Source organism: Electrophorus electricus, chromosome 2 (assembly GCF_013358815.1).
Source record: "Electrophorus electricus isolate fEleEle1 chromosome 2, fEleEle1.pri, whole genome shotgun sequence".
NCBI lineage: Eukaryota > Metazoa > Chordata > Actinopteri > Gymnotiformes > Gymnotidae > Electrophorus > Electrophorus electricus.
Genome location: NC_049536.1, coordinates 16,382,992 through 16,527,170, shown reverse-complemented (window position 1 = coordinate 16,527,170; position 144,179 = coordinate 16,382,992). Strand labels below are relative to the sequence as shown.

The window sequence follows — 144,179 nt, the reverse complement described above, 5'->3', positions numbered from 1 at the left end:
GATCTGCATGGTGAGTGTCAAGTGTATGACCATGTGTATGACTGCAGGTGCACAGAGTTTAAGGCTTTGTCTGAATGGACATACCTAACTCACTTTATGACTTCTTCAACCTTCTGTATGAAACTAGTCGATCTAAATAAAATTAAGCACCATTGCACTGTTGTGCTTCTTATGATCAAAACAGACGTGGGTACTCTTATCCATAAAGGGCCTCTGTGGCTGCAACCAAGCAGGAGATACAACTAATCAACTGATATAATACAACTGAAACAATACAATTAACCAATGTATATAACTTATCAACTGTTTTACAAGTGACCGAGTTAAGCAGGAAACAAGATGTACTTTTGCTTGTTTGTAAAAACTATAAACTATATTCCACTGCTAGAGCAATAGCTAGAGATATTTCTTAGATAGTACACATATAAGGGGACTCATTGTATCAGTTATTGCAGCAATCAGTTTTCACAGTGTGACTTTTTGGTCTGACTGTTTCAATTGTACTTAATAAAAGATAATGATATTGGTCAGATATATTGCTGTCTTGAATTTGTTTTTATTTATAAGCTGGGGACCATACTCAATATCCCCTGAAAATAATGTAAGCGACTAACGCACAAAAGCTCTTGAGTAGCAATAAAAGATGAATGTTTTGACTGAAACTGACCTGGCTCCTTAACAGATGGTCTTCTTATTTGTCTTCATGAAGCTTTCTGAGTCGACAGTTCTCAATTTCTGCAAATACCATAATGTTTCTGTATGTTGTACCAACATTGTTGATTTTCCTTTGATGGATATGTTTCAGAGATACTGTATAGTATGTAATGACCACCACTGGGTTTTATGAATGCAGTGATTCTTAATCATACAAAGCCATTTTCTTTCATGCAATCTCAATGTGTTTTTCTCAGAGCTGGCTTTGTTGATCTCTGAAACAGCATATGGTTTTTTGGTTTCAATTTCCCTTTGAGAAAGAGCTACCTATTGGCACCAAAAAAATAGAGGCTATTGCAGCTGGGAAGACAGAACGGCGAGGATGGCTCAAGAGCCCAGAGAAAAACAAACAGCCCTAAAAACAGTCTGACCATTAATGTTACCATAAACATAATGACCAAGCAGATCATTCACTGAACACTGAGAGTTTTTCACACTACCCATACAATCAGACTCAGACCCAAGGGACACTAAAGAGACAGTAAGCTTTTGTCTTTGAGATACCCAAGATTTGGTTCAGCACATATTATGAAGTACATCAGAGAAAAACCTTATAGTGTAGTGGAATCGATTGGGCAAATAAGCAAATGTTGATTTGAATGCAAGTCCCCTCTACTGTGTTGGAATCTACATAAATGTTATTAAGACATTATTATTATAGTTATTATATTTATTCATTTACAAGCCACCTGATTAGAAATGGCTACCCACAATGATCACTTTAATAGACACACTTATAACACAATAGTTTTGCTATTGTTTTTTTGTGTGTCACTGCTGGGTTGACGGTTTTCTGTGGATGGGCTAGATGACGGCTACGCAAACTGTGGGCCACGCCTGGCCGGTATTCAGACAACATTCACACAACACACCCACAGACACATAAATCACAGCACTCCCCGAGTCCCAATCACCTTCTTATGGAATCATCACTCTCTTAGAACTCTTATGTAAACCCCACAGTTGATTTCAGTGCTTTGCATTGAAGGTCCCTAACATACCAGGGACCATACAAGTCTCATTCTCCACTTCTGTTTATGAAGCTTTTTTCTCCTTTTGTGAATTGCATTCTGCAAATAAACATTTTTGTATTTGCACTTGCATTTCACTCCTGCTTCCAAAAATGTCACACTGTGTGTGTATGAGGCTACATAGCAGCAGATGGAATCGAACTGCATATTGATAAGGTGAGTGTAATGTTTGTGTTTATTATGTTTTTAGCATGTAACTTAAAGCACACGCACAATAGAATGTAAAAATCAGAAATGGTTCAATCATTAAAATGATAGGTAACTAAATATTGTTATTTTAACTTTCTGGTAAAACACAATAAGTTACACATAGATCTGACCCAACAGATCCTCAACAATATGCTAGAAGGCTAGCAGGAGCAAGGCCCACAGGAAGGCAGGGCACAGCAGGAGAAATGCCCTCAGGTTGGCAGGACACAGCAGGAGCAATACCCTCAGGTTGGGAAAGTTGGCAGGGCACAGGGGACACAATGCCCACAGCAAAGCAGGGCACAGCAGGAGTACTGCCCTCAGGTTGGGAAGTCTGGCATAGCACAGTAGGTGCAGAACTCTCAGGTTGGCAGTGCACAGTGAAGTTGGCACCCTCAAGATGGCTGGTGGCATCCACAGCACTGGAGACGGGAACCAGAGAGTCACAGCCGGGAAAAACATTCCTGTGTGCCCGCCCAGACCAACCGTTCCGCATAGGTGGGAGTCAGACAAGGACTGGTCAGCCACAGGAGAGCCTGACCCAGGAGCCCTTAGCCCCACCCAATTTTCCCATAGCGCTCCCCATAATCAGAATCCAAGGAGGCCTTGATTTCCAGGACCACAGTGGTCTGGGCAGAGGCTACTAGAGGCTCTGGCTTGATTTTTCCCTTCGAGGTTCTCCTTGAGTCAGGCTTGACTCTGAAGCTGAGCTCCAGGGCATACCATACCTCCTGGGAGAGCTCTAGTGCATAACTTCTACCAGCTGCTCAAGATGGGCTTTGAGCCGGATTCTGGCCAGCCGCTTGTGTAGGCAGTCCTCAATGCCCCTCTCTGGTATGGCACTCCATGTGGAGGCTTCTAGGATGAGTTGCCTTAAATTGGCTCATTGCATATCTCTTTGTGTTTGAATACCTGTGTGTACATATGTGATGGTATATAGTGCTAACTGTTAGCAAAGTTTACTTTGGAAGTTCTGTATGCTAGTTTTTGTTTCTAAATTTGTATCTTTTGTTCTCATTACTTCAAATAAGTCAAAGCTCGCCCATGTAAAAGTTAAAAGTTCAAAAATATTTGTTGGTTATTCACATCAGTACAGAATAGAGGACATTTTGGCTGCAGCCAGTTCTCTGAATCTGATTTGAATAAGCAGATATCCGCTTCACATGGATGAATGCGACATGACAATGTTCAAGAAATAGTTACTCCAGCTTACTGAGATTGCTAGCTGCCTGAACATTGCTTATACAAAAAAAAAAAAAAATTGAGCAGCTGATTCACTTGATCTACTGGATTAAACAGACTGTGAGACATACTCAGCTTTAACTTTAAATTAAAACCCCTGTCTCTCTCTCTCTCTCGCTCTCTCGGTCTCACTCTATGTGCAAGCAAAGTACTTATTAGAAACATATTGTATGTGTACAATTTCCTGTGTTGGATGAGACTAGTTAAATATATACTAATGTAGTAACATAGGTATATTTTTAGAAACACCTACCTTGTGCCTGTACACACCTATTTTATGCATTTTATAGATGAACAATTACAAAATATATCCCTTTTGTGGCCTTGCAAAAATCTGTATTAGCCATTAACCAATTCTTCGTGAGTAGTCAGTGTCTGACCACTGGAATGGTGTTGACTGGATATTTATGGTGTAGCAGACCGACACAGCAGTGACCCTGACACATAGGGATAGGTGCAAAGATTCCAACAACACTGCTGTGTCCAATACAATCAGACTGGCATTACTTGCATGACTCTACCACTACTCTGCCAGTGTCACCGCTGGGTTGAGAATAGTCTGCCACCCAAATAATATCCGGTCAGCAGTGGTCTTGTTATCAGAAACCCAACAATAATAAACATGGTTCAGTGTGGATGATAAACTGTGCTTGGAGGCAGATGGACCGTGGTTTGTAACTGTGCACCTATAAAATGCATAAGATATATAGGTACAGCTTGGCCAGTGTGTGTAGGCACAAAGTAGGTATTTCAAATAAAGGAGGTGTTGTGTCTTTATATAACCAGTCCCTTAATGAGCTAGGCCACATCATACTGAAACAATAGCTTTGAAATGGTCGGTGAAGCCATGGGATTCAGTTTGGCTTCCTTTACAGCCTTGTTTTTCCTTACTTAGAAAGCTCTTTGGAACGTGCTAAGGGATGAGATGCCATGGTGCTTTGCGATCTCTTCAGTTCTGGTCTAGATCACATTTATATAGTGCAGTTAGTCCTCCTGCATCAAAAGGCATATGCATTTATTTATTTGTGAGAAATGTAAATACATATAAATATACATATATAAAGTTTATGGACTGGAAACTAACTTGATTATTATTTTAACTCAGTTTGACTGTTGTTGTCCATTAAAATCTGTTTTAAAATAATATGATTAATAAATGTGCCTTTTATTTGTAATACAGCAACACTCCACCACAGACAAATACACAAACAAACACACACACACACACTTCTGATTGGTAGAATACTTTTGCAAGACAGCGTACATTGGGCTCTACAGCGGGTGTTCCAACAATCTCAGTCACATTTTCATACAGTCCATCAGCCAACAGAAATGAATTATTCATTGTGTGCTGGGGAGTTTGCGTATTGGCTTGTCACTTTCAAACATAGCCACCACTGTTTATATCGAGCTGACATTGTGCTGACTAGTCCTTAAGTGTGGATTTGATGCATGGCTCTAGACAGAGATAATGGGAACCTTAAAAGGCTGTTTGTCCCTGGGCAAGGAGAAACAGGAATGAAAGGAAGTGGAGTAGAGGAGATATGCTATCATCACATGCAAAGCTATTTGTATAGTATTGCAGTATAATTAAGTATAGCACTTACATTACAGTCCTTTTATTCCTCTGTTATTTTCATAGAAGAAAAGAAACGAGTATTACTGAAAATGGTTGTGAACAAGTTTCTTGTAGAATAATAAACTGTCACACTGTCTGAAATCATTGTTAATGCCACAAATATATATATAGAGAAATTATATTTAAGAGTAAAATATAAAGACAGCTTGAATTCCCTATGTGGTAAGTCTCCATTATCTCAAAATTTGATTCAGAAGGTAAAGATTCAATTCATCAGTGTAGGTGATGGTAGAGACTGGACAGCAAGCTTTTGGGTCAGGACTGCTTTGGTTCAGACAGTAGAGGATGCCATGCTGAAGTCCATTTTGAGAAGAACAGTGGATGCCACAAAGTCATCCTCCTTTGTTATGGGTGTCTATTGATATTGGCAGTAATAATAGTCATAACCCTTCTGGCCAGTGTGATTCAGACGGCCATTAATGCACCTGTCACCTTCATTCATCTGCACATAATACCTGCTGTCACTCTGGCTGAAAGCAGAGACCATCTGGTTCAGGAAATAAACATGTCACAGAAGGCTCTGCATGCAGAGATAATGCTGTGGAAACTGTCAGTGGGCAAGTCGTTGCTACAGATTCAGTAGCCATCGGCAACCATACCTGCATAAAAAGGAATCCTGAATTACAATGTGCCCCTTTTCTGTGTGCCATAGCAAAGAGATTATTGTAATTAGAGGTGTGCTATTTGTGCAATCTGGTTTATCACACCTAGAGATGCATTTAGATATGAAAAGTTTGACTGCTGTCAGTTTCTGGATCTAGTGCTGGTTTCCAGTGCTAGTTTAATGTTTCTGTTGATTATCTTTGCTATTGGGAACTTTTATCATGAACAGGGATGGGAAATCGTGTTTACCTTGGCACAGTTGAATAAGGAGAGTTCAGTACATGGATCTGACATACTGTAAACCTCAAACATTGTTGTCTCCCATTTGGATACAAACATAAGCAAAAGAAAGTTGTAAAACAGGACAAAGCCAAAATCCTAAACTGTTTCTTAACAGCCTTAACCCATTAATATTTACGCACCCAAAATTTACATGCCCACATCCTAGCCCAGGCAAAATTAGCATGAATGTGTACAGCTGAAACTTCAACAGTTCTGAAGGTGCTGTGAAGAACAAAACAGTAACAATAGAGCATCAACAACAAAAATGGTAGACTATGTACAGAAATATACCATTCCAGGCGGTGAAAGGGATGCTGGAGTTTTCATACCCTTCCCAAGAATCGAAACTCTCAGTGGGCATGGGTGATGTCAAAATTGTTTGTCCTTTGACAAGACATCTAATCATTCTATTAAAATCAGTTTTGTTTGAGAACCTTGTATGATGTCTTTACATTTTCTGCTCCACCCACAGTTTTTTATTTGCAAAAGTGCCACCTTTAAAAAGGTGCATATACAGCAAACATGCAGGCAGAACAGGACTCCTATAAGGAACACATGGGGGAGGGTTAACTCGAATCTAGACACAGCATGAGGCTGGAGACACTCTGGCCTGTTAATTAAACTACTACAAGACACAACTAGGTCAAATCAACACGTCACAACATTCAGACAAAATTCACACAGCATCATCGGAGTCCCAACTGTGCTCTATTCACCTCTCCCTCTTCTCTGGCTGGTGACAGATGCCATAATAGTTTTGTTCTACTCAGTTCTACACTAAAACACTAAAATAACAAATAAATTTGCATTACAAGGCAATCTCAAAGCAAGCAATAAATGAATCCCCCCCCCCCTATGAACTGAGTGACTCAGAAGTTGTTTTTTTCTTAGATGACTAAATGTAGCCTCTGGGACTGCACTGGCACTGGCAGTAACCTGTCCTTGTAAGAGTTCTCTATTGATTTCTAGACAGACTCCAATGAGCCAATGTCTCAGGAAATTGAAATCTAACTGAAGCATAATCCCTGCTTCATCGTTTCCAAAGAATGCCATTCTGAGGCCCATTCCTCTTTAATCAGGTTTTGACCCCTAACCTGGAAGAAATGTACACTTTTGTGGATGCTGAATAGGCAATGCTAATAGAATATCCTGTTCCGGTCTTTTATATAAATGACTTAACCTTCACATGCATAGAGCATTGCTCTGCTCTGTGATAATAAACGTCTTTAGCTTTCACTTGTTCTCATTACTTGACTAAGCCTATTAATGATATAATCTCTAAGCAGTAAAAAACTTCAAAATGTTGCCAAGGCCGTTTCTGCCTAGCAGCTTCCCTGGTATTGCACCTCATACACTGGCATTTAAGTGAGAGACATAGAGGTTTCTGCTTGGGAGAACCTTACACCTGCTATCACTCACAGCCATGCCCAATTCCTGCTTCATTCCAGTAAACATACACCATTCCCTCCACGCCCTCATTGTGAAGTCCTTGACCTTGTATTTCCTAGTTCCGTGGTTCTATCTGACTTTTGACTCCTTTGGTTTCTATTTATGGATATGCCTGTGTTACGCCTGCCTGCCTGTACACTGACTTGTACTGTGTCTAACAACTATACAACTTGGCTTTGCCCTAATAAATTCTTGGCTCGTGTGCTTCCCCCAGTTTGTTACATATATGGATTTTTCTTTTACACAGGATTCAGGGAACATAGTAATGTAAGCATTTTTTTAATCATTAGTAGCTTCCTTCACTCAGTAACATTCAAGTACTTGATATCAATATATCGGTAAATATTTTCATCATTTTGCCAGCTGTATTGTACATACAAGAAACTGATCTGCTGGGTAAGATCTGGGTGCTGGGCAGATCAGGGTGCCCAGGTGTCTCTAGTAACTAGATGTTGAATAAATAAAAGGGTTCCCCTCCCACTTTAGGAAGACTCTTGGAACAGACATGCTCTCAAGTCTGCTAGGTCATTTCAGAATCAGAATCAGAATCTTTTATTTGCCAAGTACGAAATGTACAAGGAATTTCTGTTGGTGTAGGTGTCAACATAGCATTAAGTACAATAGGATACAGTATAGTAGGATATTAAGTCCATGTGCAAGATTAACAAGTAAAACAAACAAACATGCAAGACACCAAAACACCTCCTCTTCTAGGCTGTGTTGACCACTGCTGTGTCATTGTGTTTGAGGTTTGGTTAATTAAGATAAATGTGCTCATTTTCAACCCCTGCATTTTTTGGGTCTCTGGTACTGAACTGAATGTTCATATATCCCCTGCGAGAGAACATCCTCAAATGATTAAATATCTTGTTGAAATCTTATCAAGGTTTAGAAGCTTTACCATCTTAAGCTACGCCTTTTCAATCCACAATCCTGCTTTCAGGCACAAATTATAACCATACCACTGAGACTTGCTCACATATTAAGATTCCTTTCACAGAGAGATTCTGAATGTTGGTGCATGAATAGAAAAATCTGTTTTAAGCTGATAGCAGTTTAAACATTTGCTCTACAAGTGTTGATGCATGGATTCATTAAGAATACAATCTTACCTATATCAGGACAGCCATATGTAAGGGAAGGAAAGGCACAGTGACTGTGTTCATTACTTCTTACTGCTGAATATAGATGCATATACAAATTATTTTGTAATTCGCCTTGCATGTTGTGGGAGTCCGCTATTTTTACTATGATGTGCCATTGGGCAGCCTTCTCTCTTGCCAGCAGCTCGACTGTGCCCAGCTGTATTTATCCACACAGAAACATGTGCAGCATGCATCACTAGTTTGATTGTTGATTGAGATCACATGTGCAAGACTTATAATTTTACTCTACCATCAACCTGAGACAGCTTCATGGCATGGCATGTTCTATTAACTAAAGTGATTAAAGGGTTAATAGGTTAACTATAATAGTTTTTCCCCTGGAAAAACAAAAAATCCAAAGCTAAGTCTTAAAGATGTAGTAAAATAACAAAAGAAAAGAGCAAATAGACATATAAAAACATGCATTCATCACAAACACACACACACTGTTTTTGCTACAATGTAATTAGGCCTTCTTGGATGCATGCAAGGTGTTTTCTATCATGTTACAGGATTGTCTTTATTATTGGGTGTTTTGTGAGGCTGTCAATTAAATTTATAGCTGCTGTGACTATGAGACTACCCTGGATATTTACATCATGAATCAATTATTAAGAGCTGGAAGAGGCAATGTAGTTTCAACGCTCTGTAAATATTTTCCAGAGAGAGAAAGGCCAGGCCACACATAAAGACACATACATGCAGGCACTCAGACACACACAGCTGAAGAGCACGTTAACTCTGGGATGGGAGAGCATGACTTGCACTCATACCATTACCAAAGGCCATGCACTTAAACCTAATCTTAAAACAACTAGCTTTGTACATTTTCTTCACTTAACACCTTGATGAAAGAAGAATGTCCATTCTGTACCTGACACACACATATATATATCTGCGCTAAAGTCATTTAAATTTCACTGTTTTCCCCTGTAACTAATGAAGGTGCTTAAGGAACTTGGTGGTGCTTAAGGAACTAATTAGAAGCTCAGGATAGTTTAGTGAACTTTCAGGTTAAACCTCATAAGAAATTAATCTATTCGTTTTATTCTACCATTAATAATTCAATTTAAGATTTAGATCATGACGAAAAAGCTGGTATTCACAACCATGTAGGAACAGTCTGTGGAAAGAAATGAATGGCTTCAGTTTAGAAATTAAGCATTACCATAGATATTTTAAACTTTTTTATCCTAAACTACAAACCTCCTCTCCAATTTTACTCTCATAGAGTGTGTTACAGAATGACTAAAACAAAATTACAGTCTACAGATTGAGCACCAGAGCCCAATCCTCAATACAGACGAGGCTGTGTGGGATCTCATGGGTAGGGAAAAGGAAAAAAAAATTAGTCAAAAAATAAACTTTTTTGTTTTAAAGCAAATCATCACATTCTGCCTTGACTAATAGCTCAAACCCCTTGTCCCTAAAAGTACTGTATATCTGTAAAAATATGAAAGATTAATGAGTCAACAGCTTCGATTGTTCCTTTCAAAACTACTGCCCACCTAAGGGAGTATTGTTGTACATACCCATAGTTCTGTTGTGTCCACACTTTAACCTGAATGTCACTGCCCAACTGCAATACTGCTTTAGGGCTTCAAGTAGGCTATCCTCACACTTTATTCGGATCCTTTTTCCCCAGTTACATATATTAAATTCCACAGATTGAGTGTAACACTTGTTTCTTGTTTAGCTCTTTCTAAAACAAACATTTGAATCTAAGAATGATCTTAGGGAATAATTAGCAAAGTATTTTTTGATATGATGCATGTATTATTCTTAGCAGACCCGTACAGTAAGAAAACAAGCTAAGTGAATGATAGTTAAAAAATTCACTGAACAAAACAAATAAAAAACAAAGAGGGAGAAGCAAAATATGAATGCTGCAGTAATGGTTGCCTTATTTATATGGGCAATAGGTAGTCTTCTTCAAGGTATCAGGAATAGACACTTTTGGGATGAAACATGGCACACCAGCCTGTCAGGACACTTGAAAAGCATTCAAATCTGTCAAATGAGGTAATGAAGCATGTTTGACCTTCCTTGTGAAGGCAGTTATTATAATTACTTAAAGGTGCATTAGTCAATATTTTAAAAAACACTATCTCCAGCAGCTAAATTGGTTAACACAACCACACTGGAACATTTTTAAGATCTGCTTTCCATTCCAGCCTGTGAACACAAAACATTCCTCAAAGTTCTATGGTGTCCAGCAGAGATCAATTACAGTCTAGTATTACCTAAGCTGTCATGATTTCACTTTCAAATGATGATGTATGCTGTTTATTAATAACACTTATATTTAACAAATTGTTAGCAAAGGTGAACCTCATGGTAGCTATTATGTTATGTTGTTCGCAGATAAATGATAAGCAGCAAGAGAGGGCTACAACGCTTTGTCTAATCACATTACCCAAGTACTCTACAAATTCTCCTTCAAAATTCTTCACTGGTATTTGGCCAGAACGGCATCTTACTCCTATGTCTGGGTGTGTGTGTGTGTGTGTGTGTGTGTGTGAGATGGTGTTAGCATTTTTACCTTGATATGTGATGTTGCCACTCTTTGAAATTTAGCGTCTTGATAGTGAAGTTACAAACCTATAAACACTTTGTTGCTCTGAAAATAGTCACATGTTTTCACTGTCCAATATTTTTTTTGTACTGAGATCACATGAGTTTACCACGTGTGTTATCTATTTAGTTAGCTACCATCATTAGCTACAAGGGAATTTGATGTAGTACACCAACATTACATATATTTCTCTAAAGGTAGTTTACCCAAAGCATTATTTTACTTGGCTCTCTAAGTGATAAAGCTTGATCCTCTCAATTTGTTATGTAATGTCTGTCACTCAAACTGTTCAGTCCATTGTACAGATCATGTTTACGTACCTGTCCGGGAGGAATTTCACTAATTCTGCGTCTAGGTTAATTCCCTTCACATGTAGCTAATAATTATTTTAATTTTGAAAAAGCACTTCCAGTGTTAACTCATTTACATTTTCGCCATGAATGTTTTGGCTGCACTGCATGTGTGTTTGTGTTTTTTTGTTTGTTTGTTTTTGTTATTTTGTTGTTGTTTTTTACATCCAAACATTTGGGCGCAGGACGCTTACCAGATTCCACCATGCTTTCTTAGTCAAACAGAACGCAGTTTTTCTAAGATACAAAATACAAATGTGCTCATGCCAAAGCTAAAATATTTTTATTATACTCTGCATATTTCAGTTTATTTGAATTTGTATGAAAAGGTGAATAATTGACTAATGCACCTTTAAGGAAATCGAGCTTCTAAAAAAGGTTTTTCTAAACTTTTTTCTAAACTGTTTTGCGGCACAGTATGGGATGATTAATTATTAAACATTCAGTTTCAATGAGCAGTCTTTGAATCCCTTCAAATATCAGAAATGATTAATTCAGCAGTTTCGGTGAGGGCATGCGGTACAAATAGTGACCGAACATGGATTGGATTGGTCGTTTTATTATTTATACATGAGAAAAGAATCATGGTGACACGATTTTGAACACCCTAGCCTGATTCAGCCCAATAACTTGTTGAAGGAAGGAGAGCTAGAGCTGTCTTTTCCACCAGCTGGACAGAGAAGGTAATGAAGAAAATTCATGATATACTGTGCAGAGGAAAATTCAACATGTACTATGTTAAAGGGGAATCGCGCTTACAAGGCGATAGATGACCAAAAACACGACATCACTGTTCTTTAGTTTGAAGCCAGAACAGCCTATTCCCAACAGAGAACGGAGCCGCTGCTCTGCCTGGCGGGCTGAGTAGAGTTGCTTATTCTCACTTTGCCTTTGCAAAGTCAAAGTCAGGAAAGAGCAGAAGATAAATAGATTGGAATGGAGAGCGGATGTTCTTTCACCAGATGGTGTGAGGAAACAGAATGCAGACCTCCGAAGAAGGCTGGCGGAATCTTTCACATCCCTTATTTCATTGACAAATTGCGAAGTATGTAAATTCCAAACCACGTATTAATATGAGAACCAATGGCGGGAATTTCTGACAGCGCAATCTCTCGTAACCTCATAATGTCTGTATTCATGATATCAAAGTGATCGTTTAAATTCCTTCAAAATGCAGCTGACTATAGGCATTAAAAGTGGACTGACAGAAACAGAACCCAGCAGGTTGTGAAATGCTAAATTCACCTCATAGCACCCGGCTGTTACCAGGTTTGTTTTAGTTATGGTGCTAAACAGATATGGGTAGGATGTGCTGTTCTCTGCTGTTTATATACAATCCCAGAGATAAGAACCAAACATGGGCCTAAATTCTCTCACCTCTGCCTGCTGCTCTTGTCATGGGCTGTTTTTGGTATCCATCACTCAGGCGATTTTCAGGGCCAACGTGTTCATATCCACGGTGTTTATGTGAGCTAAGGACATCTTGGTCTGCCACAGTGGTAGTTGAGAAGGGGAACGCAGAGATGAGAGTTCCATGCAGTTCCTCCTTAAGTACTATTAATTTACAGAAGGATGGAGGTGCTCTGCATGTTATCTTCTGTAATTTTTTATTTCAATTTAAAGGCTTATCTAACTGTTCTTGCCCTCTCACAGAAGTGACAAAGCATGGTGCACAGAAGAGGAGAACAATAAGTCCTCCCAGACCAAATTTGTCAGCCAAAATGAAAAAAAAACCCAACAACTTTCAAGCGGACCCTGTGTCTCAAGCAATTTTTGGAGTAGGCCTAAAGCCCCTGGGGTTGAGAATGGACTATTTGTGACTTTTTATATTTTTTGTGATGCATCAGTTATAGGACTCTTCCATGTAACCACGAATGTTAAAAATTAAAGTGCCAGTTTCTTCCCAGAAATAGATATTAAGAGAAAAAATAGGCAGAGATTGAAGTCCAACCATATCTGGATGCAGGTGAATGAAGAGTTCTGAAAGGAAAGATATGCAATCAGGGGAAAACACTATTGCAGAACTCCTCTGAGGAGTTCATTACAGTTGTAAAATGAAAGGATGTTCTGGTTTATTGACTATACCCAAAAAATATACCCAAAAAATTGGTAAAGCAGTTCAGTGAGTGTAAGCCTCTTTTGATGTTACCATGCATTACACAACTGGTTCATTCCCAGAGCAGTCGAATGTTGTCTTTCCACTATTCAGGTGGAAATTATTCTGCTCTAGAAACATGAATTACATCAAGGTAGTCTCTTAAATCTTTAGGCTTTAGTGATGTAGAAATGAAAACTGAGATCTAAACATTTAAAGAATATGCTTCAACCAATAAATTCATGGGTGAATCACATAAGCGATATAATCGTGAAATCCTGCATTTGTGCATTTCATTTTATCAGTGCTGTTGTTCCAACCAAATGAGTTTTGCTCCTGGCAGCATTTATCACCTGCACGCTGGTACCCACACCCTCAACTAGGAGACTGCCAGGCAGCCCCACAGTTCTGCTTACTCACAAATGTTCTGTTCTGTTCTCTCTAATGTGCACCCTCTCCTTCAGTATACCATGTCTTGTAAACATGTTAATACTGCATGGGCTTCAGCCTCAGCTGGGCTCTGTACTAGAACTTTGACACCATTCTGAGCCACAGTTCTGCCTCTAAGATTGTTAAAACAGACAATTTACATGTGACGACACCCAGAGGAAGTAACTTTTCATCCAATAAAAGCCCTGGCCTACATCTCAGACAGGACGAGTTCAAATGACACTACAACAAACAAGAGCTTATACACCAATGTGTCTCACTAACCACTGATTATTCCTGGGCCAATTCATTATTTAGAGGTCACGCACTTATTTTTGTATTTTCATCTTATATGCAGTGTTATCTGCTTCATTCATTTGATGGAGGCATTAATAATTTACCTATAGAAAAATACTGTGCTAATGTCACTTTAACATCACTTGAATGCTAGAGCGGGGTGCATAACAGAGCTAAGCAACAGTGTCTTACATGATGGAGAATGACAAACACAGTTCAATTTATGTGAAGCTTTTAATTATAACGCAGATATTCAAGTGGGTGTAAAACCTGCACATGTGGCAGTCATACAGTTTGAAAGACAAGTACTTGACCTAAAAGAACTCTGAAATGGAAATGGATCCTATAGCCATTTCAGATGAAAAGTGAATATTGTGTTTTTCTTGAATTAATGCTTAAACAACAAATTTAAACAACTTAACCTTGCCTAAAGAGCTGCTAATTTTTTCCAAATTTCAGAATCTTCTGTTTCTTTTTATAGTTCTTTATAAACAAATGGCATAAATCACAATATTAATTTAATGGCTCAATTCAAATGTTTTTCTGCTGTAAAAAAGGTTTCCAGACTACAATAGGTTTTTGGCAGTTTTTCTGTAATCGAATTTTCCACAGCTACTAGAAACTGGTCCTGCATCTCTTCCTAAAATAATATGTAAACTGGAGGCAGTGCAATAGATGAAGTACTCTATCAGCAACATTATTGTAATGCGCATTTGCGGATGAGAGTAATTTGTTTTCCAGATAGCATGCTGATTAATGGAGACCCTTTTGAAAGGTTATTTACAGCATCACACAGCTTGACACTAATTAAGACTGTCCATCAATCATTGTACATTGACCTAAAATATTTGAACTTTTTAATTGAAAACAGTAAAGCTTATCTGCTATGGGCATGTTAACATTCCAGAGCAAAGATGTTAAGCATTTTAATGTGGCAGTCTTTACAGAGTTAAAGTATTTTTAAGTGAACCTTTTGGACAAACCTGCAGGCATATGGCTTGGTCCCCATTTGGCGTAAGGTCTTACCACACATTTCAAAATGAATGTAATCCTGATTCTGAAACTTTAAGAATTTGGATCAAATGCAAAAGACGATGCCCCATTAATTCTTCAGTGACATGAAGCCGCATTGATTTCCTTCCTTGTTGCAGTGGTCACATTGTTCAAATGCAGGTCACTTTTGCTGGCACTGCGCTTGGATGTATCAAACACTTTGCTTGTTTTCAACTAGTTGGATAGATTTTCTTGGATTTCCAGGCTGAGAACAGGTAAGTAGACATGGGTGCAGTCTTTACTGTCTGCTGTTAATCTGGAGCATATTTGCCGTGACAGGAAAGAAATATACAGCATGTCACTGGGGCAAAACTGACACTGACATACTGTAAGGGAATCTGAAACTAACCATGTCATCTCTGAGTCTGATATTGAGCAATAACTCTCTATAATAGTGCCTCTGATAGATAGATAGATAGATAGATAGATAGATAGATAGATAGATAGATAGATAGATAGATAGATAGATAGATAGATAGATAGATAGATAGATAGATAGATAGATAGATAGATAGATAGATAGATAAAACTATTTAAATGCTCAACTAATTTGAAAAGGCTAACATTAAGAATTTGTTATGATATATGGAAATAAGTCTGGTTTACAGTGCTTCTTTTAAGAAAAGTGAACCTGATGATAACAGCAGTTAAAAAAATCCATTGGATAAGCATCCCTAAGCCAAAAATACTTGGCTCTTGGTTCTGTGGACGTATTGGTTTACATTAGGTAGATGTGCACGAATACCTTTTTCAGTATAACTTTAGAGGAATTGATTCCACTATATTGGATCCCAGGAATTACTGGGGTCTGTCTGGCGGTGTTCAACCATGGGCCAAATGCCATTACACTAAGAGAGCAAATGCACATTTATCATCCTATGCCCTATGCCCTTATTTGTTCTTAAGTGTCTTTTGATTAGCAACTGCTTTCCCCTGCACATATTTGGTTAATAGGCCTCCTGATAGTCCAGAGGGCATTCTGACCAGATTCTATCTCTTATGTACTCCCTCTCTCTCCTTTCTCTCTCCAAGTCTATTTGTCTGTCTCTTTCTATGTCCCCCTCTTCTTTGGCTTCCCATACTGTCTGGGTTAGTCTTGGTCAGGTACAGGCGAGTTGTCCCTGACAACTATTGCTATAAGACCCCATCCTAGTTTACACATCTGAAAGTAAATTTTTAATTTAAAAAAAAACAGACAATGTACACCCTTTTTCCCTTGCAATTCAACCAACTGTAATGAGCCAAAAAAAGCCAATTTCCTTTGCACAGATCGGTATGACATAGAAAAACCCATCTCGTGCGACACCCAACAATAGGGGAAAAAATTACAAATAGAAATGACAAAACTGTTTTGTACATCGCCACAGCTAAGGTGTCAAAAGTGAACAGGCTTGTGCCTCTGCTGCCTTTGCACAGCCAAAGGAAGACTAACAGTCTTATGCGTGGGCAAGCCACGTGGCATGAGGCTGCCTGGAGCAAGTACGCTACTATGCACACCCAAATCCCTGTGCTGCCGCACTGTCATTTACCCCAATATCCCACACATAACATTCTATCTATTCACTCAGCTATCTAATGCTGACTATGTTCTCTCTGTGGAGTATAGAATCCTAAACAAAGAAAATGAGAAACATGAGAAAAATGTAAATGAAATATGAGTCAATGAAAAGTCATGAGGGAGGAAGGAGTTTAATTTTCAGGCGCCGGATGGGTCCCAAAACACCACCAATGTTCTCTAGCTTTGTGATGGGGGAAAAAAAACAACATTTTCACTACATTCTTCTTCTGTTATAATGCACCACTGTGCTTGCTGGGAAAAAAAACAAAACAAGCCTTGAGTGTTTAATAAGGACACACATACAAGTGGATTTGACACATGTTATTCTCTTTCAGTTAGTGTCCACATGTCAGACAAGTCAATGCATTTTTCATGCTTATTCTCAAAACAATAGACTTGTTCCATTTTCCTGTTTTCCATTTCTCACCTGATAACAGGAAGTGTGAAATTGCATCTGCTTACAGATTAAAATATAAACTGTGAGGGAAAATGGAAATATGTTCAATAAAAAATGTGAAAGCAATATGTTTCTTTTTAATTACATGAGAACTATTTTTATACTAATAATTAAGTGAGAGCTCAAACATTTTTTATCTAAACACTCATACTATGTTCCTTTAGCAATTGGTGTGGCTGAAACATGTGAACTCAAAAATTGGACTAGGCCACATAGTTTTGGCCTTATTGCATATCTCTCACCTCTTTTCATCAGATTTGTTTGTAACATACAATGTGTCATACGACAGCTAAGCTGAACCGTGTGTGTTTAGTTGAGACTGTCTGAAAAGACAGATGCAAATGCAGGCACTCTTTTCTCTTTATTGACTGTTGTTTCTTAGATCTGTGCTGTTTGCTTTTGCTGATGTATAATTGATCCAAGCAAGTAGATTCACGGAGGCTGATAGCTTAGAAACAAGTAAGTATTGATTTCCTTTTATTGGTTGTTGGTTGGCAGAAGCCAGATGCACTCTTAACACATTGCATTACCATGCACTTTGTATCCAGATAGTATACTATATAATATATATAAATTAAATATATATATACTGTAAAATAATGAAACTAAATACATACATATATATGTAAAACAGTTCTTTTTAATGAAAAACAGTTCAAACTACTTCTTTTTATGTAGTGGCACTCAGATGCACAAAACATATTTGCATAAACATCACTGAATATACAATCCATCCCTGAACCACACCGAATTGGTTTGAGTAATTCAATCACAATTCGATCACAATGCATCCTGAGTGCACATACCTGGGTTTTGATTGGGTCAAATGAAAGTGTCTACTTTGTGTATTAACTCACTGGCCGCTTTATTAGGTACAGTGACTTTACATTATAAGTGCATTTTATAATACGCATATTTTTATTATGGGACTTCAGTGGTTCTGTGATCATAATGATTTGGAGGGTGGCTAAGACATCTTACATAGCAACAGATGGGCTGTACTCAATGACTGTACACTTTAATGGTCCTTATAATAAACAAATATTTCTAATAAGGTGTGTGGTGAGTATATTTATCAAGCAAATGTTTCCCTTTTAATTGGTGAATCACATCACATCAATATTCACTGCAAGTTGCTTGGCAACTGCTCTCTCCTCCTTAAATTGGCTAAGCCCCAAATTCACCATCTAAGCCCCAAACAGAGATAATATTTTGTATCTGCTAAGATATATCTACCACAGACTTCCAGCTACTATGACCATAACCCTGTGCCACAAGGTGTATGGGAAGGAACTTGAGGTCTGTTATCAACAACAGTTAATCCTTAGCAACTGAAAAGAGATTTTGAGGTATGCACTCAGTAAGAGGAGGGTGATTGATCTCAGTTTGGATTTAATTAAGTTCTACTGTCAGGAGAAGCCCATTTCCCTGTGACAAACTTTTCAAAAGAAGACCAGCTTGATAATGCATATGCAACCAGGATCTCCATTTTCTCTGTTTTAAGAGAGAGAGAGAGGCCTTCATCTACTTATGCAAAACAATAGCTGATTGGCATAAATATGGTTAGGCTGCTTCTAAATGGGAGCAAGATACCTAGAATCGATTTTCATCTGTCTGACTAAAAGGGAACTGTGAACCGTTCTTCTGTGTGAGACTGTGGGTTGATGTACGCCACAGGCCAAAAGTGTGCAAGGAGTTTGTTGTGTTTTGTGGGAAGTTCAATCCATCACATACAGTGAATACATCACCACAGTCTTTTACTAATTAAGCTCTTACATATCAAACTTCTAGGGAGTATGAGAAAGAATAGTCCAAATGGAATTCTTGCTGAGTTTGTACACCCCTCTAGCTCAGATAGTAGAGCAGGTAGAACAAGGTGCTAGCAACCCCAAGGTCATGGGTTCTATTTCTAAAGAGCACATATGATATGAAAATGATACGTATAAGTAATTCACTCTGAATTATGGCATTTGCTAATAATTGAAATTTATGGAATATCATATCAGCAACATACCCCCTGAAAATTAATGACTAAGTGCCTTGAACACGCTGGATTGCAATTAAAGCTAAAAGGTGATATTCTGATGGATGTAGAATTTAAACAAAAATAAATTTATAGCTAGTTAATTTGTTTTATATTAATAAATTTATTACTTTCTATCATATGCAAAAGAAGAATGACAAAGGTTTCCAAAGACTGGCCTGCAGTGGTTGTTTAAGAGGAATGAGGCTAAGTCCTTGTTATTCACTCTCAGTGGTGTCTTGTCACTATTCCCTAGGGTAGCTCCTCTCCTCTCTTGCCTGACTAAGGTAAGCGTACAATACAGAATGATGTATCGGACTCCAGACTCAGCCTCTTTGATCTGCCCCACTGAGGAACCAGAATGGAACCTATTCTCCCCTGTTCTCTGACTCACGGTATCAGCTTCTGCATAATTTACAGTGCAAGACCTGTTTGAAAATCTTTTTCTTCTATGTCTGGTTATTTCAGTGCAATTTAAGAAGACAGTTAAGGAGAGGTGACTTTGCAGGCATGAGATCATTTTGTTTCAGTTCAGTTTAGAATTAGCTTTAGATATAGATTATTTTACTTTCTAAAAGATTCATACCTCCATATTCAGATTTTGAAAATGGCACTGGATATTGAGGGGTTTTAAAATTTGGTAAAGGTCAGTTAATGATGGAATGTTTTTCAGCAAAAGCAGAAAAAAGTTGGTCTAGAACACTCTGGGAAAGATGTAAGTACTATGGTGAGGAAAGGTAGTGATGGCATTTTAATACACATTATGTGACAGTGTAGAGATTTCAATAACATATTATAATAATTGTTTCCTCATCTTATTTAACAGTCCTCTAGCATTTTGTTATTGTAAATGGAGAGCTTTTACAGCCTATAAGAGTGCATAAGAGTAATAAGACCTATAAGAGTAAAAAGTTCTATTTTAGGCTCCTTACTCTTCTCATTATACACACAGCCCTTTAGACTAGAACACTCTGGTAAATTCATAAACACAATGTTGACTTTTATCTCTTTCACTTAAACAGATTATTTCAGTTTTCAGTTAAACTGCATTATATAGCTTATCTACATAAAATAGAATACTGTGTTACAATAAGAAAAGCCTAGATGACTAGAAATGTCCTTCACGTAAACTGAAAAAAAATGTATTATTGCGGGGTAGTAAATCTGCTTGTGATAAATTCAGTGAAATCTAAAAACAACAGTTAAGGATCTTGGAGTAACACATGATGCAGGGTTAACATTTGATTCACATATAAACAGTTTCAGTTTCAGTACATAAGCTTTAGCTGGTCCAGAATGTTGCTGCCCAATTCTTGTCCAGAAGAGAAAGTCCTGGCAATAAAAAAATAACATAGGAATATAGGTAAAAATACATTAAAATGTGCATAGTATTTTTATGTACATTTTACTGCTGTAAAATCAAGTACAACATACTTTCCAATTTTAATTAAAAAGTTCTTGCCATTTATTTTTGAAATATTCAGTAAATGTTACTTAAATATATTAACTTTACAAATTATATTTATTTAAATGAAGCCAATTTCATGTTTTTATAGGCAGTCATCAAAATATTAAGTATATTGTCAATTTTTTATGAAGTAAATAAGTAGATTTTATTTTTATTGTCACTTAGCTTATGTCAAGTTATATTACTAACATTAAATATGTAAATGTTGCTCATTTTTATTTGATAAATGTCAAATAACATTAAATAACAAATAAATAATCATTTTCTATGCATTTAAAATATTTTAATCTCAAATCACACACCTAAAATACAAATTAAATGGTTTATTTTATCAACATTAATCACCAATTAATCACACACATTCACATTACCTGGGAAAGTCTGGAAACAAGTTTTCAATGGTGCATTCCATAAAACTTTTGATCATTTGGAACAACTGCATAGAATTAACCTTCTACCATTTGACTATTATGTCAGGGAATTTCCTCGCTGAATGTTCGACGGGATGGGGTGGGGGGACTGGAGCCCTTATTACAAATGAAAAATCAGCAGCCGTAAATGTAACAGTCGCACAAACATGCATACCCCCCACTGATATAGAACCTTTTTGTTTGTTATTGCTTTGTTAAAAAAAGGAAAAAGTATGTGTGAATGTAAATTAATTTGTCTGTGGTTCCATAAAACAATCCAGTTTATTCACCAACATGAACTTATCAAAACACAAATAAAATAGCACCATTAATATGACTAGAATATACAATGCATTTAGTTTTCTTTCATACTCCAGCAGGCATAACATATAGAAATGCATATAACATGATAGGAGATCAACAGGAGATAAGGCTTAACAACAGGAGAAAAGGTTTTAACCTGACAGAGCTGGTTAATATTGACATTATCAAAATTTTAATAGCTATATTTTAAAATTAGCAACATTAACAATCAATGCTTCTTAACTGCTTGGACAAATCCATATCAGTATCTCATCCATCCACTTCAGCCCCTACCCAATGTTCTTCTCTCAGTGTAGCTTTGACTGGTATGTTAGAGGTTCCAATCTATAATGCATTAAGATATCTAAACATTTCCATGTCCTGAAGTTGCATTTTTTGCATGACCATATAGGCCCACTGTTTCTCTCTATTGATACTGGCATTGAAACCTGTCAATCTGTCCTGATGTGAATTTGGAACCCTGATCAGACTGAACCTACGTAGGTAAACCGAATGTAGTACAAAACTTCACAAGTGCCTTTATGACGGTTTTTGACTTTAATTAACATAATGGGATTGCTTCTGGGAATCTAGTAGTTGTACGCATAAGTGTTAGCAAATAACAATTTCCTGAACTAGTCTTTGGTAATGGCCCTACACAATCAATCAAGAGTCTCTTAAAAGGTTCACCTGTTACCAGAATGGGACACAAGGGAGCAGGAGGGATGACTTGATTTGGTTTTCCAACAAGCTGACATGTGTGACAAGATGGACAGTAACTAATGACATGTGACTTCATAGCAGGCCAAAAGAAATGTTTCAACAAATGCCTATATGTTTTTTGGATACTTAGGTGTCCTGAAAAAGGGTGATCATGAGCCAAAGACAGGACATGTGTTCTATAGGGCTTAGGAGCCACAATCTGCTGCACCTCCTCCCATTCACCACTTGCATTTGAAGGAGACCATTTTCTCATTAAACCCCCATTTAATATAAAGTAGCATGTTGGAGTACCAGAGTTGTCTGTACTGGCCTCAAAACAAGTGTCAAAACTAGCATCATCTTTCTGAGTAGCAGTCAAAGCAGTCCTATTAATAGGATCTGGGGTCATCCTGGGGTAAAGGCTGCTCATTCTGACGCTCTGGATTCCGAGACGCTGAACTCAAGACCGATTCATTACCTAAAAATGTTTCTGATAAGTTCACGTCACCAAACTTACATGACTATGCACGGGTCATGATGCATGCAGGGAATACATGCTCTAAAGTCTGATCAGAAATGGTCACATTTTACAGTAGTTTACCCACAACCTCAGGAAGTCGAAATAGTGTACCACCAACAATATCATTACCAAGGATAGATGAAACCCCCTTTACAGGTAACTCAGAACTAACTGCAACTTTAAATAAACCAGAGCTCTGATTTGTACACAAATTTACATGATGAAAAGGAATTCTACATACCCCTAGTTCAATTCCTTGTACTAGTACATCACTTCCGCAATATGACAACTCCGAAAACGGTAGTATACTGTCCAAAACAAACGATTGAGCTGCCCCAGTATCCTGCAGGATATTTATGGACTTGCTCTGCTCACCTTCTGTCAATGCAACAGTACCTGAGAATACAAAAGGCTTAAAGACAGGTTCAACCTCAGCAGTAGGTACTTCACAATTCCCAGGGTCTATCGTCATCTTGCAATATGCATTCACTTTTTTTACAGATGTGCTGTTACGAGCGTTTTTGCATTTCAAAACAGGACACATGGCAATAAGGTACCCCTGATCGTGACAATAGAAACACTCATGGGTATCCAAACCAGTGGTCTCATCTGGTGGTGGTGGCTCTGAACCAATAGTGGCATTGCCGATTGGTTTACTAGTCATCGAACGACCTGTGGTCTCGCTGCGTGGAGTTGAGTAAAAGAAGGTTTTGTGTGTTAACACAAATTCACCTGCCAATATGGCTGCAGCAGACAAATTATCTACCTTTCTCTCATTAAAAAAAATAAAAACAAACATAATTTTATCTGGAAGACAGTGTCTAAATTATTCCAACAAAATCAGCTCTTTAAGCTGTTCGAAAGTAGTCACTCCACTCGCTGCACACCATTTCTCAAACAACCCAAACTTCTCTCTGGCAAATTCCACATACGTTTGGCTGGGCATTTATTTTGTGTTTCTGAACTTCTGGTGATAGGCTTCTGGCACCAGTTCATAAGCTTTCAAAATAGTAGACTTTACCAAGTCATAATCTAAACACTGCTCCACAGTCAAAGAAGAGCATACTTCCTTTGCTTTACCTGTAGGTTTGCAATGTACAAGCAAAGACCAAATGCTAGGTGGCCAGTTGAGTGTGGTAGCAATGCGTTCAAAAGTAGGGAAATATGCATCAATTTTATGTTCCCTAAATACTGGCACCAACCTGATATGCCGACTTGCATCACACATTGCATTTTCTGGAACAGGAATAGCTGGATGAGCCATTGCACTGGAGGAGCGAGGCTTAGGAACCGGCGCTCTGGCACATGTGGCAGAAACTGGTGCTGGTGAGACCACTTCCTGAGGAAGAGACACAGGCTATTCCAAGCCCATACTTATCCATACTTAAGGAAATCTCTTTTTCAGCCTCCACCTGAACCCCCGCAATCTGTAGTTCTGTCTTTGATTTCCAGCTCAAGTTCTTTTACCCTTATTTCCAACATAGGATCCCTCCCAGGAGACGGATACCTACCAGAGTCCATGGCCAACCTACCTGCAAAGCAAGTCTCAGCCTCCACTGTTTCTGTGCTCTGGGCTGAGTCAGCGGCAGTATCTGAAGAACTGCCTCTATGCAGAAGGACCCCATCTTTGGCTATGCGTGCCTCCAACATCAACTTGATATCCCTCTTAGGAGTGGAACGAGGCACAACCACATCATAGAAGTCAGCTATGAAAAGCAGTTCAACCTTACGGCATTTATCAAACTGCTCAATAGTGGGACGAACAGTAAACTCGGCCAGGTCAAAACATGGACATGGCCCACAGTCAGAAAACCACAAGCTGCCCCACCCAAAAAAAAGGGGGAAAAAAACATCTGCCAAACAAAGACCAAACCAACCAAACCAAAGATAGAGAACAGCAAAACCCCAGCCCCAAAGAAAAAGAGGGAAGGAACACAACAGAGCACGAGCCCCCAATTCTGTTACGACCCTGTCTAGGTGGTGAGGTTGCAACAGCACTGTGAAAAAAAATAAATAAATTGTAGCAGGATGGTATGTGGAATCATTAATCACTGGACTGAACTGGCAGATGAGGTGAACATACACACACACATACATACATATATATATATATATATATATATATATATATGTGTGTGTGTGTGTGTGTGTATGTGTATATATGTACGTATATATATATATATATATATATATATATATATATATATATATATAGGTGTAGAATCAGTGGTCATATAAATATTCCACAAATATTTTGGTCTTCAGTCTGCGTTTGAAGACTGCATGGGACTTTGCTGTTCAGACAGCCAGTGGAAGTTCATGCCTCCATCTGGTAGCCAGGAGAGAGAATAGTCTTGACACTTGTAATCCCTGAAGCTTGAAGCATGGTGTTTGAAGCCAAGCTGTACTTGAAGTTCAAAGTACTCAAGGTAACATTTCAAAATGAAAATTAATGTCCAAAATGTACACGGACCCTGACTTTAGCACTGCCATCTAATACAACCTGATTCTAAATGTTTTTTCAGTGGGTCTAGTTTACACTGCCTGCCTGTCAAGCCTGTCAAGGTTCTGTTAATGACATAAACCATTAAAAGGTATAGACCTGATATATCTTACTGACCACCTTAGCATTATAGACCATCTCAAGGACTTTGTTCAGCTGAGGCAGGTTTACTATTAATCGCGAAGGTCAGATGTAGCTCAGTCAGTGATAGATCATTTTCTGAAATTGCCCCTAAACTCTCAAATAGTGTCCCTAGGAAATTAGGAATGCAAGTTTTATATATGTTTTACATCAAAACATCAAACATCCAAACTAAAAATGTATTTCTTCAGGTTAGCTTATTCATGAGATAGTATGTATGTGGATTGTTTTATAATTCTAACTGCATAATTAACTCTCATACTGTTGATATTAGATATTTTATTAATTATATTTTATTTTGTCTGATTTTATGACTTGATTTCATTGTTTTAATAATGTAAAGCGCTTTGAGATTTTGTGTTTTTGAGATTTTCATAAATTCTTCTTCTTCTTCGTCTTCTTCATCTGTGTTATTTTAACATGTTATTTTAAGACAAGCTGAAGTTGGGGTTTGTTTTCTATAGAGCTGTTATGTTTTGTTGTTTATACCCTTTTATACACTTTTGTTGATTGTGACCGTGCTTTCATAGTGGACCAGCTTGTTTGTGGCCTGCAAGTTGCAAAATGATTGCTTTTCAATTGTAGAGTCAATAAACTATATAATGGCTTTTTTTGGAAAGTACATGTATGGTGCAAGCAGTGTGAACATTAAAACAGGAAAGAAATGACTACTTAAACAAATAGAGGTATTCTAATTTTCTTTGCACCTTTCTCTTGTGTGATGATGTCCAGTTCAATTCTGGGCCTAAGATTTTCAAAGATTTCCAAAAGGTATGATGTGAAAATTGTCATTTTGGATTTAATGCTCACAGATCACGGGCAGTATCTGAATTCCATCCTGATAATCTTTCTGCTAAAGAATTACAGAGTGAATTTGTTGCAATACAAGGTAATACTTTGGTTAACTCCTTAATTAAATTGGAATGTACAAACCACTGATTTCATATCTGCAGATTTTCTTATGGATACTCATGCAAATAACAATGCAGATAAAAAAGCATACAACTAAAATATTTCAGGCTGTGAATCAAGCAAAAGTGTTATGAGACCAGAATGCAAAAATATAAGCAACAAAACAAGTTGAACAGTTACTATCAAACTCCAGTCTTGATTATTTGTGCCTTTCTGAAACTTTGTTAACCCCCACAACCCAACTGGGTGTGCTTAATTTCCCATGCTTTAATATCTACCAGCAAAATAGAGTTTGAAGTAAAGTGGGTGGTGTATTGATTTATATGAAGGACTGCATCCAGTATAAACAGGTGGATATTTCTAACAGTCCTTGTAGTTATATAATCTCCTGAAATGTATTTTATTGTAATAGTAGTTTATTGATCACAAACTATAAAGGCTGTGTTTTGTAGCTTTTTATTTAATGTTCTTAAACAATACATTGGCACAATTCTAAATTTTAAGCAGCCCCACTTGTTCAATATTTCCCCTGGTTCCTGACCCTTAATATCCTCCTTCTTATACAGCTTTTCTCAACTTTCTTTTTGTGAACTATTGCCAACCCTTTTTTTGCCTGCCTGCCATCTTGTGTATTGACCTGTGCTTCCATCCTAAACTATGCCCTCTGCCTAACCCTAGGAAAACACTTGGACTCTGATCTCCACTTATGACCCTGGAATGGAACAGCTACAAGCAAAGCCCCCCGCTCTTGACTCTTAGTTTAAATTATCGGTCTCTCATATTCATACTCTGCTTGTTATTAGCCTTCTTATCAGAAAAGAATTTAACCTCTTGCAATTGGATCCTTCCGTGACTGAAGTGTTTCCTATCATTACATAAATGACATTGTCAAAATATTCCATTTGATTGAAATGGGACATAGTCCAACAGCATTAACAAAGTCATCTCAATAAAATGGAATGTATATGCATGTGCACAATCTTATTTTAGTTGCTAGAAAGCTGACAAAGACACAATAAAGACAAATTTTGTGTCATATATCCCAAAGAAAGCCTTGGAGCAATCCAAGAAAGAAATAACACAAACCAAATAATAATCACCAAGAAAAACAGACCTGTGATAAATTATTGGTAAGAATTACATAAAATATATATAAATTTACAAAAATAAAAGATTGTAAGCATAATGTAAAACAGAGTCGACCTTGGTTCAGTGACACAATATGGAAGTTAATAAAGAAAAGCAATGCAGCTTTAAAACAACTATTATGATCAGGATTGAACACTGATTACTTGATTTTTAAATCTTAGAAATATGACATATGATAACAAGTGAACTTAGGAAGGTAAAGCAGTGACACTTTATTTTGAGTGGTCCTTTAGATTAAATAAACTCAGCAGACTCAGTCAACAGACTCTCACGCAACAGAGTCTCAGTAATATATCAGTGATGTAGAAGTAGTGAAGCATCTAAATATAGTTGTGTTCAAAATAATAGCAGGGTGTTTTAAAAAGTGAGTAAAGCTCAAAATTCTTATAATAGCTTTTATTGTCATATGCACAAATGCATTGAGAACACTGCACATTCTATTCCAAATCAAAATTAAAATTCTTCAAATGTGTTATTACTTTACAGAAAGTGAAGAAAAGGGAACATTAGGCTCTTAAAAATAGCAGTGTCAGTATTTTTCTTTACAAACTCACATGTTTACTATATAAACTGAAAAATGCTTGAATATTGAGCTTTCTTGTGAATCACTAAACTAATATTTAATTCTATAACCACTGTTTCTGAGAACTGCTTCACATCTGTGTTGCATGGAGTCAACCAGCTTCTGGCCCCTGTGAGCAGGTATTCCAGCCCAGGACAACTAGACTACATTCCACAATTCCTTTTCTTTTCTTGGTTTTGCCAAGCATTTTTGACGTCACCCCACAAGTTTTCTATTGGATTAAGGTCCGGAGAGTGGGCTGACCACTTCGTAAAATTAATCTTCTTGGTCTGGAACCAAGATGTTGCACGGTTACTGGTGTGTTTGGGGTCACTGTCTTGTTGAAGCATCCATTTCAAGGGTATTTCATCACCGGCACGATTCAACACGACCTCTTCAAGTATTTTGATGTATTCAAACTGACCCATGATTCCTGGTATGCAATATATAGGCCCGACACCATAGTATGAGAAACACCCGCGTTTCAGGATGCCTGCGCCACCATGCTTCACTGTCTTCACAGTGTACTGTGGCTTGACTTTAGTGTTTGTGGGCCCTAGACCCAAAAAGAACAATCTTGCTTTCATCAGTCCCCAAAATATTGCGCCATTTCTCTTTAGGCCAGTGTTCTTTGGCAAATTGTAACCTCTTCAGCATGTAATTTTTGCAGCAATGGGACTTTGCAGGGGCTTCTTGTCGATAGCTTGACTTCACATAGGCGTCTTCTAATTGTAACGTTTCCCAGGTAACTGTAGACCTTCTTTGATCTCCCTGAAGCTGATTCTCTATTCTTCAATCCATTTGAATGGGAGTTTTCCATTTTTCTTCCATGTCTTTCTGGTTTTGGTTGCATTGTAAAGCATTTGAGATCATTTTAGCTGAGCAGCCTATCATCTTCTACACTTCTTTATATGCTTTCCCCTCTCCAATCAACTTTTTAATCAAAGTACACTGTTCTTCTGAGCAATGTCTGGAACCGCTCGTTTTACTCAGTTTTTAATGCACTATAACTAGTATGCACAACATCTGCTGCTTTCATCCTGTAATAGGGACCACCTGTTTGACACCTGTTTTTTCACAGAATTAATGACCTCCCTAATTGAACGTCACACTGCTATTATTTTTGAACACGCCCCTTTTAGTTAATTATTCAGTTACACAGAATCAGCAGCATACATGTCATGAATGCTGGGCCTGTTGATTTTTATTACTCTATCACACCAACTAGTACATTTTTAGCCATGTAGAAATATAATCTCTACCAAAAACAGTGATTGATATAGTTAGTGATATTGGACTGCTATTATTTTGAACACAACTGTACATTCAGTAGGTTAATCAAGAGACTTTTGATTAACTGTTTAAGTATTATTTCTTTATAATGTGAATAATTCTGTTTTTTCATTTTATTTACAATGACCAAGTTCATCAGTAGATGTTAACCTGAGCAGTAACTGAACACATAACAGGTATAATACATACCATTTTAGCATACTCAACAAGCTGTTAGATAAGATTTTGATATCCTGTAACTGGATTTTACCTCAATTTTGTTTAGGGTTAGGGTCAGAATTAGGTCCAGGATAAAGGTTAAGACTAGGCTATGGGTTGAGTTTAAGGTTGGGGTTAGGATTAAGGTTAGGATTAGAATTAGGTTTTGGTTGAGGTTAAGGTTAGTTGGGTTGGTTTGAGGCCTGTTCACTGGTGTCTAACCCTTCCGCTTATGAGTAAACTTAACAGCATCATGAACACCCCCCTCCCCCATCATCTTATATAATGTAGGATCAAATAACACAAAAGCAGGCAACCTTTCTTGCATCCATGAGGCCATCCCCTGGAACATGACCTGTTGACAACATGCTTGATCCCTCCCATTCCAAGGGATTTGAAATTCAGCAACCAAGACTCTGAACCTGCATACACCTCTCAACACGACTTACAAAATCTGAGAGCCCCTGGCACATGTCCCCTAGCAATGGACACCCTGGAACCATTTTTCTGCAATATCTTATTTCTGCTCAGTACTGCTGGTCTTCCTGTACTGTGTGCAATGAGGCTAATGTCACTTGATATCTTTCCATACATTAGCACCTTTACCTCTCTGTCATTGTCCCTGGTGGCATAGATTTCATTAAAGCCTAGTCACTGAAACCTGGTAATAGTGGTCCACTTCTCAGAAGGCCTGCTGTTTGATGCCAATAACTATCATGCCATGTGTTTTGTCACTGTGGTATACCTAAGGACATCATGGTTGACAAGGAGTCAAAATTCACTTACCCAAGTTTGGCATAACTGAGTGAAAATTAGTTTATTTCTAGGCCTGATCCTTCATCTCCAGGCCCAAACAGCAGGCCAAACACCACAGACAAGATCTGCATTTCACTGACTATTTATATTCTTTGTATAGATCAACAGTGTTATCAAAACTGATTCTTAAAATAAACAACACATAAATACCTGCACAAAATGTGTTTATTATGTCTAACCAGTATAATTCAAAACTAGATTTTTAACATATAGTTATCAACCATTATAATATGCAGTGATTACTATCTGTTGCCTTCATGCATTTTCTGCAGTAGACAACACCTTTGATAGAACCTTCACCTGGGTAGCATGAATATGTGGTTCCTGCCATCCTGAGCTTACATCGTAGCAGCAGATATTTCCAGTAGACTCAGAGGGCTATGAATCACAGGACTAATGCTGTATCCATGTTGTGGATATGCTGAACCCCATTATGATGGCAGGATCATTTGGATTATCTGATCCAGTGTCTGCACTGTTCCCTATAAGGACACTCTTTTTCCTCAAGACGTTTTGCAGTTGTGTAGTTGTGCAGTTGTAGCCTTTTGTGTTTTTTATGGTTGTGTCATTATTTTCCCTAAAGTTTCATGTTGCCTCACTATACTTGGAAATTTTGCTTGTATTATTCTGTCTCATTAAAGAATCCCTTGCATGCAGTCTGCTTGTGAGTAATTATTCCATTATAAATTCACTCTGGTCCATTCTTGCTCATCAAAACAATATAAAACACTGTAAACAGTGTTAATTATAGGTATTGTGTCATTGTATGATTCACTTGAAGATTAAATCTAAAATGGGTAAATAGAGGTATTTAAGAATTTATATTTTCCTAACATCAGGTCCAAAAGCTCACATCTGAAGTCAAATTTGCTAAGGAATTATCAGAACAGAGAATATAATTGGTTGCTTTCTCTAACTTATTAAATTGGCAAGTTTGTAAGGAAATGTTAAACTTTCTTTCACACCAATTTTGGACAAAGATTTGCTTTAATAATTACAAATGGTTAATTTCTTTGAGCCAGTACTTGAAGCATAAGTTTTAGCAAACACTGCTCACGTAGCTGCTTCACTGCAGAAGATTTATATTGTGCATAAACATAGACAAAGATAATTGTCATACTACACTACACTGCCGTCACCGGATGGCACCTCATCCAATCAGAGACATACCGTGAGATCATCACCTGAGTATTGATTTCACCTGCTTTCACTTAAGTCCATGTTTAAACACTACCCAGAACTGATCTATGTTGCGAAGTATTGCCTCCAGTATTTACTGTGCGTACCGAGCGTTATTATCTAGTTTTATCTACTGTGTTTCGGTTTTGTCTTTTCTCTTTCCCGATTATCGCTTTCCTGATTATCGCATTAATTTACCTGGTTACCATAGCTCTCTGTTTTCTTTTGGCTCGGACTGATTTGCTTCATGATCTGGATTACCCCTAGCATTTCCTTACTGGTTTTGACCCTGGCCTCTTCATCCACCATTAATTTGAGTTGCAATAAAACCCCTACCTTCTGTCCGCGAGCGTCTGACTTTGCTTATCACGTCACAATAATACGCACGGAGACCTCTTGCTTGTCTTCTTGTAACGGGGAAGGGATGATTTGCGAACACACTTGCGAAGTGCCGGCGCTTTGGATGTTATGAAGGACAAGATTTACGGAGGAAGCCATAATGTGAACAACGAGGCGGATATTATAAATGATTAATAAATTTAATAACAGAAACAGAACAGCACAGAACGGACAGGTTAACATAAAACAGGCTAACAAGGTGAGTACGTGAACTGGTAGACTAACGGAGAATAATGAGAAATATAACTAGAACTAAAGGGGAATACACAGAACTGGGTTGCTTATTAATGACCACCAACAACACAGGGAACAATAAAAAACTAAACAAGGAAAGCAACATAGACAGCGGTGGTAACTAAACAGGGAGCGCGGGGAGAAAGTGCATAGAAACGAGGGGCGAGATCAAACGGGAATATACTAAACACATACGAGCGAAGACAAATGTGATCTAACCAGAAACAATGAGCGACAAACAAGAGACGCAGAAACTGGGTTTACATAGGAATGCAATAAGGGGCAAACTCGGAACAGCTCTAGACAAAGGGGAGGAGACACGGAACTATGGAGACTGACAAAAACCCGGAAGTAACTCGGTTGCTAGGGAAACGGGGTGTGACACTTCAGATTATGATTTTACAACAGTGACATCGTGGAGATATCATGGAAAATCACTTAGCTCCCTAGAGTACCACACAACATATGTTGAATTCTGGGAGACTCTTTTACAGTCCCATCCTTTAAAATAACAAATTATTTGTAGTATTTAATTGTCGAAGTCCAGGAAGAAGCCATGTGTAAATATGAGACTGCAGAAAGGACAAATATTCCTGAGCAATAAACATATTTGAATAGACAGCATGTGACTCCCTCTTCTTGACAACAGTCAGACCTGTTGTGTAAGTTACGTTTTTACATAACTACTAATATACCTCATGCACAATGCTGGTATAACAGAGCTTGTGGAGAAGTACACTCTAAGAAAATATATGTTAAAAATGACACAATTTGTCTAAAATTTTAATACATGTAAAAAGTGTATGCAGGGACAGTTATTGTGACAGTGATTTAAAGTTATTGTGTACGTTTTTTTCTATCCAGCGAGTGTATAAACTAATCAACATATAAATACCTGCACAAAATGTGTTTATGTCTAACCGGTATAATATTCAAAATGATGTATTTTTTTAAATGAGAAAAACATCAAAACATTTACTTAGTTACTATTTGTTAAACAATAGTAACATTGTCACATAATCAATCAGAACCATAGTATTAATACACAAAAAAGCACAAGATAGTAATAGTACAATAGTAATTACAATATAAGAACACATTTTCAACATTAGTCAAATAAAAAAGTATGGTTCACTTTAAAGAATTCAATCTTATTACAAATTCATATACAAAGCTAGGATTAGATGTGATCTAAATAGTTAAAAATTGTCACGGAACGCTCCCCTTCCCCCTGATAACATGGTATATCCCGCCACATACAGTGGGAGATCATTGACTGTCTCATTTGTAACCATGCCCCTGTTGTCAGCACACACCTGCACATGGTTTATTGTTGTGATGTCTGTATGTATTTAATCCGCTGTTGGTATGTGCCTCTTCGTCTGTCTTTGTTACGTCTTTAGTCGTACTCATAGTCGTCTGTTTGTGATGTACATAATCACTGTCACGGTACGGCCCCTCCTCCTAAACATCTACCCTTGTGTGTGTGTATGTGTGTGTGCTTGTGGCCACGCCCCCATGTATTTCAGAGCTGCTCCTCATTGTGTTGTTAATGTGAGCGTAAATAAGTCCTTACTGTAAACATTAGTATTGTCAGTGTTTGATTCCCCGATGGCCTTAGAGCTACGTTGTCTTCTGTGTCTATAAATAAACGTCATTGTGTGTATCATGGCTCCTCTTTGCATCCTGCTAAGCCTCCCCCCGTCACAGAAACACTGACCGCTGAAGGATGCCAGGAAAGAGGAGCAAGAAGAAGAAGGGGAAGAAGGCATGTAATCGTTCCTCCCCAGCCCTTGCGGGGAAATCCCCCATGTTTTTGGGAACTCTCCACACCGGTACAACAGGGGAGAGTGTTCCTGGGAAATTTTTGGGGGGCCCTGAGAGTAGTACGGGGTTGTACTCGGCGGAGTACCGTAACAGGTATGATGGCGACCAGAGCAGAGTGAGGAGTGTCAAGACATCAGCGTCCGGTCAGACTCAGAGGTCGACCATTTGGAGAATCCCGTAATGGAGGCCCTCCATGAGGATTCCCCATCTGTGATGGACACATGGTCAGCAGAGTCAGAGAGCGACGAGCCTCCAGTGCCCAAGGTTCCGCCCAAAGCACATCGAACTCGAATCAGCAAGCCCCGCGTGACTCACAAAGAGGCGGTGCCATCATCGTCTGAAGACACTCCCTCACCTGGGGCACACAGCCCCAGGGCTCACATGCTTGCACGCAAGCCTCAAAAAGACAAAAAGAAGGCGTCACCAGTGCCCGCCCCAGAGACAGGCAAAACCACTGGTGCGCCTCCTAATGCATATGCCCCAAAGCCAGAGAAGCCGTCGCCACCCAGCTCAGCAAAAGGTGATCCCCCACAGCAGAGTGAGACTCCGAGCCAGCTGATGACTCGGGGACAGGCTGGGGCTCCTGCCAGCTTCCCCGGACTTATTCATAACTCATTGTTTAATTACATGCATGTACCTGTCCCGGTCACTGTGTCAGTCCCAGTCACATTTAATGTATCCATCGCTTTGTCTCCATTTGTGTCTGTGCCTGTGCCCATCAGTGTGTTTGTCCCTGTGTCTGTTATTGTTCTGTCTCTGTCCTTCCCCCCACTGTCCTGCTCGCACTGGCCCATGATGGTTCGCTCGGTCCTCCGGCTTCGGCATTCGGCGTAGGATTCGGAGCCGTAGCCTGATAGGCTGCCGCGCCGGGAGTCTCGCCATCGGGGAGGGGCTCTGTCACGGTACAGCCCCTCCCCCCAAACGTCTACCCTTGTGTGTGTGGCCACGCCCCCATGTGTTTCACATCTGCTCCCCGTTGTGTTGTTAATGTGAGTGTATATGTAAACGTTAATGTAAACGTTAGTATTGTCAGTGTTTGATCCCTCGATGGCCTTAGAGCTATGTTGTCTTCTGTGTCTATAAACGTCTTTGTGTGTATCACAGCTCCTCCATCACAGCTCTCCCTCCATCACAGTCGCTGTTGAGTGTTACTCCGTTTCACCCTGCATGTTATACATGAATGCTGTTATGTTTACCATTATTGTTTTGTTAATAAACATCTGTCCACAACGAGGAAGTCAGTGCGTCCTGCTCCTTGCCCTGCGGCACACGGGCAATTACAAAAACATTTGCATTTGCAACTAAAAGTTCATTTTATTCTTATACAGTGTCTAATGTCAACATTGAACTTTTTTATAAATTCATCACAGCTTGGAAGGTTGTTAGTTTCATTTTATGTGAATTACAATATTTTTATTCCTAAAATGTCAGTTAAAACACTATAAGAAATAGTTCTCATATAGAAATTTCATAAACACAAAAAAAGGTTGAGGATAGCAACCACACCCAGGTCTTCCAGGTAGCAAGTGTATGCTATGACTACTAGCATAGCATATGACTTTGTTATAGCAGACAGAACACACATTTAACTTCTGGCTGACCATCACACTCCATCTCACTGCCCACTCCTTCAGGGAGCATACCTGTGCACTTCACACCTTCCATGTGTCCCTCACACCTCCACCCTTCATTCAAGGGGACCATGCATGCCCCTCACCAGGGGTTCACACCAGACCATCCCATTTCTGACACCATTTGTGACAAAGGCTGAGGGCAGCAACCACACCCAGCCTCAAACCTGGGTCTTCCACAGAGTAAACATGCTCTGACCTCCAGAGCTAGCTGAGTAGGTGAGCACCTGAGGGCAATGTATAAAAGAAAATAGAAGGCACTTCTGATAAGATGTGGAACTGAGATATTGTAATTTATCATGAGTAAAATAAAAGATGACCACAAATGTTTTTGTCAAGTAGGTGGTGCTAAAGAGATGTTCTAACTCAAGGGTGCCTAAATCTGGTCCTGGTGATCTACCACCCTGCAGAGTATAGTTCCAAGCCTAAACTTTATCCAATTAATCATGGCCTTCAATGGGTCCTTACTAGTAGTGCCAGTTGTGGTAGATTAGGTTAGGTAGATTAGGTAAACTCTGCAGGGCAGTAGATCACAAGGATAGCACTTAAGCATCAGTGTTCTGAAATTAGTCTGTGAATATTTTTGCCACAGTATTAGTCCTGTGGTCTGACTTCACTCAAGAGCTTTGCAGCAGTTAAGAGGAGAAGCCATTTAATGTAATAGGATTGTACATATTATATATGTAGATTTTATGATTGTATACACACATGAGGGAGCGGAATGAAATGCAAGCAGTTTTACTGACGAAACAGGACAGGTTAGAGGAGTCAGGCAGGTACTCGTAATCAGGAAGTGTCCGGAAGACATCCAGGGGTCAGGAAGGAGACGAGGTCTGAAACACAGACAGGATTCGAAAACCAGGAAGTATCTGGAATGCTTGGTATGCAACATGGAGTTGGCAATAGCTCACAAAGTGAGTGCGAGGGAGGGGAGTTTAAATAGGGGGGCAGTAATGAGAATAGCATTTAGGTGTGTACTTAGTACTCTGGCGAACCAGATTGGAGATGTCTGCGAGAAGAGGTAGACGTGGCAGTGTGGGGATAAGTGGTTCCTAGTGTTTGTAATAGTAGAACTGAACAGAATAGTCACTGTAAATTGTGGAATACAGTGGATTGTTTGTAACCGACAAACTAGTGTAAATAGCCAATGAAAAAATGTTAAAAGGCATCATCTTCCATTTTCTTTCATTACTTCAAAGGTTACAAAGGAGGTAGCTGAGTTACTTCATGTACCTATTAACAATGTAGGGAATTTGTTATCTCTCCTCACTATTGATCCAGTCCATTTCTAATTCTTTTGGCAATTATGGGAGAGCAGGCAGGAAAAGGTTATAGGGTGTTTAGTAAATGGCATTTTCCAAGAAACAGACATGAATGATGATGAGTGAGGGAAGAGGGAGATGGTTCTGGAACTTGGAGAAAGGTTAAATTCGGAGTGATAAATGATCAACTGTACTGACTGCACTGTTCTGGGCCCAGAGATGATTTACAAGATTTTTTTTTAAAGTAATGGTTTGTTTATAATAAATGGAAGGATTTTAAGGAAGGCATAGAAGAGAAACACTCCTGAATATTTGAAAACATTCTCTGATGGCTCCCATCCACACTGTAAGTCTTCCTGTTTACCTAGGAAAGTATTCTGGGTCTAATATAATAAAAAGTGAATAGGGGCATAATATTATGTATTACTAATTCTAGTCAATACCTCTATAGTGTTTATAAAATTTTAATAGGCAGTCATCCTGCATTTTGCCAAAATCTGCTCTTTCCTATGAATTCTAAAATGTATTCTTTACCTTCAAGCTGGACATGAGGAACTACTTGTGCTCTTTTTGACTGACAAACACCACCCTGTAAACACCACCCTGATGGACTGTGTTTCTTTTGTCCTCTCTGAAAGATCGACAAAGAAAGTTGTCCGATTACACTGCGCAACCAGACACCTACCCTAATCTCCCTTATCTATTCCTCTCTGTCTAGCCAAAGTCCTCCCTCTCTGTATAGCCATGAACCTGGGTTTCAACTTCCTTTTTCGAAAGCCTTTTCAGATACTTGCTAATGGCTTTTACTGAAGCCAGTAATCTTCTCCAATACTCCCCCTCCACCCCACAGTTCCCAAACAACCGGACCTCAGTAGCCCATGCATAATTAAAGAAGCTTTTATCACATGCTATTCAAAGTCACCTCAGGGCATTAGAGTTAGCTGGGGTCACTGAACTGTCCTTGGAGAACTGATGCATGACCACAGTGCAGGCTTTATCTGTCCTTCACACCTTCATGCTCCCCGGCTGTGGATAATAAACCACATCTCTCTGTGGCATTTTACTGCCAGCTAGCAATTCAAGACAAAAACACCACCAAATCCCATGAGCATGGCAATAAAGGCATCCTTCAGGAGAAATAAATCAACAAAATAACAAAAACTCATTCAGCAGCATAGAGGTCAGAGGGAGCCTGCAAGACATTAGGTCATGCCCCTTATGGAAAAAGTATTCTGGGCATCTTGCTTCCATATAAGGACAGTGACAAAAACACAAAAGCAGCTCAGAAGTGATCAAAGCTTTGATTGACTTACTAATCTCACAAAAAATATGAAGGTCCTGATGCACATTATCCACAAGCAAAGCAAGTGTGTGCTCTGGCACTCTGAATTTCAAGCATCTTTTGTGCACAATTATTGAACTGCAATGGTTTAGGAGCTATCAGAAGTCGCAGAGGGAATGGTCTCATTAATGGCACTAAGAAAAGTGTGATTGTTTTGCATTCATTTGAATTTTTAATTCACATTTTACACAGCTCCACCCTCCTCAATATTCAGGAATTAGTGTGGTAGCAAAATCACCATAAGTTATCTCAGGGGATTGTGATTTGTTGCCTGAATATATTTGACTTTTGGTGTTATCTGATAACCTCGCTACCCCCAAACACTTTGAAGTCTAAAGAGTCATCTCAATTTGTTGAAATTAACAAGAACTATTGGCTTGTTTTATAGAGCAAGTCAGTTTACAACAAACATTTTTGATAGCTGACATATCAGATTCATGTAATGAATTGAAATTGTGCATTTCAAGGTTGATAGTGTGGCTGACAATGATGAAGGGAGCTTTAAAAGCAGGAAGGGAAACCAAACTTTAACTGTGCCCACCTAAGAATGAAAAATGTCCTTACTACAAATGACAAACATTTTATTACAGCTGAAGGGAACAAGTAAGAATGAGCTGATCCAGCTCTTAAACCCTGGTCCTACAGGTGGTAAACATGTGCCCCAACAACTGCTCCAAAGAGCCAGCTCTCTGGCATAGCAGCCAGAGCACCCATTTCACCTCCCTGAGCTGACGATCCCCATCACATCCCCCTCTCTCCTTTAGGGGGTGACTGCCTGTGTCACCACACTGCCGTTCCTTTTTGGATGTGCGCACCTGCACTTCACCCCTTCCCTGGGTCCTTAAACACTATTATGAGACTGATGAACTCCTAATAGTTTGATGCATGCAAGTGTGGTTTTACTTAAACCAGAAGTAGTATCTCAGTGTTGTCAGCTCAGTTTATACTGGTACGGTTAAATATGCTTGATCACACTTTACCATGGTAGGACTTGTACAAAACACAAGGCATTATGTTCTTACTTGCAAAGACTGTGTGAATGTTCACACTCATCTCAGAACTAGTGGATTTTTCTTTGCAGGAGTGTGACCCATTTGCTGTTATCACAAGCACCAGAGAGCAGAGCTAAACCCAAAGGTATTAAAATATCCATGTGCTGTCTTCTGTCTGCTGTCAGCATCTAATAAACCTCCCATGTGGATGATGTATGAACATGTCAGCTGTGAAAATCATGGTTCTCTGACCCTTTGGGAAGCAGCTGCAGCTTAAAGCCACCAATGCACCACAGCTCTTCTTGTGTGTGTGACTTTGATGAATTGAGTCACATATAGAACATATTGTATGCCATCATCTGAGTTTGGGAGTCTGGGAGGGCAAAGAAAAGTCTTTATGATTTGACCTTAGAGATACTGAATCTCTCACTTGTAGTATGGTAATAACTATATTAGTGCAAGTATTACATTTTTACTTGGATTTTAGAATGCAGAGAAAATGAAGCACTTGAGCCAGTGACCTTCTACACCATGAATTCTGAAATCAATCCAAAGAAGAATGTAGGTCAGGCAGTAAGCTCCTGCAAAAGCCAAAAAGGGCTGTCATAAGACTCATCAAGTCTTAAACAATGTATGCTTATGTACAATAACTTTCTTGCCCAATGCCTACAATGCCAAACAAAATAGAATTCTCTCATTTCTCCAAATCATAAAGCAAAATAATTTTCAATTCGGACATCAGCATGCACACTGCAATGAACAAGCCAGATCCCTCAGAGTTTCTCTGCTGCACTATAGGTAACGATGCAACAGATGTGGATTGCTTGAACCTGGCTGGACTGAGCGCTGTGCCCCTGGACACCTCTGTGATGGCGCTCAATGCAGCAAAGTACCAGTGCCAGAGTGCAGCAGGCCATGGTGTGGTGCGGGAGTTCTGTGAGCACATTCTGCTGCTGAAGAAGATGCGTACCCTCCAGACAGCAGGGAATCCTCACTGCCAGAGCTTACGTCCCGCCCTGACTTCGTTGCTTGCCACCAGGCTGAGTATCACTGCGCCTTCCTCCCCCTGCGGGGTCGAGGGCTTGGCCGAACCGGACCTGGTCGCGGCACACCGCCGCGGAGAAGTGTGTCCGGCGGCGGCCAACGGCATGCTCTGCTCCCCACTCCCGTGTCCCTCTTGGGGGACAATGGGGGCAGCGTAACTCACAGGACCGGCCCTCGTACCAAAGTACTCGGGGTCACACTATCACATGCTGACAGGGGTTTAAATACAGACAAAACACTTAACACCAAATCCTGTGCAGGTGTGTGTTGTCCCAGGGGGGCGTAGTTACAATTTAGACAACCGGGAATCACCCCTACACGCGGCGGGCCGTACCACGTGCCTCGTAGAGGGAGGAGCATTCCTTGACAGAATTGAATTTGGCCCAGTTGTACTATAATATCCTTCTTTTAGGAAGGATAGCTGTTTTATTTGCTATGTTTGTTTTAAACACTCTAAGCTTGTGTGAGGTTTATGTGAGAGTAAAAAGTGGTGGTGTTATGAAAATGTGATGTGTAAAGGGTAATGAAGATATATTATGTTTCTATACATTGAACATGGGTCATTCTTAATACATATGCATTAAAAATAAAATGGTCATTTTTAAATTCAGATAAGATAATTTCTGTACTTTTGACATTGACTGGGCCTTTTGACATTGACTTTCTTGCCCACAAGGTAGCGCTATGCTCAGCTCTGTTGCTATCCTAGATGAGTGCGAGCCACTCCCACCTCGTCTCTAATGGACAATTGTATTAGCTCAGTAGCTGCACTCCATCACTGTCAGTAAACTGGTCCCTCAGCACCGATGCAAGCATGTGTCTTCCAACACTGTCTGGGCCAATGGATTGCCCTCCACATCCCCTCCCATTATCATGTATTCCAAAAGCTGACTGAGTGATTAACTGATTTTGCACTAATGAACTCATAGGCATTGTGACATGGCAAGTACAATTCTCTTAATGCTGTGCAGTTACAGTTATAGTATCAAGGAACTCTAAAAATGCTGGCCACAAAACCAGAGAAACAGGAGTTTGTTATGCTTCCAGATTAAAATATCTCATAAAACATGTCTGCTGAGAATTTTATGAAGCAAATCTAGTCCTACCAAGCCCACCTGTGGCCCCATGGCAGGCTGGGGATCTGACGGCTGTGTTTACTGAGGGAGAGTGGCAGAAAGCCGGGGGCGGGGGGCTCTAATAAGGTGACAGGAGCCAGCAGGAGCTAGGCTGCTGCTGCCAGCCTGTCAATCACTAGGTGCACCTATGAACAACGCACAGGGTCTCATAAGGCCCTATTGATCCTCTTTAATTGGTTTTGTCACACAAACCATGAGCCAGACTGCAAAGAATAGGAGCGCCTCCAACTGTATTGATCCTACTTCTGGGTCTTAACCAAAATTCTTACACTGACCTTTAATTAACTAATTACCCATCTCTGGGAGAAAGAGGAAAAAATACATGTCATGGAATATACATTTTCAACACTTCAAAAATAATAGGTTATATAAATGCTAAAAGAATTTCCATGCAATAAATGGTATCATGATAATCCACAGTACTGAACAAAAGCTCTCCTATTTAGCAAAAGAAGCATCGCTAAGCTACAAATGGAAATGAATTCATTGGGTTCCTGAATAAAAATGACATACTATCTCTCTGAAATGGCCAAAGACATATTCTCCAATATCTATCTTGCCAGAAAAGACACTCTCTGAGGCATGTTTTTACTAACAGCTTTTAATTGAATCACCTCAGGGACGAATTTATGGCAGCAATAAATCAGAGGTGGGATTTCAACAGTGTCAGTCAGGCATCTTCAGATCTACACCAGTCTTCGCTATCTTTGTAATCTTTGCTGAACTGTTGATGATACCAGAGGACATATATCACCTTAGTATTATTAAGAAACGTTCTCTTACTTAATTCTGACAAAACAGAGTTGCTTCTATTGGGCCCCACGGTACTTGGAGAACTCTTAGCAGTCAGTCAGGCATTTTATTAACTACTTCCCATCTTAGGTAAAGGTATAGATCTGGGGATCCAAGGGCATTGAGAGTTACTGGGATGTTATAATGCTGTCACTTCACCTCTCTTTTGACACTGAAGTTTGTGGACTGAGAGCGGCAGAGTGCTGATGTTCCAGGTTGCCCTCATGCCTGTGTTTCCTTGTTGCTCTATCCTTTTAGCTATGCTGCCATAGCTAGATCTACCGGCGTTCCTATTTGCACATTATAGTTCCCTAATTTACAAACCCTCATACCTGGACATGCCGAATAATCTGTTCTTTCTTTCTACCAAGGTACAGCTATACCTGATGTCATGATGTTACAGAGCCTCAACTCGTCTCAGGTGCCATAGCTACTCCCACCATCCCCTGATGTTCCCTGCTGTAGCCCACCACACCTCATCCCAGCACACTACTTCTCTGATGCCCTTAATGGACATTCTTATGTGGAATGGGTTTCGAATATATGCACACCATCAGGACCAGACTAGGACTTCTAGAAAACTGGACTAGACAATAGTTGCTCATTTTTTCATTTTATTTAGTTATTTTTCTCTTAGAATTGTTACTATTGTGGTGACTGTTGAGTCTTGGTTCCTCTCAAGGTTTATTCCTCATGCTTTATGGAGTTTTTCCTTGCCACTGTCACCCTTGGCTTGCTCGGTGGGGGCTTGGACATTTGTAAAGCTGCTTTGTGACAACATCTGTTATAAAAAGTGTTATATAAATACATTTGATTGGATTTGACTAATTGGATTTTGCTCCATCTCTTTTTCATTTAAGTTTTTCATTTAAGTAGAAATCACAATATGACAATAACTTGGTTTCTGTTTATTGTAATTGTTAATTGTTCTATTAATTGTCTGTTGACTTGTAAAGATGGGTTGCCTTATGGGTTTCCATGCAAATATGTTTCTGGAGAACTGAGCTGCATTGCATCAAGACAGATTATAGGATTATAGGTGTTAGCCGTGCTGTGTTGTCTAGACCTAGACTTCACCATTTTGTTCCAATAGCACCATTCCTGACTGAGGGCTCTGGTTTAATAGAGTCACTGAGAGAGAGCAGTTTTGTGGAACAGTGGGTGAGTAGCAAGCCTGAACACCCAACAGGCCTGGCTGTGCATGAGCAATGACAGCTCAGCAGCATGCTGAACCAGAAGGGCAAGAGTTTATTGGGTTCACCCTCTCACACAGGGTGAGGACTGTGTGGTATTGCAAATCAACAAGCTTACAGGGAGCTAAGTGAGGATGATGCAGGCTTCCATACTACCAGTATCGCTCCGCTGTTGTTCTGGGTTGCTCAACATATATTATCTGGATATCTATTTTTCTTTTGAAACAGGTTCAATAATCAAGGCAAAAAGCCAAAAGAGGGATTTATTCAATTTCTTCAAAACAATCAATTGTTTAACATACATTTCTTTATTTCTGTTGTTCACAGAAGTCTGAAAAACATATTTAAATACAAATTTGTGTTGTTTCATTATTTTACAGAAATGTGTTCAGCGATGCTTTATAAACTTGCTCCTTGGTCTATATTCATCTTTTTTACTTTTTAGTTATTAACTCCAACCAATCTTTAGTCCAATATTTTCCTCAAAATTCCTCTTTAAGTATGAATAAAATACTACAGGTCTGATCATTGCTGTAAGTTAAGAAGGAGCACATTGATCAAGCTGCATTCCTGAACAGCACTCAGTTGCCATCGTGATTATTTACAGTATAACAGCGTTGCCAAGAGAATAAACTTACTCCAGTCAGCGAGCGTTTCAGTTTACATTTTGAGTCCCCATGCAACCCATGCATGTTCACCCAATAAGCAAAAGGTTTTTAGATCAATAAAACAAGAGTTAATTCTCCCAATTATTAGCCCAGTGCATAGTAACTACATATACCATAAAACTGGAAAAATCGAAAACATTTCAAATATGCACATGCAAGCATCCTTTGCAATATTTATATAGAATCTTGATGCCTCCGTGAACTTGATAGCCCTGTCATGATAAAACCAGTCCTTTTGTTGAATCAGAAATGCACTTCACTAAATAGAAATCAACTTTTTGCCTGGACCAAGAGAACTGCAAACTGAATTCTGTTCTGAGACTTCAGATTTGATGACCAAGGTTGCCCTCTGGTGTCTACTAGAATTCATCACCAAAGGTAAACAATCATACCAGTTTTACAGAGACAGAGTGATGTTTTGAAAACTCCTCATTGTCATGCCAGGCCCAATCAATGTCAAAAGTACAGAAATGATCTTATCTGAATTTAAAAATGACCATTTTATTTTTAAAGCATATGTAATAAGAATGACCCATGTTCAATGTATAGAAACTAGGGGTGGGACTTTAACGCGTTAATTTCAATTAATTAATTACAGGGAAAATAACTAAATAAAAAAATTAACGCATTTTAATCACACTTTTGCACTGTGGAACGTTTCTCAGTGCACGGGTTCCAGGCATACAGATGATATTGACGCACAATGTGATGAGCATGATGGAGATGACGGAAGAGGCTACGCTGGTGGATGGGAAATTTAAATACAAGAAACTTCCAGATGGAAGTACAAACAAAAAATTTGTTATTTGCACTTTATGCAGGAAGGAGTTTGCTCATCACAGAAGCACTTCCACCCTGTCAAAGTCCACGTCAGACAAATTGACCAATTCACTGGCGAGATGGATTGCTATGGACTGTAGACCACTCTCTGTGGTCGAAGATAAAGGGTTACAAGAGACGCTGCAAATTGCGTCAGCTGATGCAAGTTACGAACTGCCGTCCAGAAAGAGAATGTCCTGCCCTGCCCTGGCCCGAAAATATCTGGCCAGTCCTGCCATGTCTGTTCCTTGTGAGAGACTTTTCTCACTTGCTGGTAACATAGTTCAGAAGAAGAGGGCAGCATTGACCTCTGAAAATGTCAAAAGGCCAGTTTGTCTCAGTAACTGGCTGAGGAAGCAGTAGATGTTATCAGAAGGCCAATGGGTTTGTGTTATTGACTTAACTAAATGTTGATCATATTGACATGCTCTATGTTGTTGTTTAATTTTGGGAGTTTTGCTCAGGATATTGGAAGAATAAGAAGAACTGAAGTCAGAGGATGTCTTTTAATACCATTTTAGATGATGGTAGACAATATTTTATCTATTTTTATTTATAATGGGAGCAGTTGAAGTCAATCAGTACTTTGGCATTTTTTGTCAGAATTTCCAGTGTTCTGAAAGTGCTCTGTGTTTTCTGCAATCATCTATTGGTCTGTATAGTAGACTGGTGGGAAAATAAACAAGATTTTGAAGTTTAAGCTCATGTTCATTGATTCATTCATCATCCAAACTTAAATTAATATTTCTCATGTTAAATATTGAAATGTGATTAAAATATGATTAATTTCGATTAATTAATTACAAAGCTTCTAATTATTTAGATACATTTTTTAAAATCAAGTCCCACCCCTAATAGAAACATAATATATCGTCATTACCCTTCACACATCACATTTTCATAACACCACATTCTACTTTTTTCAGAACTTTTTTCAGAACGACTGAATTCAATTCGGTCACGGAATGCTCCTCCCCCCGCGTGCAAGGGGGATTCACTGTTGTCTAAATTATTAACTACACACCCTTGGACAAAACACACCTTTTTTGTCTGTATTTAATCCCCTGCCACTGTGTGACAGTGTGACCCCGAGCGCCTTTGGTACGATGGCCTCTCCTGAGACAAGGGGGGCCCCCATTGTCCCCCAAAAGGGATGTGGGGGCGGGAAGTGGTGCACGCCGCAGCCGCCGCCACCGCCACCACCACCATCGTCGTCGAGAAAACTTCTCCGCGGCGGTGAGCCGTGACCATCTCTGGTTTGGCCAGGGCAGGTACCGGCCATGGGCCCTGCAGGGGAAGGAACACGCGGAGATACTCGCACTGGTAGCAAGCGGCAAAGTCTGGGTGGGAGGTAAGCTCTGGTACTGAAGATTCCCTGCTGGCTGGAGGCTGTGCAGAATGTGCTCGCAGAACTCCCGCACCGCACCATGGCCCGCGGTACTCTGGCACTGGTACTTTGCTGCAATGAGCGCCATCCCAGAGGTGTCCAGGGGCACAGCGCTCAGTCCAGCCAGGCTCAAGCAGTCCACATCTGTTGCATCATTACCTATAGTAGTGCACAAGAGAAACACTGAGGGATCCGACTTGTTCATCGCAGTGTGCATGCCGATGTCCGATTTGAAAATTATTTTGCTTTATGATTTGGAGAAATGAGAGAATTCCATTTTGTTTGGCATTGTAGGTATTGGATCAGAATCTTGGATATTTTTAGATCAAAATGGTTTGGTTTTCAATGTTTTTTGTCATCATGCTAAAAAAATGTCAGTAAACACTGGACTGTGAAACCTCAGTGAATATTGTGCTCAGTAATGAAAAGCAGGTGGTGAATATTTATGCATATTTTTTTAGCTGAATGAGTTTCTGGCACAAAACAACTTTTCCTGATTAGCTGTAGCTATATTTCTAACCATTCTAACAAAATATTTTAACAAAAAAAAAAAAAAAAAAAAAAAAAAAAAAAAAATCTAATCACTGTATGAGATCTACAAACCAAAAAATAATCATTATTTAGAAGGGTAACTAAAGACAAAAGTAGAGAGAAATCACTTACCAATATAGGCCACCTCTTTCCATTCTAGCTTCTTCTCCTTCATCAGTTTCTCAACCTCCACCTGCTTCGGCTCATTCAGAGACATCACAACACAGCCCGTTGTCTGGGACAGCTTGTCTGTGAGTCTCCCCAGTGTGGGGTTCTCACTGGAAGTCAGAAGGATCACCTGATAGGACAGAGTGGAAGAAACAAACATGCAAAACGATAGCAAGTGTTACATTTGAAATACTGATTTCAAAAAGTTCTGTGAGGCTCCATTATGTCATAGGTTGCTATAAAACATCAACCAGTTTTATACAGAAAGAAGTAATGCTACAAGAAGCTGTAACTGTAGGCGTCAGGTACTCTGACTCTAGAAATGTGGATTACACTTTGAAATCCAAATGGATCTGTGTAAAATATTTTCTCTCTATTTTTTTTTTTTTTTAAATGCGATGGAGGAAGATCCTTTATACAATGACAGTGAATATGGCACCATGGTAAAAATGTAATGATGCATACACAAGCGTAACATTTGGCACGTCAAGTTCCCAGATCAATCGTTACACTGTTTCATACACGAAGTATAACTCAGAGCAAAACTTCTTTCAAAGGATGTAACAATGTCCCACAGGTGGTAGTTTATTTATAATACTTTATGGCTATTTTCTAAGAGCTTGTTAAGCATGTCTTATTTAAGAGACTACAAAACTAAACGATGTGACATGAGCAAAGGTTCTTTTTAAAATCGCACGTGTACAAAAATCAAATGATTAACTGTAGACAGCTTTTATAGAGGCTTTTGCTGTGTTGTGTGATGTATATTTAGGCATATTCCTGCCAAACTCCATTTAGAATAGTTATAAAATTAGACTGCCTACATCAACGACCTGATCTAGAACTTTAGCTAGTTAGCGAACTAAAAAAGGAAAATCAATAAAACAAATACAAATTGTAGAAACCATAGTTTTGCATCTAGTAACTATTATCTGTGTTTTATTATTATTATTGAATATAATTATCATCATCATCATTTTAAAATTATTTTCCCAAGACTCGTCCTTGTAACAAGGAGAGCACCTGGGATTAGGAACAGAAATATAGGCAGCTGTTATTTCCTACGGCAATGTTTATCCTACATCTGTTTTGTACTTTTCAGGTAGACGTTTCAGTAACGCCCCCAATGAAACAATAACTCATGTCTCCTCCAGAATAAAAGAATTTGATTAAACCTTTATATACAGGCATTCATACCAATGACACAATACCATATAAACATTGCAAAACTACTCTAACCAATGAAAACGCATTTCTTATTTTCAGACAATAACATCAACCTCCTGGAAGACCACCAAAAATTGCCAGTGCCAACTATATCTCAAGTTGCAACAGCAGGGTATTGGGTAAAGTTTTCAACTAGCAATAATCACGCCTCAGATAAACCTCATAGGCTACGATACTGCCGCTGCGCAAAGATAACCTACCATCCTAGGAGTTCGAGCATCTGAGTAACAGGGTCCCTATGCACGTTGACAGTTCTTTGATTTGCCTTAACAAAAACTCCAGAACTACTAGACATGCAGGCTGAAATTAGAGTTTCATATAAAATAATCAACAATGATCAACACTTCTTGATCAGTGTTTTGTGTAAAAACACAAATACTTCGAATGTTACAAAAAGTGAAAGAACGAACACAATGCATGATGGGTAGTGGACAACAGAGTAAGGGTAAGGGGATGATGGTAGAGGTGGGGGGTTAAATTAGTGTGAACCTTTTGGTCAATCACCATAAGGGGTGTGGATTGCACCAAAGCGGGTGGGGAGAAATTACATTGTTGAAGGCCCAACATGAACACCCTGTAAACATACATGCTCTTTTGCGACTGAAAAAGTGAATTCACAACCTACAGTTCCAATATACAGCAGTACAGAATCACCCAGCATTTTTACCAATGCCTTCGTCAAGACCGTTTTGATTCAAATTTACAGACCCTATGTAAATATAAAACACACAGTCTTGATTTTAAAAAGTCTCCACTGCCCTACCCTAAACACACAAAGAAAGCTGTGGTTTAATTAACCTGATCACAGATCAGCTTAGCATGACCTCTATTAATACCTACCTCTGTTCCTTCTCTCTGCAGCATGGTGATACCATCCAGATCTCTGCTGTTAATGGACACCCTCTCGTCTCCACTTGCAGACAGAGAGATCTGCCTATCTGTCAAACAGCCCAACACATTACAAAGGAGAAGCCGCACCAACTCCGGCTTGTCCTTACCGAAGTAACCAAACCTGCATGGAGGCAAATGTGCACGCACACACACACACAAACATACACACACACCCCTGGATGCTGATCTTAAGGCTAGTGGCCATTCTTGCCCGAACACTAAGAGAGCAAAAGACGTGAAGGAGTGAGCTGTGGAGATGGTTCTGTGCTGTTCTGCTGGTTTACCTGAGCACCCTCTGTTCTGCAACAGGCCAATCTATGTCAATATCAATGCTGTACTCTGCCGGCATCTCAAAATAGGCCATCTTCCCTCCCTACAAAAGGCAAACAGATCACACTTCATGCCCTTTTCAATATTTTAAATAAAGCTCATAAAAGATTATATAATAAACCACTAACAACTTCTGGGACAACTAATATTCTGCAATAAGAAGGAGGCTCAGGTCATCATCAATAGACAGTGGTGAGTGGGCAGAAACTTCTGACTGGCATTAGACCTGTGATAAAAGTGAGTATCTGAACAATTGTTATAAATGTTTGTAACAATTAAATTAATATTAAATTCTGAGATTAGATTAATTTGCTGCCTGCAGCTTGAACACTGTGGAATTCAGCTCACCTGCAGGACTCCTTCATCTATAAGTTTTTTGGTGGTGATGTAAAAGGATCCATTTTCACAGAGCTCCCCAGCCCAGTCCTGGTGATGGGGCCTCTTGGCTGGGTTCAGGTTCAGGGCCTTAGTGTCGGTGCCCTCTTGAGTAAAAAGAAGAGACAGGAAACACTTCAATTAAACAGCTGTGCAGTAGGCTTGAGAAGAGCTGGAACAATCTTCAACCACGAGGTCTTTCGGTTCAAGAACACTGATCACAGAACTTGATTTGCTTTCCATTTAAGACTCATAAATGCACAATACATTTCAGAAACATAGCCTAGAGACCTTGCCAAAGAAAGTAAACTACTTAGTTCCATCCCAATGTGACTGAATTCCACTTATACCTCAAACACATCCATCTATGTAGGCTTATCGGTGCATCTTTCACACACCTCCTCTGGTGACCTCTTGCCAACGGAAGTGGTGTCTGCGATCGACAGAGAACACAGAGTCGTAGCCTTGTTTGGTCACCATCTCCACTGCCTGTATAAGGTGGTGTGGGTGGAGGCATGGAGAGGTGGCCTGAATATTACAGATGATGTCCACCTCTAAGGGAGTGGTGCGAAGTGTAAAAAGGGAAATACAAACTATGATTAGACAAAGTCAAATAATAGTCATTGAATTATAACAAATAATTAGTATGTGATATAACATAGAACATGTTACATACTGTATGACTATGTATGTAAAAAAACCAAAAAAACCTGAATTGGATGCAAATGTTGGTATGAATAAATATGAGAAGGATAGGAAAGTGTCTAATAAAAAGCTCAGTTAAGCAGACTCTGCTGCAGCTGTTTATATGAATAAGTGTTCATTTAAACAGCAAAATGAATTGGGGTTGATTAAGTATGCAGCTGATACCTACAAAATGCATGGCACAATGAGCCAGATATGAAGTCCATTCACTTTTAAACACCAAACTAATGGCTCTGAGTTTCTGATCTGATCAACAGCGGACCACAGCAGAGAACAACATAACTCGCCTGGGTTCATTCGGCAAAACTCTTGAATAGTTTCCAGGGAGCTGGTTGTATCTTTGGACACTTCTGCACTCCTCCTGTGTACTCGAGCCCCCCCATTTCTTTGCCACCCGCTCAATCTCATCGTGGTCAGTGAATACCCACAGGCTGTGGAAATGTCCCGGGAAACATCACGTCAAGACAGGAACAACTGGTTTGGTGGTGGTCATCCGTACATTCATACTGCCACGAGTTGCAATTTGCAAATTACTATATTTAACGAATTACCTGTCAAACACATCAGAGTCTATAGCTGCCCGTATAACCCATCCGATCAGTGGAACACCCGCCAGCAATTTTATGTTCTTCAGAGGAATTCCATTGCTGCCGCCACGAGCGAGAATCACCCCAGCTACGTGTCTCTCCTTAACAGTATCTAGTTTGGTTGACTGATTACTGCTGCCTTCAGCAGCGTTATCTACAATTTTCCTCTTTAATCTATTCATTCTCTTCAAAGGCTACGAAAATAAAGGGATCGCAAAAGAAACAAAGCTTCAGTAATCGGTGATGGTAAAAACTGGCTTAAAACCTATTCTGCTACGGAGAACAGGTCCAAGAAATGAAGCGCAATTCAAACTAATTCAGTTTAAAAGCAACTAGCGTAGCGTATTATCGGCCACGTCAGTACAAAACATCGACAATCTAAGATAATGGTAAATAAATGTAAGCGCTTTACTAACCCCAATTGGTGTTTTTCAGACGAGATAAATGTTTAATAGTCTAAGATCCAAGACCTATTTGATTTCATGGAAAGAAGTTTTTTTAAAAACAATTGTTTTTTATATCCTTTGACATTGTGGCCGTCGCGCAAAAACGGCTTCACTTCCGGTGTTCCGTAATTGACCTTTTCTCTTACACAGCGTGTATAATTTGTAAAACTGCGTGTGCATTTGTTTTACGTTATTGAAATGTAAAACTTTTTTTCTCATTTTCAGTGACAGTATGCAGTGTTTTATTTTTTTTTAAACTGACCCTGTTAAAAAAAGGACCTCCTGAGAAATAAGACACAATTTATAAGACAAAATTTATTATACCTGTATTAGTTAGGTTTTCTTTTTGGTAATCATGGTTCACTTTGTATTTTTTAGACAGTATACATTTATGAAACCGGCTTCTTAAAACTGTAGAACTGTATATCGCACGGCATAATGGGAAGCGGGAACGTCGTCAACATGTTACAACGGGACTTTTATTTAATAAATAAAAAAACAAGCACATGCAGTAAAGCCGTTGTAATAATCAACAATAACTCCATTTTGAAACATAAATGGAACCTGCTGCATTTTATTCGAGAGGATTGTTCAATTTAACTAAAGCATGTCGCAACGTTTATTACCAGAGATTGACCACCAGGAAGCAGTGTTTATACATTTACAAATCTGTCCAGGCTATACGGAAGTCTACAAAGCCCATTATTTAAGCATTAAAAAAATGTAACAAATGAATGTTCGAAATACTCAGGATGTAATTGCTGGACACCAGAATCCATTTAATTGTGACGTCCACGAACAACTTATTTATCTGTTGGATAAATGATGCCGTGTAAAATTGTGGCAATTTCATCCGCGAGGATTGGCTATACACCAATCTAACGCCCTACCTAACGTCATCTGGTAAAGCCAGAAATTCTAGTGTTCTTGCAGTTTCTTAACTGACTTTTCATTCAAGAGCAACTTTTTCATTCAAAAGTGTGACAGTTCAGTGCAGTCTGTAGTGGTGGAGAGGAAATCTGTTTCCCTGAAAATCAGAAAATCTTGCAGAACTTTTATGAATTATGGGTAATTTATGGGCTAGGTTGTTTCTTGTGTTGAATGTACATTTGAGAACACAGTTGGAACACTGAATCATAACATGTTGATATCAGTGTGAGGCTTAAAGTAAGCCTTAAACACTGTTTAAGAGTGCACACTCCAGTCACATTCGAACCTACCGAGTCTTTGCTTTAAACGTCCTCATTCTGTTTGAAAGGTAAGCTCTTGCAGTAAGGATTCCCTGCTGTCTGGAGGGTGCGCATCTTCTTCAGCAGCAGAATGTGCTCGCAGAACTCCCGCACCGCACCATGGCCTGCTGCACTCTGGCACTGGTACTTTGCTGCATTGAGCGTCACCACAGAGTTGTCCAGGGGCACAGCGCTCAGTCCAGCCAGGTTCAAGCAATCCACATCTGTTACATCGTTACCTGTAGTGCAGCAGAGAATCACTGAGGGATCCGGCTTGTTCATTCTAGTGTGCATGCCGATGTCCGATTTGAAAATTATTTTTTCTTTATGATTTGGAGAAATGAGAGAATTCGATTTTGTTTGGCATTGGATCAGAATCTTGGCTATTTTTAGATCAAAATGGTTTGGTTTTCAATGTTTTTTGTCATCATGCTAAAAAAATGTCAGTAAACACTGGACTGTGAAACCTCAGTGAATATTGTGCTCAGTAATGAAAAGCAGGTGGCGAATATTTATGCATTTTTTTTAGCTGAATGAGTTTCTGGCACAAAACAACTTTTCCTGATTAGCTGCAGCTATATTTCTAACCATTCTAACAAAATATTTTAACAAAAAAAAAAATCTAATCACTGTATGAGATCTACAAACCACAAAATAATCATTATTTAGAAGGGTAACTAAAGGCAAAAGTATACAGAAATCACTTACCAATATAGGCCACCTCTTTCCATTCTAGCTTCTTCTCCTTCATCAGTTTCTCAACCTCCACCTGCTTCGGCTCATTCAGAGACATCAGAACACAGCCCGTTTTCTGGGACAGCTTGTCTGTGAGTCTCCCCAGTGTGGGGTTCTCACTGGAAGTCAGCAGGATCACCTGATAAGACAGAGTGGAAGAAACAAACATGCAAAACGATAGCAAGTGTTACATTTGAAATGCTGATTTCAAAAAGTTCTGTGAGGCTCCATTATGTCATAGGTTGCTATAAAACATCAAACAGTTTTATACAGAAAGAAGTAATGCTACAAGAAGCTGTAACTGTAGGCGTCAGGTACTCTGATTATAGAAATGTGGATTATACTTTGAAATCCAAATGGATCTGTGTAAAATATTTTCTCTCTATTTTTTTAAATGCGATGGAGGAAGATCCTTTATACAATGACAGCGAATATGGCACCATGGTACAAATGTAATGATGCGTATAAAAGTGTAACGTTTGGCGCGTCAAGTTCCCAGATCAATCGTTACACTGTTTCATACACGAAGTATATCTCAGAGCAAAACTTCTTTCAAAGGATGTAACAATGACCTACAGGTGGCAGTTTATTTATAATACTTTATGGCTATTTTCTAAGAGCTTGTTAACCGTTTCTTATTTAATAGACTACAAAACTAAACAATGTAATAGATGAGCAACAGCAAAGGTCGTTTTTAAAATTGCATGTGTAAAAAAATCAAATGATCAACTGTAGACGTCTTTTATGCATGTTTTTGCTATGCTGTGTGATGTATATTTAGTTATAAAATTAGACTGCCTGTGTCAATGACCTGATTTAGAACTTTAGCTAGCTAGCAAACTAAAAATGAAAAGTCAATAAAACAAATACGAATTGTGGAAGCCACAGATTTGCATCTAGTAACTATTATCTGTGTTTAAGTATTATTGAATATAATTATTTATTATTATCATTATTTTTCTAAGACTCATCCTTGTAACAAGGAGAGCAGCTGGGATCAGGAACAGAAAGACAGGCAGCTGTTATTTCCTCCTGCAATGTTTATCCTACATCCGTTTTGTACTCTTCAGATAGACGTTTCAGTAACGTCCCCAAAGAAACCACAACTCATGTCTCTTCCAGAATAAAATAATTTGATTATATATAAAGGTTTAGACATTCATACCAATGACACCATAGCATATAAACACTGCAAAACTACTATAACCGTAACTGATGAAAACACGCTTCTTACTTTCAGACAATTTATATCAGCCTCCTGGGAGACTGTCAAAAATTGCCAGTGCCGACTATATCTCAAGTCATCACGGCAGGGTATTGGGTAAAGTTTTCAGTTAGCAATAATCGCACCTCAGATAAACCTCATAAGATAGGATACTGCCACTGCGCAAGAATAACCTAAAACCACATGAGGTCGAGCATCCGAGTAACAGGGTCCCTATGCACATTGACGGTTCTTTGATTTGCCTTAACAAAAACTCCAGAACTACTAGACATGCAGGCTGAAATTAGAGTTTCATATAAAATAATCAACAATGATCAACACTTCTTGATCAATGTTTTGTGTAAAAACACGAATACTTCGAATGTTACAAAAAGTGAAAGAACGAACACAATGCATGATGGGTAGTGGACAACAGAGTAAGGGTAAGGGGATGATGGTAGAGGTGGGGGGTTAAATTAGTGTGAACCTTTTGTCAATCACCATAAGGGGTGTGGATTGCACCAAAGCGGGTGGGGAGAAATTACATTGTTGAAGGCCCAACATGAACACCCTGTAAACATACATGCTCTTTTGCGACTGAAAAAGTGAATTCACAACCTACAGTTCCAATATACAGCAGTACAGAATCACCCAGCATTTTTACCAATGCCTTCGTCAAGACCGTTTTGATTCAAATTTACAGACCCTATGTAAATATAAAACACACAGTCTTGATTTTAAAAAGTCTCCACTGCCCTACCCTAAACACACAAAGAAAGCTGTGGTTTAATTAACCTGATCACAGATCAGCTTAGCATGACCTCTATTAATACCTACCTCTGTTCCTTCTCTCTGCAGCATGGTGATACCATCCAGATCTCTGCTGTTAACGGACACCCTCTCGTCTCCACTTGCAGACAGAGAGATCTGCCTATCTGTCAAACAGCCCAACACATTACACAGGAGAAGCCGCACCAACTCCGGCTTGTCCTTACCGAAGTAACCAAACCTGCATGGAGGCAAATGTGCGTGCACGCACACACACACACAAACATACACACACACCCCTGGATGCTGATCTTAAGGGTTGTGGCCATTCTTGCCTGAACACCAAGAGAGCAAAAGACGAGAAAGAGTGAACTGTGGAGATGGTTCTGTGCTCTTCTTCTGGTTTACCCTGCTGGTTTACCTGAGCACCCTCTGTTCTGCAACAGGCCAATCTATGTCAATGTCAATATCAATGCTGTACTTTGCGGGCATCTCAAAATAGGCCATCTTCCCTCCCTACAAAAGGCAAACATCACATATCACCACACTGCATGCCCTTTTCAATATCTTAAATACAGCCCATAAAAGATTATATAAATAAACCACTAACAACTTCTGGGACAACTAATTTTCTTTAATAAGAAGGAGGCTCAGGTCATCAACAGTAGACACTGGTGAGTGGGCAGAAACGTCTGACTGGCATTACGTTGTGGCTTGCAAACAGATTTTTGTTCTGAGTTTTTTCTTAATGGTTATGTTGCTAGACCTTTGATAAAAGTGAGTATCTGAACAATTGTTATAAATGTTTGTCCCTGCCTGATTGGTTTGAATCTTGTCAGTGTCCCTGTGTTATCCTAAGGTGTGTGGCCTAACTGCTCAGACAGAAACAAATTCTGAGATTAGATTAATTTGCTGCCTGCATCTTGAACACCATGGACCTCAGCTTACCTGCAGGACTCCTTCATCTATAAGTTTTTTGGTGGCGATGTAAAAGGATCCATTTTCACAGAGCTCCCCAGCCCAGTCCTGGTGATGGGGCCTCTTGGCTGGGTTCAGGTTCAGGGCCTTAGTGTCGGTGCCCTCTTGAGTAAAAAGAAGAGACAGGAAACACTTCAATTAAACAGCTGTGCAGTAGGCTTGAGAAGAGCTGGAACAATCTTCAACCAAGAGGTCTTTCGGTTCAAGAACACTGATCACAGAACTTGATTTGCTTTCCATTTAAGACTCATAAATGCACAATACATTTCAGAAACATAGCCTAGAGACCTTGCCAAAGAAAGTAAACTACTTAGTTCCATCCCAATGTGACTGAATTCCACTTATACCTCAAACACATCCATCTATGTAGGCTTATCGGTGCATCTTTCACACACCTCCTTTGGTGACCTCTTGCCAACGGAAGTGGTGTCTGCGATCGACAGAGAACACAGAGTCGTAGCCTTGTTTGGTCACCATCTCCACTGCCTGTATAAGGTGGTGTGGGTGGAGGCATGGAGAGGTGGCCTGAATATTACAGATGATGTCCACCTCTAAGGGAGTGGTGCGAAGTGTAAAAAGGGAAATACAAACTATGATTAGACAAAGTCAAATAATAGTCATTGAATTATAACAAATAATTAGTATGTGATATAACATAGAACATGTTACATACTGTATGACTATGTATGTAAAAAAAACAAACAACAAACCTGAATTGGATGCAAATGTTGGTATGAATAAATATGAGAAGGATAGAAGAGTGTCTAATAAAAAGCTCAGTTAAGCAGACTCTGCTGCAGTTGTTTATATGAATAAGTGTTCATTTAAACAGCAAAATGAACAGGGGTTGATTAAGTATGCAGCTGATACATACAAAACGCATGGCACAATGAGCCAGATTTGAAGTCCATTCACTTTTAAACACCAAACTAATGGCTCCGAGCTTCTGATCTGATCAACAGCAGAGAACAACATAACTTGCCTGGGTTCATTCGGCAAAACTCTTGAATAGTTTCCAGGGAGCTTGTTGTATCTTTGGACACTTCTGCACTCCTCCTGTGTACTTGAGCCCCCCATTTCTTTGCCACCCGCTCAATCTCATCGTGGTCAGTGGATACCCACAGACTGTGGAAATGTACCAGTAAACCTCACGTCAAGACAGGAACAACTGGTTTGGTGGCGGTCATCCGTACATTCATACTGCCACGAGTTGCAATTTGCAAATTACTATATTTAACGAATTACCTGTCAAACACATCAGAGTCTATAGCTGCCCGTATAACCCATCCGATCAGTGGAACACCCGCCAGCAATTTTATGTTCTTCAGAGGAATTCCATTGCTGCCGCCACGAGCGAGAATCACCGCAGCTACGTGTCTCTTCTTAGTAATATCTAGTTTGGCTCGTTTTGATTGATTATTTCTGTCTTCATCAGCGCTAGCTACAATTTTCCTCTTCATTATAGCCATTCCCTTCAACGGCTACGTGTACAGATTTTCCGGCGCATTACTGATGATGTCAGCGGGTACACGCAGGCGGTAGTAGGGTTTATTGAGAAGTACACCTTGATGCTAGTGGAGTTCCTAGACGGGTTCCAAATGAATTCAAGTCCAGGGATCAAATTGCAGCGGGATTTGAATCAGCATTATATACATCAGCGCTATATAAATACATTTGATTTGATTTAACCAATCAGCTTTTGCGCCATCTTTTAGTGCTTTTCATTTAAGTGGAAATCACAACGTGACAATAACTTGGTTTCTGTTTATTGTAATTGTTAATTGTTCTGTTAATTGTCTGTTAACTTGTAAAGATGGGTTGCCTTATGGGTTTCCATGCAAATGTGCTTCTGGAGAACTGAGCTGCATTGCATCAAGACAGATTAGAGGTGGGAAAAGGACACATCTGTTGGCTGTACTGTGTTGTCCTTTCTCTAGACTGAGAGATTCATCATTTTGTTCCAATAGCACCATTCCTGACTGAGGGCTCTGGTTTAATAGTCACCGAGCGAGAGAGAGCAGCTTTGTGGAACAGTGGGTGAGTAGGCCTGGCTGTGCATGAGCAATGACAGCTCAGCAGCATGCTGAACCAGAAGGGCAAGAGTTTATTGGGTTCAGCCTCTCACACAGGGTGAGGACTGTGTGGTATTGCAAATCAACAAGTTTACAGGGAGCTAAGCGAGGATGATGCAGGCTTCCATACTACCAGTATCGCTCCACTGTTCTGGCTTGCTCAACATACATTACCTGGATATCTATTTTTCTTTTAAAATAGGTTCTTTTTTTTTTAAACAGGTTCAATAATCAAGGCAAAAAGCCAAAAGAGGGATTTCTTAAATCAATTGTTTAACCTACATTTCTTTATTTCTGTTGTGCACAGAAGTCTGAAAAACATATTTAAATACAAATTTGTGTTTTCATTATTTTACAGAAATGTGTTCAGCGATGCTTTATAAACTTGCTCCTTGGTCTATATTCATCTTTTTTACTTTTTAGTTATTAACTCCAACCAATCTTTAGTCCAATATTTTCCTCAAAATTCCTCTTTAAGTATGAATAAAATACTACAGGTCTGATCATTGCTGTAAGTTAAGAAGGAGCACATTGATCAAGCTGCATTCCTGAACAGCACTCAGTTGCCATCGTGATTATTTACAGTATAACAGCGTTGCCAAGAGAATAAACTTACTCCAGTCAGCGAGCGTTTCAGTTTACATTTTGAGTCCCCATGCAACCCATGCATGTTCACCCAATAAGCAAAAGGTTTTTAGATCAATAAAACAAGAGTTAATTCTCCCAATTATTAGCCCAGTGCATAGTAACTACATATACCATAAAACTGGAAAAATCGAAAACATTTCAAATATGCACATGCAAGCATCCTTTACAATATTTATATAGAATCTTGATGCCTCCGTGAACTTGATAGCCCTGTCATGATAAAACCAGTCCTTTTGTTGAATCAGAAATGCACTTCACTAAATAGAAATCAACTTTTTGCCTGGACCAAGAGAACTGCAAACTGAATTCTGTTCTGAGACTTCAGATTTGATGACCAAGGTTGCCCTCTGGTGTCTACTAGAATTCATCACCAAAGGTAAACAATCATACCAGTTTTACAGAGACAGAGTGATGTTTTGAAAACTCCTCATTGTCATGCCAGGCCCAATCAATGTCAAAAGTACAGAAATGATCTTATCTGAATTTAAAAATTACCATTTTATTTTTAAAGCATATGTAATAAGAATGACCCATGTTCAATGTATAGAAACTAGGGGTGGGACTTTAACGCGTTAATTTCAATTAATTAATTACAGGGAAAATAACTAAATAAAAAATTAACGCATTTTAATCACACTTTTGCACTGTGGAACGTTTCTCAGTGCACGGGTTCCAGGCATACAGATGATATTGAGGCACAATGTGATGAGCATGATGGAGATGACGGAAGAGGCTACGCTGGTGGATGGGAAATTTAAATACAAGAAACTTCCAGATGGAAGTACAAACAAAAAATTTGTTATTTGCACTTTATGCAGGAAGGAGTTTGCTCATCACAGAAGCACTTCCACCCTGTCAAAGTCCACGTCAGACAAATTGACCAATTCACTGGCGAGATGGATTGCTGTGGACTGTAGACCACTCTCTGTGGTCGAAGATAAAGGGTTACAAGAGACGCTGCAAATTGCGTCAGCTGATGCAAGTTACGAACTGCCGTCCAGAAAGAGAATGTCCTGCCCTGCCCTGGCCCGAAAATATCTGGCCAGTCCTGCCATGTCTGTTCCTTGTGAGAGACTTTTCTCACTTGCTGGTAACATAGTTCAGAAGAAGAGGGCAGCATTGACCTCTGAAAATGTCAAAAGGCCAGTTTGTCTCAGTAACTGGCTGAGGAAGCAGTAGATGTTATCAGAAGGCCAATGGGTTTGTGTTATTGACTTAACTAAATGTTGATCATATTGACATGCTCTATGTTGTTGTTTAATTTTGGGAGTTTTGCTCAGGATATTGGAAGAATAAGAAGAACTGAAGTCAGAGGATGTCTTTTAATACCATTTTAGATGATGGTAGACAATATTTTATCTATTTTTATTTATAATGGGAGCAGTTGAAGTCAATCAGTACTTTGGCATTTTTTGTCAGAATTTCCAGTGTTCTGAAAGTGCTCTGTGTTTTCTGCAATCATCTATTGATCTGTATAGTAGACTGGTGGGAAAATAAACAAGATTTTGAAGTTTAAGCTCATGTTCATTGATTCATTCATCATCCAAACTTAAATTAATATTTCTCATGTTAAATATTGAAATGTGATTAAAATGTGATTAATTTCGATTAATTAATTACAAAGCTTCTAATTATTTAGATACATTTTTTTTAATCAAGTCCCACCCCTAATAGAAACATAATATATCGTCATTACCCTTCACACATCACATTTTCATAACACCTCTTTCTACTTTTTTCAGAACTTTTTTCAGAACGGCTGAATTCAATTCGGTCACGGAATGCTCCTCCCCCCGCGTGCAAGGGGGATTCACTGTTGTCTAAATTATTAACTACACACCCTTGGACAAAACACACCTTTTTTGTCTGTATTTAATCCCCTGACACTGTGTGACAGTGTGACCCCGAGCGCCTTTGGTACGATGGCCTCTCCTGAGACAAGGGGGGCCCCCATTGTCCCCCAAAAGGGATGCGGGGGCGGGAAGTGGTGCACGCCGCAGCCGCCGCCCCCGCCGCCACCGCCGCCGCCACCACCGCCACCACCGCTGCCACCACCGCTGCCACCACCCTCGCAGTCGGGAAAACTTCTCCGCGCCGGTGAGCCGTGACCATCTCTGGTTTGGCCAGGGCAGGTACCGGCCATGGGCCCTGCAGGGGAAGGAACACGCGGAGATACTCGCACTGGTAGCAAGCGGCAAAGTCTGGGTGGGAGGTAAGCTCTGGCACTGAGGATTCCCTACTGGCTGGAATCTGTGCAGAATGTGCAAAAATCTAAAACATTTCAAATATGCACATGCAAGCATCCTTTACAATATTTATATAGAATCTTGATGCCTCCATGAATTTGATAGCCCCATGATAAAACCGCCACCACCGCTGCCACCACCGCCGCCACCAACACCGCCACCGCCGCCACCAACGCCGCCACCGCCGCCACCGCCACTGCTGCCACCACCATTGCCGTCGGGAAAACTTCTCCGCGGCAGTGAGCCGTGACCATCTCTGGTTTGGCCAGGGCAGGTACCGGCCATGGGCCCTGCAGGGGAAGGAACACTGAGGATTCCCTGCTGGCTGGAGGCTGTGCAGAATGTGCTCGCAGAACTCCCGCACCGCACCATGGCCCGCGGTACTCTGGCACTGGTACTTTGCTGCAATGAGCGCCATCCCAGAGGTGTCCAGGGGCACAGCGCTCAGTCCAGCCAGGCTCAAGCAGTCCACATCTGTTGCATCATTACCTATAGTAGTGCACAAGAGAAACACTGAGGGATCCGACTTGTTCGTCGCAGTGTGCATGCCGATGTCCGATTTGAAAATTATTTTGCTTTATGATTTGGAGAAATGAGAGAATTCCATTTTGTTTGGCATTGTAGGCACTGGATCAGAATCTTGGATATTTTTAGATCAAAATGGTTTGGTTTTCAATGTTTTTTTGTCATCATGCTAAAAAAATGTCAGTAAACACTGGACTGTGAAACCTCAGTGAATATTGTGCTCAGTAATGAAAAGCAGGTGGTGAATATTTATGCATATTTTTTTAGCTGAATGAGTTTCTGGCACAAAACAACTTTTCCTGATTAGCTGTAGCTATATTTCTAACCATTCTAACAAAAATATTTTAACAAAAAAAAAAAAAAAATCTGATCACTGTATGAGATCTACAAACCAAAAAATAATCATTATTTAGAAGGGTAACTAAAGGCAAAAGTACACAGAAATCACTTACCAATATAGGCCACCTCTTTCCATTCTAGCCTCTTCTCCTTCATCAGTTTCTCAACCTCCACCTGCTTCGGCTCATTCAGAGACATCACAACACAGCCCGTTTGCTGGGACAACTTGTCTGTGAGAGTCTTCAGTGTGGGGTTCTCACTGGAAGTCAGAAGGATCACCTGATAGGACAGAGTGGAAGAAAACATGCAAAATTATAGCAGGTGTTACATTTGAAATGCTGATTTCAAAAAGTTCTGTGAGGTTCCATTATGTCATAGGTTGCTATAAAACATCAAACAGTTTTATACAGAAAGAAGTAATGCTACAAGAAGCTGTAACTGTAGGCGTCAGGTACTCTGATTCTAGAAATGTGGATTACACTTTGAAATCCAAATGGATCTGTGTAAAATATCTATATTTTTTTTTAAATGCGATGCAGAAAGATCCTTTATACAATGACAGCGAAAATGGCACCATGGTACAAATGTAATGATGCATACACAAGCGTAACATTTGGCACGTCAAGTTCCCAGATCAATCGTTACACTGTTTCATACACGAAGTATAACTCAGAGCAAAACTTCTTTCAAAGGATGTAACAATGACCCACAGGTGGTAGTTTATTTATAATACTTTATGGCTATTTTCTAAGAGCTTGTTAAGCATGTCTTATTTAATAGACTACAAAACTAAACGATGTGACAGATGAGCAAAGGTTGTTTTTAAAATCGCACGTGTACAAAAATCAAATGATTAACTGTAGACAGCTTTTATACAGGCTTTTGCTGTGTTATGTGATGTATATTTAGGCATATTCCTGCCAAACTCCATTTAGAATAGTTATAAAATTAGACTGCCTACATCAACGACCTGATCTAGAACTTTAGCTAGTTAGCGAACTAAAAAAGGAAAATCAATAAAACAAATACAAATTGTAGAAACCATAGTTTTGCATCTAGTAACTATTATCTGTGTTTTATTATTATTATTGAATATAATGATCATCATCATCATCATCATCATCACCACCATCATTTTAAAATTATTTTCCCAAGACTCGTCCTTGTAACAAGGAGAGCACCTGGGATTAGGAACAGAAATATAGGCAGCTGTTGTTATTTCCTACGGCAATGTTTATCCTACATCTGTCTTGTACTTTTCAGGTAGACGTTTCAGTAACACCCCCAATGAAACAATAACTCATGTCTCCTCCAGAATAAAAGAATTTGATTAAACCTTTATATACAGGCAGTCATACCAATGACACAATACCATATAAACATTGCAAAACTACTCTAACCAATGAAAACGCATTTCTTATTTTCAGACAATAACATCAACCTCCTGGAAGACCACCAAAAATGGCCAGTGCCAACTATATCTCAAGTTGCAACAGCAGGGTATTGGGTAAAGTTTTCAACTAGCAATAATCACGCCTCAGATAAACCTCATAGGCTACGATACTGCCGCTGCGCAAAGATAACCTACCACCCTAGGAGTTCGAGCATCTGAGTAACAGGGTCCCTCGATTTGCCTTAACAAAAACTCCAGAACTACTAGACATGCAGGCTGAAATTAGAGTTTCATATAAAATAATCAACAATGATCAACACTTCTTGATCAATGTTTTGTGTAAAAACATGAATACTTCGAATGTTACAAAAAGTGAAAGAACGAACACAATGCATGATGGGTAGTGGACAACAGATTAAGGGTAAGGGGATGATGGTAGAGGTGGGGGGTTAAATTAGTGTGAACCTTTTGTCAATCACCATAAGGGGTGTGGATTGCACCAAAACGGGTGGGGAGAAATTACATTGTTGAAGGCCCAACATGAACACCCTGTAAACATACATGCTCTTTTGCGACTGAAAAAGTGAATTCACAACCTGCAGTTCCAATATACAGCAGTACAGAATCACCCAGCATTTTTACCAATGCCTTCGTCAAGACCGTTTTGATTCAAATTTACAGACCCTATGTAAATATAAAACACACAGTCTTGATTTTAAAAAGTCTCCACTGCCCTACCCTAAACACTCAAAGAAAGCTGTGGTTTAATTAACCTGATCACAGATCAGCTTTGCATGACCTCTATTAATGGCAAGATGGCGCCGGTGAGGTTGGCTGCCGTCACGACTGCTCCGTCCACACCTGGCACTTTTTTCGCTATCTTTTTCGTTCTTTTCGCTCTTCCCGCTACCCCTGACTTCTCCGCAGCCCTTCTCTACACACCACGGCACGTATCTCGTACAGCAGAGATGCCCTTATTTCTCTTAATCTACATAGCACTCACCTCAAGCCGTCTGTAACCCCGGACCCAAGATGGCCGACGGAGATCCTGAGGGAAAACAGAAGACGCGGCGCGAGGAAAAGGCCGCGAGGGAAGCGAGCCGGCGTCAGGAACAGGCTGAGGGCTCGGGCACACCGAGCTCCCTTACCTAGCATCCTGCTAGCCAACGTCCAGTCTCTGGACAACAAGCTTGACGACCTCCGGGCCAGGATAAAGTTCCAGAGGGACATTCGGGACTGCAATCTCCTCTGCTTCACCGAGTCGTGGCTGAACCCAGCGGTACCAAACCACGCTATACAGCCGGCCGAGTTCTTCTCGGTTCACCGCATGGACAGGACGGCAGATTCGGGGAAGTCGAGAGGCGGCGGAGTGTATGTGATGGTAAACAACAGCTGGTGCAACAATGCCAACGTTGTTACTCTCGCCTGCTCCTGCTCACCCAACCTGGAGCTGCTCGCCCTCAAGCTTCGTCCCTTCTACCTTCCCCGGGAGTTCACTTCGGTCATCATCAACACCGTGTACATCCCACCTCAGGCTAACATGGACACTGCACTGTGTGAACTTCATGAGGCTCTCACACAGTTTCAGGCACAGCACCGGGACGCTGCACTTATTGTGGTTGGGGATTTCAACAGCGCTAACCTCAAGCGTGCGGTGCCCAACCTTTACCAGCACGTAACCTTCCCCACCAGGGGAAATAACTGTCCTGTAACCAGGACAGTTACAAGGCACTAGCTCATCCACCGTTTGGTAAGTCGGACCACGCCGCCATCTTCCTCCTACCAAAATATAAACAACGGCTGAAACGGGAAGCCCCGGTTCAGAGGGAGGTCGCGCGCTGGACAGACCAATCGGTGGCCGCTCTGCAGGACGCTCTGGATGACGCGGACTGGGACATGTTCCGGCGCAGCACTGATGATGTCAGCGAGTTCACGGAGGCAGTAGTAGGATTTATTGGGAAACTGGTGGACGACACGATCCCAAGAATCACCATCAAGAAGTTTTCCAACCAGAAGGTTGGAACAGAACCATCCGCGAGGCTCTGAACTCTCGAACTGCTGCCTACAATGCGGGGATCATCAGCGGGAACATGGACGAGTACAAGTCCGCAGCATACGGAGTGCGCAGGGCGGTGAGGGAGGCGAAGCGGCGCTACGGGAAGAAACTAGAGACACAGTTCCAGCAGAGTGGCTCTAGATCCCTGTGGCAGGGACTACGGACGATCACGGACTACAGGAGCCCACCCTCCGGACTGATGAGTGCGGATGAGTCTCTGGCGAACGAGCTGAATACATTCTTTGCTCGCTTCGAGGCTACATCTAGCAGCGCTAATGCTAGCAGCACAAAGGCCAACGGCGCTAGTGCTAACAGCGCCAATGCTAACGGCGCTAGTGCCAATGGCACTATCGGCGCAGCCAATGGCACATGCGCGGGGCCCACCATAGAACAGCGCCCTCTCATCATCACGGAGAGTGACGTGAGGAGAGTGTTTAAAAGGGTGAATACCAGGAAGGCGATGGGACCAGACGGTATCTGCGGGAGGGTCCTCAAAGCCTGCGCAGATCAGCTAGCCCCGGTATTCACCGACATCTTCAATCTCTCCCTGACGCTCGGTATTGTCCCGTCCAGATTCAAGCGGTCCACCATCGTCCCCGTCCCGAAGAAACCTCGACCCTCCGACCTCAGTCGTGATGAAGTGCTTTGAAAAGCTAGTCAGAGACTTCATCACATCTTCACTGCCAGCCTCCACGGACCCACTGCAGTTTGCATACCGCCACAACCGCTCCACTGACGATGCGATTGCACATCTGCTCCACACTACACTGACTCACCTGGACGAAGGGAGGGGAAATTATGTTAAAATGCTATTTGTCGACTACAGTTCAGCATTTAACACTATCATCCCCTCCCTACTCACTACTAAGTTGGGGGATCTAGGACTGCATGCGACTGGATCTCCAACTTCCTAACAGACAGACCACAATCAGTACGGGTGGGCAACTGCGCCTCATCCACCCTCACCCTCAGCACTGGAGCTCCTCAGGGTTGTGTCCTAAGCCCCCTGCTCTACTCACTGTACACCTACGACTGCACAGCCACTTCCAGCTCTAACATCATTGTCAAGTTTGCTGATGACACCGTTGTCGTGGGTCTGATCTCGGACAACGACGAGAGGGCCTACCTGGAGGAGATTAAACACCTGGAAAACTGGTGCCAGGAAAATAATCTCCTCCTAAACGTCAGTAAGACAAAGGAGCTGATTGTGGATTGCAGCAAGAAGCAGGAGCGGCACTACCAACCTGTGAGGATCAGTGGAACCACGGTGGAGAGAGTAGATAGTTTCAGGTACCTTGGTGTTCACATCTCGCAGGACCTGTCCTGGTCCCGCCATACCAGCTCCCTGGCAAAGAAGGCTCGTCAGCGTCTTTACCACCTCAGACGCCTAAGGGACTTCAGACTGCCCTCCAAGGTACTGCGGAACTTCTACACCTGCACTATCGAGAGCATCCTCACGGGGAACATCACAGTCTGGTTTGGAAATAGCACCAAGCAGGACAGACAAGCACTTCAAAGGGTAGTGCGTTCAGCAGAGCGCATCACTCACTCAGAACTTCCTGACCTGCAGACCACCTACTACAAGCGGTGCCAAATCAAGGCCAGGAAAATTGTGAAGGACCCCACCCATCCCAACAATAGACTCTTCTCTCTGTTGAGGTCAGGGAGGCGCTTCCGCTCCCTGAAGGCCAAGACAGAGAGGCTGAAGAGGAGCTTCTTCCCACAGGCCATTCGGGCCCTGAATCAGGGAAACTGATAAACTGTGGGGACCACCACCACCACCACGTAACATGACTGTATATCTGTACATATGTATATATAGATTTAGATTTATACTCAATTAACCTGTTACAACAACTGTAGATATGGTACTATACAATGGATCTGTACATTCTGTAGATTGTGTACATATATACTCAACCATATACATTGTACATTGTGTATATAATCATAATATACATATATATTGTACATACATTATTAATATATTTTGTACATACATAGAATATATATTTTTATCTGTATATATAGTTTTTTCTCTATGCACCCCTGGTTCTCTTCCTCAGTTTGGACAGAGCACGCTCCACCATTTCACTGCGTGTTGTACTGTGTATGAATATGTATGTGACAAATAAACCGAACTTGAACTTGAATACCTACCTCTGTTCCTTCTCTCTGCAGCATGGTGATACCATCCAGATCTCTGCTGTTAACGGACACCCTCTCGTCTCCACTTGCAGACAGAGATCTGCCCATCTGTCAAACAGCCCAACACATTACACAGGAGAAGCCGCACCAACTCCGGCTTGTCCTTACCGAAGTAACCAAACCTGCATGGAGGCAAATGTGCACGCACACACACACACACCCCTGGATGCTGATCTTAAGGCTAGTGGCCATTCTTGCCCGAACACTAAGAGAGCAAAAGACGTGAAGGAGTGAGCTGTGGAGATGGTTCTGTGCTGTTCTGCTGGTTTACCTGAGCACCCTCTGTTCTGCAACAGGCCAATCTATGGGAATGTTAATATCAATGCTGTACTCTGCAGGCATCTCAAAATAGGCCATCTTCCCTCCCTACAAAAGGCAAACAGATCACACTTCATGCCCTTTTCAATATTTTAAATAAAGCTCATAAAAGATTATATAATAAACCACTAACAACTTCTGGGACAACTAATATTCTGCAATAAGAAGGAGGCTCAGGTCATCATCAATAGACAGTGGTGAGTGGGCAGAAACTTCTGACTGGCATTAGACCTGTGATAAAGGTGAGTATCTGAACAATTGTTATAAATGTTTGTAACAATTAAATTAATATTAAATTAATATTAAATTCTGAGATTAGATTAATTTGCTGCCTGCATCTTGAACACTGTGGACCTCAGCTCACCTGCAGGACTCCTTCATCTATAAGTTTTTTGGTGGCGATGTAAAAGGATCCGTTTTCACAGAGCTCCCCAGCCCAGTCCTGGTGACGGGGCCTCTTGGCTGGGTTCAGGTTCAGGGCCTTAGTGTCGGTGCCCTCTTGAGTAAAAAGAAGAGACAGGAAACACTTCAATTAAACAGCTGTGCAGTAGGCTTGAGAAGAGCTGGAACAATCTTCAACCAAGAGGTATTTCGGTTCAAGAACACTGATCACAGAACTTGATTTGCTTTCCATTTAAGACTCATAAATGCACAATACATTTCAGAAACGTAGCCTAGAGACCTTGCCAAAGAAAGTAAACTACTTAGTTCCATCCCAATGTGACTGAATTCCACTTATACCTAAAACAATAAATAAACCTGAAGGAACACCATTCATCATGCTACTTTATTATGGCTTCCATACATCCATCTATGTAGGCTTATCGGTGCATTTTTCACACACCTTCTCTGGTGACCTCTTGCCAACGGAAGTGGTGTCTGCGATCGACAGAGAACACAGAGTTGTAGCCTTGTTTGGTCACCATCTCCACTGCCTGTATAAGGTGGTGTGGGTGGAGGCATGGAGAGGTGGCCTGAATATTACAGATGATGTCCACCTCTAAGGGAGTGGTGCGAAGTGTAAAAAGGGAAATACAAACTATGATTAGACATTATTTATAACAATTAGTATCTGATATAGAACATCTTACATAGTGTATGACTATGTAGCAAAAAAAAAAACAAAAAAAAAAACCTGAATTGGATGCAAATGTTGGTATGAATAAATATGAGAAGGATAGAACAGTGTCTAATAAAAAGCTCAGTTAATCACTTTGCTGCAGTTGTTTATATGAATAAGTGTTAATTTAAACAGCAAAATGAACAGGGGTTGATTAAGTATGCAGCTGACACATACAAAATGTATGGCACAATGAGCCAGATATAAAGTCCATTCACTTTTAAACACCAAACTAATGGCTCTGAGTTTCTGATCTGATCAACAGCGGACCACAGCAGAGAACAACATAACTTGCCTGGGTTCATTCGGCAAAACTCTTGAATAGTTTCCAGGGAGCTGGTTGTATCTTTGGACACTTCTGCACTCCTCCTGTGTACTTGAACCCATTTCTTTGCAACCCGCTCAATCTCATCGTGGTCAGTGGATACCCACAGACTGTGGAAATGTACCAGTAAACCTCACGCCAAGACAGGAACAACTGGTTTGGTGGTGGTCATCCGTACATTCATACTGCCACGAGTTGCAATTAGCAAATTACTATATTTAACGAATTACCTGTCAAACACATCAGAGTCTATAGCTGCCCGTATAACCCATCCGATCAGTGGAACACCCGCCAGCAATTTTATGTTCTTCAGAGGAATTCCTTTGCTGCCGCCACGAGCGAGAATCACCCCAGCTACGTGTCTCTCCTTAACAGTATCTAGTTTGGTTCGTTTTAACTGATTATTTTTGTCTTCATCATCGCTAGCTACAATGTACCTCTTACTTTTAGACATTTCCGTCAAAGGTTACGTGTATAGATTATGTTCTGGGTCATCGCTGATGATGTCAGCGAGTACACGTAGGCGGTAGTAGGGTTTATTGAAAAACCGTTGGATGATACGATCCCAAGAGCCTCCATCAAGACGTTTCCCAACCAGACTCCGAACTTTCGCACTGATTCCTACAACGCGGGGATCATCAGTGGGAACATGGACTAGTACAAGTCTGCGGCATACGAAGGGCGATGAGAGAGGCGAAGAAGGCGCAACCTTCCGATTACAAGTACCTTAACCACTGAGCTATTAGATATATAATCATGTATTATTTTATCACTTATCTACTAATGGTAAACAATGCATAAACTATCAACTATAGACTAACCTCTTCTAACTTTCACAATAATATCAGCCTCCTAAGAGACCGTCAAAAAATGGTCAGCGCCGACTATATTTCAAGTCGTCACGGCGGGGTATTGGGTAAAGTTTTCAACTAGCAATAAACCTTTTTGGTAATCATGCTTTACTTTTTATTTTTTAGAAAGTATACATTTATGAAACCGGCTTCTTAAAACTGTAGAAATGTATATCGCACGGCATGATGGGAAGCGGGAACGACATATAACTGGATGATGTATACCTAATTTACAGATGTAAATGGTATTGTTAATTGTTAATGAAGGTAGTCTGGGTCCTGGATATTGTTTGTGAGGTTTTTGTGATGGAGTGTTTGTATTGAATTGAATTGAATTTTCTTAATAAAGTCAATTTAAAAATGGAACGTCATCAACATGTTACAACTGAGCTTTTACTTAAGAAATAAAAAAAGAAACACATGCAATAAAGACGTTGTAATAATCAGCAATAACTCCATTTTGAAATATAAATGGAACCTGCTGCATTTTATTCTAGAGGATTGTTCAATTTAACTAAAGCATGTAACAACGTTTATTACCAGAGATTGACCACCAGGAAGCAGTGTTTATACATTCACAAATCCCATTATTTTTAAGAGTTTTAAGAATTTCACCTAGTTATACCCAAATCACCACTTACAGTGTGGTGATTCCTGGTGTTTATTGGGTATGTGGACATAATGGATTATATGTGACGCTGAGAGCCAAATGGACAGATTTATGTGCCCGAGTTATGCTAATGGTGCCATGTTCTATAATTCCAGTACCGGAATCAGCATTAACGGAAACTCTTCATTATGCTCAACAAATACATCATCACATTAAAAAACATGCTGTAGTACCAGGAAGTTTCGATGACAAAGTACACCTTGATGCTATTGGAGTTCCTAGGCGGGGTCCAAATGAATTCAAGGCCAGGGATCAAATTGCAGCGGGATTTGAATCAGCACTTTTCTGGTGGGTTACGATAAATAAAAATGTAGATTGGATAAATTACATATATTATAACCAGCAGCGTTTTATCAGTTATACTCATGATGCATTATCGGCTGTGCCTGAACAATTACAAGCTACTTCATTAATGACCTGGCAGAATCGGGTGGCATTGGATATGTTATTAGCAGAAAAGGGGGTGTTTGTGTTCTGTTTAGAGAATCCCGCTGCACATTTATTCCTAATAATAGCTCCCAACGGCTCCATAACGACAGCTTTATCCAAATTGGAGGCGCTTAGACACGAATTAGCTGAGAATTCGGGTGTTGATAATATCGTTACTGAATGTTTCGATTCAATGTTTGGCCGATGAAAACAACTCATTATGTCAGCACTGACTAGCGTGGTAGTGGGAATTGCTTCGTTAGCGTTATTCGGATGCTTTGTTATTCCTTGTGCTAGACGTTTGATCGTAAGGGCGGCTGATAAATCTGGTTCATCCCAAATGTATACTGGTTATCCACGGTTAACCATCTCTGCCTCATTACCATGGGAAATTACAGCTGTATGTGAGACACAAACTGACACATCTGGATGGTGCTAACTGGGGTTAGGCAACAAATTTTAGCGGGTGACATTACAGCTTTAGTTTATCGTCGTACATATGCTGCTTCTTAGTCTCCCCTACCAAATAATGGTCCATTTGAGATATCTGATGATAAAGGGTGGTTGGCGAAATCATCTCGTCTGGAGGCTGAGGCTTGTTAGGTTCCCAGACTTCATCACCAGGGGTGATCTGTTTTATAAATAGTTGGCAATTCAGCAGATGGGTAATTTATTTTAAGAAGTTTTGTAATATAAACTTTAATATCCCAACCTGCTGCGTCACTTATATAGCATCAGCTCTTGGTGCGCAGGAGATGACTGATAATGTGTGATGATGGTCCCTAGGTAGGCTGGACAGCCAATGACAGGTAAGATCCTGGCCTGAGTACAGGACAACCTAAGGTGGGCACAGTCGCGGGACTTACCACATCCACATTCCATTAATTCTTGGTAATTTGTTGAAGGGGGGAAATGAGGGAGGATGAGGGACATCATATGATTATTTTATAATAATTTTTATAACCACATTATATTCTACATTATGCATGATCATCTAATACCCCACCAGTACATTTGTCATTTTGTATTGTTTTCTTTACTGACTCGGATTTCAGTATTTAATCAGTATTAACCAATAAATATAGTATACATTAGTTGTAACTGCATACAGCAAGAGAAATATCCTGACTTCATAGATGGTCAGGAATGTATTAAGCTTGCATACAGTAGTTCACATCAATATGTTAGTTACTCACAGTATTAGTAATATTATGAAGTGTAATAACTTTGTAGAAGTAACAACTCAACTATCCTGCCCCATGTCCGATGATTAGATATGGTTTCTGCTGGCAGAGATGGCCACCTTGTATACAACGTATAGGTAAGAAGGAATGAACGGTTGGGGACAGTCAATTAACCCACACTATTAACTATATAAGCAAACTATTAAAACACTATATCATTAAAAAGTATATCATAGATAGATTGCAAACAAAAAGGCTGGCTATAATGGGTTCATGACAAAAGTCATGAAAGGGGGGAATGAGGTAATAAAATGATATTGTAAGCAGAAAAAATAGGGATGGTCCAGAATAAACTGGTTTCATACAGGAAAGGCCTCTGTAGGCTTCAGCGTAAATGCTTAGGAGGCTTCTTTGACAGGCCTCTAGGGGCCTCAGCCAAAGGGAGAGCCTTGGTTCAAGGACGGGACATCCCGGCCAAGCACCGGAAGAACCTATATGGGCAACCGGTGATATAGAATATGATCGCCTTTTAAAAAGTAGAAGTAGTTCAGGATGAATCTAATGGTACAAAGAACGGGTTGGTGTAAGTATTGAATATCAATTTGCATACATTGAATAATGTATGGTTTGGAGAACAAAAGTGGAACCTGGCCAAGTTTTACGAAAAAATAAAAATGGTTATGAAGAAAATGTATAAAAGGTGTGCCCACACTATTTAGTGTGTATTGAATAAACAGTCTTGAATTTAAGAAGATCTAGGAATGACAAAGCCCCCCCTTTGAGTCTTGGTTCCTCTCAAGGTTTCTTCCTCATGCTTTATGGAGTTTTTCCTTGCCACTGTCACCCTTGGCTTGCTCAGTGGGGGCTTGGACATTTCTAAAGCTGCTCTGTTACAACATCTGTTTAAAAAAAAAAAGCGCTATATAAATAAATTTGATTTGATTTAACCAATCAGATTTTGCGCCATCTTTTAGTGTTCTTCATTTAAGTGGAAATCACAATATGACAATAACTTGGTTTCTGTTTATTGTAATTGTTAATTGTTCTGTTAATTGTCTGTTAACTTGTAAAGATGGGTTGCCTTATGGGTTTCCATGCAAATGTGCTTCTGGAGAACTGAGCTGCATTGCATCAAGACAGATTATAGGTGGGAAAAGGACACATCTGTTGGCTGTACTGTGTTGTCCTTTCTCTAGACTGAGAGATTCACCATTTTGTTCCAATAGCACCATTCCTGACTGAGGGCTCTGGTTTAATAGAGTCACCGAGAGAGAGAGAGAGCAGCTTTGTGGAACAGTGGGTGAGTAGGCCTGGCTGTGCATGAGCAATGACAGCTCAGCAGCATGCTGAACCAGAAGGGCAAGAGTTTATTGGGTTCACCCTCTCACACAGGGTGAGGACTGTGTGGTATTGCAAATCAACAAGCTTACAGGGAGCTACCAGAGGATGATGCAGGCTTCCATACTACCAGTATCGCTCCGCTGTTGTTCTGGGTTGCTCAACATACATTATCTGGATATCTATTTTTCTTTTGAAACAGGTTCAATAAATCAAGGCAAAAAGCCAAAAGAGGGATTTCTTAAATCAATTGTTTAACATACATTTCTTTATTTCTGTTGTTCACAGAAGTCTGAAAAACATATGTAAATGCAAATTTGTGTTGTTTCATTATTTTACAGAAATGTGTTCAGCGATGCTTTATAAACTTGCTCCTTGGTCTATATTCATCTTTTTTACTTTTTAGTTACTAACTCCAACCAATCTTTAGTCCAATATTTTCCTCAAAATTCCTCTTTAAGTATGAATAAAATACTACAGGTCTGATCATTGCTGTAAGTTAAGAAGGAGCACATTGATCAAGCTGCATTCCTGAACACCACTCAGTTGCCATCATGATTATTTACAGTATAACAGCGTTGCCAAGAGAATAAACTTACTCCAGTCAGCGAGCATTTCAGTTTACATTTTGAGTCCCCATGCAACCCATGCATGTTCACCCAATAAGCAAAAGGTTTTTAGATCAATAAAACAAGACAGTTCATTCTCCCAATTATTAGCCCAGTGCATAGTAACTACATATACCATAAAACTGGAAAAATCTAAAACATTTCAAATATGCACATGCAAGCATCCTTTACAATATTTATATAGAATCTTGATGCCTCCATGAATTTGATAGCCCCATGATAAAACCGCCACCACCGCTGCCACCACCGCCGCCACCAACGCCGCCACCGCCACCACCAACGCCGCCACCGCCGCCACCGCCACTGCTGCCACCACCATTGCCGTCGGGAAAACTTCTCCGCGGCAGTGAGCCGTGACCATCTCTGGTTTGGCCAGGGCAGGTACCGGCCATGGGCCCTGCAGGGGAAGGAACACTGAGGATTCCCTGCTGGCTGGAGGCTGTGCAGAATGTGCTCGCAGAACTCCCGCACCGCACCATGGCCCGCGGTACTCTGGCACTGGTACTTTGCTGCAATGAGCGCCATCCCAGAGGTGTCCAGGGGCACAGCGCTCAGTCCAGCCAGGCTCAAGCAGTCCACATCTGTTGCATCATTACCTATAGTAGTGCACAAGAGAAACACTGAGGGATCCGACTTGTTCGTCGCAGTGTGCATGCCGATGTCCGATTTGAAAATTATTTTGCTTTATGATTTGGAGAAATGAGAGAATTCCATTTTGTTTGGCATTGTAGGCACTGGATCAGAATCTTGGATATTTTTAGATCAAAATGGTTTGGTTTTCAATGTTTTTTTGTCATCATGCTAAAAAAATGTCAGTAAACACTGGACTGTGAAACCTCAGTGAATATTGTGCTCAGTAATGAAAAGCAGGTGGTGAATATTTATGCATATTTTTTTAGCTGAATGAGTTTCTGGCACAAAACAACTTTTCCTGATTAGCTGTAGCTATATTTCTAACCATTCTAACAAAAATATTTTAACAAAAAAAAAAAAAAAATCTGATCACTGTATGAGATCTACAAACCAAAAAATAATCATTATTTAGAAGGGTAACTAAAGGCAAAAGTACACAGAAATCACTTACCAATATAGGCCACCTCTTTCCATTCTAGCCTCTTCTCCTTCATCAGTTTCTCAACCTCCACCTGCTTCGGCTCATTCAGAGACATCACAACACAGCCCGTTTGCTGGGACAACTTGTCTGTGAGAGTCTTCAGTGTGGGGTTCTCACTGGAAGTCAGAAGGATCACCTGATAGGACAGAGTGGAAGAAAACATGCAAAATTATAGCAGGTGTTACATTTGAAATGCTGATTTCAAAAAGTTCTGTGAGGTTCCATTATGTCATAGGTTGCTATAAAACATCAAACAGTTTTATACAGAAAGAAGTAATGCTACAAGAAGCTGTAACTGTAGGCGTCAGGTACTCTGATTCTAGAAATGTGGATTACACTTTGAAATCCAAATGGATCTGTGTAAAATATCTATATTTTTTTTTAAATGCGATGCAGAAAGATCCTTTATACAATGACAGCGAAAATGGCACCATGGTACAAATGTAATGATGCATACACAAGCGTAACATTTGGCACGTCAAGTTCCCAGATCAATCGTTACACTGTTTCATACACGAAGTATAACTCAGAGCAAAACTTCTTTCAAAGGATGTAACAATGACCCACAGGTGGTAGTTTATTTATAATACTTTATGGCTATTTTCTAAGAGCTTGTTAAGCATGTCTTATTTAATAGACTACAAAACTAAACGATGTGACAGATGAGCAAAGGTTGTTTTTAAAATCGCACGTGTACAAAAATCAAATGATTAACTGTAGACAGCTTTTATACAGGCTTTTGCTGTGTTGTGTGATGTATATTTAGGCATATTCCTGCCAAACTCCATTTAGAATAGTTATAAAATTAGACTGCCTACATCAACGACCTGATCTAGAACTTTAGCTAGTTAGCGAACTAAAAAAGGAAAATCAATAAAACAAATACAAATTGTAGAAACCATAGTTTTGCATCTAGTAACTATTATCTGTGTTTTATCATTATTATTGAATATAATGATCATCATCATCATCATCATCATCACCACCATCATTTTAAAATTATTTTCCCAAGACTCGTCCTTGTAACAAGGAGAGCACCTGGGATTAGGAACAGAAATATAGGCAGCTGTTGTTATTTCCTACGGCAATGTTTATCCTACATCTGTCTTGTACTTTTCAGGTAGACGTTTCAGTAACACCCCCAATGAAACAATAACTCATGTCTCCTCCAGAATAAAAGAATTTGATTAAACCTTTATATACAGGCAGTCATACCAATGACACAATACCATATAAACATTGCAAAACTACTCTAACCAATGAAAACGCATTTCTTATTTTCAGACAATAACATCAACCTCCTGGAAGACCACCAAAAATGGCCAGTGCCAACTATATCTCAAGTTGCAACAGCAGGGTATTGGGTAAAGTTTTCAACTAGCAATAATCACGCCTCAGATAAACCTCATAGGCTACGATACTGCCGCTGCGCAAAGATAACCTACCACCCTATGAGTTCGAGCATCTGAGTAACAGGGTCCCTCGATTTGCCTTAACAAAAACTCCAGAACTACTAGACATGCAGGCTGAAATTAGAGTTTCATATAAAATAATCAACAATGATCAACACTTCTTGATCAATGTTTTGTGTAAAAACATGAATACTTCGAATGTTACAAAAAGTGAAAGAACGAACACAATGCATGATGGGTAGTGGACAACAGAGTAAGGGTAAGGGGATGATGGTAGAGGTGGGGGGTTAAATTAGTGTGAACCTTTTGTCAATCACCATAAGGGGTGTGGATTGCACCAAAACGGGTGGTGAGAAATTACATTGTTGAAGGCCCAACATGAACACCCTGTAAACATACATGCTCTTTTGCGACTGAAAAAGTGAATTCACAACCTACAGTTCCAATATACAGCAGTACAGAATCACCCAGCATTTTTACCAATGCCTTCGTCAAGAGCGTTTTGATTCAAATTTACAGACCCTATGTAAATATAAAACACAGTCTTGATTTAAAAAAGTCTCAACTGCCCTACCCTAAACACACAAAGAAAGCTGTGGTTTAATTAACCTGATCACAGATCAGCTTAGCATGACCTCTATTAATACCTACCTCTGTTCCTTCTCTCTGCAGCATGGTGATACCATCCAGATCTCTGCTGTTAACGGACACCCTCTCGTCTCCACTTGCAGACAGAGAGATCTGCCAATCTGTCAAACAGCCCAACACATTACACAGGAGAAGCCGCACCAACTCCGGCTTGTCCTTACCGAAGTAACCAAACCTGCATGGAGGCAAATGTGCAAGCGCGCACACACACACACACACACACACACACACACACACACACACACCCCTGGATGCTGATCTTAAGGCTAGTGGCCATTCTTGCCCGAACACTAAGAGAGCAAAAGACGTGAAGGAGTGAGCTGTGGAGATGGTTCTGTGCTGTTCTGCTGGTTTACCTGAGCACCCGCTGTTCTGCAACAGGCCAATCTATGTCAATGTCAATATCAATGCTGTACTCTGCCGGCATCTCAAAATAGGCCATCTTCCCTCCCTACAAAAGGCAAACAGATCACACTTCATGCCCTTTTCAATATTTTAAATAAAGCTCATACAAGATTATATAATAAACCACTAACAACTTCTGGGACAACTAATATTCTGCAATAAGAAGGAGGCTCAGGTCATCATCAGTAGACAGTGGTGAGTGGGCAGAAACTTCTGACTGGCATTAGACCTGTGATAAAGGTGAGTATCTGAACAATTGTTATAAATGTTTGTAACAATTAAATTAATATTAAATTAATATTAAATTCTGAGATTAAATTAATTTGCTGCCTGCATCTTGAACACTGTGGACCTCAGCTCACCTGCAGGACTCCTTCATCTATAAGTTTTTTGGTGGCGATGTAAAAGGATCCATTTTCACAGAGCTCCCCAGCCCAGTCCTGGTGATGGGGCCTCTTGGCTGGGTTCAGGTTCAGGGCCTTAGTGTCGGTGCCCTCTTGAGTAAAAAGAAGAGACAGGAAACACTTCAATTAAACAGTTGTGCAGTAGGCTTGAGAAGAGCTGGAACAATCTTCAACCAAGAGGTCTTTCGGTTCAAGAACACTGATCACAGAACTTGATTTACTTTCCATTTAAGACTCATAAATGCACAATACATTTCAGAAACATAAGAGACCTTGCCAAAGAAAATAAACTACTTAGTTCCATCCCAATGTGACTGAATTCCACTTATACCTCAAACACTAAATAAACCTGAAGGAACACCATTCATCATGCTACTTCATTATGGCTTCCATACATCCATCTATATAGGCTTATCAGTGCATTTTTCACACACCTTCTCTGGTGACCTCTTGCCAACGGAAGTGGTGTCGGCGTACGACAGAGAACACAGAGTCGTAGCCTTGTTTGGTCACCATCTCCACTGCCTGTATAAGGTGGTGTGGGTGGAGGCATGGAGAGGTGGCCTGAATATTACAGATGATGTCCACCTCTAAGGGAGTGGTGCGAAGTGTAAAAAGGGAAATACAAACTATGATTAGACAAAGTCAAATAATAGTCATTGAATTATAACAAATAATTAGTATGTGATATAACATAGAACATGTTACATACTGTATGACTATGTATGTAAAAAAAACAAAAAGCAAACCTGAATTGGATGCAAATGTTGGTATGAATAAATATGAGAAGGATAGGAAAGTGTCTAATAAAAAGCTCAGTTAAGCAGACTCTGCTGCAGTTGTTTATATGAATAAGTGTTCATTTAAACAGCAAAATGAATTGGGGTTGATTAAGTATGCAGCTGATACATACAAAATGCATGACACAATGAGCCAGATATGAAGTCCATTCACTTTTAAACACCAAACTAATGGCTCCGAGCTTCTGATCTGATCAACAGCAGAGAACAACATAACTTGCCTGGGTTCATTCGGCAAAACTCTTGAATAGTTTCCAGGGAGCTTGTTGTATCTTTGGACACTTCTGCACTCCTCCTGTGTACTTTAGCCCCCCATTTCTTTGCCACCCGCTCAATCTCATCGTGGTCAGTGGATACCCACAGACTGTGGAAATGTCCCGGGAAACATCACGTCAAGACAGGAACAACTGGTTTGGTGGCGGTCATCCGTACATTCATACTGCCACGAGTTGCAATTTGCAAATTACTATATTTAACGAATTACCTGTCAAACACATCAGAGTCTATAGCTGCCCGTATAACCCATCCGATCAGTGGAATACCCGCCAGCAATTTTATGTTCTTCAGAGGAATTCCCTTGCTGCCGCCACGAGCGAGAATCACCGCAGCTACGTGTCTCTTCTTAGTAATATCTAGTTTGGCTCGTTTTGACTGATTATTTCTGTCTTCATCAGCGCTATCTACAATTTTCCTCTTCATTATAGCCATTCCCTTCAACGGCCAACTGTAGATTTTCCGGCGCATTGCTGATGATGTCATCTTGTACACGTAGGCGGTAGTAGGGTTTATTGAGAAGTACACCTTGATGCTAGTGGAGTTCCTAGACGGGTTCCAAAGGAATTCAAGTCCAGAGATCAAATTGCAGCGGGATTTGAATCAGCACTATATACAGCGCTATATAAATAAATTTGATTTGATTTAACAATCAGATTTTGCGCCATCTTTTAGTGTTTTTCATTTAAGTGGAAATCACAATATGACAATAACTTGGTTTCTGTTTATTGTAATTGTTAATTGTTCTGTTAATTGTCTGTTAACTTGTAAAGATGGGTTGCCTTATGGGTTTCCATGCAAATGTGCTTCTGGAGAACTGAGCTGCATTGCATCAAGACAGATTAGAGGTGGGAAAAGGACACATCTGTTGGCTGTACTGTGTTGTCCTTTCTCTAGACTGAGAGATGCACCATTTTGTTCCAATAGTACCATTCCTGACTGAGGGCTCTGGTTTAATAGTCACTGAGAGAGAGAGAGAGCAGCTTTGTGGAACAGTGGGTGAGTAGCAAGCCTGAACACCCAACAGGCCTGGCTTTGCATGAGCAATGAGAGCTCAGCAGCATGCTGAACCAGAAGGGCAAGAGTTTATTGGGTTCACCCTCTCACACAGGGTGAGGACTGTGTGGTATTGCAAATCAACAAGCTTACAGGGAGCTAAGCGAGGATGATGCAGGCTTCCATACTACCAGTATCACTCTCAGTATTGCTCCACTGTTGTTCTGGCTTGCTCAACATACATTACCTGGATATCTATTTTTCTTTTAAAATAGGTTCAAATTTTTTTTAAACAGGTTCAATAATCAAGGCAAAAATCCAAAAGAGGGATTTCTTAAATCAATTGTTTAACCTACATTTCTTTATTTCTGTTGTTCACAGAAGTCTGAAAAACATATTTAAATACAAATTTGTGTTATTTCATTATTTTACAAAAATGTATTAAGTGATGTTTTATAAACTTGCTCCTTGGTCTATATTTATAGTTTTTACTTTTCAGTTACCCCAACCCAATCTTTAGTCCAATATTTTCCTCAAAATTCCTCTTTAAGTATGAATAAAATACTACAGGTCTGATCATTGCTGTAAGTTAAGAAGAAGCACACTGATCAAGCTGCATTCCTGAACAGCACTCAGTTGCCATCATGATTATTTACAGTATAACACCGATGCCAAGAGAATAAACTTACTCCAGTTAGCGAGCGTTTCAGTTTACATTTTGAGTCCCCATGCAACCCATGCATGTTCACCCAATAAGCAAAAGGTTTTTAGATCAATAAAACAAGACAGTTCATTCTCCCAATTATTAGCCCAGTGCATAGTAACTACATATACCATAAAACTGGAAAAATCTAAAACATTTCAAATATGCACATGCAAGCATCCTTTAAAATATTTATATAGAATCTTGATGCCTCCATGAATTTGATAGCCCCATGATAAAACCGCCACCACCGCTGACACCATCCACCACCGTCGCTGCTGCCACCACCATCGCCGTCTGGAAAACTTCTCCGCGGCGGTGAGCCGTGACCATCTCTGGTTTGGCCAGGGCAGGTACCGGCCATGGGCCCTGCAGGGGAAGGAACACTGAGGATTCCCTGCTGGCTGGAGGCTGTGCAGAATGTGCTCGCAGAACTCCCGCACCGCACCATGGCCCGCCGCACTCTGGCACTGGTACTTTGCTGCAATGAGCGCCATCGCAGAGGTGTCCAGGGGCACAGCGCTCAGTCCAGCCAGGCTCAAGCAGTCCACATCTGTTGCATCATTACCTATAGTAGTGCACAAGAGAAACATTGAGGGATCCGACTTGTTCGTCGCAGTGTGCATGCCGATGTCCGATTTGAAAATTATTTTGCTTTATGATTTGGAAAAATGAGAGAATTCCATTTTGTTTGGCATTGTAGGCATTGGATCAGAATCTTGGATATTTTTAGATCAAAATGGTTTGGTTTTCAATGTTTTTTGTCATCATGCTAAAAAAATGTCAGTAAACACTGGACTGTGAAACCTCAGTGAATATTGTGCTCAGTAATGAAAAGCAGGTGGTGAATATTTATGCATGTTTTTTTAGCTGAATGAGTTTCTGGCACAAAACAACTTTTCCTGATTAGCTGTAGCTATATTTCTAACCATTCTAACAAAATATTTTAACAACAAAAAAAAAAATCTAATCACTGAGATCTACAAACCAAATAATAATCATTATTTAGAAGGGTAACTAAAGGCAAAAGTAGACAGAAATCACTTACCAATATAGGCCACCTCTTTCCATTCTAGCCTCTTCTCCTTCATCAGTTTCTCAACCTCCACCTGCTTCGGCTCATTCAGAGACATCACAACACAGCCCGTTTGCTGGGACAACTTGGCTGTGAGAGTCTCCAGTGTGGGGTTCTCACTGGAAGTCAGAAGGATCACCTGATAGGACAGAGTGGAAGAAAACATGCAAAATTATAGCAGGTGTTACATTTGAAATGCTGATTTCAAAAAGTTCTGTGAGGCTCCATTATGTCATAGGTTGCTATAAAACATCAAACAGTTTTATACAGAAAGAAGTAATGCTACAAGAAGCTGTAACTGTAGGCGTCAGGTACTCTGATTCTAGAAATGTGGATTACACTTTGAAATCCAAATGGATCTGTGTAAAATATTTTCTCTCTATTTTTTTTTTAAATGCGATGCAGAAAGATCCTTTATACAATGACAACGAAAATGGCACCATGGTACAAATGTAATGATGCATACACAAGCGTAACATTTGGCACGTCAAGTTCCCAGATCAATCGTTACACTGTTTCATACACGAAGTATAACTCAGAGCAAAACTTCTTTCAAAGGATGTAACAATGACCCACAGGTGGTAGTTTATTTATAATACTTTATGGCTATTTTCTAAGAGTTTGTTAAGCATGTCTTATTTAATAGACTACAAAACTAAACGATGTGACAGATGAGCAAAGGTTGTTTTTAAAATCGCACGTGTACAAAAATCAAATGATTAACTGTAGACAGCTTTTATACAGGCTTTTGCTGTGTTGTGTGATGTATATTTAGGCATATTTTTACTTCAACGCAAAGCATGGTCAGGGGCCTCCAGTTGGCGAGATCCATTGGATCACCCTTCTGGTATAACAAGGAGAGCGCCCCTGACCGCATGCTCTCAGTGAGCAGACCCTGCCGGTGCACAACCTCGGCTACCTCCATGATCTCCGGCCCTAGGACATCCCAGAATGTAGAGTAGAACTCCACTGGTAGTCCGTCCAGGCCAGGGAACTTACGCCGGTTCATCTTGCCAAGTACCCCTGTCAACTCTGCCAGAGTAAAGGGGGCCTCTAAGCTGTCCCGGGTAGTGCTCGGAAGGCTAACCTTAAGATAAGACAGGATCTGCTCCCCTACTTCAAAGTCTGTAGTTCTTTTATTAAAAAGATTACAATAAAAATTTTGTGCAACCTCTATCATCCGGGCCGGATCCAAGCAGGTGTGGCCTTCCGAGGCTTTGAGCGATGTAAAACATTGCTCCTCACGAGCCTGCCGGACCCTCTGAAAAAAAGATGCAGTGCAGCGCTCGTCCTCCTCCACTTGCTGCAACCTGGCATTAAACAGGAGGGCTGCCGCCGACCTCTCGTGCAGGACCCTGAGTTCGTCTTTAAGGGCCTGCACTCTAGCGAGGTCTAGCTCCACGCCCTTTCAAGAAAACATTAAAAATCACCCGCCAGAAAAAGGTGTCTATTAGTGACACAGGACGGGACCAGTGCATCAAAAAAGGCAATACAGGACGAGGCCTCTACCGGAGCATAGGCACAAAGTACCCGTAGGTGTTTGCTTCTCCAGGTGACATCCACCCCCATCGCCCTTCCCGGCACGATGATGAAGGAGCTTACCTTCTCGAAGGTGCGATCCCCCAACAGAATCCCCACCCCCAAAGAGTGGACACCACCCACGCTCCAGTAGGCTTTACCTTGTGGCACTCAGATGCACAAAACATATTTGCATAAACATCACTGAATATACAATCCATCCCTGAACCACACCGAATTGGTTTGAGTAATTCAATCACAATTCGATCACAATGCATCCTGAGTGCACATACCTGGGTTTTGATTGGGTCAAATGAAAGTGTCTACTTTGTGTATTAACTCACTGGCCGCTTTATTAGGTACAGTGACTTTACATTATAAGTGCATTTTATAATATGCATATTTTTATTATGGGACTTCAGTGGTTCTGTGATCATAATGATTTGGAGGGTGGCTAAGACATCTTACATAGCAACAGATGGGCTGTACTCAATGACTGTATACTTTAATGGTCCTTATAATAAACAAATATTTCTAATAAGGTGTGTGGTGAGTATATTTATCAAGCAAATGTTTCCCTTTTAATTGGTGAATCACATCACATCAATATTCACTGCAAGTTGCTTGGCAACTGCTCTCTCCTCCTTAAATTGGCTAAGCCCCAATTTCACCATCTAAGCCCCAAACAGAGATAATATTTTGATATTTTGTATCTGCTAAGATATATCTACCACAGACTTCCAGCTACTATGACCATAACCCTGTGCCACAAGGTGTATGGGAAGGAACTTGAGGTCTGTTAGCAACAACAGTTAATCCTTAGCAACTGAAAAGAGATTTTGAGGTATGCACTCAGTAAGAGGAGGGTGATTGATCTCAGTTTGGATTTAATTAAGTTCTACTGTCAGGAGAAGCCCATTTCCCTGTGACAAACTTTTCAAAAGAAGACCAGCTTGATAATGCATATGCAATCAGGATCTCCATTTTCTCTGTTTTAAGAGAGAGAGAGAGAGGCCTTCATCTACTTATGCAAAACAATAGCTGATTGGCATAAAGATGGTTTGCAAAGGATAGAGAAAGTTAGGCTGCTTCTAAATGGGAGCAAGATACCTAGAATCGATTTTCATGTGTCTGACTAAAAGGGAACTGTGAACCGTTCTTCTGTGTGAGACTGTGGGTTGATGTACGCCAAAGGCCAAAAGTGTGCAAGGAGTTTGTTGTGTTTTGTGGGAAGTTCAATCCATCACATACAGTGAATACATCACCACAGTCTTTTACTAATTAAGCTCTTACATATCAAACTTCTAGGGAGTATGAGAAAGAATAGTCCAAATGGAATTCTTGCTGAGTTTGTACACCCCTCTAGCTCACATAGTAGAGCAGGTAGAACAAGGTGCTAGCAACCCCAAGGTCATGGGTTCCATTTCTAAAGAGCACATATGATATGAAAATGATACGTATAAGTAATTCACTCTGAATTATGGCATTTGCTAATAATTGAAATTTATGGAATATCATATCAGCAACATACCCCCTGAAAATTAATGACTAAGTGCCTTGAACACGCTGGATTGCAATTAAAGCTAAAAGGTGATATTCTGATGGATGTAGAATTTAAACAAAAATACATTTACAGCTAGTTAATTTGTTTTATATTAATACATTTATTACTTTCTATCATATGCAAAAGAAGAATGACAAAGGTTTCCAAAGACTGGCCTGCAGTGGTTGTTTAAGAGGAATGAGGCTAAGTCCTTGTTATTCACTCTCAGTGGTGTCTTGTCACTATTCCCTAGGGTAGCTCCTCTCCTCTCTTGCCTGACTAAGGTAAGCGTACAATACAGAATGATGTATCGGACTCCAGACTCAGCCTCTTTAATCTGCCCCACTGAGGAACCAGAATGGAACCTATTCTCCCCTGTTCTCTGACTCACGGTATCAGCTTCTGCATAATTTACAGTGCAAGACCTGTTTGAAAATCTTTTTCTTCTATGTCTGGTTATTTCAGTGCAATTTAAGAAGACAGTTAAGGAGAGGTGACTTTGCAGGCATGAGATCATTTTGTTTCAGTTCAGTTTAGAATTAGCTTTAGATATAGATTATTTTACTTTCTAAAGAATTATACCTCCATATTCATATTCATATTGAAAATGGCACTGGATATTGATGAGGGGTTTTAAAATTTGGTAAAGGTCAGTTAATTATGGAATGCTTTTCAGCAAAAGCAGAAAAAAAGTTGGTCTAGAACACTCTAGGAAAGATGTAAGTACTATGGTGAGGAAAGGTAGTGATGGCATTTTTAATACACATTATGTGACAGTGTAGAAATTTCAATAACTTATTATAATAATTGTTTCATCATCTTATTTAATAGTCCTCTAGCATTTTGTTAGTGTAAATGGAGAGCTTTTACAGCCTATAAGAGTGCATAAGAGTAATAAGACCTATAAGAGTAAAAAGTTCTATTTTAGGTTCCTTACTCTTCTCATTATACACACAGCCCGTTAGACTAGAACACTCTGGTAAATTCATAAACACAATGTTGACTTTTATCTCTTTCTCTTAAACAGATGATTTCAGTTTTCAGTTAAACTGCATTATACAGCTTATCTACATAAAATAGAATACTGTGTTACAATAAGAAAAGCCTAGATGACTAGAAATGTCCTTCACGTAAACTGAAAAAAATGTACTATTGTGGGGTAGTAAATCTGCTTGTGATAAATTCAGTGAAATCTAAAAACAACAGTTAAGGATCTTAGAGTAACACATGATGCAGGGTTAACATTTGATTCACATATAAACAGTTTCAGTTTCAGTACATAAGCTTTAGCTGGTCCAGAATGTTGCTGCCCAATTCTTGTCCAGAAGAGAAAGTCCTGGCAATAAAAAAATAAGATAGGAACATAGGTAAAAATACATAAAAATGTCCATAGTATTTTAATGTACATTTTACTGCTGCAAAATCAAGTACAACATACTTTCCAATTTTAATTAAAAAGTTCTTACCATTTATTTTTGAAATATTCAGTAAATGTTACTTAAATATATTAACTTTACAAATTATATTTATTTAAATGAAGCCAATGTAATGTTTTTATAGGCAATCAAAAATATTAAGTATATTGTCAATTTTTTATGAAGTAAATAAATAGATTTTATTTTTATTGTCACTTAGCTTATGTCAAGTTATATTACTAACAATAAATATGTAAATGTTGCTCATTTTTATTTGATAAATGTCAAATGACATTAAATAACAAATAAATAATCATTTTCTATGCATTTAAAATATTTTAATCTCAAATCACACACCTAAAATACAAATTAAATGGTTTATTTTATCAACATTAATCACCAATTAATCACACATATTCACATTACCTGGGAAAGTCTGGAAACAAGTTTTCAATGGTACATTCCATAAAATATTTGATCATTTGGAACAACTGCATAGAATTAACCTTCTACCATTTGACTATTATGTCAGGAAATTTCCTCGCTGAATGTTCGCCGGGATGAGGTGGGGGGACTGGAGCCCTTATTACAAATGAAAAATCAGCAGCCGTAAATGTAACAGTCGCACAAACATGCATACCCCCACTGATATAGAACCTTTTTGTTTGTTATTGCTTTGTTAAAAAAAGGAAAAAGTATGTGTGAATGTAAATTAATTTGTCTGTGGTTCCATAAAACAATCCAGTTTATTCACCAACATGAACTTATCAAAACATAAATAAAATAGCACCATTAACATGACTAGAATATACAATGCATTTAGTTTTCTTTGATAACATATAGAAATGCATATAACATGATAGGAGATCAACAGGAGATAAGGCTTAACAACAAGAGAAAAGGTTTTAATCTGACAGAGCTAGTTAATATTGACATTATCAAAATTTTAATAGCTATATTTTAAAATTAGCAACATTAACAATCAATGCTTCTTAACTGCTTGGACAAATCCATATCAGTATCTCATCCATCCACTTCAGCCCCTACCCAATGTTCTTCTTTCAGTGTAGCTTTGACTGGTATGTTAGAGGTTCCAATCTATAATGCATTAAGATATCTAAACATTTCGATGTCCTGAAGTTGCATTTTTTGCATGACCATATAGGCCCACTGTTTCTCTCTATTGATACTGGCATTGAAACCTGTCAATCTGTCCTGATGTGAATTTGGAACCCTGATCAGACTGAACCTACGTAGGTAAACCGAATGTAGTACAAAACTTCACAAGTGCCTTTATGATGGTTTTTTACTTTAATTAACATAATGGGATTGCTTCTGGGAACCTAGTAGTTGTACACATAAGTGTTAGCAAATAACAATTTCCTGAACTAGTCTTTGGTAATGGCCTTACACAATCAATCAAGAGTCTCTTAAAAGGTTCACCTGTTACCGGAATGGGACACAAGGGAGCAGGAGGGATGACTTGATTTGGTTTTCCAACAAGCTGACATGTGTGACAAGATCGACAGTAACTAATGACATGTGACTTCATAGCAGGCCAAAAGAAATGTTTCAACAAATGCCTATATGTTTTTTGGATACTTAGGTGTCCTGAAAAAGGGTGATCATGAGCCGAAGACAGGACATGTGTTCTATAGGGCTTAGGAGCCACAATCTGCTGCACCTCCTCCCATTCACCACTTGCATTTGAAGGAGACCATTTTCTCATTAAACCCCCATTTAATATAAAGTAGCATGTTGGAGTACCAGAGTTGTCTGTACTGGCCTCAAAACAAGTGTCAAAACTAGCATCATCTTTCTGAGCAGCAGTCAAAGCAGTCCTATTAATAGGATCTGGGGTCATCCTGGGGTAAAGGCTGCTCATTCTGACACTCTGGATTCCGAGACTCTGAACTCAAGACCGATTCATTACCTAAAAATGTTTCTGATAAGTTCACCTCACCGAACTTATGTGCCTGTGCACGGGTCATGATGCATGCAGGGAATACATGCTCTAAAGTCTGATTAGAAATGGCCACATTTTACAGTCGTTTACCCACAACCTCAGGAAGTCGAAATAGTGTTCCACCAACAATATCATTACCAAGGATAGATGAAACCCCCTTTACAGGTAACTCAGAACTAACTGCAACTTTAAATAAACTAGAGCTCTGATTTGTACACAAATTTACATGATAAAAAGGAATTCTACATACCCCTAGTTCAATTCCTTGTATTAGTACATCACTTCCGCCATATGACAACTCCGAAAACGGTAGTATACTGTCCAAAACAAACAATTGAGCTGCCCCAGTATCCTGCAGGATAGTTATGGACTTGCTCTGCTCACCTTCTGTCAATGCAACAGTACCTGAGAACACAAAAGGTTTAAAGCAGTAGGTACTTCACAATTCCCAGGGTCTATCGTCATCTTGCAATATGCATTCACTTTTTTTACAGATGTGCTGTTACGAGCATTTTTGCATTTCAAAACAGGACACATGGCAATAAGGTACCCCTGATCGTGACAATAGAAATAGTTTGGGTATCCAAACCAGTGGTCTCATCAGGTGGTGGTGGCTCTGAACCAATAGTGGCTTTGCCGATTGGTTTACTAGTCATCGAACGACCTGTGGTCTCGCGTGGAGTTGAGTAAAAGGTTTTGTGTGTTAACACAAATTCACCTGCCAATATGGCTGCAGCAGACAAATTATCTACCTTTCTCTCATTAAAAAAAATAAAAACAAACATAATTTTATCTGGAAGACAGTGCCTAAATTATTCCAACAAAATCAGCTCTTTAAGCTGTTCGAAAGTAGTCACTCCACTCGCTGCACACCATTTCTCAAACAACCCAAACTTCTCTCTGGCAAATTCCACATACGTTTGGCTGGGCATTTATTTTGTGTTTCTGAACTTCTGGTGATAGGCTTCTGGCACCAGTTCATAAGCTTTCAAAATAGTAGACTTTACCAAGTCATAATCTAAACACTGCTCCACAGTCAAAGAAGAGCATACTTCCTTTGCTTTACCTGTAGGTTTGCAATGTAAAAGCAAAGACCAAATGCTAGGTGGCCAGTTGAGTGTGGTAGCAATGCGTTCAAAAGTAGGGAAATATGCATCAATTTTATGTTCCCTAAATACTGGCACCAACCCGATATGCCGACTTGCATCAAACATTGCATTTTCTGGAACAGGAATAGCTGGACGAGCCATTGCACTGGAGGAGCGAGGCTTAGGAACCGGCGCTCTGGCACATGTGGCAGAAACTGGTGCTGGTGAGACCACTTCCTGAGGAAGAGACACAGGCTATTCCAAGCCCATACTTATCCATACTTAAGGAAATCTCTCTTTCAGCCTCCACCTGAACCCCCGCAATCTGTAGTTCTGTCTTTGATTTCCAGCTCAAGTTCTTTTACCCTTATTTCCAACATAGGATCCCTCCCAGGAGACGGATACCTACCAGAGTCCATGGCCAACCTACCTGCAGAGCAAGTCTCAGCCTCCACTGTTTCTGTGCTCTGGGCTGAGTCAGCGGCCGTATCTGAAGAACTGCCTCTATGCAGAAGGACCCCATCTTTGGCTATGCGTGCCTCCAACATCAACTTGATATCCCTCTTAGGAGTGGAACGAGGCACAACCACATCATAGAAGTCAGCTATGAAAAGCAGTTCAACCTTACGGCATTTATCAAACTGCTCAATAGTGGGACGAACAGTAAACTCGGCCAGGTCAAAACATGGACATGGCCCACAGTCAGAAAACCACAAGCTGCCCCACCCAAAAAAAGGGGGAAAAAAACATCTGCCAAACAAAGACCAAACCAACCAAACCAAAGATAGAGAACAGCAAAACCCCAGCCCCAAAGAAAAAGAGGGAAGGAACACAACAGAGCACGAGCCCCCAATTCTGTTACGACCCTGTCTAGGTGGTGAGGTTGCAACAGCACTGTGAAAATAAATAAATAAATTGTAGCAGGATGGTATGTGGAATCATTAATCACTGGACTGAACTGGCAGATGAGGTGAACATATACACACACATATATATATATATATATATGTGTGTGTGTTTGTGTATGTGTATATATGTACGTATATATATATATATATATAGGTGTAGAATCAGTGGTCATATAAATATTCCACAAATATTTTGGTCTTCAGTCTGCGTTTGAAGACTGCATGGGACTTTGCTGTTCAGACAGCCAGTGGAAATTCATGCCTCCATCTGGTAGCCAGGAGAGAGAATAGTCTTGACGCTTGTCATCCCTGAAGCTTGAAGCATGGTGTTTCAAGCCAAGCTGTACTTGAAGTTCAAAGTACTCAAGGTAACATTTCAAAATGAAAATTAATGTCCAAAATATAGACCTGATATATCTTACTGACCACCTTAGCATTATAGACCATCTCAAGGACTTTGTTCAGCTGAGGCAGGTTTACTATTAATCGCGAAGGTCAGATGTAGCTCAGTCAGTGATAGATCATTTTCTGAAATTGCCCCTAAACTCTCAAATAGTGTCCCTAGGAGATTAGGAATGCAAGTTTTATATATGTTTTACATCAAAACATCAAACATCCAAACTAAAAATGTATTTCTTCAGGTTAGCTTATTCATGAGATAGTATGTATGTGGATTGTTTTATAATTCTAACTGCATAATTAACTCTCATACTGTTGATATTAGATATTTTATTAATTATATTTTATTTTGTCTGATTTTATGACTTGATTTCATTGTTTTAATAATGTAAAGCGCTTTGAGATTTTGTGTTTTTGAGATTTTCATAAATTCTTCTTCTTCTTCTTCTTCTTCGTCTTCTTCTTCGTCTGTGTTATTTTAACGTGTTATTTTAAGACAAGCTGGGGTTGGGGTTTGTTTTCTATAGAGCTGTTATGTTTTGCTGTTTATACCCTTTTATACACTTTTGTTGATTGTGACCATGCTTTCATAGTGGACCAGCTTGTTTGTGGCCTGCAAGTTGCAAAATGATTGCTTTTGAATTGTAGAGTCATTAAACTATATAATGACTTTTTTTGGAAAGTACATGTATGGTGCAAGCAGTGTGAACATTAAAACAGGAAAGAAATGACTACTTAAACAAATAGAGGCATTCTAATTTTCTTTGCACCTTTCTCTTGTGTGATGATGTCCAGTTCAATTCTGGGCCTAAGATATTCAAAGATTTCCAAAAGGTATGTGAAAATTGTCATTTTGGATTTAATGCTCACAGATCACGGGCAGTATCTGAATTCTATCCTGATAATCTTTCTGCTGAAGAATTACAGAGTGAATGTGTTGCAATACAAGGTGATACTTTGGTTAACTCCTTAATTAAATTGGAATGTACAAACCACTGGTTTCATATCTGCAGATTTTCTTATGGATACTCATGCAAATAACAATGCAGATAAAAAAGCATACAACTAAAATATTTCAGGCTGTGAATCAAGCAAAAGTGTTATGAGACCAGAATGTAAAAATATAAGCAACAAAACAAGTTGAACAGTTACTATCAAACTCCAGTCTTGATTATTTGTGCCTTTCTGAAACTTTGTTAACCCCCACAACCCAACTGGGTGTGCTTAATTTCCCATGCTTTAATATCTACCAACAAAATAGAGTTTGTAAAGTGTAAAGTGGGTGGTGTATTGATTTATATGAAGGACTGCATCCAGTATAAACACGTGGATATTTCTAACAGTCCTTGTAGTTATATCATTTTACTGTAATGGTAGTTTATTGATCACCAACTGTAAAGGCTGTGTTTTGTAGCTTTTTATTTAATGTTCTTAAACAATACATTGGCACAATTCTAAATTTTAAGCAGCCCCACTTGTTCAATATTTCCCCTGGTTCCCGACCCTTAATATCCTCCTTCTTATACAGCTTTTCTCAACTTTCTTTTTGTGAACTATTGCCAACCCTTTTTTTTGCCTGCCTGCCATCTTGTGTATTGCCTGTGCTTCCATCCTAAATTATGCCCTCTGCCTAACCCTAGGACAACACTTGGACTCTGATCTCCACTTATGACCCTGGAACGGAACAGCTACAAGCAAAGCCCCCCGCTCTTGACTCTTAGTTTAAATTATCGGTCTCTCATATTCATACTCTGCTTGTTATTAGCCTTCTTATCAGAAAAGAATTTAACCTCTTGCAATTGGATCCTTCCGTGACTGAAGTGTTTCCTATCATTACATAAATGACATTGTCAAAATATTCCATTTGATTGAAATGGGACATAGTCCAACAGCATTAACAAAGTCATCTCAATAAAATGGAATGTATATGCATGTGCACAATCTTATTTTAGTTGCTAGAAAGCTGACAAAGACACAATAAAGACAAATTTTGTGTCATATATCCCAAAGAAAGCCTTGGAGCAATCCAAGAAAGAAATAACACAAACCAAATAATAATCACCAAGAAAAACAGACCTGTGATAAATTATTGGTAAGAATTACATAAAATATATATAAATTTACAAAAATAAAAGATTGTAAGCATAATGTAAAACAGAGTCGACCTTGGTTCAGTGACACAATATGGAAGTTAATAAAGAAAAGCAATGCAGCTTTAAAACAACTATTATGATCAGGATTGAACACTGATTACTTGATTTTTAAATCTTAGAAATATGACATATGATAACAAGTGAACTTAGGAAGGTAAAGCAGTGACACTTTATTTTGAGTGGTCCTTTAGATTAAATAAACTCAGCAGACTCAGTCAACAGACTCTCACGCAACAGAGTCTCAGTAATATATCAGTGATGTAGAAGTAGTGAAGCATCTAAATATAGTTGTGTTCAAAATAATAGCAGGGTGTTTTAAAAAGTGAGTAAAGTTAAAAATTCTTATAATAGCTTTTATTGTCATATGCACAAATGCATTGAGAACACTGCACATTCTATTCCAAATCAAAATTAAAATTCTTCAAATGTGTTATTACTTTACAGAAAGTGAAGAAAAGGGAACATTAGGCTCTTAAAAAAAATAGCAGTGTCAGTATTTTTCTTTACAAACTCACATGTTTACTATATAAACTGAAAAATGCTTGAATATTGAGCTTTCTTGTGAATCACTAAACTAATATTTAATTCTATAACCACTGTTTCTGAGAACTGCTTCACATCTGTGCTGCATGGAGTCAACCAACTTCTGGCCCCTGTGAGCAGGTATTCCAGCCCAGGACAACTAGACTACATTCCACAATTCCTCTTCTTTTCTTGGTTTTGCCAAGCATTTTTGACGTCACCCCACAAGTTTTCTATTGGATTAAGGTCCGGAGAGTGGGCTGACCACTCCGTAAAATTAATCTTCTTGGTCTGGAACCAAGATGTTGCACGGTTACTGGTGTGTTTGGGGTCACTGTCTTGTTGAAACATCCATTTCAAGGGTATTTCATCGTCGGCACGATTCAACACGACCTCTTCAAGTATTTTGATGTATTCAAACTGATCCATTATTCCTGGTATGCAATAAATACGCCCGACACCATAGTATGAGAAACACCCGCGTTTCAGGATGCCTGCGCCACCATGCTTCACTGTCTTCACAGTGTACTGTGGCTTGACTTCAGTGTTTGTGGGCCCTAGACCCAAAAAGAACAATCTTGCTTTCATCAGTCCCCAAAATATTGCGCCATTTCTCTTTAGGCCAGTGTTCTTTGGCAAATTGTAACCTCTTCAGCATGTAATTTTTGCAGCAATGGGACTTTGCAGGGGCTTCTTGTCGATAGCTTGACTTCACATAGGCGTCTTCTAATTGTAACGTTTCCCAGGTAACTGTAGACCTTCTTTGATCTCCCTGAAGCTGATTCTCTATTCTTCAATCCATTTGAATGGGAGTTTTCCATTTTTCTTCCATGTCTTTCTGGTTTTGGTTGCATTGTAAAGCATTTGAGATCATTTTAGCTGAGCAGCCTATCATCTTCTACACTTCTTTATATGCTTTCCCCTCTCCAATCAACTTTTTAATCAAAGTACACTGTTCTTCTGAGCAATGTCTGGAACCGCTCGTTTTACTCAGTTTTTAATGCACTATAACCAGTATGCACAACATCTGCTGCTTTCATCCTGTAATAGGGACCACCTGTTTGACACCTGTTTTTTCACAGAATTAATGACCTCCCTAATTGAACTTCACACTGCTATTATTTTTGAACACGCCCCTTTTAGTTAATTATTCAGTTACACAGAATCAGCAGCATACATGTCATGAATGCTGGGCCTGTTGATTTTTATTACTCTATCACACCAACTAGTACATTTTTAGCCATGTAGAAATATAATCTCTACCAAAAACAGTGATTGATATAGTTAGTGATATTGGACTGCTATTATTTTGAACACAACTGTACATTCAGTAGGTTAATCAAGAGACTTTTGATTAACTGTTTAATTATTATTTCTTTATAATGTGAATAATTCTGTGTTTTTTCATTTTATTTACAATGACCAAGTTCATCAGTAGATGTTAACCTGAGCAGTAACTGAACACATAACAGGTATAATACATACCATTTTAGCATACTCAACAAGCTGTTAGATAAGATTTTGATATCCTGTAACTGGATTTTACCTCGATTTTGTTTAGGGTTAGGGTCAGAATTAGGTCCAGGATAAAGGTTAAGACTAGGCTATGGGTTGAGTTTAAGGTTGGGGTTAGGATTAAGGTTAGGATTAGAATTAGGTTTTGGTTGAGGTTAAGGTTAGTTGGGTTGGTTTGAGGCCTGTTCACTGGTGTCTAACCCTTCCGCTTATGAGTAAACTTAACAGCATCATGAACACCCTCCTCCCCCATCATCTTATATAATGTAGGATCAAATAACACAAAAGCAGGCAACCTTTCTTGCATCCATGAGGCCATCTCCTGGAACATGACCTGTTGACAACATGCTTGATCCCTCCCATTCCAAGGGATTTGAAATTCAGCAACCAAGACTCTGAACCTGCATACACCTCTCAACACGACTTACAAAATCTGAGAGCCCCTGGCACATGTCCCCTAGCAATGGACACCCTGGAACCATTTTTCTGCAATATCTTATTTCTGCTCAGTACTGCTGGTCTTCCTGTACTGTGTGCAATGAGGCTATTGTCACTTGATATCTTTCCATACATTAGCACCTTTACCTCTCTGTCATTGTCCCTGGTGGCATAGATTTCATTAAAGCCTAGTCACTGAAACCTGGTAATAGTGGTCCACTTCTCAGAAGGCCTGCTGTTTGATGCCAATAACTATCATGCCATGTGTTTTGTCACTGTGGTATACCTAAGGACATCATGGTTGACAAGGAGTCAAAATTCACTTACCCAAGTTTGGCATAACTGAGTGAAAATTTGTTTATTTCTAGGCCTGATCCTTCATCTCCAGGCCCAAACAGCAGGCCAAACACCACAGACAAGATCTGCATTTCACTGACTATTTATATTCTTTGTATAGATCAACAGTGTTATCAAAACTGATTCTTAAAATAAACAACACATAAATACCTGCACAAAATGTGTTTATTATGTCTAACCAGTATAATTCAAAACTATATTTTTAACATATAGTTATCAACCGTTATAATATGCAGTGATTAATATCTGTTGCCTTCATGCATTTTCTGCAGTAGACAACACCTTTGATAAAACCTTCACCTGGGTAGCATGAATATGTGGTTCCTGCCATCCTGAGCTTACATCGTAGCAGCAGATATTTCCAGTAGACTCAGAGGGCTATGAATCACAGGACTAATGCTGTATCCATGTTGTGGATATGCTGAACCCCATTATGATGGCAGGATCATTTGGATTATCTGATCCAGTGTCTGCACTGTTCCCTATAAGGACACTCTTTTTCCTCAAGACGTTTTGCAGTTGTGTAGTTGTGCAGTTGTAGCCTTTTGTGTTTTTTATGGTTGTGTCATTATTTTCCCTAAAGTTTCATGTTGCCTCACTATACTTGGAAATTTTGCTTGTATTATTCTGTCTCATTAAAGAATCCCTTGCATGCAGTCTGCTTGTGAATAATTATTCCATTATAAATTCACTCTGGTCCATTCTTGCTCATCAAAACAATATAAAACACTGTAAACAGTGTTAATTATAGGTATTGTGTCATTGTATGATTCACTTGAAGATTAAATCTAAAATGGGTAAATAGAGGTATTTAAGAATTTATATTTTCCTAACATCAGGTCCAAAAGCTCACATCTGAAGTCAAATTTGCTAAGGAATTATCAGAACAGAGAATATAATTGGTTGCTTTCTCTAACTTATTAAATTGGCAAGTTTGTAAGGAAATGTTAAACTTTCTTTCACACCAATTTTGGACAAAGATTTGCTTTAATAATTACAAATGGTTAATTTCTTTGAGCCAGTACTTGAAGCATAAGTTTTAGCAAACACTGCTCACGTAGCTGCTTCACTGCAGAAGATTTATATTGTGCATAAACATAGACAAAGATAATTGTCATACTACACTACACTGCCGTCACCGGATGGCACCTCATCCAATCAGAGACATACCGTGAGATCATCACCTGAGTATTGATTTCACCTGCTTTCACTTAAGTCCATGTTTAAACACTACCCAGAACTGATCTATGTTGCGAAGTATTGCCTCCAGTATTTACTGTGCGTACCGAGCGTTATTATCTAGTTTTATCTACTGTGTTTCGGTTTTGTCTTTTCTCTTTCCCGATTATCGCTTTCCTGATTATCGCATTAATTTACCTGGTTACCATAGCTCTCTGTTTTCTTTTGGCTCGGACTGATTTGCTTCATGATCTGGATTACCCCTAGCATTTCCTTACTGGTTTTGACCCTGGCCTCTTCATCCACCATTAATTTGAGTTGCAATAAAACCCCTACCTTCTGTCCGCGAGCGTCTGACTTTGCTTATCACATCACAATAATACGCACGGAGACCTCTTGCTTGTCTTCTTGTAACGGGGAAGGGATGATTTGCGAACACACTTGCGAAGTGCCGGCGCTTTGGATGTTATGAAGGACAAGATTTACGGAGGAAGCCATAATGTGAACAACGAGGCGGATATTATAAATGATTAATAAATTTAATAACAGAAACAGAACAGCACAGAACGGACAGGTTAACATAAAACAGGCTAACAAGTTGAGTACGTGAACTGGTAGACTAACGGAGAATAATGAGAAATATAACTAGAACTAAAGGGGAATACACAGAACTGGGTTGCTTATTAATGACCACCAACAACACAGGGAACAATAAAAAACTAAACAAGGAAAGCAACATAGACAGCGGTGGTAACTAAACAGGGAGCGCGGGGAGAAAGTGCATAGAAACGACGGGCGAGATCAAACGGGAATATACTAAACACATACGAGCGAAGACAAATGTGATCTAACCAGAAACAATGAGCGACAAACAAGAGACGCAGAAACTGGGTTTACATAGGAATGCAATAAGGGGCAAACTCGGAACAGCTCTAGACAAAGGGGAGGAGACACGGAACTATGGAGACTGACAAAAACCCGGAAGTAACTCGGTTGCTAGGGAAACGGGGTGTGACACTTCAGATTATGATTTTACAACAGCGACATCGTGGAGATATCATGGAAAGTCACTTAGCTCCCTAGAGTACCACACAACATATGTTGAATTCTGGGAGACTCTTTTACAGTCCCATCCTTTAAAATAACAAATTATTTGTAGTATTTAATTGTCGAAGTCCAGGAAGAAGCCATGTGTAAATATGAGACTGCAGAAAGGACAAATATTCCTGAGCAATAAACATATTTGAATAGACAGCATGTGACTCCCTCTTCTTGACAACAGTCAGACCTGTTGTGTAAGTTACGTTTTTACATAACTACTAATATACCTCATGCACAATGCTGGTATAACAGCTTGTGGAGAAGTACACGCTAAGAAAATATATGTTAAAAATGACACAATTTGTCTAAAATTTTAATACATGTAAAAAGTGTATGCAGGGACAGTTATTGTGACAATGATTTAAAGTTATTGTGTACGTTTTTTTCTATCCAGCGAGTGTATAAACTAATCAACATATACCTGCACAAAATGTGTTTATGTCTAACCGGTATAATATTCAAAATGATGTATTTTTTTAAATGAGAAAAACATCAAAACATTTACTTAGTTACTATTTATTAAACAATAGTAACATTGTCACATAATAAATCAGAACCATAGTATTAATACACAAAAAAGCACAAGATAGTAATAGTACAATAGTAATTACAATATAAGAACACATTTTCAACATTAGTCAAATAAAAAAGTATGGTTCACTTTAAAGAATTCAATCTTATTACAAATTCATATACAAAGCTAGGATTAGATGTGATCTAAATAGTTAAAAATTGTCACGGAACGCTCCCCTTCCCCCTGATAACATGGTATATCCCGCCACATACAGTGGGAGATCATTGACTGTCTCATTTGTAACCATGCCCCTGTTGTCAGCACACACCTGCACATGGTTTATTGTTGTGATGTCTGTATGTATTTAATCCGCTGTTGGTATGTGCCTCTTCGTCTGTCTTTGTTACGTCTTTAGTCGTACTCATAGTCGTCTGTTTGTGATGTACATAGTCACTGTCACGGTACGGCCCCTCCTCCCAAACATCTACCCTTGTGTGTGTGTATGTGTGTGTGCTTGTGGCCACGCCCCCATGTATTTCAGAGCTGCTCCTCGTTGTGTTGTTAATGTGAGCGTAAATAAGTCCTTACTGTAAACATTAGTATTGTCAGTGTTTGATCCCCCGATGGCCTTAGAGCTACGTTGTCTTCTGTGTCTATAAATAAACGTCATTGTGTGTATCATGGCTCCTCTTTGCATCCTGCTAAGCCTCCCCCCGTCACAGAAACACTGACCGCTGAAGGATGCCAGGAAAGAGGAGCAAGAAGAAGAAGGGGAAGAAGGCATGTAATCGTTTCTCCCCAGCCCTTGCGGGGAAATCCCCCATGTTTTTGGGAACTCTCCACACCGGTACAACAGGGGAGAGTGTTCCTGGGAAATTTACTGGGGGGCCCTGAGAGTAGTACGGGGTTGTACTCGGCGGAGTACCGTAACAGGTATGATGGCGACCAGAGCAGAGTGAGGAGTGTCAAGACATCAGCGTCCGGTCAGACTCAGAGGTCGACCATTTGGAGAATCCCGTAATGGAGGCCCTCCATGAGGATTCTCCATCTGTGATGGACACATGGTCAGCAGAGTCAGAGAGCGACGAGCATCCAGTGCCCAAGGTTGCGCCCAAAGCACATCGAACTCGAATCAGCAAGCCCCGCGTGACTCACAAAGAGGCGGTGCCATCATCGTCTGAAGACACTACCTCACCTGGGGCACACAGCCCCAGGGCTCACATGCTTGCACGCAAGCCTCAAAGAGACAAAAAGGAGGCGTCACCAGTGCCCGCCCCAGAGACAGGCAAAACCACTGGTGCGCCTCCTAAGGCATGTGTACCAAAGCCAGAGAAGCCGTCGCCACCCAGCTCAGCAAAAGGTGATCCCCCACAACAGAGTGAGACTCCGAGCCAGCTGATGACTGGGGGACAGGCTGGGGCTCCTGCCAGTTTCCCCGGACTTATTCATAACTCATTGTTTAATTATGTGCATGTACCTGTCCCGGTCACTGTCAGTCCCAGTCACATTTAATGTATCCATCGCTTTGTCTCCATTTGTGTCTGTGCCTGTGCCCATCAGTGTGTTTGTCCCTGTGTCTGTTATTGTTCTGTCTCTGTCCTTCCCTCCACTGTCCTGCTCGCACTGGCCCATGATGGTTCGCTCGGTCCTCCGGCTTCGGCATTCGACGTAGGATTTGGAGCCGTAGCCTGATAGGCTGCTGCGCCGGAAGTCTCACCATCGGGGAGGGGCTCTGTCCCGGTACGGCCCCTCCCCCCAAACGTCTACCCTTGTGTGTGTGTGTGTGTGTGTGTGTGTGTGTGTGGCCACGCCCCCATGTGTTTCACATCTGCTCCCCGTTGTGTTGTTAATGTGAGTGTATATGTAAACGTTAAAGTAAACATTAATATTGTCAGTGTTTGATCCCCCGATGGCCTTAGAGCTATGTTGTCTTCTGTGTCTATAAACGTCTTTGTGTGTATCACAGCTCCTCTTCGCATCCTGCTAAGTCTCCCCCCATCACAGTCGCTGTTGAGTGTTACTCCGTTTCACCCTGCATGTTATACATGAATGCTGTTATGTTTACCATTAGTGTTTTGTTAATAAACATCTGTCCACAACGAGGAAGTCAGTGCGTCCTGCTCCTTGCCCTGCGGCACACGGGCCATTACAAAAACATTTGCATTTGCAACTAAAAGTTCATTTTATTCTTATACAGTGTCTAATGTCAACATTGAACTTTTTTATAAATTCATCACAGCTTGGAAGGTTGTTAGTTTCATTTTATGTGAATTACAATATTTTTATTCCTAAAATGTCAGTTAAAACACTATAAGAAATAGTTCTCATATAGAAATTTCATAAACACAAAAAAAGGTTGAGGATAGCAACCACACCCAGGTCTTCCAGGTAGCAAGTGTATGCTATGACTACTAGCATAGCATATGACTTTGTTATAGCAGACAGAACACACATTTAACTTCTGGCTGACCATCACACTCCATCTCACTGCCCACTCCTTCAGGGAGCATACCTGTGCACTTCACACCTTCCATGTGTCCCTCACACCTCCACCCTTCATTCAAGGGGACCATGCATGCCCCTCACCAGGGGTTCACACCAGACCATCCCATTTCTGACACCATTTGTGACAAAGGCTGAGGGCAGCAACCACACCCAGCCTCAAACCTGGGTCTTCCACAGAGTAAACATGCTCTGACCTCCAGAGCTAGCTGAGTAGGTGAGCACCTGAGGGCAATGTATAAAAGAAAATAGAAGGCACTTCTGATAAGATGTGGAACTGAGATATTGTAATTTATCATGAGTAAAATAAAAGATGACCACAAATGTTTTTGTCAAGTAGGTGGTGCTAAAGAGATGTTCTAACTCAAGGGTGCCTAAATCTGGTCCTGGTGATCTACCACCCTGCAGAGTATAGTTCCAAGCCTAAACTTTATCCAATTAATCATGGCCTTCAATGGGTCCTTACTAGTAGTGCCAGTTGTGGTAGATTAGGTTAGGTAGATTAGGTAAACTCTGCAGGGCAGTAGATCACAAGGATAGCACTTAAGCATCAGTGTTCTGAAATTAGTCTGTGAATATTTTTGCCACAGTATTAGTCCTGTGGTCTGACTTCACTCAAGAGCTTTGCAGCAGTTAAGAGGAGAAGCCATTTAATGTAATAGGATTGTACATATTATATATGTAGATTTTATGATTGTATACACACATGAGGGAGCGGAATGAAATGCAAGCAGTTTTACTGACGAAACAGGACAGGTTAGAGGAGTCAGGCAGGTACTCGTAATCAGGAAGTGTCCGGAAGACATCCAGGGGTCAGGAAGGAGACGAGGTCTGAAACACAGACAGGATTCGAAAACCAGGAAGTATCTGGAATGCTTGGTATGCAACATGGAGTTGGCAATAGCTCACAAAGTGAGTGCGAGGGAGGGGAGTTTAAATAGGGGGGCAGTAATGAGAATAGCATTTAGGTGTGTACTTAGTACTCTGGCGAACCAGATTGGAGATGTCTGCGAGAAGAGGTAGACGTGGCAGTGTGGGGATAAGTGGTTCCTAGTGTTTGTAATAGTAGAACTGAACAGAATAGTCACTGTAAATTGTGGAATACAGTGGATTGTTTGTAACCGACAAACTAGTGTAAATAGCCAATGAAAAAATGTTAAAAGGCATCATCTTCCATTTTCTTTCATTACTTCAAAGGTTACAAAGGAGGTAGCTGAGTTACTTCATGTACCTATTAACAATGTAGGGAATTTGTTATCTCTCCTCACTATTGATCCAGTCCATTTCTAATTCTTTTGGCAATTATGGGAGAGCAGGCAGGAAAAGGTTATAGGGTGTTTAGTAAATGGCATTTTCCAAGAAACAGACATGAATGATGATGAGTGAGGGAAGAGGGAGATGCTTCTGGAACTTGGAGAAAGGTTAAATTCGGAGTGATAAATGATCAACTGTACTGACTGCACTGTTCTGGGCCCAGAGATGATTTACAAGATTTTTTTTTAAAGTAATGGTTTGTTTATAATAAATGGAAGGATTTTAAGGAAGGCATAGAAGAGAAACACTCCTGAATATTTGAAAACATTCTCTGATGGCTCCCATCCACACTGTAAGTCTTCCTGTTTACCTAGGAAAGTATTCTGGGTCTAATATAATAAAAAGTGAATAGGGGCATAATATTATGTATTACTAATTCTAGTCAATACCTCTATAGTGTTTATAAAATTTTAATAGGCAGTCATCCTGCATTTTGCCAAAATCTGCTCTTTCCTATGAATTCTAAAATTTATTCTGTACCTTCAAGCTGGACATGAGGAACTACTTGTGCTCTTTTTGACTGACAAACACCACCCTGTAAACACCACCCTGATGGACTGTGTTTCTTTTGTCCTCTCTGAAAGATCGACAAAGAAAGTTGTCCGATTACACTGCGCAACCAGACACCTACCCTAATCTCCCTTATCTATTCCTCTCTGTCTAGCCAAAGTCCTCCCTCTCTGTATAGCCATGAACCTGGGTTTCAACTTCCTTTTTCGAAAGCCTTTTCAGATACTTGCTAATGGCTTTTACTGAAGCCAGTAATCTTCTCCAATACTCCCCCTCCACCCCACAGTTCCCAAACAACCGGACCTCAGTAGCCCATGCATAATTAAAGAAGCTTTTATCACATGCTATTCAAAGTCACCTCAGGGCATTAGAGTTAGCTGGGGTCACTGAACTGTCCTTGGAGAACTGATGCATGACCACAGTGCAGGCTTTATCTGTCCTTCACACCTTCATGCTCCCCGGCTATGGATAATAAACCACATCTCTCTGTGGCATTTTACTGCCAGCTAGCAATTCAAGACAAAAACACCACCAAATCCCATGAGCATGGCAATAAAGGCATCCTTCAGGAGAAATAAATCAACAAAATAACAAAAACTCATTCAGCAGCATAGAGGTCAGAGGGAGCCTGCAAGACATTAGGTCATGCCCCTTATGGAAAAAGTATTCTGGGCATCTTGCTTCCATATAAGGACAGTGACAAAAACACAAAAGCAGCTCAGAAGTGATCAAAGCTTTGATTGACTTACTAATCTCACAAAAAATATGAAGGTCCTGATGCACATTAACCACAAGCAAAGCAAGTGTGTGCTCTGGCACTCGGAATTTCAAGCATCTTTTGTGCACAATTATTGAACTGCAATGGTTTAGGAGCTATCAGAAGTCGCAGAGGGAATGGTCTCATTAATGGCACTATGAAAAGTGTGATTGCTTTGCATTCATTTGAATTTTTAATTCACATTTTACACAGCTCCACCCTCCTCAATATTCAGGAATTAGTGTGGTAGCAAAATCACCATAAGTTATCTCAGGGGATTGTGATTTGTTGCCTGAATATATTTGACTTTTGGTGTTATCTGATAACCTCGCTACCCCCAAACACTTTGAAGTCTAAAGAGTCATCTCAATTTGTTGAAATTAACAAGAACTATTGGCTTGTTTTATAGAGCAAGTCAGTTTACAACAAACATTTTTGATAGCTGACATATCAGATTCATGTAATGAATTGAAATTGTGCATTTCAAGGTTGATAGTGTCGCTGACAATGATGAAGGGAGCTTTAAAAACAGGAAGGGAAACCAAACTTTAACTGTGTCCACCTAAGAATGAAAAATGTCCTTACTACAAATGACAAACCTTTTATTACAGCTGAAGGGAACAAGTAAGAATGAGCTGATCCAGCTCTTAAACCCTGGTCCTACAGGTGGTAAACATGTGCCCCAACAACTGCTCCAAAGAGCCAGCTCTCTGGCATAGCAGCCAGAGCACCCATTTCACCTCCCTGAGCTGACGATCTCCATCACACCCCCCTCTCTCCTTTAGGGGGTGACTGCCTGTGTCACCACACTGCGGTTCCTTTTTGGATGTGCGCACCTGCACTTCACCCCTTCCCTGGGTCCTTAAACACTATTCTGAGACTGATGAACTCCTAATAGTTTGATGCATGCAAGTGTGGTTTTACTTAAACTAGAAGTAGTATCTCAGTGTTGTCAGCTCAGTTTAAACTGGTACGGTTAAATATGCTTGATCACACTTTACCATGGTAGGACTTGTACAAAACACAAGGCATTATGTTTTTACTTGCAAAGACTGTGTGAATGTTTACACTCATCTCAGGACTAGTGGATTTTTCTTTGCAGGAGTGTGACCCATTTGCTGTTATCACAGGCACCAGAGAGCAGAGCTAAACCCAAAGGTATTAAAATATCCATGTGCTGTCTTCTGTCTGCTGTCAGCATCTAATAAACCTCCCATGTGGATGATGTATGAACATGTCAGCTGTGAAAATTATGGTTCTCTGACCCTTTGGGAAGCAGCTGCAGCTTAAAGCCACCAATGCACCACAGCTCTTCTTGTGTGTGTGACTTTGATGAATTGAGTCACATATAGAACATATTGTATGCCATCATCTGAGTTTGGGAGTCTGGGAGGGCAAAGAAAAGTCTTTATGATTTGACCTTAGAGATACTGAATCTCTCACTTGTAGTATGGTAATAACTATATTAGTGCAAGTATTACATTTTTACTTGGATTTTAGAATGCAGAGAAAATGAAGCACTTGAGCCAGTGACCTTCTACACCATGAATTCTGAAATCAATCCAAAGAAGAATGTAGGTCAGGCAGTAAGCTCCTGCAAAAGCCAAAAAGGGCTGTCATAAGACTCATCAAGTCTTAAACAATGTACGCTTATGTACAATAACTTTCTTGCCCAATGCCTACAATGCCAAACAAAATAGAATTCTCTCATTTCTCCAAATCATAAAGCAAAATAATTTTCAATTTGGACGTCAGCATGCACACTGCAATGAACAAGCCAGATCCCTCAGAGTTTCTCTGCTGCACTATAGGTAACGATGCAACAGATGTGGACTGCTTGAACCTGGCTGGACTGAGCGCTGTGCCCCTGGACACCTCTGTGATGGCGCTCAATGCAGCAAAGTACCAGTGCCAGAGTGCAGCAGGCCATGGTGCGGTGCGGGAGTTCTGTGAGCACATTCTGCTGCTGAAGAAGATGCGTACCCTCCAGACAGCAGGGAATCCTCACTGCCAGAGCTTGCCACCAGGCCGAGTATCACTGCGCCTTCCTCCCCCTGCGGGGCCGAGGGCTTGGCCAAACCGGACCTGGTCACGGCACACCGCTGCGAAGAAGTGTGTCCGGCGGCGGCCAACGGCATGCTCTGCTCCCCACTCCCATGTCCCTCTTGGGGGACAATGGGGGCAGCGTAAGTCACAGGACCGGCCCTCGTACCAAAGTACTCGGGGTCACACTATCACATGCTGACAGGGGTTTAAATACAGACAAAACACTTAACACCAAATCCTGTGCAGGTGTGTGTTGTCCCAGGGGGGCGTAGTTACAAATTAGACAACCGTGAATCCCCCCTACACGCGGCGGGCCGTACCACGTGACTCGTAGAGGGAGGAGCATTCCTTGACAGAATTGAATTTGGCCCAGTTGTACTATAATTGGTAGTTTATGAAAAATATCAGAAAAAAAAATCAAATGTTTCTTAATCTGGGACTAAACAGACATCACCAAAGAAAGACACTGATATCAACATGTTATGATTCAGTGTTTTTTAAATGTCTAATTTTTCCACTTCCACTTCACACAGTATGTTGCATAGGATTTAATGTTCACTTTAGTTTCATTTAGAAAGGATAGCTGTTTTATTTGCTATGTTTGTTTTAAACACTCTAAGCTTATGTGAGGTTTATGTGAGTGTAAAAAGTGGTGGTGTTATGAAAATGTGATGTGTAAAGGGTAATGAAGATATATTATGTTTCTATACATTGAACATGGGTCATTCTTAATACATATGCATTAAAAATAAAATGGTCATTTTTAAATTCAGATAAGATAATTTCTGTACTTTTGACATTGACTGGGCCTTTTGACATTGACTTTCTTGCCCACAAGGTAGCGCTATGCTCAGCTCTGTTGCTATCCTAGATGAGTGCGAGCCACTCCCACCTCGTCTCTAATGGACAATTGTATTAGCTCAGTAGCTGCACTCCATCACTGTCAGTAAACTGGTCCCTCAGCACCGATGCAAGCATGTGTCTTCCAACACTGTCTGGGCCAATGGATTACCCTCCACATCCCCTCCCATTATCATGTATTCCAAAAGCTGACTGAGTGATTAACTGATTTTGCACTAATGAACTCATAGGCATTGTGACATGGCAAGTACAATTCTCTTAATGCTGTGCAGTTACAGTTATAGTATCAAGGAACTCTAAAAATGCTGGCCACAAAACCAGAGAAACAGGAGTTTGTTATGCTTCCAGATTAAAATATCTCATAAAACATGTCTGCTGAGAATTTTATGAAGCAAATCTAGTCCTACCAAGCCCACCTGTGGCCCCATGGCAGGCTGGGGATCTGACAGCTATGTTTACTGAGGGAGAGTGGCAGAAAGCCGGGGGCGGGGGGCTCTAATAAGGTGACAGGAGCCAGCAGGAGCTAGGCTGCTGCTGCCAGCCTGTCAATCACTAGGTGCACCTACGAACAACGCACAGGGTCTCATAAAGCCCTATTGATCCTCTTTAATTGGTTTTGTCACACAAACCATGAGCCAGACTGCAAAGAATAGGAGCGCCTCCAACTGCATTGATCCTACTTCTGGGTCTTAACCAAAATTCTTACACTGACCTTTAATTAACTAATTACCCATCTCTGGGAGAAAGAGGAAAAAATACATGTCATGGAATATACATTTTCAACACTTCAAAAAATAATAGGTTATATAAATGCTAAAATAATTTCCATGCAATAAATGGTATCATGATAATCCACAGTACTGAACAAAAGCTCTCCTATTTAGCAAAAGAAGCATCGCTAAACTACAAATGGAAATGAATTCATTGGGTTCCTGAATAAAAATGACATACTATCTCTCTGAAATGGCCAAAGACATATTCTCCAATATCTATCTTGCCAGAAAAGACACTCTCTGAGGCATGTTTTTACTAACAGCTTTTAATTGAATCACCTCAGGGACGAATTTATGGCAGCACTAAACCAGAGGTGGGATTTCAACAATGTCAGTCAGGCATCTTCAGATCTACACCAGTCTTCGCTATCTTTGTAATCTTTGCTGAACTGTTGATGATACCAGAGGACATATATCACCTTAGTATTATTAAGAAACGTTCTCTTACTTAATTCTGACAAAACAGAGTTGCTTCTATTGGGCCCCACAGTACTTGGAGAACTCTTAGCAGTCAGTCAGGCATTTTATTAACTACTTCCCATCTTAGGTAAAGGTATAGATCTGGGGATCCATGGGCATTGAGAATTACTGGGATGTTATAATGCTGTCACTTCACCTCTCTTTTGACACTGAAGTTTGTGGACTGAGAGCGGCAGAGTGCTGATGTTCCAGGGTGCCCTCATGCCTGTGTTTCCTTGTGGCTCTATCCTTTTTGCTATGCTGCCATAGCTAGATCTACCGGAGTTCCTATTTGCACATTATAGTTCCCTAATTTACAAACCCTCATACCTGGACATGCCGAATAATCTGTTCTTTCTTTCTACCAAGGTACAGCTATACCTGATGTCATGATGTTGCAGAGCCTCAACTCGTCTCAGCTGCCATAGCTACTCCCACCATCCCCTGATGTTCCCTGCTGTAGCCCACCACACCTTCATCCCAGCACACTACTTCTCTGATGCCCTTAATGGACATTCTCATGTGGAATGGGTTTCAAATATATGCACACCATCAGGACCAGACTAGGACTTCTAGAAAACTGGACTAGACAAGAATTGCTCATTTTTTCATTTTACTTAGTTATTTTTCTCTTACAATTGTTACTATTGTGGTGACTGTTGAGTCTTGGTTCCTCTCAAGGTTTATTCCTCATGCTTTATGGAGTTTTTCCTTGCCACTGTCACCCTTGGCTTGCTCGGTGGGGGCTTGGACATTTGTAACGCTGCTTTGTGACAATATCTGTTATAAAAAGTGTTATATAAATAAATTTCATTTGATTTGACCAATTGGATTTTGCTCCATCTCTTAGTGTTTTTCATTTAAGTGGAAATCACAATATGACAATAACTTGGTTTCTGTTTATTGTAATTGTTAATTGTTCTATGAATTGTCTGTTGACTTGTAAAGATGGGTTGCCTTATGGGTTTCCATGCAAATATGCTTCTGGAGAACTGAGCTGCATTGCATCAAGACAGATTAGAGGTGGGAAAAGGACACATCTGTTGGCCGTGCTGTGTTGTCCTTTCTCTAGACTGTGAGATTCACCATTTTGTTCCAATAGCACCATTCCTGACTGAGGGCTCTGGTTTAATAGAGTCACTGAGAGAGAGCAGTTTTGTGGAACAGTGGGTGAGTAGCAAGTCTGAACACCCAACAGGCCTGGCTGTGCATGAGCAATGAGAGCTCAGCAGCATGCTGAACCAGAAGGGCAAGAGTTTATTGGGTTCACCCTCTCACACAGGGTGAGGACTGTGTGGTATTGCAAATCAACAAGCTTACAGGGAGCTACCAGAGGATGATGCAGGCTTCCATACTACCAGTATCGCTCCGCTGTTGTTCTGGGTTGCTCAACATACATTATCTGGATATCTATTTTTCTTTTGAAACAGGTTCAATAATCAAGGCAAAAAGCCAAAAGAGGGATTTCTTCAAAACAATCAATTGTTTAACATACATTTCTTTATTTCTGTTGTTCACAGGTCTGAAAAATATATGTAAATGCAAATTTGTGTTGTTTCATTATTTTACAGAAATGTGTTCAGCGATGCTTTATAAACTTGCTGCTTGGTCTATATCAAGTTTCAAGTTTGGTTTATTCGTCACATACATAGTCATACACAGTATAACTCGCAGTGAAATGTTGGAGAGTGCTCTGTCCAAACTGAGGAAAAGAAAACAGGGGTGCATAGAGAAATATAGATATTCTCTATATGCGAAATATATATATGCAAGATAAATATATATATTCTATGTATGTACAAAATATATTAACAATGTATGTACAATATATGTATACTATGATTATATACACAATGTACAATGTATATGATTGTGTATATATGTACACAATCTACAGAATGTACAGATCCATTTCGTATAATAACATATCTACAGTTGTTGTGTAACAAGGTAATTGAATATATATAAATAAATATATACAAATAAATAAATATATATACAAATAAATAAATATATATAAATAAATATATATATATATAAATATATATATATAAAAATATATATATATATATATACATATATATATATAAATATATATATATATAAATATACATATATATATATATAAATATATATATATAAATATATATATAAAAAAATATATATATATATATATAAATATTTAAAAAATAAATATATATATATAAATAAATAAATATATATAAATAAATAATATATATATATATATATATATATATAAATAATAATAAAAAATAAATATATATATATATATATATATATATATACACACAGATATACAGTTATGTTACATGGTGGTGGTGGTCCCCACAGTTTCAGTTTCCCTGATTCAGGGCCCGAATGGCCTGTGGGAAGAAGCTCCTCTTCAGCCTCTCTGTCTTGGCCTTCAGGGAGCGGAAGCGCCTCCCTGACCTCAACAGAGAGAAGAGTCTATTGTTGGGATGGGTGGGGTCCTTCACAATTTTCCTGGCCTTGATTTGGCACCGCTTGTAGTAGGTGGTCTGCAGGTCAGGAAGTTCCGAGTGAGTGATGCGCTCTGCTGAACGCACTACCCTTTGAAGTGCTTGTCTGTCCTGCTTGGTGCTATTTCCAAACCAGACTGTGATGTTCCCCGTGAGGATGCTCTCGATAGTGCAGGTGTAGAAGTTCCGCAGTACCTTGGAGGGCAGTCTGAAGTCCCTTAGGCGTCTGAGGTGGTAAAGACGCTGACGAGCCTTCTTTGCCAGGGAGCTGGTATGGCGGGACCAGGACAGGTCCTGCGAGATGTGAACACCAAGGTACCTGAAACTATCTACTCTCTCCACCGTGGTTCCACTGATCCTCACAGGTTGGTAGTGCCGCTCCTGCTTCTTGCTGCAATCCACGATCAGCTCCTTTGTCTTACTGACGTTTAGGAGGAGATTATTTTCCTGGCACCAGTTTTCCAGGTGTTTAATCTCCTCCAGGTAGGCCCTCTCGTCGTTGTCCGAGATCAGACCCACGACAACGGTGTCATCAGCAAACTTGACAATGATGTTAGAGCTGGAAGTGGCTGTGCAGTCGTAGGTGTACAGTGAGTAGAGCAGGGGGCTTAGGACACAACCCTGAGGAGCTCCAGTGCTGAGGGTGAGGGTGGATGAGGCGCAGTTGCCCACCCGTACTGATTGTGGTCTGTCTGTTAGGAAGTTGGAGATCCAGTCGCATGCAGTCCTAGATCCCCCAACTTAGTAGTGAGTAGGGAGGGGATGATAGTGTTAAATGCTGAACTGTAGTCGACAAATAGCATTTTAACATAATTTCCCCTCCCTTCGTCCAGGTGAGTCAGTGTAGTGTGGAGCAGATGTGCAATCGCATCGTCAGTGGAGCGGTTGTGGCGGTATGCAAACTGCAGTGGGTCCGTGGAGGCTGGCAGTGAACATGTGATGAAGTCTCTGACTAGCTTTTCAAAGCACTTCATCACGACTGATGTGAGGGCGACAGGGCGGTAGTCATTGAGGTCGGAGGGTCGAGGTTTCTTCGGGACGGGGACGATGGTGGACCGCTTGAAGCTGCACGGGACAATACCGAGCGTCAGGGAGAGATCGAAGATGTCGGTGAATACCGGGGCTAGCTGATCTGCGCAGGCTTTGAGGACCCTCCCGCAGATACCGTCTGGTCCCATCGCCTTCCTGGTATTCACCCTTTTAAAAACTCTCCTCACGTCACTCTCCGGCGCTGTTCTATGGTGGGCCCCGCGCATGTGCCATTGGCTGCGTCGTTAGTGCCAGTGGACTAGCGCTGTTAGCATTAGTGCTGTTAGCACTAGCGCCGTTAGCATTGGCGCTGCTAGCATTAGCGCTGCTAGATGTAGCCTCGAAGCGAGCGAAGAATGTATTCAGCTCGTTCGCCAGACTCATCCGCACTCATCAGTCCGGAGGGTGGGCTCCTGTAGTCCGTGATCGTCCGTAGTCCCTGCCACAGGAATCTAGAGCCACTCTGCTGGAACTGTGTCTCTAGTTTCTTCCCGTAGCGCCGCTTCGCCTCCCTCACCGCCTTGCGCACTCCGTATGCTGCAGACTTGTACTCGTCCATGTTCGCGCTGATGATCCCCGCATTGTAGGCAGCAGTGCAAGACTTCAGAGCCTCGCGCATGGTTCTGTCCACCCAGGGCTTCTGGTTGGAAAACATCTTGATGGTGATTCTTGGGATCGTGTCGTCCACCAGTTTCCCAATAAACCCTACTACTGCCTCCGTAAACTCGCTGACATCATGTGCTGCGCCGGAACATGTCCCAGTCCGCGTCATCCAGAGCGTCCTGCAGAGCGGCCACCGATTGGTCTGTCCAGCGCGCGACCTCCCTCTGAACCGGAGCTTCCCGTTTCAGCCTTTGTTTATATTTTGGTATGAGGAAGATGGCGGCGTGGTCCGACTTACCAAACGGTGGATGAGCTAGTGCCTTGTAACTGTCCTTGTATGGGGTGTTGCAGTGGTCTAGTGTCCTATTTCCCCTGGTGGGGAAGGTTACGTGCTGGTAAAGGTTGGGCACTGCACGCTTGAGGTTAGCGCTGTTGAAATCCCCAACCACAATAAGTGCAGCGTCCCGGTGCTGTGTCTGAAACTGTGTGAGAGCCTCATGAAGTTCACACAGTGCAGTGTAGATGTTAACCTGAGGTGGGATGTACACGTTGTTGATGATGACCGAAGTGAACTCCCGGGGAAGGTAGAAAGGACGAAGCTTGAGGGCGAGCCGCTCCAGGTTGGGTGAGCAGGAGCGGGTGAGAGTAACAACATTGACATTGTTGCACCAGCTGTTGTTTACCATCACACACACTCAGCCGCCTCTCGACTTCCCCGAATCTGCCGTCCTGTCCATGCGGTGAACCGAGAAGAACTCGGCCGGCTGGATAGCGTGGTTTGGTACCGCTGGGTTCAGCCACGACTGGGTGAAGCAGAGGAGATTGCAGTCCCGAATGCAAATTTTCCTCAAAATTCCTCTTTAAGTATGAATAAAATACTACAGGTCTGATCATTGCTGTAAATTAAGAAGGAGCACATTGATCAAGCTACATTCCTGAACAGCACTCAGTTGCCATCGTAATTATTTACAGTATAACACTGTTGCCAAGAGAATAAACTTACTCCAGTCAGCGAGCGTTTCAGTTTACATTTTGAGTCCCCATGCAACCCATGCATGTTCACCCAATAAGCAAAAGGTTTTTAGATCAATAAAACAAGACAGTTAATTCTCCCAATTATTAGCCCAGTGCATAGTAACTACATATGCCATAAAACTGGAAAAATCTAAAACATTTCAAATATGCACATGCAAGCATCCTTTACAATATTTATATAGAATCTTGATGCCTCCGTGAATTTGATAGCCCCGTGATGATAAAACCAGTGCTTTTGTTGAATCAGAAATGCACTTCCCTAAATAGAAATAAACTTTTTTGCCTGGACCAAGAGAACTGCAAACTGAATTCTGTACTGAGACTTCAGATTTGATGACCAAGGTTGCCCTCTGTTGTCTACTAGGGTTCATCACCAAAGGTAAACAATCATGCCAGTTTTACAGAGACAGAGTGATGTTTTGAAAACTCCTCATTGTCATGCCAGGCCCAATCAATGTCAAAAGTACGGAAATGATCTTATCTGAATTTAAAAATGACCATTTTATTTTTAAAGCATATGTAATAAGAATGACCCATGTTCAATGTATAGAAACTAGGGATGGGAGTTTAACGCGTTAATTTCGATTAATTAATTACAGGGAAAATAACTAAACAAAAAAAATTAACGCATTTTAATCACACCTTTGCACCGTGGAACGTTTCTCAGTGCACGAGTTCCAGGCATATTGACGCACAATGTGATGAGCATGATGGAGATGACGGAAGAGGCTACGTTGGTGGATGGGAAATTTAAATACAAGAAACTTCCAGATGGAAGTACAAACAAAAAATTTGTTATTTGCACTTTATGCAGGAAGGAGTTTGGTCATCACAGAAGCACTTCCACCCTTCGTTACCACCTCAACGCAAAACATATTGGGGCTAGCGCGCAGGTCAGTAATGTTAACGTAGCTGCTAAATGTGATAGTATTCCTAGTACGAGCAAACAGTGTCGCCACTCAACAGTCGACCACATGTCGGGGTTCACATTCAGAAACAAAATGTCAAAGTCCACGTCAGACAAATTGACCAATTCACTAGCGAGACGGATTACTGTGCACTGTAGATAAAGGGTTACAAGAGACGCTGCAAATTGCGTCAGCTGATGCAAGTTACGAACTGCCGTCCAGAAAGACAATGTCCTGCCCTGCCGTGGCCCGAAAATATCTGGCCAGTCCTGCCACGTCTGTTCCTTGTGAGAGACTTTTCTCGCTTGCTGGTAACATAGTTCAGAAGAAGAGGGCAGCATTGACCTCTGAAAATGTCGAAAGGCCAGTTTGTCTCAGTAACTGGCTGAGGAAGCAGTAGATGTTATCATAAGGCCAATGGGTTTGTGTTATTGACTTAACTAAATGTTGATCATATTGACATGCTTGATGTTGTTGTTGTTTAACTTGGGGAGTTTTGCTCAGGATATTGTAAGAATAAGAAGAACTGAAGTCAGAGGATGTCTTAATACCATTTTAGATGATGGTAGACAATATTTTATCTATTTTATTTTATTTATGGGAGCAGTTGAAGTCAATCAGTACTTTTGTATTTTTTGTCAGAATTTCTAGTGTTCTGAAAACTGTTTGCTCTGTGTTTTCTGCACTAATCTATTGGTCTGTATAGTAGACTGGTGGGAAAATAAACAAGATTTTGAAGTTTAAGCTTATGTTCATTGATTCATTCGTCATCCAAACTTAAATTAATATTTCTCATGTTAAATATTGAAATGTGATTAAAATGTGATTAATTTCGATTAATTAATTACAAAGCTTCTAATTATTTAGATACATTTTTTTTAATCAAGTCCCACCCCTAATAGAAACATAATATATCGTCATTACCCTTCACACATCACATTTTCATAACACCACTTTCTACTTTTTTCAGAACTTTTTTCAGAACGGCTGAATTCAATTCGGTCACGGAATGCTCCTCCCCCCGCGTGCAAGGGGGATTCACTGTTGTCTAAATTATTAACTACACACCCTTGGACAAAACACACCTTTTTTGTCTGTATTTAATCCCCTGCCACTGTGTGACAGTGTGACCCCGAGCGCCTTTGGTACGATGGCCTCTCCTGAGACAAGGGGGGCCCCCATTGTCCCCCAAAAGGGATGCGGGGGCGGGAAGTGGTGCACGCCGCAGCCGCCGCCCCCGCCACCACCGCCACTGCCACCGCCACCATCGTCGTCGAGAAAACTTCTCCGCGGCGGTGAGCCGTGACCATCTCTGGTTTGGCCAGGGCAGGTACCGGCCATGGGCCCTGCAGGGGAAGGAACACGCGGAGATACTCGCACTGGTAGCAAGCGGCAAAGTCTGGGTGGGAGGTAAGCTCTGGCACTGAGGATTCCCTGCTGGCTGGAGGCTGTGCAGAATGTGCTCGCAGAACTCCCGCACCGCACCATGGCCCGCGGTACTCTGGCACCGGTACTTTGCTGCAATGAGCGCCATCGCAGAGGTGTCCAGGGGCACAGCGCTCAGTCCAGCCAGGCTCAAGCAGTCCACATCTGTTGCATCATTACCTATAGTAGTGCACAAGAGAAACTCTCAGGGATCCGACTTGTTCATCGCAGTGTGCATGCCGATGTCCGATTTGAAAATTATTTTGCTTTATGATTTGGAGAAATGAGAGAATTCCATTTTGTTTGGCATTGTAGGCATTGGTTTGGTTTGGTTTTCAATGTTTTTTGTCATCATGCTAAAAAAATGTCAGTAAACACTGGACTGTGAAACCTCAGTGAATAGTAATGAAAAGCAGGTGGCAAACATTTATGCATGTTTTTTTAGCTGAATGAGCTTCTGGCACAAAACAACTTTTCCTGATTAGCTGCAGCTATATTTCTAACCATTCTAACAAAATATTTTAACAACAAAAAAAATCTAATCACTGTATGAGATCTACAAACCACAAAATAATCATTATTTAGAAGGGTAACTAAAGGCAAAAGTAGAGAGAAATCACTTACCAATATAGGCCACCTCTTTCCATTCTAGCTTCTTCTCCTTCATCAGTTTCTCAACCTCCACCTGCTTCGGCTCATTCAGAGACATCACAACACAGCCTGTTTTCTGGGACAGCTTGTCTGTGAGTCTCCCCAGTGTGGGGTTCTCACTGGAAGTCAGAAGGATCACCTGATAGGACAGAGTGGAAGAAAACATGCAAAAATGATAGCAGGTGTTACATTTGAAATACTGATTTCAAAAAGTTCTGTGAGGCTCCATTATGTCATAGGTTGCTATAAAACATCAAACAGTTTTATACAGAAAGAAGTAATGCTACAAGAAGCTGTAACTGTAGGCGTCAGGTACTCTGATTCTAGAAATGTGGATTACACTTTGAAATCCAAATGGATCTGTGTAAAATATTTTCTCTCCATTTTTTTTAAATGCGATGGAGGAAGATCCTTTATACAATGACAGCGAATATGGCACCGCGGTACAAATGTAATGATGCATACACAAGCGTAACATTTGGCACGTCAAGTTCCCAGATCAATCGTTACACTGTTTCATACACAAAGTCTAACTCAGAGCAAAACTTCTTTCAAAGGATGTAACAATGACCCACAGGTGGTAGTTTATTTATAATACTTTATGGCTATTTTCTAAGAGCTTGTTAAGCATTTCTTATTTAATAGACTACAAAACTAAACAATGTAATAGATGAGCAACAGCAAAGGTCGTTTTTAAAATTGCATGTGTACAAAAATCAAATGATTAACTGTAGACCTCTTTTATGTGTTTTTGCTATGCTGTGTGATGTATATTTAGTTATAAAATAAGACTGTCTGTGTCAATGACCTGATTTAGAACTTTAGCTAGCTAGCAAACTAAAAATGGAAAGTCAATAAAACAAATACGAATTGTGGAAACCACAGATTTGCATCTAGTAACTATTATGTGTTAAATAATTATATTCAATAATACTTAATTATTATCATCATTATTTTTCTAAGACTCGTCCTTGTAACAAGGAGAGCACCTGGGATCAGGAACAGAAAGACAGGCAGCTGTTATTTCCTCCTGCAATGTTCATCCTACATCTGTTTTGTATTCTTCAGATAGACGTTTCAGTAACGTCCCCAATGAAACCACAACTCGTGTCTCTTCCAGAATAAAATAATTTGATTAAACCTTTATATACACACATTCATACCAATGACACCATAGCATATAAACACTGCAAAACTACTATAACCATAACTGATGAAAACATGCTTCTTACTTTCAGACAATTTATATCAGCCTCCTGGAAGACTGTCAAAAATTGCCAGTGCCGACTATATCTCAAGTCATCACGGCAGGGTATTGGGTAAAGTTTTCAATTAGCAATAATCGCACCTCAGATAAACCTCATAAGCTAGGATACTGCCACGGCGCAAGAATAACCTAAAACCACATGAGTTCGAGCATCTGAGTAACAGGGTCCCTATGCACATCGACAGTTCTTTGATTTGCCTTAGAAACTCCAGAGCTACTAGACATGCAGGCTGAAATTAGAGTTTCATATAAAATAATCAACAATGATCAACACTTCTTGATCAATGTTTTGTGTTAAAACATGAATACTTCGAATGTTACAAAAAGTGAAAGAAAGAACACAATGCATGATGAGTAGTGGACAACAAAGAGTAAGGGTAAGGGGGTGGTGGTAGAGGTGGGGGTTAAATTAGTGTGAACGTTTGGTCAATCACCATAAGGGGTGTGGATTGCACCAAAGTGGGTGGGGAGAAATTGCATTATTGAAGGCCCAACATGAACACCCTGTAAACATACCTGGTCTTTCGCGGCTGAAATAGTGAATTCACAACCTACAGTTCCCTTGTTTATATTTATTTGTTTATTATTTCAATATAAAGCAGTACAGAATAACCCAGCATTTTCACCAATGCTTTCATCAAGACTGTTTTGATTCAAATTTACAGACCCTATGTAAATATAAAACACACAGTCTTGATTTTAAAAAGTCTCCACTGCCCTACCCTAAACACACAAAGAAAGCTGTGGTTTAATTAACCTGATCACAGATCAGTTTAGCAGGACCTCTATTAATACCTACCTCTGTTCCTTTTCTCTGCAGCATGGTGATACCATCCAGATCTCTGCTGTTAACAGACACCCTCTCGTCTCCATTTGCAGACAGAGAGATCTGCCCATCTGTCAAACAGCCCAACACATTACACAGGAGAAGCCGCACCAATTCCGGCTTGTCCTTACCGAAGTAACCAAACCTGCATGGAGGCAAATGTGCACGCACGCACGCACGCACACACACACACACACACACACACACACACACACCCCTGGATGTTGATCTTAAGGGTTGTGGCCATTCTTGCCTGAACACTAAGAGAGCAAAAGACGAGAAGGAGTGAGCTGTGGAGATGGTTCTGTGCTCTTCTTCTGGTTTACCTGAGCACCTTCTGTTCTGCAACAGGCCAATCTATGTCATTGTCAATATCAATGCTGTACTCTGCGGGCATCTCAAAATAGGCCATCTTCCCTCCCTACAAAAGGCAAACATCACAGATCACCACACTGCATGCCCTTTTCAATATCTTAAATACAGCCCATAAAAGATTATATAAATAAACCACTAACAACTTCTGGGACAACTAATATTCTGTAATAAGAAGGAGGCTCAGGTCATCAACAGTAGACACTGCTGAGTGGGCAGAAACTTGTGACTGCCATTACGTTGTGGCTTGCAAACGGATTTTTGTTCCGAGTTCGTTCTTACTGGTTATGTTGCTAGACCTTTGATAAAAGTGAGTATCTGAACAATTGGTATAAATGTTTGTCACTGCCTGATTGGTTTGAATCTTGTCAGTGTCCCTGTGTTATCCTAAGGTGTGTGGCCTAACTGCTCAGACAGAAACAAATTCTGAGATTAGATTAATTTGCTGCCTGCATCTTGAACACTGTGGACCTCAGCTCACCTGCAGGACTCCTTCATCTATAAGTTTTTTGGTGGCGATGTAAAAAGATTTATTTTCACAGAGCTCCCCAGGCCAGTCCTGGCGACGGGGCCTCTTGGCTGGGTTCAGGTTCAGGGCCTTAGTGTCGGGGCCCTCTTGAGTAAAAAGAAGAGACAGGAAACACTTCAATTAAGCAGCTGTGCAGTAGGCTTGAGAAGAGCTGGAACAATCTTTAACCAAGAGGTTTTTCGGTTCAAGAACACTGATCACAGAACTTGATTCACTTTCCATTTAAAACTCATAAATGCACAATACATTTCAGAAACGTAGCCTAGAGACCTTGCCAAAGAAAGTAAACTACTTAGTTCCATCCCAATGTGACTGAATTCCACTTATACCTCAAACACATCCATCTATGTAGGCTTATCGGTGCATCTTTCACACACCTCCTTTGGTGACCTCTTGCCAACGGAAGTGGTGTCTGCGATCGACAGAGAACACAGAGTCGTAGCCTTGTTTGGTCACCATCTCCACTGCCTGTATAAGGTGGTGTGGGTGGAGGCATGGAGAGGTGGCCTGAATATTACAGATGATGTCCACCTCTAAGGGAGTGGTGCGAAGTGTAAAAAGGGAAATACAAACTATGATTAGACAAAGTCAAATAATAGTCATTGAATTATAACAAATAATTAGTATGTGATATAACATAGAACATGTTACATACTGTATGACTATGTATGTAAAAAAAACAAAAAGCAAACCTGAATTGGATGCAAATGTTGGTATGAATAAATATGAGAAGGATAGGAAAGTGTCTAATAAAAAGCTCAGTTAAGCAGACTCTGCTGCAGTTGTTTATATGAATAAGTGTTCATTTAAACAGCAAAATGAATTGGGGTTGATTAAGTATGCAGCTGATACATACAAAATGCATGACACAATGAGCCAGATATGAAGTCCATTCACTTTTAAACACCAAACTAATGGCTCCGAGCTTCTGATCTGATCAACAGCAGAGAACAACATAACTTGCCTGGGTTCATTCGGCAAAACTCTTGAATAGTTTCCAGGGAGCTTGTTGTATCTTTGGACACTTCTGCACTCCTCCTGTGTACTTTAGCCCCCCATTTCTTTGCCACCCGCTCAATCTCATCGTGGTCAGTGGATACCCACAGACTGTGGAAATGTCCCGGGAAACATCACGTCAAGACAGGAACAACTGGTTTGGTGGCGGTCATCCGTACATTCATACTGCCACGAGTTGCAATTTGCAAATTACTATATTTAACGAATTACCTGTCAAACACATCAGAGTCTATAGCTGCCCGTATAACCCATCCGATCAGTGGAACACCCGCCAACAATTTTATGTTCTGCAGAGGAATTCCATTGCTGCCGCCACGAGCGAGAATCACCCCAGCTACGTGTCTCTCCTTAACAGTATCTAGTTTGGTTGACTGATTACTGCTGCCTTCAGCAGCGTTATCTACAATTTTCCTCTTTAATCTATTCATTCTCTTCAAAGGCTACGAAAATAAAGGGATCGCAAAAGAAACAAAGCTTCAGTAATCGGTGATGGTAAAAACTGGCTTAAAACCTATTCTGCTACGGAGAACATTCAAGAAATGAAGCGCAATTCAAACTAATTCAGTTTAAAAGCAACTAGCGTAGCGTATTATCGGCCACGTCAGTACAAAACATCGACAATCTAAGATAATGGTAAATAAATGTAAGCGCTTTACTAACCCCAATTAGTGTTTTTCAGACGAGATAAATGTTTAATAGTCTAAGATCCAAGACCTATTAGATTTCATGGGAAGAAGTTTTTTCAAAAACAATTGTTTTTTATATCCTTTGACATTGTGGCCGTCGCGCAAAAACGGCTTCACTTCCGGTGTTCCGTAATTGACCTTTTCTCTTACACAGCGTGTATAATTTGTAAAACTGCGTGTGCATTTGTTTTACGTTATTGAAATGTAAAACTTTTTTTTTCATTTTCAGTGACAGGATGCAGTGTTTAATTTTTTTTAAACTGACCCTGTTAAAAAAAGGACCTCCTGAGAAATAAGACACAATTTATAAGACAAAATTTATTATACCTGTATTAGTTAGGTTTTCTTTTTGGTAATCATGGTTCACTTTGTATTTTTTAGACAGTATACATTTATGAAACCGGCTTCTTAAAACTGTAGAAATGTATATCGCACGGCATAATGGGAAGCGGGAACGTCGTCAACATGTTACAACGGGACTTTTATTTAATAAATAAAAAAACAAGCACATGCAGTAAAGCCGTTGTAATAATCAACAATAACTCCATTTTGAAACATAAATGGAACCCGCTGCATTTTATTCGAGAGGATTGTTCAATTTAACTAAAGCATGTCGCAACGTTTATTACCAGAGATTGACCACCAGGAAGCAGTGTTTATACATTTACAAATCTGTCCAGGCTATACGGAAGTCTACAAAGCCCATTATTTAAGCATTAAAAAAATGTAACAAATGAATGTTCGAAATACTCAGGATGTAATTGCTGGACACGAGAACCAATTAATTGTGACGTCCACGAACAACTTATTTATCTGTTGGATAAATGATGCCGTGTAAAATTGTGGCAATTTCATCCGCGAGGATTGGCTATACACCAATCTAACGCCCTACCTAATGTCATCTGGTAAAGCCAGAAATTCTGGTGTTCTTGTGCAGTTTCTTAACTGACTTTTCATTCAAGAGCAACTTTTTCATTCAAGTGTGACAGTTCAGTGCAGTCTGTAGTGGTGGAGAGGAAATCTGTTTCCCTGAAAATCAGAAAATCTTGCAGAACGTTTATGAATTATGGGTAATTTATGGGCTAGGTTGTTTCTTGTGTTGAATGTACATTTGAGAACACAGTTGGAACACTGAATCATAACATGTTGATATCAGTGTGAGGCTTAAAGTAAGCCTTAAACACTGTTTAAGAGTGCACACTCCAGTCACATTCGAACCTACCGAGTCTTTGCTTTAAACGTCCTCATTCTGTTTGAAAGGTAAGCTCTTGCAGTAAGGATTCCCTGCTGTCTGGAGGGTGCGCATCTTCTTCAGCAGCAGAATGTGCTCGCAGAACTCCCGCACTGCACCATGGCCTGCTGCACTCTGGCACTGGTACTTTGCTGCATTGAGCGTCACCACAGAGTTGTCCAGGGGCACAGCGCTCAGTCCAGCCAGGTTCAAGCAATCCACATCTGTTACATCGTTACCTGTAGTGCAGCAGAGAAGCACTGAGGGATCCGGCTTGTTCATTCTAGTGTGCATGCCGATGTCCGATTTGAAAATTATTTTTGCTTTATGATTTGGAGAAATGAGAGAATTCCATTTTGTTTGGCATTGGATCAGAATCTTGGCTATTTTTAGATCAAAATGGTTTGGTTTTCAATGTTTTTTGTCATCATGCTAAAAAAATGTCAGTAAACACTGGACTGTGAAACCTCAGTGAATATTGTGCTCAGTAATGAAAAGCAGGTGGCGAATATTTATGCATGTTTTTTTAGCTGAATGAGTTTCTGGCACAAAACAACTTTTCCTGATTAGCTGCAGCTATATTTCTAACCATTCTAACAAAATATTTTAACAAAAAAAAAAAATCTAATCACTGTATGAGATCTACAAACCACAAAATAATCATTATTTAGAAGGGTAACTAAAGGCAAAAGTACACAGAAATCACTTACCAATATAGGCCACCTCTTTCCATTCTAGCTTCTTCTCCTTCATCAGTTTCTCAACCTCCACCTGCTTCGGCTCATTCAGAGACATCAGAACACAGCCCGTTTTCTGGGACAGCTTGTCTGTGAGTCTCCCCAGTGTGGGGTTCTCACTGGAAGTCAGAAGGATCACCTGATAAGACAGAGTGGAAGAAACAAACATGCAAAACGATAGCAAGTATTACATTTGAAATGCTGATTTCAAAAAGTTCTGTGAGGCTCCATTATGTCATAGGTTGCTATAAAACATCAAACAGTTTTATACAGAAAGAAGTAATGCTACAAGAAGCTGTAACTGTAGGCGTCAGGTACTCTAACTCTAGAAATGTGGATTACACTTTGAAATCCAAATGGATCTGTGTAAAATATTTTCTCTCTATTTTTTTAAATGCGATGGAGGAAGATCCTTTATACAATGACAGCGAATATGGCACCATGGTACAAATGTAATGATGCGCACAAAAGTGTAATGTTTGGCGCGTCAAGTTCCCAGATCAATCGTTACACTGTTTCATACACAAAGTATATCTCAGAGCAAAACTTCTTTCAAAGGATGTAACAATGACCTACAGGTGGCAGTTTATTTATAATACTTTATGGCTATTTTCTAAGAGCTTGTTAACCGTTTCTTATTTAATAGACTACAAAACTAAACAATGTAATAGATGAGCAACAGCAAAGGTCGTTTTTAAAATTGCATGTGTAAAAAAAAATCAAATGATCAACTGTAGACGTCTTTTATGCATGTTTTTGCTATGCTGTGTGATGTATATTTAGTTATAAAATTAGACTGCCTGTGTCAATGACCTGATTTAGAACTTTAGCTAGCTAGCAAACTAAAAATGAAAAGTCAATAAAACAAATACGAATTGTGGAAACCACAGATTTGCATCTAGTAACTATTATCTGTGTTTAAGTATTATTGAATATAATTATTTATTATTATCATTATTTTTCTAAGACTCATCCTTGTAACAAGGAGAGCAGCTGGGATCAGGAACAGAAAGACAGGCAGCTGTTATTTCCTCCTGCAATGTTTATCCTACATCCGTTTTGTACTCTTCAGATAGACGTTTCAGTAACGTCCCCAAAGAAACCACAACTCATGTCTCTTCCAGAATAAAATAATTTGATTAAACCTTTATATATAGACATTCATACCAATGACACCATAGCATATAAACACTGCAAAACTACTATAACCGTAACTGATGAAAACACGCTTCTTACTTTCAGACAATTTATATCAGCCTCCTGGGAGACTGTCAAAAATTGCCAGTGCCGACTATATCTCAAGTCATCACGGCAAGGTATTGGGTAAAGTTTTCAGTTAGCAATAATCGCACCTCAGATAAACCTCATAAGATAGGATACTGCCACTGCGCAAGAATAACCTAAAACCACATGAGGTCGAGCATCCGAGTAACAGGGTCCCTATGCACATTGACGGTTCTTTGATTTGCCTTAACAAAAACTCCAGAACTACTAGACATGCAGGTTGAAATTAGAGTTTCATATAAAATAATCAACAATGATCAACACTTCTTGATCAATGTTTTGTGTAAAAACACGAATACTTCGAATGTTACAAAAAGTGAAAGAACAAACACAATGCATGATGGGTAGTGGACAACACAGTAAGGGTAAGGGGATGATGGTAGAGGTGGGGGGTTAAATTAGTGTGAACCTTTTGTCAATCACCATAAGGGGTGTGGATTGCACCAAAGCGGGTGGGGAGAAATTACATTGTTGAAGGCCCAACATGAACACCCTGTAAACATACATGCTCTTTTGCGACTGAAAAAGTGAATTCACAACCTACAGTTCCAATATACAGCAGTACAGAATCACTCAGCATTTTTACCTATGCCTTCGTCAAGACCATTTTGATTCAAATTTACAGACCCTATGTAAATATAAAACGCCTAGTCTTGATTTTAAAAAAGCCTCCACTGCCCTACCCTAAACACACAAAGAAAGCTGTGGTTTAATTAACCTGATCACAGATCAGCTTAGCATGACCTCTATTAATACCTACCTCTGTTCCTTCTCTCTGCAGCATGGGGATACCATCCAGATCTCTGCGGTTAACGGACACCCTCTCGTCTCCACTTGCAGACAGAGAGATTTGCCCATCTGTCAAACAGCCCAACACATTACACAGGAGAAGCCGCACCAACTCTGGCTTGTCCTTACCGAAGTAACCAAACCTGCATGGAGGCAAATGTGCACGCACACACACACACAAACATACACACACACCCCTGGATGCTGATCTTAAGGGTTGTGGCCATTCTTGCCTGAACACCAAGAGAGCAAAAGACGAGAAGGAGTGAGCTGTGGAGATGGTTCTGTGCTCTTCTTCTGGTTTACCCTGCTAGTTTACCTGAGCACCCTCTGTTCTGCAATAGGCCAATCTATGTCATTGTCAATATCAATGCTGTTGTCTGCAGGCATCTCAAAATAGGCCATCTTCCCTCCCTACAAAAGGCAAACATCACATATCACCACACTGCATGCCCTTTTCAATATCTTAAATACAGCCCATAAAAGATTATATAAATAAACCACTAACAACTTCTGGGACAACTAATATTCTGTAATAAGAAGGAGGCTCAGGTCATCAACAGTAGACACTGCTGAGTGGGCAGAAACTTGTGACTGCCATTACGTTGTGGCTTGCAAACGGATTTTTGTTCCGAGTTCGTTCTTACTGGTTATGTTGCTAGACCTTTGATAAAAGTGAGTATCTGAACAATTGTTATAAATGTTTGTCCCTGCCTGATTGGTTTGAATCTTGTCAGTGTCCCTGTGTTATCCTAAGGTGTGTGGCCTAACTGCTCAGACAGAAACAAATTCTGAGATTAGATTAATTTGCTGCCTGCATCTTGAACACTGTGGACCTCAGCTCACCTGCAGGACTCCTTCATCTATAAGTTTTTTGGTGGCGATGTAAAAGGATCCATTTTCACAGAGCTCCCCAGCCCAGTCCTGGTGATGGGGCCTCTTGGCTGGGTTCAGGTTCAGGGCCTTAGTGTCGGGGGCCTCTTGAGTAAAAAGAAGAGACAAGAAACACTTCAATTAAGCAGCTGTGCAGTAGGCTTGAAAAGAGCTGGAACAATCTTTAACCAAGAGGTTTTTCGGTTCAAGAACACTGATCACAGAACTTGATTCGCTTTCCATTTAAAACTCATAAATGCACAATACATTTCAGAAACGTAGCCTAGAGACCTTGCCAAAGAAAGTAAACTACTTAGTTCCATCCCAATGTGACTGAATTCCACTTATACCTAAAACACTAAATAAACCTGAAGGAACACCATTCATCATGCTACTTCATTATGGCTTCCATACATCCATCTATGTAGGCTTATCGGTGCATCTTTCACACACCTTTATTGGTGACCTCTTGCCAGCGGAAGTGGTGTCGGCGGACGACAGAGAACACAGAGTCGTAGCCTTGTTTGGTCACCATCTCCACTGCCTGTATAAGGTGGTGTGGGTGGAGGCATGGAGAGGTGGCCTGAATATTACAGATGATGTCCACCTCTAAGGGAGTGGTGCGAAGTGTAAAAAGGGAAATACAAACTATGATTAGACAAAGTCAAATAATAGTCATTGAATTATAACAAATAATTAGTATGTGATATAACATAGAACATGTTACATACTGTATGACTATGTATGTAAAAAAAACAAAAAGCAAACCTGAATTGGATGCAAATGTTGGTATGAATAAATATGAGAAGGATAGGAAAGTGTCTAATAAAAAGCTCAGTTAAGCAGACTCTGCTGCAGCTGTTTATATGAATAAGTGTTCATTTAAACAGCAAAATGAATTGGGGTTGATTAAGTATGCAGCTGATACATACAAAATGCATGACACAATGAGCCAGATATAAAGTCCATTCACTTTTAAACATCAAACTAATGGCTCCGAGCTTCTGATCTGATCAACAACGGACCATAGCAGAGAACAACATAACTTGCCTGGGTTCATTCGGCAAAACTCTTGAATAGTTTCCAGGGAGCTGGTTGTATCTTTGGACACTTCTGCACTCCTCCTGTGTACTTGAGCCCCCCATTTCTTTGCCACCCGCTCAATCTCATCGTGGTCAGTGGATACCCACAGACTGTGGAAATGTACCAGTAAACCTCACGTCAAGACAGGAACAACTGGTGTGGTGGTGGTCATCCGTACATTCATACTGCCACGAGTTGCAATTAGCAAATTACTATATTTAACGAATTACCTGTCAAACACATCAGAGTCTATAGCTGCCCGTATAACCCATCCGATCAGTGGAACACCCGCCAGCAATTTTATGTTCTTCAGGGGAATTCCATTGTTGCCGCCACGAGCGAGAATCACCGCAGCTACGTATTTCTTCTTAACATTATCTACAATTTGACTCTTTAATCCATTCATTCTCTTCAAAGGCTACGAAAATAAAGGGATCGCAAACTAATTCAGTTTAAAAACAACTAGCGTAGCGTATTATCGGCCACGTCAGTACAAAACATCGACAATCTAAGATAATGGTAAATAAATGTAAGCGCTTTACTAACCCCAATTAGTGTTTTTCAGACGACATAAATGTTTAATAGTCTAAGATCCAAGACCTATTTGATTTCATGGGAGAAATTCTTTCAAAAACAATGTTTTTTTTAATATCCTTTGGCTTGCTAAAATTGTGACCGTTGCGCAAAAAAGGGTTCACTTCCGGTGTTCAGTAATTGACCTTTTCCTTCTTACACATAATTTGTATAATTTGTAAAGCTGCGTGTGCATTTGTTTTACGTTATTGAAATGTAAAACTTTTTTTTCCCATTTTCAGTGACAGTATGCAGTGTTTTTTTTTTTGTTTGTTTTTAGTTTTTTTTTTTTAAACTGACCCTGTTAAAAAAGGACCTCCTGAGAAATAAGACTCAATTTATAAGACAAAATTTATTATAACTATTAGTTAGGTTTTCTTTTTGGTAATCATGGTTCACTTTGTATTTTTTAGACAGTATACATTTATGAAACCGGCTTTTTAAAACTGTAGAACTGTATATCGCACGGCATAATGGGAAGCGGTAACGTCGTCAACATGTTACAACTGCGGTTTTATTTAATAAATAAAAAAACAAACACGGAGTAAAGCCGTTGTAATAATCTACAATAACTCCATTTTGAAACATAAATGGAACCCGCTGCATTTTATTCGAGAGGATTGTTCAATTTAACTAAAGCATGTCGCAACGTTTATTACCAGAGATTGACCACCAGGAAGCAGTGTTTATACATTTACAAATTGTTGAAGGCCCAACATGAACACCCTGTAAACATACATGCTCTTTTGCGACTGAAAAAGTGAATTCACAACCTACAGTTCCAATATACAGCAGTACAGAATCACCCAGCATTTTTACCAATGCCTTCGTCAATACCGTTTTGATTCAAATTTACAGACCCTATGTAAATATAAAACACACAGTCTTGATTCAAAAAAGTCTCCACTGCCCTACCCTAAACACACAAAGAAAGCTGTGGTTTAATTAACCTGATCACAGATCAGCTTAGCAAGACCTCTATTAATACCTACCTCTGTTCCTTCTCTCTGCAGCATGGTGATACCATCCAGATCTCTGCTGTTAACGGACACTCTCTCGTCTCCACTTGCAGACAGAGAGATTTGCCCATCTGTCAAACAGCCCAACACATTACACAGGAGAAGCCGCACCAACTCTGGCTTGTCCTTACCGAAGTAACCAAACCTGCATGGAGGCAAATGTGCACGCACACACACACACAAACATACACACACACCCCTGGATGCTGATCTTAAGGGTTGTGGCCATTCTTGCCTGAACACCAAGAGAGCAAAAGACGAGAAGGAGTGAGCTGTGGAGATGGTTCTGTGCTCTTCTTCTGGTTTACCCTGCTAGTTTACCTGAGCACCCTCTGTTCTGCAATAGGCCAATCTATGTCATTGTCAATATCAATGCTGTTGTCTGCAGGTATCTCAAAATAGGCCATCTTCCCTCCCTACAAAAGGCAAACATCACATATCACCACACTGCATGCCCTTTTCAATATCTTAAATACAGCCCATAAAAGATTATATAAATAAACCACTAACAACTTCTGGGACAACTAATATTCTGTAATAAGAAGGAGGCTCAGGTCATCAACAGTAGACACTGCTGAGTGGGCAGAAACTTGTGACTGCCATTACGTTGTGGCTTGCAAACGGATTTTTGTTCCGAGTTCGTTCTTACTGGTTATGTTGCTAGACCTTTGATAAAAGTGAGTATCTGAACAATTGTTATAAATGTTTGTCACTGCCTGATTGGTTTGAATCTTGTCAGTGTCCCTGTGTTATCCTAAGGTGTGTGGCCTAACTGCTCAGACAGAAACAAATTCTGAGATTAGATTAATTTGCTGCCTGCATCTTGAACACTGTGGACCTCAGCTCACCTGCAGGACTCCTTCATCTATAAGTTTTTTGGTGGCGATGTAAAAAGATTTATTTTCACAGAGCTCCCCAGGCCAGTCCTGGCGACGGGGCCTCTTGGCTGGGTTCAGGTTCAGGGCCTTAGTGTCGGGGGCCTCTTGAGTAAAAAGAAGAGACAGGAAACACTTCAATTAAACAGCTGTGCAGTAGGCTTGAGAAGAGCTGGAACAATCTTCAACCAAGAGGTCTTTCGGTTCAAGAACACTGATCACAGAACTTGATTTGCTTTCCATTTAAGACTCATAAATGCACAATACATTTCAGAAACATAGCCTAGAGACCTTGCCAAAGAAAGTAAACTACTTAGTTCCATCCCAATGTGACTGAATTCCACTTATACCTCAAACACATCCATCTATGTAGGCTTATCGGTGCATCTTTCACACACCTCCTTTGGTGACCTCTTGCCAACGGAAGTGGTGTCTGCGATCGACAGAGAACACAGAGTCGTAGCCTTGTTTGGTCACCATCTCCACTGCCTGTATAAGGTGGTGTGGGTGGAGGCATGGAGAGGTGGCCTGAATATTACAGATGATGTCCACCTCTAAGGGAGTGGTGCGAAGTGTAAAAAGGGAAATACAAACTATGATTAGACAAAGTCAAATAATAGTCATTGAATTATAACAAATAATTAGTATGTGATATAACATAGAACATGTTACATACTGTATGACTATGTATGTAAAAAAAACAAAAAGCAAACCTGAATTGGATGCAAATGTTGGTATGAATAAATATGAGAAGGATAGGAAAGTGTCTAATAAAAAGCTCAGTTAAGCAGACTCTGCTGCAGCTGTTTATATGAATAAGTGTTCATTTAAACAGCAAAATGAATTGGGGTTGATTAAGTATGCAGCTGATACATACAAAACGCATGGCACAATGAGCCAGATTTGAAGTCCATTCACTTTTAAACACCAAACTAATGGCTCCGAGCTTCTGATCTGATCAACAGCAGAGAACAACATAACTTGCCTGGGTTCATTCGGCAAAACTCTTGAATAGTTTCCAGGGAGCTTGTTGTATCTTTGGACACTTCTGCACTCCTCCTGTGTACTTGAGCCTCCCATTTCTTTGCCACCCGCTCAATCTCATCGTGGTCAGTGGATACCCACAGACTGTGGAAATGTCCCGGGAAACATCACGTCAAGACAGGAACAACTGGTTTGGTGGCGGTCATCCGTACATTCATACTGCCACGAGTTGCAATTTGCAAATTACTATATTTAACGAATTACCTGTCAAACACATCAGAGTCTATAGCTGCCCGTATAACCCATCCGATCAGTGGAACACCCGCCAGCAATTTTATGTTCTTCAGAGGAATTCCATTGCTGCCGCCACGAGCGAGAATCACCGCAGCTACGTGTCTCTTCTTAGTAATATCTAGTTTGGCTCGTTTTGACTGATTATTTCTGTCTTCATCAGCGCTAGCTACAATTTTCCTCTTCATTATAGCCATTCCCTTCAACGGCTACGTGTACAGATTTTCCGGCGCATTACTGATGATGTCAGCGGGTACACGCAGGCGGTAGTAGGGTTTATTGAGAAGTACACCTTGATGCTAGTGGAGTTCCTAGACGGGTTCCAAATGAATTCAAGTCCAGGGATCAAATTGCAGCGGGATTTGAATCAGCACTATATACATCAGCGCTATATAAATAAATTTGATTTGATTTAACCAATCAGCTTTTGCGCCATCTTTTAGTGTTTTTCATTTAAGTGGAAATCACAACGTGACAATAACTTGGTTTCTGTTTATTGTAATTGTTAATTGTTCTGTTAATTGTCTGTTAACTTGTAAAGATGGGTTGCCTTATGGGTTTCCATGCAAATGTGCTTCTGGAGAACTGAGCTGCATTGCATCAAGACAGATTAGAGGTGGGAAAAGGACACATCTGTTGGCTGTACTGTGTTGTCCTTTCTCTAGACTGAGAGATGCACCATTTTGTTCCAATAGCACCATTCCTGACTGAGGGCTCTGGTTTAATAGTCACCGAGAGAGAGAGAGAGCAGCTTTGTGGAACAGTGGGTGAGTAGGCCTGGCTGTGCATGAGCAATGACAGCTCAGCAGCATGCTGAACCAGAAGGGCAAGAGTTTATTGGGTTCAGCCTCTCACACAGGGTGAGGACTGTGTGGTATTGCAAATCAACAAGTTTACAGGGAGCTAAGCGAGGATGATGCAGGCTTCCATACTACCAGTATCACTCTCAGTATCGCTCCACTGTTGTTCTGGCTTGCTCAACATACATTACTTGGATATCTATTTTTCTTTTAAAATAGGTTCTTTTTTTTTTAAAACAGGTTCAATAATCAAGGCAAAAAGCCAAAAGAGGGATTTCTTAAATCAATTGTTTAACCTACATTTCTTTATTTCTGTTGTTCACAGAAGTCTGAAAAACATATTTAAATACAAATTTGTGTTGTTTCATTATTTTACAGAAATGTGTTCAGCGATGCTTTATAAACTTGCTCCTTGGTCTATATTCATCTTTTTTACTTTTTAGTTATTAACTCCAACCAATCTTTAGTCCAATATTTTCCTCAAAATTCCTCTTTAAGTATGAATAAAATACTACAGGTCTGATCATTGCTGTAAGTTAAGAAGGAGCACATTGATCAAGCTGCATTCCTGAACAGCACTCAGTTGCCATCGTGATTATTTACAGTATAACAGCGTTGCCAAGAGAATAAAGTTACTCCAGTCAGCGAGCGTTTCAGTTTACATTTTGAGTCCCCATGCAACCCATGCATGTTCACCCAATAAGCAAAAGGTTTTTAGATCAATAAAACAAGAGTTAATTCTCCCAATTATTAGCCCAGTGCATAGTAACTACATATACCATAAAACTGGAAAAATCGAAAACATTTCAAAATATGCACATGCAAGCATCCTTTACAATATTTATATAGAATCTTGATGCCTCCATGAATTTGATAGCCCCATGATAAAACCTCCACCAACGCTGCCACCGCCGCCACCGCCACTGCCGCCACCACCATCGCCGTCGGGAAAACTTCTCCGCGGCGGTGAGCCGTGACCATCTCTGGTTTGGCCAGAGCAGGTACCGGCCATGGGCCCTGCAGGGGAAGGAACACGCGGAGATACTCGCACTGGTAGCAAGCGGCAAAGTCTGGGTGGGAGGTAAGCTCTGGTACTGAAGATTCCCTGCTGGCTGGAGGCTGTGCAGAATGTGCTCGCAGAACTCCCGCACCGCACCATGGCCCGCCGCACTCTGGCACTGGTACTTTGCTGCAATGAGCGCCATCGCAGAGGTGTCCAGGGGCACAGCGCTCAGTCCAGCCAGGCTCAAGCAGTCCACATCTGTTGCATCATTACCTATAGTAGTGCACAAGAGAAACACTGAGGGATCCGACTTGTTCATCGCAGTGTGCATGCCGATGTCTGATTTGAAAATTATTTTGCTTTATGATTTGGAGAAATGAGAGAATTCCATTTTGTTTGGCATTGTAGGCATTGGATCAGAATCTTGGATATTTTTAGATCAAAATGGTTTGGTTTTCAATGTTTTTTGTCATCATGCTAAAAAAAAAATGTCAGAAAACACTGGACTGTGAAACCTCAGTGAATATTGTGCTCAGTAATGAAAAGCAGGTGGTGAATATTTATGCATGTTTTTTTTAGCTGAGTTTCTGGCACAAAACAACTTTTCCTGATTAGCTGTAGCTATATTTCTAACCATTCTAACAACAAAAAAAATCTAATCACTGTATGAGATCTACAAACCACAAAATAATCATTATTTAGAAGGGTAACTAAAGGCAAAAGTACACAGAAATCACTTACCAATATAGGCCACCTCTTTCCATTCTAGCCTCTTCTCCTTCATCAGTTTCTCAACCTCCACCTGCTTCGGCTCATTCAGAGACATCACAACACAGCCCGTTTGCTGGGACAACTTGTCTGTGAGAGTCTCCAGTGTGGGGTTCTCACTGGAAGTCAGAAGGATCACCTGATAAGACAGAGTGGAAGAAACAAACATGCAAAACGATAGCAAGTGTTACATTTGAAATGCTGATTTCAAAAAGTTCTGTGAGGCTCCATTATGTCATAGGTTGCTATAAAACATCAAACAGTTTTATACAGAAAGAAGTAATGCTACAAGAAGCTGTAACTGTAGGCGTCAGGTACTCTGATTCTAGAAATGTCGATTACACTTTGAAATCCAAATGGATCTGTGTAAAATATTTTATCTCTATTTTTTTTAAATGCGATGGAGGAAGATCCTTTATACAATGACAGCGAATATGGCACCGTGGTACAAATGTAATGATGCGTACAAAAGCGTAACATTTGGCACGTCAAGCTCCCAGATCAATCGTTACACTGTTTCATACACAAAGTATAACTCAGAGCAAAACTTCTTTCAAAGGATGTAACAATGACCCACAGGTGGTAGTTTATTTATAATACTTTATGGCCATTTTCTAAGCTCTTGTTAAGCATTTCTTATTTAATAGACTACAAAACTAAATGTAATAGATGAGCAACAACAAAGGTCGTTTTTAAAATTGCATGTGTACAAAAAGCAAACGATTTACTGTAGATGAATTTTATGCATGTTTTTGCTATGCTGTGTGATGTATATTTAGTTATAAAATTAGACTGCCTGTGTCCATGACCTGATCTAGAACTTTAGCTAGCTAGCAAACTAAAAATGGAAAGTCAACAAAACAAAATACAAATTGTGGAAACCATAGTTTTGCATCTAATAACTATGTGTTTTATTATTATTGAATCTAATTATTATTCATCATCATTTTAAAATTATTTTTCTAAGACTTGTCCTTGTAACAGGAAGACAGGCAGCTGTTATTTCCTACTGCAATGTTTATCCTACATCTGTTTTGTACTCTTCAGGCAGACATTTCAGTAACAGTGTCTCTATGCACATCAACAGTTCTTTGATTTGCCTTAAACAAAGATTACACATATTTATGAAAAGTTTGTGAAGACCAGATTAAAGATTTTGTACGTATCTTCAATAAATACCTAGCAAGCATGTGATATCACAAATTAACATCACACTCTCTTCTAGTTTTCACAATAATATCAGCCTCCGGAGAGACCTTCAAAAATTACCAGCGCCGACTATATTTCAAGTCGTCACGGTGGGGTATTGGGTAAAGTTTTCAACTAGCAATAATCACACCTTGGATAAACCTCACAGGCTACGATACTGCCACTGCACAAGGGTAACTTACCATCCTATGCGTTCGAGCATCTGAGTAACAGGGTCCCTATGCGCATCGACGGTTCTTTGATTTGCCTTAACAAAAACTCCAGAACTACTAGATATGCAGGCTGAAATTAGAGTTTCATATAAATTAATCAACAATGATCAACACTTCTTGATCAATATTTTGTGTAAAAACATGAATACTTCGAATGTAAAAAAGTGAAAGAAAGAACACAATGCATGATGGGTAGTGGACAACAAAGAGTAAGAGTAAGGGGGTGGGGGTAGAGGTGGGGGGTTAAATTAGTGTGAACTTTGGTCAATCGCCATATGGGATGTGGATTGCACCAAAGCGGGTGGGGAGAAATTGCATTGTTGAAGGCCCAATATGAACACATTGTAAACATACATGCTCTTTTGCTGCTGAAATAGTGAATTCACAAACTACAGTTCCCCTGTTTATATTTATTTGTTTATTTCAATATACAGCAGTACAGAATCACCCAGCATTTTTCACCAATGCCTTCGTCAAGACCGTTTTAATTTAAATTTATAGTCCCTATGTAAATATAAAACACGCAGTCTTAATTTTAAAAAGTCTTCACTGCCCTACCCTACACACAAAGCTGTGGTTTAATTAACCTGATCACAGATCAGCTTAGCATAACTTCTACTAATACCTACCTCTGTTCCTTTTCTCTGCAGCAGGCTGATACCAGCCAGATCTCTGCTGTTAACGGGCACCATCTCGTCTCCACTTGCAGACAGAGAGATCTGCCCATCTGTCAAACAGCCCAACACATTACACAGGAGAAGCCGCACCAACTTCGGCTTGTCCTTACCGAAGTAACCAAACCTGCATGGAGGCAAATGTGCACGCACACACACACACACACACACACACCCCTGGATGTTTATCTTAAGGGTACTGGCCATTCTTGCCCGAACACCAAGAGAGCAAAAGATGAGGAGTGAGCTGTGGAGATGGTTCTGTGCTGTTCTGCTGGTTTACCTGAGCACCCTCTGTTCTGCAACAGGCCAATCTATGTCAATGTCAATGTCAATATCAACTCTGCAGGCATCTCAAAATAGGCCATCTTCCCTCCCTACAAAAGGCAAACATCACAGATCACCACACTGCATGCCCTTTTCAATATCTTAAATACAGCCCATAAAAGATTATATAATAAACCACTAACAACTTTTGGGACAACTAACGTTCTGTAATAAGAAGGAGGCTCAGGTCATCATCAGTAGACATTGGTGAGTGGGCAGAAACTTCTGACTGGCATTACGTTGTGGCTCGCAAACTGATTTTTGTTCTGGGTTTGTTCTCACTGGTTATGTTGCTAGAGTCATAGCCTTGTTTGGTCATCATCTCCACTGCCTGTTTAAGGGGGTGTGGGTGGAGGCAGGGAGAGGTGGCCTGAATATTACAAATAATGTCCATCTCTAAGGGAGTGGTGCGAAGTGTAAAAAGGGAAATACAAACTATGATTAGACAAAGTCAATTAAAAGTCATTGAATTCTAACAAATAATTATTATCTGATATAACATAGAACATATTACATAGTGTATGATAATGTATGTGACAAAAAGAAAACCTGAATTGGATGCAAATGTTGATATGAATAAATATGAGGATAGGAAAGTGTCTAAAAAAAGCTCAGTTAAACAGACTCCGCTGCAGTTGTTTATATGAATAAGTGTTCATTTAAACAGCAAAATGAATTGGGGTTGATTAAGTATGCAGCTGATACATACAAAATGCATGACACAATGAGCCAGATATGAAGTCCATTCACTTTTAAACACCAAACTAATGGCTCCGAGCTTCTGATCTGATCAACAACGGACCACAGCAGAGAACAACATAACTTGCCTGGGTTCATTCGGCAAAACTCTTGAATAGTTTCCAGGGAGCTTGTTGTATCTTTGGACACTTCTGCACTCCTCCTGTGTACTTGAGCCTCCCATTTCTTTGCCACCCGCTCAATCTCATCGTGGTCAGTGGATACCCACAGACTGTGGAAATGTACCAGTAAACCTCACGTCAAGACAGGAACAACTGGTTTGGTGGTGGTCATCCTTACATTCATACTGCCACGAGTTGCAATTAGCAAATTACTATATTTAACGAATTACCTGTCAAACACATCAGAGTCTATAGCTGCCCGTATAGCCCATCCGATCAGTGGAACACCCGCCAGCATTTTTATGTTCTTCAGAGGAATTCCATTGCTGCCGCCACGAGCGAGAATCACCGCAGTTACGTGTCTCTTCTTATCATGATCTAGTTTGGTTCGTTTCGGTTGCTTATTGCTGCCTTCAACAGCGCTAGCTACAATGTGCCTCTTTGAAATAGCAATTCCTTTCAAAGGCTACGTAAATAAATGGATCGCAAAAGAAACAAAGCCTCAGTAATCAGTGATGGTAAAAACTGGCTACATTACGGAGGTCAGGAGAGCGGACACTAGAGCGTCACACATAATGATTACCGTAATGAACTTACACCCCCCGCACCTCGCTGACACGTGCATTTAAATTTTGTTCAAGTTGACTTTTACAATTTTGACACAAAATAAACGTTAAACGTTAACGTACAGTAATGCTGAAGAACGATAGTCTTGACAAAGGCCTCTGAACTCCAACCAAAAATATCTCTCTACGAAATTTTAATTGACCACATATAACAAAGATTACACATATTTATGAAAAGTACGTGGAGAACATACTAAAGATTTTGTATGTATTTTCAATAAATACCTAGCAAGCATGTTACGTCACAAACTAATATCACACTCTCTTCTAGTTTTCACAATAATATCAGTCTCCGGAGAGACCGTCAAAAATTGCCAGCGCCGACTATATTTCAAGTCGTCACGGTGGGGTATTGGGTAAAGTTTTCAACTAGCAATAATCGCGCCTCGGATAAACCTCATAGGCTACAATACTGCCACTGCGCAAAGATAATTTACCATTCTATGAGTTCGAGCATCTGAGTAACAGGGTCCCTATGCGCATCGACGGTTCTTTGATTTGCCTTAACAAAAACTCCAGAACTACTAGATATGCAGGCTGAAATTAGAGTTTCATATAAATTAATCAACAATTAACAACACTTCTTAATCAATGTTTTGTGTAAAAACATGAATACTTCGAATGTAAAAAAGTGAAAGAAAGAACACAATGCATGATGGGTAGTGGACAACAAAGAGTAAGAGTAAGGGGGTGGGGGTAGAGGTGGGGGGTTAAATTAGTGTAAACTTTGGTCAATCGCCATATGGGGTGTGGATTGCACCAAAGCGGGTGGGGAGAAATTGCATTGTTAAAGGCCCAATATGAACACATTGTAAACATACATGCTCTTTTGCTGCTGAAATAGTGAATTCACAAACTACAGTTCCCCTGTTTATATTTATTTGTTTATTTCAATATACAGCAGTACAGAATCACCCAGCATTTTTCACCAATGCCTTCGTCAAGACCGTTTTAATTTAAATTTATAGTCCCTATGTAAATATAAAACACGCAGTCTTAATTTTAAAAAGTCTTCACTGCCCTACCCTACACACAAAGCTGTGGTTTAATTAACCTGATCACAGATCAGCTTAGCATAACTTCTACTAATACCTACCTCTGTTCCTTCTCTCTGCAGCAGGCTGATACCAGCCAAATCTCTGCGGTTAACGGGCACCATCTCGTTTCCACTTGCAGACAGAGAGATCTGCCCATCTGTCAAACAGCCCAACACATTACACAGGAGAAGCCAAACCAACTCCGGCTTGTCCTTACCGAAGTAACCAAACCTGCATTGACGCAAATGAGCATGTGCGCGCGCGTGCACACACACACACACACACACATACACACACACACACACACACACACACACACACCTCTGGATGTTTATCTTAAGGGTAGTGGCCATTCTTGCCCGAACACCAAGAGAGCAAAAGATGAGGAGTGAGCTGTGGAGATGGTTCTGTGCTGTTCTGCTGGTTTACCTGAGCACCCTCTGTTCTGCAACAGGCCAATCTATGTCAATGTCAATGTCAATATCAACTCTGCAGGCATCTCAAAATAGGCCATCTTCCCTCCCTACAAAAGGCAAACATCACAGATCACCACACTGCATGCCCTTTTCAATATCTTAAATACAGCCCATAAAAGATTATATAATAAACCACTAACAACTTTTGGGACAACTAACGTTCTGTAATAAGAAGGAGGCTCAGGTCATCATCAGTAGACATTGGTGAGTGGGCAGAAACTTCTGACTGGCATTACGTTGTGGCTCGCAAACTGATTTTTGTTCTGGGTTTGTTCTCACTGGTTATGTTGCTAGAGTCATAGCCTTGTTTGGTCATCATCTCCACTGCCTGTTTAAGGGGGTGTGGGTGGAGGCATGGAGAGGTGGCCTGAATATTACAAATAATGTCCATCTCTAAGAGGTGCAAAATGTAAAAAGGGAAATACAAACTATGATTAGACAAAGTCAATTAAAAGTCATTGAATTCTAACAAATAATTATTATCTGATATAACATAGAACATATTACATAGTGTATGATAATGTATGTGACAAAAAGAAAACCTGAATTGGATGCAAATGTTGATATGAATAAATATGAGGATAGGAAAGTGTCTAAAAAAAGCTCAGTTAAACAGACTCTGCTGCAGTTGTTTATATGAATAAGTGTTCATTTAAACAGCAAAATGAATTGGGGTTGATTAAGTATGCAGCTGATACATACAAAATGCACGACACAATGAGCCAGATATGAAGTCCATTCACTTTTAAACACCAAACTAATGGCTCCGAGCTTCTGATCTGATCAACAGCGGACCACAGCAGAGAACAACATAACTTGCCTGGGTTCATTCGGCAAAACTCTTGAATAGTTTCCAGGGAGCTTGTTGTATCTTTGGACACTTCTGCACTCCTCCTGTGTACTCGAGTCTCCCATTTCTTTGCCACCCGCTCAGTCTCATCGTGGTCAGTGGATACCCACAGACTGTGGAAATGTACCAGTAAACCTCACGTCAAGACAGGAACAATTGGTTTGGTGGTGGTCATCCTTACATTCATACTGCCACGAGTTGCAATTAGCAAATTACTATATTTAACGAATTACCTGTCAAACACATCAGAGTCTATAGCTGCCCGTATAGCCCATCCGATCAGTGGAACACCCGCCAGCATTTTTATGTTCTTCAGAGGAATTCCATTGCTGCCGCCACGAGCGAGAATCACCGCAGTTACGTGTCTCTTCTTATCATGATCTAGTTTGGTTCGTTTCGGTTGCTTATTGCTGCCTTCAACAGCGCTAGCTACAATGTGCCTCTTTGAAATAGCAATTCCTTTCAAAGGCTACGTAAATAAATGGATCGCAAAAGAAACAAAGCCTCAGTAATCAGTGATGGTAAAAACTGGCTACATTACGGAGGTCAGGAGAGCGGACACTTGAGCGTCACACATAATGATTACCGTAATGAACTTACACCCCCCGCACCTCGCTGACACGTGCATTTAAATTTTGTTCAAGTTGACTTTTACAATTTTGACACAAAATAAACGTTAAACGTTAACGTACAGTAATGCTGAAGAACGATAGTCTTGACAAAGGCCTCTGAACTCCAACCAAAAATATCTCTCTACAAAATTTTAATTGACTACATATAACAAAGATTACACATATCTATGAAAAGTATGTGGAGAACAGACTAAATATTTTGTATGTAGCAAGCATGTTACGTCATAAACTAATATCACACTCTTTTCTAGCTTTCACAATAATATCAGCCTCCTGAGAGACCGTCAAAAATTGCCAGCGCCGACTATATTTCAAGTCGTCACGGCGGGGTATTGGGTAAAGTTTTCAACTAGCAATAATCGCGCCTCGGATAAACCTCATAGGCTACGATACTGCCACTGCGCAAAGCTAAAGATTGTGGTGGTGGGAACGTCATCTGAATGTAGAGTACCAAAATCACTAAAACGGTTTTACAGTTTCCAGAATTATTTTTTTCCCCCATGCATTAGATGCTAACGAATTACATCTTTTTGGTAATCATGCTTTACTTTGTATTTTTTAGAAAGTATACATTTATGAAACCGGCTTCTTAAAACTGTAGAAATGTATTTCGCATTGCATGATGGGAAGCGGGAACGTCATCAACATGTTACAACTGAGCTTTTATTTAATAAATTTAAAAAAAAAAAACACATGCAGTAAAGCCGTTGTAATAATCAACAATAACTCCATTTTGAAACATAAATGAAACCTGCTGCATTTTATTCTAGATGATTATTCAATTTAACTAAAGCATGTAACAACGTTTATTACCAGAGATTGACCACCAGGAAGCAGTATTTATACGTTTACAAATCTGGCCAGGCTATACGGAAGCCTACATAGCCCATTATTTTTTAACAGTTAACAAATTAATGTTCGAAATACTCAGGATGTAATTGCTGGACACCAGAATCCAGTTAATGTTGACGTCCACGAACAACTTATTTATCTGTTGGATGAATGATGGCGTGTAAAATTGTAATTTCATCCGCGAGGATTGGCTATACACGTATATAATGTCACGCTCTACTTAACGTCATCTGGTAAAGCCAGAAATTCTAATGTTTTTGCGCAGTTTCTTAACTGACTTTTCATTCAAGAGCAACAGTTCAATGCAGTCTGTAGTGGTGGAGGGGAAATCTGTTTTCCTGAAAATCAGAAAATCTTGCAGAACACGTTTATGAATTATGGGTCATTTATGGGCTAGGTTGTTTCTTGTGATGAATGTACATTGTACATTTGGTATTAATGCATTGGGAGGGAAGACATTACAGTGAACAAAGGAAACTTTTTTTAAAGTTCATACACAGTTTGTGTACTCCAGGTGACACAATGAGTTTGACAGAGTTATGTGCTAAAACGGAAGTTTTAGGAATAGCTACAAAACCAGATAATTGCGAATATAATTAGTATGTATATATACAAAATATATACATGCAGTGTTTTTCCCCCAGAATAGTCCAATTCATAAATATTGTACAAATACTGTCATTTTATGAACACAGCGTTAGACAGAGATGCATAAGGCATGGTTCATACTTGTGTCATTGATGATTTTATAAAATTATAATTTTTAGTTCTTTTCATTTTTAAATACACTGAATACCTGCATTTTAGAAAAGAATGAAAGCACACTTTAACAGCTCAATCTTAAACTTCACCTCTTTCTCGTTTCCTTCACCCCTCTGCTCTGGCTGCACTCTCATACACCTATTTTAAAAAATCATGATTCATATGCATTTTATAAAGTCAAGAGAATCATCTGATATATTGTGTCATCTGATATATTGCATGTTTTAAAGCCCCTCCTTAATCACTTACATCTGGACGCTGAAAAACGTTTTAACGTCAGGCTTATATTTTCGTTGCCATTTGTAATAAATGCATATCCCTCTTTCACAACAGATTCACGTTAGAAGTAAACCGATAAATCTCTTCCTCAAGCAGACACACGAATACACGTTTACGTGCAGAAGCGTTGCTCTATACTTGACGAAGCACGTTATTGCTAAACCCTTAAAACTAGCAATTTAGCTAGCTATCGGTAACAACTATAGAACTTGTTTTTTGTTTTTAATCCAGGGATTGGCTATAGTTTGCACTACCTAACAAGTCAGCAATGTCTCACATTATTACAAATAGCATGTTCAGTTTACTTCGCTTTAAAATGTTTTAAAAGTGAAGCTAGTCTGCTAAAGGAACGTGAAATATTGCAAACAGCACGGACAGCATTCCAAACGTCAAACGTGCGTAAGCACGTAAAGATGTGACGAAAAATCCAAGTACCTTGTTCTCGGCCGGGGAAGAAGCTGATCCAGATACTCAAATTTCATTCTAGTCTAAAAAAAAATCCCGCAAGTCACTGCTAACTAATGTTAAAACAAATTATTGCATTTTTGTTAAGGTTAAACACATTACAAGTTACCCGTAACCCAGAGAGCATGCAATAGCTTCACTGCTGGTGCAAATGGGAAGGCATCAATCCTGATCATGCCTTACTGGTGAAAGACATCCCTGAAGATACAGAGATGGGTTTTGTTTTTTTCATCTAAAGACTGCCCTTCTGTTGGCCCTGAAATTATTATCCATGCATTTGTAACCGTCAAGAATTGATTACTGCAATGCTGTGCTATAGGCACTCCCTGGTCAGGTTTTGAACAGGTGGTAGTATGTACAAAAATCAGCTGCAAGGGTTTTAACCCATATCTAGATCCTGGAAGCACATCAGTCCAACTTTGAGACAATGTAATTATCTCCCAGTAGAACCAGGATTTGAACTCAAGGTCCTATCCACTTGCTACCATTGCCCCCCAAACCCTGTCATTTATTGTCATTTGAATCAATCACCAACATTCTTTCCAGCAAGGAGACAAGGGGACTTCTTTCATTTAATTCCTTCACATTCCAACACAAAACGAATAGGCAAGTTTGAACCATTTATATGCGCTTTGTGTTTGTTTTGATTGTCAAATTATATATAGACAAAAATAAAATTAAAACTGATGACTTTTAAAATATCATTTTTTAGAATTTCTTAGGTCCTCTCTGTGGGTGTAGAGGGCTGGGACAGTTCCCCACTGGTATCAATGTATAAAGCATATAGAAACATAAAAAATATTTACAATGAATAAAGGAAACTTTATTGAGTTGATACACTTGATTTGGATTTCTTAAATTAAAAATGTGCAACAAAGCTATTAGGAATACAAATCTCTGGGAAAAGAATACCCTGGGACAATAATATAAGTTCTTGGATCATATTCGACATTAGTGCTCCAATATATATCTTTGAATATAATAATATATCTTTGTTTTCACAAAATAGTCACAAATGGATGTGAACTGAGAAAGCAGGTGAGCTAAACCCTCAATGTTCTGCAATGTTTTGTCATTGCAGATATGGGCGAGACAGATAGAGAAACAGGGTCATGCCCAGCAGAGGAAGAGGGGAGAGAAGTGTCCCTGAGTGCCCCAAGATGAGCAGGACAGCCCAGGGCATCCATGCCGCGTGTCATGTAACAGCCACGTTGGGGCCGCCCTCAGGTGCCAGGAACTGCACCTTGGGCACGGCCAGTGCTGAGTTATTGCGCCGCATGGAGCCGCCCTTACGTACTGAGTTGGCACGGCGAACTGAGTTGCGCTTGCGCAGCGAGTTCTGGTGTGACAGCTCACTCTTCTGCAGTGTCTGGATGAGGATGGATGGCTTCTCATCGAGTTCGCGTGCGCTGCACCGCGGTGTCGCCACTTTGACCGTGTTGCCAAACTTGGAGTAGTCGACAGAGTAGACGCCGTCCTCCTCGGTGACGATGGGCACGAAGCGGTGGCCCCACTGGATCTCCTCACTCACATAGGAGGTTCGCGCCTGCGTG

General features: G+C 40.2%; 8 protein-coding genes, 9 non-coding genes and 2 pseudogenes across 17 annotated transcripts in view; all 19 read right to left on the bottom strand.

The window, feature by feature from the left end:
• Positions 1–44,552: 44,552 nt before the first annotated feature.
• LOC118240984 lies at positions 44,553–51,408 on the bottom strand (annotated as a pseudogene).
• LOC113569629 lies at positions 47,992–48,132 on the bottom strand. Its single transcript, XR_003409814.1, has one exon. It is a non-coding gene; the product is annotated as a U4 spliceosomal RNA (small nuclear RNA).
• A 322-nt stretch (positions 51,409–51,730) lies between the features above and the next one.
• Positions 51,731–57,671, bottom strand: LOC113569165 (N-acylneuraminate cytidylyltransferase-like). The gene is made up of 8 exons (XM_035523766.1): positions 57,433–57,671; positions 57,170–57,312; positions 56,583–56,738; positions 56,158–56,291; positions 55,631–55,725; positions 55,279–55,450; positions 53,211–53,376; positions 51,731–52,741 (listed from the first exon to the last, which is right to left on the bottom strand). The coding sequence occupies exons 1-8, from the start codon at positions 57,654–57,656 to the stop codon at positions 52,506–52,508; spliced, it is 1,326 nt and encodes a 441-aa protein (XP_035379659.1). The 5' UTR covers positions 57,657–57,671; the 3' UTR covers positions 51,731–52,505.
• LOC118241004 lies at positions 54,492–54,632 on the bottom strand. Its single transcript, XR_004775777.1, has one exon. It is a non-coding gene; the product is annotated as a U4 spliceosomal RNA (small nuclear RNA).
• A 3,068-nt stretch (positions 57,672–60,739) lies between the features above and the next one.
• On the bottom strand, positions 60,740–68,037 carry LOC118242557. The gene is made up of 5 exons (XM_035534335.1): positions 67,946–68,037; positions 67,627–67,796; positions 62,131–62,296; positions 61,466–61,642; positions 60,740–61,137 (listed from the first exon to the last, which is right to left on the bottom strand). Exons 2-5 carry the CDS (start codon positions 67,720–67,722, stop codon positions 60,740–60,742), a joined length of 837 nt encoding a protein of 278 aa, XP_035390228.1. The 5' UTR covers positions 67,723–67,796; positions 67,946–68,037.
• Positions 63,458–63,598, bottom strand: LOC118241002. The gene has a single exon (XR_004775775.1). It is a non-coding gene; the product is annotated as a U4 spliceosomal RNA (small nuclear RNA).
• Positions 68,038–68,049: 12 nt separating the features above from the next.
• On the bottom strand, positions 68,050–70,586 carry LOC113569273 (N-acylneuraminate cytidylyltransferase-like). The gene is made up of 4 exons (XM_035523769.1): positions 69,668–70,586; positions 69,408–69,547; positions 68,837–68,992; positions 68,050–68,488 (listed from the first exon to the last, which is right to left on the bottom strand). Exons 1-4 carry the CDS (start codon positions 69,889–69,891, stop codon positions 68,475–68,477), a joined length of 534 nt encoding a protein of 177 aa, XP_035379662.1. The 5' UTR covers positions 69,892–70,586; the 3' UTR covers positions 68,050–68,474.
• On the bottom strand, positions 69,904–80,052 carry LOC118242551 (N-acylneuraminate cytidylyltransferase-like). Its single transcript, XM_035534329.1, has 9 exons — positions 79,806–80,052; positions 79,543–79,685; positions 78,956–79,111; positions 78,480–78,613; positions 78,069–78,163; positions 77,716–77,887; positions 75,623–75,788; positions 74,786–75,134; positions 69,904–70,102 (listed from the first exon to the last, which is right to left on the bottom strand). The coding sequence occupies exons 1-9, from the start codon at positions 80,027–80,029 to the stop codon at positions 69,904–69,906; spliced, it is 1,638 nt and encodes a 545-aa protein (XP_035390222.1). The 5' UTR covers positions 80,030–80,052.
• Positions 76,950–77,090, bottom strand: LOC118241001. Its single transcript, XR_004775774.1, has one exon. It is a non-coding gene; the product is annotated as a U4 spliceosomal RNA (small nuclear RNA).
• A 1,114-nt stretch (positions 80,053–81,166) lies between the features above and the next one.
• Positions 81,167–131,439, bottom strand: LOC118242550 (N-acylneuraminate cytidylyltransferase-like). Its single transcript, XM_035534322.1, has 9 exons — positions 130,768–131,439; positions 130,505–130,647; positions 129,918–130,073; positions 129,493–129,626; positions 128,966–129,060; positions 128,618–128,789; positions 82,342–82,507; positions 81,536–81,861; positions 81,167–81,172 (listed from the first exon to the last, which is right to left on the bottom strand). Exons 1-9 carry the CDS (start codon positions 130,989–130,991, stop codon positions 81,167–81,169), a joined length of 1,422 nt encoding a protein of 473 aa, XP_035390215.1. The 5' UTR covers positions 130,992–131,439.
• On the bottom strand, positions 114,115–121,183 carry LOC118240985 (N-acylneuraminate cytidylyltransferase-like). The gene is made up of 9 exons (XM_035523765.1): positions 121,030–121,183; positions 120,580–120,809; positions 120,317–120,459; positions 119,730–119,885; positions 119,305–119,438; positions 118,778–118,872; positions 118,425–118,596; positions 116,332–116,497; positions 114,115–115,887 (listed from the first exon to the last, which is right to left on the bottom strand). Exons 2-9 carry the CDS (start codon positions 120,795–120,797, stop codon positions 115,343–115,345), a joined length of 1,629 nt encoding a protein of 542 aa, XP_035379658.1. The 5' UTR covers positions 120,798–120,809; positions 121,030–121,183; the 3' UTR covers positions 114,115–115,342.
• LOC118241003 lies at positions 117,611–117,751 on the bottom strand. The gene has a single exon (XR_004775776.1). It is a non-coding gene; the product is annotated as a U4 spliceosomal RNA (small nuclear RNA).
• LOC118240986 (N-acylneuraminate cytidylyltransferase-like) lies at positions 121,516–127,751 on the bottom strand. The gene is made up of 8 exons (XM_035523768.1): positions 127,283–127,751; positions 127,020–127,162; positions 126,423–126,578; positions 125,943–126,076; positions 125,416–125,510; positions 125,068–125,239; positions 122,997–123,162; positions 121,516–122,525 (listed from the first exon to the last, which is right to left on the bottom strand). The coding sequence occupies exons 1-8, from the start codon at positions 127,456–127,458 to the stop codon at positions 122,290–122,292; spliced, it is 1,278 nt and encodes a 425-aa protein (XP_035379661.1). The 5' UTR covers positions 127,459–127,751; the 3' UTR covers positions 121,516–122,289.
• LOC118241005 lies at positions 124,280–124,420 on the bottom strand. Its single transcript, XR_004775778.1, has one exon. It is a non-coding gene; the product is annotated as a U4 spliceosomal RNA (small nuclear RNA).
• A 463-nt stretch (positions 131,440–131,902) lies between the features above and the next one.
• On the bottom strand, positions 131,903–140,662 carry LOC113587611 (annotated as a pseudogene).
• LOC113587621 lies at positions 134,609–134,749 on the bottom strand. Its single transcript, XR_003411760.2, has one exon. It is a non-coding gene; the product is annotated as a U4 spliceosomal RNA (small nuclear RNA).
• Positions 137,563–137,703, bottom strand: LOC118240997. The gene has a single exon (XR_004775770.1). It is a non-coding gene; the product is annotated as a U4 spliceosomal RNA (small nuclear RNA).
• Positions 140,538–140,678, bottom strand: LOC113587620. Its single transcript, XR_003411759.1, has one exon. It is a non-coding gene; the product is annotated as a U4 spliceosomal RNA (small nuclear RNA).
• Positions 140,679–143,337: 2,659 nt separating this feature from the next.
• Positions 143,338–144,179, bottom strand: part of kcnj8 (potassium inwardly rectifying channel subfamily J member 8) — a 2,310-nt gene continuing 1,468 nt past the window's right edge. The window contains exon 2 of the mRNA XM_027026347.2: positions 143,338–144,179. This exon is cut by the window's right edge and continues 546 nt beyond it. Coding sequence (XP_026882148.1) covers positions 143,822–144,179 — 358 coding nt within the window. The 3' untranslated portion in view covers positions 143,338–143,821.

What these genes read in the sequence shown, in the direction of transcription:
- LOC113569165 (XM_035523766.1), bottom strand. Translation starts at nt 57,656, where the DNA reads ATGGCTATAATGAAGAGGAAAATTGTAGCTAGCGCTGATGAAGACAGA. An exon ending in GCAAGAGGTCACCAAAGGAG is followed by an intron (nt 56,292 to 56,582) that starts GTGTGTGAAAGA and finishes TTTTTACTCAAG; the next exon opens with AGGGCACCGACACTAAGGCC. An exon ending in GAAAGAGGTGGCCTATATTG is followed by an intron (nt 52,742 to 53,210) that starts GTAAGTGATTTC and finishes GCTGCACTACAG; the next exon opens with GTAACGATGTAACAGATGTG.
- LOC118242557 (XM_035534335.1), bottom strand. Translation starts at nt 67,722, where the DNA reads ATGGGCAGATCTCTGTCTGCAAGTGGAGACGAGAGGGTGTCCGTTAAC. An exon ending in TGCAGAGAGAAGGAACAGAG is followed by an intron (nt 62,297 to 67,626) that starts GTAGGTATTCAA and finishes CTGTCCTATCAG; the next exon opens with GTGATCCTTCTGACTTCCAG. An exon ending in CCTCCAGCCAGCAGGGAATC is followed by an intron (nt 61,138 to 61,465) that starts CTCAGTGTTCCT and finishes CAGTAGGGAATC; the next exon opens with CTCAGTGCCAGAGCTTACCT.
- LOC113569273 (XM_035523769.1), bottom strand. Translation starts at nt 69,891, where the DNA reads ATGTCTAAAAGTAAGAGGTACATTGTAGCTAGCGATGATGAAGACAAA. An exon ending in GACTCTGATGTGTTTGACAG is followed by an intron (nt 69,548 to 69,667) that starts GTAATTCGTTAA and finishes ACATTTCCACAG; the next exon opens with TCTGTGGGTATCCACTGACC. An exon ending in GTTTTGCCGAATGAACCCAG is followed by an intron (nt 68,993 to 69,407) that starts GCAAGTTATGTT and finishes CCACTCCCTTAG; the next exon opens with AGGTGGACATCATCTGTAAT.
- LOC118242551 (XM_035534329.1), bottom strand. Translation starts at nt 80,029, where the DNA reads ATGGCTATAATGAAGAGGAAAATTGTAGATAGCGCTGATGAAGACAGA. An exon ending in GACTCTGATGTGTTTGACAG is followed by an intron (nt 79,686 to 79,805) that starts GTAATTCGTTAA and finishes ACATTTCCACAG; the next exon opens with TCTGTGGGTATCCACTGACC. An exon ending in GCAGAACAGCGGGTGCTCAG is followed by an intron (nt 77,888 to 78,068) that starts GTAAACCAGCAG and finishes GCCTCCATGCAG; the next exon opens with GTTTGGTTACTTCGGTAAGG.
- LOC118240985 (XM_035523765.1), bottom strand. Translation starts at nt 120,797, where the DNA reads ATGAATAGATTAAAGAGGAAAATTGTAGATAACGCTGCTGAAGGCAGC. An exon ending in TAGATGAAGGAGTCCTGCAG is followed by an intron (nt 118,873 to 119,304) that starts GTGAGCTGAGGT and finishes TGCCTTTTGTAG; the next exon opens with GGAGGGAAGATGGCCTATTT. An exon ending in TGCAGAGAAAAGGAACAGAG is followed by an intron (nt 116,498 to 118,424) that starts GTAGGTATTAAT and finishes CTGTCCTATCAG; the next exon opens with GTGATCCTTCTGACTTCCAG.
- LOC118240986 (XM_035523768.1), bottom strand. Translation starts at nt 127,458, where the DNA reads ATGAATGGATTAAAGAGTCAAATTGTAGATAATGTTAAGAAGAAATAC. An exon ending in GACTCTGATGTGTTTGACAG is followed by an intron (nt 127,163 to 127,282) that starts GTAATTCGTTAA and finishes ACATTTCCACAG; the next exon opens with TCTGTGGGTATCCACTGACC. An exon ending in GTTTTGCCGAATGAACCCAG is followed by an intron (nt 126,579 to 127,019) that starts GCAAGTTATGTT and finishes CCACTCCCTTAG; the next exon opens with AGGTGGACATCATCTGTAAT.
- LOC118242550 (XM_035534322.1), bottom strand. Translation starts at nt 130,991, where the DNA reads ATGGCTATAATGAAGAGGAAAATTGTAGCTAGCGCTGATGAAGACAGA. An exon ending in GTTTTGCCGAATGAACCCAG is followed by an intron (nt 130,074 to 130,504) that starts GCAAGTTATGTT and finishes CCACTCCCTTAG; the next exon opens with AGGTGGACATCATCTGTAAT. An exon ending in TGCAGAGAGAAGGAACAGAG is followed by an intron (nt 82,508 to 128,617) that starts GTAGGTATTAAT and finishes CTGTCCTATCAG; the next exon opens with GTGATCCTTCTGACTTCCAG.